At 41.4% G+C, this 144,179-nt stretch overlaps 1 protein-coding gene across 1 annotated transcript; it reads left to right on the forward strand.

The window, feature by feature from the left end:
• Nucleotides 1-15,676: 15,676 nt before the first annotated feature.
• Nucleotides 15,677-76,562, forward strand: LOC124594199 (GATA-binding factor A-like). Its single transcript, XM_047132558.1, has 6 exons — nucleotides 15,677-15,940; nucleotides 27,901-27,916; nucleotides 28,135-28,314; nucleotides 39,412-39,584; nucleotides 51,052-51,406; nucleotides 75,999-76,562. The coding sequence occupies exons 1-6, from the start codon at nucleotides 15,677-15,679 to the stop codon at nucleotides 76,418-76,420; spliced, it is 1,410 nt and encodes a 469-aa protein (XP_046988514.1). The 3' UTR covers nucleotides 76,421-76,562.
• Nucleotides 76,563-144,179: the final 67,617 nt, after the last annotated feature.

A 144,179-nucleotide genomic window follows, 5' to 3' on the forward strand; every position in this document is an offset into this window, starting at 1 on the left:
TGTACTGAACGATGAGATAGGTTTGTTTATCTCATCTACAAGTTTTCGGGCCGATTCTGCAGTTTCCTGTTCATCGTCAAGTTGACTCTTTGTTTGAAATTTCGTTGTCTTACATCTTCCAATTCTGTAGCACTGTTTGAAGCTGTGCAACCATCCACTACTTCCCTTAAAATCACTGCAATCTAGGTTGCGCGCAGTTAGATGTGCGCGACGTAGTAGGTCACTTTCATGCATATCCTGTAAATTGTATCGGGAATCCTTGAAACGCGCAAACACCAATCTTTGTAACAAGCAGACCTTGTCTTCCCTTGAATATCCACATTTTCTCTTACGCAGTAAACGGTCATGTTGCAGCGGACTTGTTCGAAATCTGTTCATAATTGCTTCTTTACTATTCTGCCCGTGATCTTCCATGGCGTAACTGTGTTTAGCACCTGCTCCTTGGGCAACGATTGTCCTTTACTGCGTTCGATTTGAGCCTGGATTTGTGCTTCTTGCCCGACAAGGATAATGAACTACATGACGCGACATCTCTTTCAGTACCGCTTTCACTGGTGAGGAATGTACCGTCATCATTGTGCTCATCATGTACATCCTCACATATTCCACCGATTCATCTCGCAGAAACGCTGATATGTCATCTGCCACTTCCTTCTCCTTCTGCGAAATTCCATGGGTTCCTTTCCGAAGAAATGTCAACTGTTGTTGTAGATACAATGCAATGTTTGCTATGTTTATCGTTGCCATTCCTCTCCTTTGTATCAACACCACTAGCACTGTAGCATTCTTGCGTTACTCGTCGGCTAAGCAGTTCAACTGTCCTCCGTAGCTTCGTGCTGTGCTCACCACTGGATACCTCCAGTCCCGTCATTAGCAGCCAATTTTGTTGTTGGATGGTAGGCAATATGTGGTGCGTCGAACGCTGTAAATATTATTGGCCTTTTGCGACCACGCACTAAAGTGGTTCCTTGTAAGTAGAGCTACGAGCGGAAGAGGAGCTCCAATCACTGCAACTGCTTCTTACTGGAGTAAAAGCCAATCAATTTCTGTCATAAATGCCTACACTCGACTGCAAGGCGTTCTGATCCTGACACAATTTAAAGACTTGTCGCAGTGGTTATACCGATTCCCGTCAGATCACCGAAGTTAAGCGCTGTCGGGCTGGGCTAGCACTTGGATGGGTCACCATCCGGTCTGCCGAGCGCTGTTGGCCAGCGGGGTGCACTCATCCCTTGTGTGGCAAACTGAGGAGCTACTTGATTGAGAAGTAGCGGCTCCGGTCTCGTAAACTGACATACGGCCGGGCGAGCGGTGTGCTGACTACATGCCCCTCCACATCCGCATTCAGTGACGCCTATGGGCTGAGGATGACACGGCGGCGATCGGTGCCGTTGGGCCTTCCAAGGCTTATTCTGAAGGTTTTTTTTTAAGTAACTATTAAAACTGACGTTACTGTTTTTATCTTTATTATCAGCCTTTTATGCCAATAGAGCTTAGGTTGCCTGAGAACTAATTTTTTGATCTGGATTTCAATCTGGGGATCTGTTTTAGCTCATTAAAAAAAAAAAAAATCCAGAGTTTCAGACAACCTTAGAAGTGTAACGTTTTCGAGGGATTTTACAATGTCTTTTTGAACATTTAAAAGTAATTATGAAATGAGTTGCCGATTTAAAAAGTAGGCGCATTTCTACTGAAGATGACCAACACGAAGGACGTCCCAGTTCTGCACACACGTATGATGAAACATAGATAAAGTGTAGTTTATAGTATTGGACGACAGGAGATCGAAAGTCTGTGACGTAGGTGACGATACTGGACGTAGTCATAAAGTCTTAATTACCATCTGGAAAAAAAATAAAGGTACGTAAACATTTCTATGTTTACTTGCAGGTATACGTCTGCAGCCCAAGGACACAATGGAATCTCCGCGCCATAGTAATGCAGCAGGCCGACAGAGAAACCAAAATGAAATGGCGCAAGCCATCGATATAGTGCTCAAATTGCTCTGAGCACTATGGGACTCAACTGCTGTGGTCATAAGTCCCCTAGAACTTAGAACTACTTAAACCTAACTAACCTAAGGACATCACACACATCCATGCCCGAGGCAGGACTCGAACCCGCGACCGCAGCGGTCGTGCGGTTCCAGACTGAAGCGCCTTTAACCGCGCGGCCACTCCGGCCGGCCATCGATATAGTGGAGCGCGGTGTTTCGTTTTGGCTCCAGTGGTGGCATAGTGTTGTACTGCTGCTCGAGCGTTAAATGTGTACCCGGCTTCCATATACAAGGTGTTTCCGTAAGAGTGTGCAAAAATGTAACAAGACATAAAGAATGCTCCCCTGGAAAATTTGAGGTAGAGAACCTGGGGTCGTAGAAGGCAGGTTAAGGAAAAATGGAAGCAAATTTGTCTACCGCTTTGCCTAGCATTAGTGTTTTCCACCTTATTTACAACTAACATGTGTTCAAGTTTACACGTACTGCGCTGTTTATTTACATGTACGTTCTTTATTTCCTACAAGGGAACAAGGAGGAAGAGTCTGATTACTAGGGAGTCACGACGCAGGTTTTGTCTACTTTACTTGGCCATAAGATGGCTCTGTTGTGTCGTATTTACATTGTTCCATGACAGAATGTGCTGTGAATCAAGGACAGAGCCCTTCATTACTCAGTGCTGTTGAGAGACGTACAGTACATACAATATGATGGAGCAGTAACGGTACAGTCTCGCAGAACTCACTGACACGCACCTTGTGTATGGGGAAATACGTTGCAATGCTATCGCTGCTGAAAGGCTGTACAGGGAACGATTTCCTAACAGACATCATTCGTCACGATGGGTGTTTATTTCTCTCGACCGACGAATGCGCGGGAGTGGCTCATCTTGTTCTCCGATGTGGAGCTTGCATTGAGGCTGATGGCTGTCAGTTTCAGCACATTTTGGAAGGTACAGTACAAATGGTACGTTCATTGTGTCAATGATGGAATTTGCAGTAAACTGTAACTAAAGTAAATAAAAAAGTACAGAGTGATGTGATTTTATTCTTATTATCTCAAATTGTTCAGTGGAGCATTCTCTATGTCCTGTTAAATTTCTGAACGCTCTTACAGAAACACCCTGTATGTACCTGCAAACAAACTAAATATTATTTACCTAACTTCATCTTTTCAGGTGGTAATTAAAACCACCCGTCGTACAGGCTTAGAAGAAAACAGAAAACGTTACGCGAAATATTGACTATTAGAAAGTTTCGTGCAGCGCTGATCGCTGACCAAAAGCAAATGTGAAAACAAATTTTTCAACGTTTAAGACTTATCAGATCGCAGCCTACGAGGAGAGTAAGGTCGTCAAATAACTGTAAAGAAGAGAATGCAAGACCATATCAAAAATATTTCAAATTTCGTTGTGCACTGATTTCCTACTGCGGATGAGATTCGGTTCCCCTGCTTCAGGTCGGAACCTCAACAGTAGTAAAACCAACGGCTAGAAACTGGGAACAAATTGACTTCTTCTGGTAATAACGCAGCGACCGAGAGGCAAGCGATGTAATTCTAACTATTTACATTCAGGGGGGAAGGGGGGGGTTAGGGAATCACAATTCTGACTCATTCGATGTGACCTGCCTTGAAGTTCTGTGCTGTGTCAGCCTCATCATCTAAGAGTACCACTTGCACCCTACATCCTCAATTGTTTTTTGGGTATATTCCAATCTCTGTCTTTCCCTACAGTTTTTATCCTATATAGCTCACCCGAGCATCATGCAAGTTATTCCCTGATGTTTTAACACGTGTCCTGTACACTGGAAAAATTCTGGCCATTATGTAGTATTCTAAAAGAGGATTATTAGGTCGAATAATTTTCTTCATTTGTATGTGATAAACAAATTCTGCTCTAAGTCCAAGAAATTTCACTTTCCTATCCTAGTATATATCGCTACAAATATGAAAGTGCAGTTGAGTCTGACGTTGAACAGCGCCATAGTCTCCATATGTACGTGAGAGTGCTGTCAGAAGAGAACACAAGGTCCCATGAATGTCGGCTTCTTTCATAAAGGGCTACATTTTCGTGGCGGCAGCGACAGACGCAGGGAGAACACGTGTGCTTGATAACGAAGCCTGCACTGCCGGCAGCCTTGCAAAGGCTCGCGGCTTTCCCAAAGGCTAACAGAAGCAGCAGCAGCAGCGGCGGCACACAGCAGGTGCCAAGAGCAGGCCAGGCTGTCGCTATCTAAATGAAGGCGCTCCGCGGCGCCTGCCGGCCGCGATATGCAGATGCGGCGCCAGCACACGCCCCCGCTATCGCAACCAGACTGGCCGCCTGGCCGCAAGAGGAGCCCTGCCTCTGCGCAGATGCGTCCGTCCATCACCCGCCAGACGTTATCGGCTTCCGCAGCCGTGAGCGTCCTAGGCGTCCGGGCTTATTCACAACAAAATCAACGTACTATTCTCGTAGTTACAGCGCTCATCCATCTGTAGTGGTAATGCCGTCTCAAGAGAATTTATGGAGAAACTGACTTGAATTGGTTAGTACAGCATACCAAAAACCTTGTATGGTGCCTTCAGTTACACAGCTATATTAACACTGGGTTACTACAGCTGCTTGTTGTGTTAGTACTTGCAACTTAGAAGTGGACCATCAGATGTGTTAATCATGGATTCTGACAAGTCTTAGATATGTTGTAGAGGGACCTGTGCCGAGGACATGGTAGTGTCTTTTCATGCGATGGCCCCTAGTTTCCAAGAAAATCGATGCTGAAGTTTTCTGCGTACCTACTACATCTGTAACATTAACGATGTGGGGCCGATTTTGCTTAGCGTAGCGGCTAAGGATCGTGAATATCACACTGATGGTCCCACTTCAAATCCTGCCACGTGAATCAGCTAAAACTTGCACCGCAAATATTGCGGAAATGGAAAGTGCTATTGACGTGCGGTTTTCACAGAGTGGATAAGTAGTCAGGGGCTCGTATTGTTAGTCAATCAACAGATTGCAATAATACTGACAAAGTGCAATTTGTGCAAATATACTTTCTTTAAATGGAGCAATCAATATTGACATTAACAAACTAAAAATAGGGTAAATTAGAACGCCAGAGCTGTTTGTTGCAGGATTTCAGTGCGAGAAGTTTATTAAATATCGTATTTTGAAAAGTTCCCACATCGACACTTGCAAAAAACCTGTGCTAGCACACGCTGAGGAATAACACAAGTGCATCCACTAGTTGTGTAGATTGTGACCAGTAATGAGACAATTGACATCAAAGTCTGTGTTCAAAATAGCTACCGGCAGCGGCAATAGACTCATCCAGTCTGGTATGAAACGACTGCTGCGCAAGGGCTACCATTTCAGATGAGATGTCTAAGCAGCCTGCAGTAATATGTCGCCGCATGCCACGGGTGTAGTTGGTATGTCCTCGTTGACATCGTCTTTCACCTTTCTCCACAGAAAAATGTCTACAGGCATCAAATCCAGGGAATGGGACTGTCGAGGTACAGGTGCTCTGCGTCCAATTCAACGATATGAAAAAAAAAAAAAATCGTGACGACATGCTGTAGCACTTCGTGCACTATGGGCTGAACAGGCATCATGTTAGTACTACAGGTTCCTCCTAGTCTGCAGAGGGACGTCTTCCAGCATCCGTGGAAGTATGTACATATACGCGGACCGGGTACACACTGAATTCTCCGAGCAACAGTACCACACTCCCCCGCCACAGGAGCCAAAACAAAATGCCAATGACGGCCAGACAGAGTTACAAGACATCCCCCGCTTCAGGAAACGAAACACGGCACTCTCCTCTATATCAATGGCCTGCGCCTTTCCTTTTGGCTCCTCTGTCGGCATGATGCAGTACCATAGCGGTCCGCATGCTTAGCTGGGTAGTAACGTGCTTCCCTCCTCTGCACTGGGCCCGAATTCGATTCCCGGCCGGATTGGAGATTTTCCCCGCTCGGAGACTGGGTGTTGTGTTGTCCTGAGCATCATTTCATCCTCATCATCGGCCGTAAGTCGCCCAGTGTGGCGCCGACTGAAATAAGACTTGCACTTGGCGGCCGAACCCCAATGGGACATTCCGGCCAACAATGCGATACGATCATTTCAGTACCACAGCGAGGAGATTCCAGTGTGTCCTAGAACTGCTAATATGTGCCTGCAAATAAACATAAAAATATTTACGTAACTTTATTTTCTTCCAGATGATAATTAAAACTTCATGACTACCTCTCGTATCGTCAGCTGTATCACAGACTTTAGCACTACACTTTCTCGATGTTTTATCATATTTGTGTGCAGAACTGGGACGTCCCTCTCTCTCGTATGGATCATCTTCAATAGAAGTGCCCCCCCCCCCCCCCCGTACGTTGGAAATCAGTAGCTACGATACTTGTCTGCGTTAAGTGTTCCATATATTAAACACGGCCCTTTGAACTGATGGTTCACTTTCCCACACCACGCGTTTTACACTACATGGACGCTAATGTTCCACCTGATGAAGCCAACTGGGATTGTCAACAGAGCAATAGCGCATGTTTCGGCGGTTTACCTCGCCATGACTGGTAGGCGTCAATTCATTACTGAACAAGATACATGACATTTCTGGAGTATCCTGTCTTAATGCCCATGTACAGAAGTTTAACACGATTCTCATAATCGTTTCCATGCAACTCTTGATGGGGAGATATGTGAAGGGGATGGAACATATATCGATGGAGAATGCGTAGGAGACTTGCCGGACTCACGACACTTCCTCGTGCTGTTGCGCTGGAGCTAACTTGCGGATCAACTACAACAATAGTAAGAACATTAATTTTCCCCTCTTCTGTCGTCACTTGTTTCCTCCTGTTATGTTTTCTATGTATTAACACTCCATCTTTCACGTCACTGGTTGAAGAGGCTGATATAAATAATTGCCGAGATGGTTGGCGTCTATTGCGATATCTTTCCGCTTACACCGTACAAGAACGAACTTCATTCTTCCTATAATCTCTACACGCCATGAGTTTGTCGGTTTTTTCTGCATGGGTAAATCCCTCACGACCTACTGCTTGGAATGTCACACAATAACTGGCTAGCGACTTGCAGTGCACTCGGCGAACACACAAGCATAGTGTAAGCAAACGTAACAACATCGCACCTAGCAACTAAGTAAGTTGAAACACGTACGCAGCGATGGCGAGGCATGACAGAATCTTTGACCAGAGAGTTATTTATCGTTGCTTGTCTGCGCTTGACCGCGCGAGAGTTGCGAGCAGCACTCTGTCGGCTGTAGTAGTCTAGTACAGTTGCGGGTAGAGTCGCGAGTGGGACGCAGTCCGCGGGCGTCGACATGGGTCTCTGGTCAAGATGCTAAATGAGGTATATTGTTAAATAAGGTAACGAAGCTGCATTGCGCACATCAGATAATGTAATGTATATTTATTGTAATTAATTTTCAAGAAGTGCCCCAATAATAATTTTGTTTTCAAAGCATTTTTTAACAAAAGAGCTATTTAATTGAAAGGATATTTCCCTTGCATTTCCTTAAACAAAAGTTTCAGTTAAATTCAAAGAATATTTGCGATGCATTTCCTCCAAGCTATGGCGAAAAATAAGAGCAGATGCAGTTTTAGTGAGGTAAGAAATTAATTCTGATTTTTTTTTCACAGGGTCAAAGATCGACTTTTCGGTCTAATTGAGTTTTGATTGTCATTGAGATTTAATTATCATTAATTTGTCTTTCATTGTTTTGTGGCGAGCTTATACTTGGGTCAGATTGCGATTTTCACATTTAATTGTCGTTGTCAGTAGATTTTATTGTGGAGAGGTTACACTTGGCTCCATTTTTATTTAGTTTAATTAAATAAAATTACTGTCGGGAGGTTACAAAGTAGAATGGCACAAACAAGTGTCAGTGTTCAAACTTTTCAAAATACTATATCTCGTAAAGGACTCGCACTAGAATCGTGCAATACACCCCACTGACACTCTAATTTACCCTATGTTTAGTATGTTAATGTCATTGGGCTTTGTTCCATTTAAAAACGTGTATATCTGCACAAAAAATACTTTGTAAATTGGCCAACAATCGAGCCCCTGACTACCAATCTATTCTGTTAAAATCGCTCATCAATAGCACTTTCCATTTCCGCAATATTTGGGCTGCAAGTTGTATATATACTTTCATGGGACAGAATATATTTTTATAGTATATGTTATGCAAAATTATTCAAAAATTATCATACTCGCCTTAGTAATTTCATTACTAAATCAATCATGGCAGCAAACATTCTTCAAATGTGTATTCTGTTTGTAGTTAAGATTTCAAATATTTGGACAACTTTCGTTTCCTGGGTTTCCTAGACGTGATCTCGCCTCTTGCTGTCCTATTCCCTCATGAACCGTTAACGAATTCCCAGGCCCTGTAAACCCGCAGTTTAAGTTGTTTACAGCGTGTTGTCAGTGTAATGTGACAGAAAAGTACAAGAAAAGGAAGAAGCAAGCATTCTCTCAGAAGGACAGCCAAAAGAAGATCCATCACAAGTTGAAGAGTGTGATGAGTTTTCGAAGGGGAATTCACCAACGCCGTCAGATACACCGGACGATTGTTTCACGATTTGAATCTTCTTAGAAATACACCTCCGGGCAAGATTTCCGATAATTCCATTGCACCTGGAGATGTGATATCCAGCGCATTACAAGATCTGTTCGCCGAAAGACGAATCACATATGTGGATGATTTTATAGGCGTAATCTATTCTTTAACAAACGGACTGCACATTTGAAGAAAGTTTGCTCTAATAACTGATTTATTAACGAATTTACTGCGTCGAAAATGACTGTTTTTGAATAATTTTGCCTCAGTTATACTATTCAATGATATTCCGTACCATGAAATTGGGGAAAAATAGGGAAGAGCAACATCTGAAACCAGGTCATCATCATGGTAAACATGAACCTTAGTGCTGCGCTAACCTCGCTAGGTCTGATGTTAAGGGTGTAGGAGGTATGCATAAAATTTAAACATCGAACTTTTCAGGAGCTGGGATCCGCCGCATGAAAAGCCCTTAGCTAGGCACTCAAGACAGGTTCTTCTACAACGTACCAAAGACTCTCCAAAACCCGTGATTATTAGGTCTGTTGGCCCCCTTGTTAGTCTCAATTTAAGTTTGTAGCTTGCCTATTAACGGAAGAGATGTGGACTTCTCTAAGCACTTCAAGGTTTGAAGTATAGAATATTTATTCTCTTTTTATTTGCATATCCGAATAGCTGTATTTATTGCTTTCCAGCTTAATTACAATCGAATTCGAAACAACGAGGCTCCATCTTCAAATACATAATTTGGGACTCGAGCAATTATTACAGCTGTTTGGATAAAAAGTACCACTGTCATCGACCAGAAGGTTGGTTAGAACACCACAGTGCTTTACTAGGCATGGCCCTATTGGAGATAGCATGATGTTGCCTCCCTCCGACCATCAAACTAATTTTTCCATCTAGTTACAGGGAGACTTACAATTTAACGTGTACTTTGAACAGTGGCACGCATTTTTCACATTAACAAACATTGCCAGTGACGAAAGGAATGATAAGTAACTGTTTAAAGTTCTTGCACTGACATGTGACTGAACGCGAGTCGTATGGTACTTTACCATTGATCCATTACTGTTTCGATGTAAAAATAAAAACACCGTACTATCTAGCTTCCATCGTGTTTCGTATAAGAATATGTAATAGTGCGCCTGAACAACGTCACTGGAGATAGTGATCGACTTAGTAAGTAGATGCTTGTTATCGGGAGACATATGTGTGAAAGAGGTGAGGCTCTCTGCCGTAGTTAAAGATCAGATCCAGTGTCTAAGCTAGGACAGTAAGTAGTTAAAAGCTTGATCGAGAAATTTACAACTGCTGGACTATTGCAAATAACGGCCATTTCATGCAATTTTTACCAATGTAACTGCATTTTGCAAAATTATGGTCTACAACCTGGCTGGCTCTCGATCAAACTTTTAGCTACTTATTGTCCTAGTATTGTTGGCCCATAATACGAATGCATATCAGTGCACGACTGCAGCTAATGATAATATTTTTCAATGCATATTGAACTCGTTTTTACCATTTCAGTTATCTGTAGTCCAAATATACGTTGGGAATACAAACTTTTCCAAAAGTATTAGTCAACCTCTGCCTGTAGGCATCCCCCATGATTAACCATAAATGAGAATTTTGTTTGAGAAACAAGTCGGACTGCAAACGCTGATCAGCTTGAATAGCACATGCGCTTGTTTACAGTTTTAAAATCACATATGCGAGTTCAGTTTCTGGTCGGTCACGATTATCAACTCACAAATGTTCAAAATTTCGTTTGCTTGATCAAAATTATTGCCAACGGCGTTTTTGTTAGGAGGAGACGGAATATTTTTCAGCTCTTTTTAGTATGTTATGCACCCTTTTATCCACTGACATCTTCACAACGTTCTTTTGAGTTTCTTCACCTACGTTCTACAGCCGAGAATAAAGTTCGAAAATATTTCCAGCGGTCCATTCTCGGAAACAAATCAGTGCAACTGGTGAGCGAAATGCAGCCGACATTTGCCAATGGAGATAGCCTCTATCGCTGATCAGGTTGACGATTAAGTCACGTGAGATACTTTCTGACCGCTGCAGTTCGAACGATGAAAGAAACGTTGTGCACGTTTACATTCACATCTGATGTAAGGACGGACTTCAGTCCAACGACGACAGAATGGTCCTCTACGCAAGCGACAGCTCCCAAGAGCGGCCACTGGCGAAGACTGTCCATGGGGCAGCTGCTGCAGCACTGAAGCACCAGGAAGTAGTCGCAGGCTGATCCGCGCAGATTACCCTCTTTTGAGGAGGAATCTTCAGGAGAGTATCCACAGTTACTTGAGGAGGACGTCAGTGCCAGGCAGGCGTAAACACTCGTAGGACGGATGTTACCAGACTCCCGATATTACAGTCACTATATTGTTCGACTAGGACTGGATTTAATGTTTAACTACGCTAGAAAATCTCACATGTTTGACACATGCGTCTCTCGCTAACCTGTGGTAGGGATCTACTAATTACATAGATCACTATATTCGCCGACATTACATCAAAAACCTTTACTATATTTATTCCTATAACGCGTCTGCTGGAACCGGCTTGTATGGCAAGAACTGGTCTTGCAGCGCGATAGCTCACGTTGAAATGTCCCTTTTGAATGAACAGAATGACTGTGCTGGTAAAACTTCTACGTTACTTGATTTTCAAACTCCAGAGTGAAGCTGAACGTACTGAGACTGTTTTCTCTTCACTTATTCTGATGATTTCTAAACTGACACACAATATTTTAACGCAACGCAATCTGACTTTTAATAATCCCTATAAAAGTAGCCCTGACTACCAATAACCCATGCCCTTCATGAATCACTTACCTTACAAAAATCTTCGTTACTCGAACTACTGCAATACAGCGAGCGCCAATACTGCCAGCTAAATAAAAGATTCTAGCTACTGAAGGCACTAACTACTGATAGGCATATTAGTTAGGAAATGAAATATTTCGATAGAGAACAAACAATGTATTTACCTTAATAGCCTTCAAAGGTCATTATATATATATATATATATATATATATATATATATATATATATATATATATTCTTGACATCCAGTTTAACAGATTTCCTTTTTGTGACGGACACACGTCCAGATCGTCCGCTCATATTAACATGTCAGAACTCTGGCATCTCTCTCCCCACATCCACCACTGCTGGCGGCTCACCTCCAACTGCCCAACGCTACGGGCTGTTCACATCCAACGGCCCAACACTAAACTGGCGAAAAACTTCCAACAACGAGTCCAACCAGCCACGCACTGCACACAGCGCAGTCAGCCATATTAATATGGAGCGCTACGTGGCGTTACCAACATAAAAACCTAAACAGCCTACTTGCAACGTCTCAAAGCACATTTAGAGTTTTACTACATGGTGATTATTACAGACATCTGTCACAAGCGTCAACTATGTAGGAGGATATGTAAGAAGTTATATCTCGTGGAATGACCGCATAAATGCATTCGGGTGCCAACTGAGATTTATAAGGACGTCCCAAGATCTTTAATGCACTCACACAGGAGGTCGCTTATAAAAGCCTCATGTGTGGATCCTTACGAGGTCTAGAGTACTGATAGTCGGAGTAACGGAAGAGAAACACTATCTGAGCAGAAGTATCCGATACATATTAATGGATATTAATATGGGATGTGCTCTAAAGTCGGCTTGACCTCCGCTGGGGCACTTTCATTCAATGAAGTATCTGAATGTCTGCGGAGAAATGGCAGCGCCTTCCTCCTCAAAAGCCGAAACCAGAGAAGGTAGTTATATTGGACGCAAGGGTTCTGCGGAGAAAGCGACCTTCTAGTTCCACCAAAAGGTGTTCCATTGGGTTGAGGTCGGGGTTCTGAGCAGGCCATTCCATTTTGGGTATGTTACTGTCCACAAAACATTGTCTCACTCTTGCTGCTTTATGACAAGATGCATTGTCAGGCTGATACAAAGAATCATATACCCCGAATTGTTCCTGTACTATACGCAGTACACATGCTGTAAAATTTGTTTATGCCCTTCTGCATTTAGCGTCTTCTTAAGCGCAGTAACAAGACCACGGGCCAACCACGAAAATCAACGTATACCGTAACACCACATCCCCATACTTCACTGTTGGCACTACATGTGATGGTAAATAACATTCACCGGGCATTCGCCAAACCCAAACCCTTCCATAGCATATGGAACACACGAATGATTCCCTCCACTGGTTTCGTGCGATGGTCGACGGCCCCTATCTTGGCTTAGCAGCGGTTGTTCATTAGCGTCTAATCACCAACATTTCACTTGGATAGTTCTGTTCAAATGGTTCAAATGGCTCTGAGCACTATGGGACTCAACTGCTGAGGTCATTAGTCCCCTAGAACTTAGAACTAGTTAAACCTAACTAACCTAAGGACATCACAAACATCCATGCCCGAGGCAGGATTCGAACCTGCGACCTTAGCGGTCTTGCGGTTCCAGACTGCAGCGCCTTTAACCGCACGGCCACTTCGGCCGGCGATAGTTCTGTAAGTGTTGAAATACGGCTTTGTTACTCAAGTGACGTTCGACAACTAAAGCATGCTCGAAGTTACTGAGCTCTCCTGACCGACCCATTTTGCAGTCACTGGTTGTCTACTCGTAACACAATGCTTCCCGCCGCCTATTTCCAGGGGGAGGGGAGGGGGATGCGTCTCGTGATATCTAGTGATCAGTTCCACGTTACGTAGGAGTGTCTGGATGCTCATCATCAGATAGTGTAGAGAGAATTGGAAGTTGCACTAATTCAATGCGAAAGTGTCTTGGAAATTATCAGCCTCGAATACAGACGTTGCACGACGGACACTGAAAGTTTAATCTTTAACTCGTGTTTGTGAATGTCAAGTTGATATCTGAGAAACATGTAAACTTTGTTCTGAACTCGAGGCATGTAAATCTGAGTGAATGGCATATGAACATAAAAATTAACGCATCTGACTTTCTGATAAAACTGCTTGAAAACTAACGAGGTAGCGCTTTACTGAAGTCTTCTACTAGTATTAAGCCGATGGACTGATATATTATTTTCACAAATACGCTCTGGCAACCACTGTACCTTACAGTGGACATGAATTTTGATGGTAATTAAATTTATTGGCCTATCTGTGCCCACAGAATGCTCTGCAACTTGTTGCTATTTGGTATAATGCTGTGACTGTCAAAAATCAAATTTAATTTACTTAATTGCAATGTGCAATGCAAGATGGTATCTTACAAATTTTCGTAAAATGCTTCTCAGTACACAACTCGCATTGTGCAATGCGAGGGCGCAAAAAAAGTCATAAAAGTAAAAATGAAAGCGAGGAACTGATTTTAGTGACTAAAAATGCAAATGCCTGGTGGCTAGGGCCTTCCGTCGGGTAGACCGTTCGCCTGGTGCAAGTCTTTCGGGATGACGCCACTTCGGCGACTTGCTCGTCGATGGGGATGAAATGATGATGATGATAAGCACAACTCAACACCCAGTCCCTGAGCGGGGAAAATCTCCGATCGAGTCGGGAATCGAACCAGGGACGTTAGGTATGACATTCCGTCGCGCTGACCACTCCGCTACCAGGGGCGGACATCTGAGTGACTGATGAATGAGAATACAGACTTCAAGTTTAACTATGCTTCATTAAGATATGACAACAATACACAGTTTCATAAAGTTCTCTCATCTAAACAAGTTAGCAAAAATATTTCCTAATAACGTCCCAGTGTAAAATTGTCTTCCTAGACACTTGTTCCAACTGTAAGACGACACCACACTTCTCATTACAAAATTTCTACAGCAAACTTCGACCAAATGCAATACTCTGACAATAAGGAACTTCACAGTTACAAATAAAAAATGGATTACCTTAAAAAATTCCATTAATATAACCTCGTTTGCTTAAAATCTTTCCTCAACAAAATATTATTACAAAAATCCTTTTGTAAATAATGCTGCCTCCACTACACGTTAGGCCGGCTTCCATTCTTTTAAAACCAAATACGAATGTCCGAGCGGTTCTAGGCGCTTCAGTGCGGAACCGCGCTGCTGCTACGGTCGTAGGTTCGAATCCTGCCTCGGGCATGGATGTGTGTGATGTCCTTACGTTAATTAGGTTTAAGTCTAGGGGACTGATGATCTCAGATGTTAAGTCCCATAGTGCTTAGAGCCATTTGAACGATTTGAGGCAAATACATAGACACACTGTCAAACAAACACTGCTACTCTCTTTAAATGAAGTAATCTCTCTGACCAACATCTCCGGTCAGAAACAGAGTCTTACAAAGAAGATATCGATATTACGGAAGTTGAGTACATTTATCAAATTCGCAACTTCATTCACGTATATGGTCAACACTTCCTGAAAATCGTCGTGACAAATAGAACAACTCCCTTTCAACAGTGAGCATCATGGATAACCACCTTTTCAAAATGCCGGGACTCCGGTCTCCATTATGAGACAAGAAATCTATTACTCCCTCCAATATAAATTTTGTGAAATTTTTTGTAGAATAGGATTGTATAATAGGGTGCCGGTCGTCATTATCTCCTTATCCCTTGTATCATCGGCGAGGGGGCGGCAGTTTAGGAAAGAGGGTAAGGGGTTCACAGATTGAACCAATACTTTCTGAAAAAAAAAGGAAAAAAGAAACCTAGCGGATTAAAACTGTGTGCCCGACCGAGACTCGAACTCGGGACCTTTGCCTTTCGCGGGCAAGTGCTCTACCATCTGAGCTACCGAAGCACGACGACTCACGCCCGGTCCTCACAGCTTTACTTCTGCCAGTATCTCGTCTCCTACCTTCCAAACTTTACAGAAGCTCTCCTGCAGGAGATGGTAGAGCACTTGCCCGCGAAAGGCAAAGGTCCCGAGTTCGAGTCTCGGTCGGGCACACAGTTTTAATCTGCTAGGAAGTTTCATATCAGCGCACACTCTGCTGCAGAGTGAAAATCTCATTCAAGAAACCTAGCGTTTAATTGGAAGCAACAACTGAATGTGTACCGAAGTGGGACACTTCCGTAAAGCGACCACTATAGAGAAAAGAAGATAGAGTCCCATTAGGTGCAGTATGGAATATGTTTAACATGTGTGAACCAGAAGAAATGAAAGCTCAGTGCGCCGTGTTTGACGCTGCAGATGTGGCGGTGAACGGCGGCGGCGGGGGCGGAACGAGCTGCGCCATGTTCGCGAGCGGCGGCTCTGCATCCGGGGGCGGCAGCACGTCGGGCAGCGGCAGCGCCGCCAGCAGTGGGGGCGGAGGGGGCGTCTTCGACAGCGGCGTGGCGTCGTTCGCGCAGGCGGCGGCGGCGGCAGCGGCGGCGGCGGCCCACCAGCACCAGCACCAGCAGGCGCAGCCGCAGCAGCCGCAGCAGCACCAGCAGCCTGTCTACGTGCCCTCCAGCCGGCCCGTGCTGCCCCACCACCACCACCACCATCACCACCACGCGCAGTACGCGCCCACTGCCGCCACAGGTACGAAGCCAAAAATCGTGTAGTCTACGCCGCACTAGCCTCTGGCGTTTCGGTAGTTGTAGCATCATCTTCAGGTGCGACTTCTTTCACCGTCGCTCGATAAAGAATGGCTAGTGATTATTTCATCACTGTTATGCTTCTTACTTCTACTCATCCTCTTTAATGCAGGGTGAGTTGTGCAAAAGTAGACCTGATTCCACCACTCTCGAAGTTCTGCCTACTGACAACGATAAAAACAGACGCTTTCTAATGTATCATTCCTGATCGCGTTCCCGGACTGTACTCTCGGATATTGTGGGCCCAGGGCCAGCTTCCATCATCCAGGGGACAAGACTCTGTCCAGCCTTGGAGATGATGGGTCATTCTTTGTATAATCCTTTTGAATGTCTTATTATCGGGACTTGCTAAGTTGACTCAGGAGCCTGTGGTCTTTCCAGAACCTGTTGGAAAGAAACATCTGAAAAGTCTTGACAGGAAGCAGCATCTTTCAGAATAAATGAAATGAGCGTTTGGCGTCATTGGCCGGGAGGCCCTTAGCGGGGCAGCTTCGGCCGCCTTGGTGCAGGTCTTATTACATTCGACGCCACATTGGGCGACCTGCGGGCCGGATGGGGATGAAATGATGATGAAGACGGCACAACACCCAGTCCCTGAGCGGAGAAAATCCCCGACGCAGCCGGGAATCGAACCAGGGACCGTAGGACGGAAATACGTCACGCTGACCACTCAGCTATCGGGGCCGACGCATCTTTCAGAGAAGTTCTGCTAGCGGCACAAAGGAATTATAGACATTGACTGCGAGTGGGCATTGATCAAATCAATGGGGATAGTTGAAAATTGGTTCCAGACCGGGGTTAGAACCCAGGTCTCCTGCTTACTAGGCAGATGCTCTGACCACTAACCCATCCGAGCCATCGCAACTGCACGAACTATCCTAGCACGCCTCCTGTCAGGCTCAAATTCTCAACTTATACACACTCATAAACGAATTGGCGACATGCCGCGAGAAATAATGATAATGTACTGTGTTGTGGATAAGTTGCGGATTTGGTTCTGAAGGGAGGAGCGCTAGTGTAGTCCGTGCAGTTGGGATGACAGTTGGGTCGGGATGGCTTGATGGTCAGAGCATCTGCCTAGTAAGGAACAAACTCGCGTTCGAATTCCGGTCTGTCACAAATTTTCCACTTTCCCCGTTTATTTAATCAATGTCCACTTGCAGCCAATGTCTGTAATTCCTTTGCGTCTTAATTCATAGTGCCCCTGTATCGGACACGTCCAAAAGAACAAACACAACACATATCTGTTAGCGGAAGTAAAATTTAAACTGTGAAAGAGCCTGCATTCTGCTCTGAAGGATGACTGTCTGAAAGGCTTGACTACTGAAACAGTTTTGTGTGAAGCGCTTTGGAGGTCTACACTACCTGAGCAAAAGTACCCGGCCACCCTTATTTGACGCATAATTGACCAGACATGTCACGAGAGACGGATCCGCCAGTACAAAAGCAGGTGAGGAGTGTTGTGTTGCCGGTAGAGAAGCAGAATAGGTCGGTCAAGAGAGCTCAGTGGTATCGAACGTGGACTATTCGTTCTACATCTACATGGATACTCCGCAAATCACACTTAAGCACCTGGCAGAGGGTTCATCGAACCGCATTCACAGTAATTCTCGGATTTGTAAATAACAGATTTCAGCTATCAGTCGTCCTTTTTAAATTTTATTGGCAGATCCGGATTTCAGCTATAAACTAGCCATTCTCAATGCACTATCATTTTTAATCAATGCATATAATTCCTGTTGGTCGGGACTCATCCACAGTTAACTGAATACTACTCCAGTAGTATTCAATGAAATACATGCATTGATCAAAAATGATAGTGCATTGGGAATGGCTAGTTTCTAGCTGAAATCTAGATCTGTCAATAAAATTTAAAAAGGACGACTGATAGCTGAAATATATTATTTACAAATCATTATAACAGTCGCTGCGTGCAACAGCCTTCTGAATGGAATGTAACCTGATCAATTCACGCTTATTACAATCTCGAACAGCCCACGGAATAAACGAACACTTTCCGTGAGAGTTCTGATTTCCATTATTTTATTATGATGATCGTTTCTTCCTATGTAGGTCGGCGTCAACAAAATATTTTCGCATTCGGAGGAGAAAGTTGGTGATTGAAATTTCGTGAGAAGATTCCGCCGCAACGGAAAACGTATCATGTCACTGACACTCTCTCCCCTATTTCGCGATGATACAAAATGTGCTGCTGTTCTTTGAACTTCCTCGTTGTACTTCGTTAATCTTATCTGGTGAGGATCCCAGACCGCGCAGCAGTAGTCCAGTAGTCCAAAGGAGGACTGACAGGCGTAGCGTAGCAGTCTCTTTAGTAGAACTGTTGTATCTTCTAAGTGTTCTGCCAATAAAACACAGTTTAGGTTTGCCTTTTTCACAACATTTTCTGTGTGTTCTGTTCAGTTTAAGTTCTTCGTAATTGTAATTCCTAGGTATTTAGATGAATTTACGGCCTTTAGATTTGACTGATTTATCGTGTAACCGAAGTTTAGAAGAAAGGCAAGCCTTCCTGTCCAGATGGTATACCAGTCAGGTTCCTTTCACAGTATGCAGACACAATAGCGCCTTTCTTAGCAATCATATACAACCGCTCGCTTGACGAAAGGTCTGTTCCTAAAGACTGAAAAGTAGCACAGGTCACACCAATATTCAAGAAAAGAAATCGGAGTAACCCATTGAATTACAGTCCCATATCACTGACCTCAATTTGCAGTAGGACTTTGGAGCATATACTGTACTCGAACATTATGAATCACCTTGAAGAAAATGACTTATTGATATACAACCAACACGGATTCCGAAAATATCATTCTTGTGCAACACAGCTAGCTCTTTATTCCCATGAAGCAATGAGTGCTGTCGACAAGAGATCTCAGAACGATTCCATATTCGTAGACTTCCAGAAGGCTTTTGATACCGTGCATATGGAATATCGTCTCAGTTGTGTGACTGGATGCGCGATTTCCTCTCAGAGACGTCACAGTTCGTAGTGATAGACGGCAAATCATCGAGTAGAACAGAAGTGATATCTGGCGTTCCACAAGGTAGTGTCATAGGCCCTCTGCTGATCCTCATTTACATAAGTGATCTAGGTGATAATCTGAGCAGCCCCCTTAGATTGTTTGCAGATGGTGCTGTAATTTACGGTGTAGTAAAATCATCAGACGATCAATTCCAATTACAAAATGATCTAGAGAGAATTTCTGTATGGTGCGAAAAGTGGCAATTGGCGCTAAACAAAGAAAAGTGCGAGGTCATCCACATGGGTACTAAAAGAAATCCGATAAATTTTGGGTATACGATAAATCGCGCAAATCTAAGGGCTGTCAATTCGACTAAATACCTAGGAATTACAATTACGAGCAACTTAAATTGGAAAGACCACATTGATAATAATGTTGGGAAGACGAAACAAAGACCGCGCTTTGTTGGCAGAACACTTAGAAGATGCGACAAACCCACTAAGAGACAGCCTACATTACACTTGTCCGTCCTCTGCTGGAATATTGCTGCGCGGTGTGGGATCCTTACCAGGGAGCATTGACGGAGGACATCGAAAAAGTGACAAGAAGGGCAGCCCGTTTCGTGTTACAGCGCAATAGGGGTGAGAGTGTCACTGATATGATACGCCAGTTGAGGTGGCAGTCACTGAAACAAAGGCGGTTTTCTTTGCGGCGAGATCTATTTACGAAATTCCAATCACCAACTTTATCTTCCGAATGCGAAAATATTTTGTTGACACCCTCCTACCTAGGGAGAAATGATCATCATAATAGAATAAGGGAAATCAGAGCTCGAACGGAAATATTTAAGTGTTCCTTTTTTCCCACGCGCCATTCAAGAGTGGAATGGTAGAGAAGTAGTGTGAAAATGGTTCGAGGAACCCTCTACCAGGCACTTACGTGTGAATTGCAGAGTAACCATGAAGATGTAGAAGTTTGACGGATACCTTTTAGCACTTATGCTGTTGATCTCACTCTTTTCATTGTTTAGGGTCGATTGCCAATTTTCGAACCATACAGATATCTTTTATAAATCGTTTTGCAATTTGTTTTGATCTTCCGATGGCTTTACTAGACAATAAACGACAGCGTCATCTGCAAACAACATAAGACGGCTGCTCAGACTGTCTCCTATATCGTTTATATAGAGAAGGAACAGCAGAGAGCCTGAGTAACAAATTCATGAGGGACATTTCAATCGTTCTAGAGTTGGCCAAGTCGACTGCTGTTGATCTGACTGTAAAGTGAAAACGCGTAGAAAAATCCACAGATAAATCAAGACCAGACAGACATCATGTACATACTGTTCGACAGGGACCGAGGAGCGTTACGGAGGGTGGTTGTATAAATCACACGAAATCAGAGGAATAAATCACACGTGAGTTCCAAACTTCGATCAGCAATCCAGGTAGCACAATGGCTGTGCCCAGAGAGTTAAAAAGAATGCGGTATAATGGTCGAGCAGCTACTCCTAAGCAGTCAGTGCTGAGCGACACTTTACGTGATGCAAGGAGCGACGCCATTGCACAGTGGATGACTGGAAATAAATAATACGGAGACATGAATCACGCCACACCTAGTAGCAATCCTGGGTTTGGCTAATTTCTAGAGAACGTTATATGCCACAATGTGTAGTGTCAACACTGAAGTACGGAGGTTGTGGAGTTACGGTATGGGGTGTTTTTCGTAGTTAGGATGTGGTTGCCCTATTGTGCGTAAGAAAACGAGAAACGCGCAAGGACATTTACGCATTTTACGGCATTGTGCGCTGTGTGTAGAAGAGGAAAAGTTCGGGTAAGACGATTGCTTGTATCACCGTGAAACGAACTATGTCATAAAGCAGCACCTATGAAGTAATGGTTTGTGGACAATAACATTCCTGGAATGGAATGGCTTGTACAGAATTCCAAACTCAGTCCAAAGGAACGCCTTTGGACTGAGTTAAAACGTCGACATCGCTGCAGACACCAGCGTCCGACAGTCCTGTTTTCTCTGATTTCGGCTCTTGAGGCAGAACGGTTTGCCGTTCCTGCACAGACATCAAGACCACTCATTGAGAGCGCCCGGACGGTGGCCGAGCGGTTCTAGGCACTTCAGTCCGGAACTGCGCGACTGCTACGGTCGCAGGTTCGAATCCTGCCTCGGGCATGGATGTGTGTGATGTCCTTAGGTTAGTCAGGTTTAAGTAGTACTAAGTTCTGGGGGACTGATGGCCTCAGATGTTAAGTCCCATAGTGCTCAGAGCTATTTGAACCATTTGAAAGCGCCCGCAGCAAAGTTGAAGTCGTCATAAGGCCGACGGGCAAAGACACTATTAGGTGTCTGGGTACTTTTCATCACGTAGTGTAAGTTGTCGGCCGAAAACCATCGCTGTTGTAAGAGGAATTTCATGTACTATCTGGAGTGGAGGTGACGTTTTAAAGTGTCTCCGTTCTGTCATTTCTGAAGTCAAGAGTTAGTGACCCTTTGTGGTAAATCAAGTAATTTTCAAACACTGGAGGACAGCAAAATCTAAAGTGTATTCCCGTGTGCGGGAGTAATATTCTGCCTAATTATTTTCCGATTTTACAGGCGAGTATTATGGTTTAGTGAGTGTGCACGTTTTCTATTGGTAAGAGGGTCCGTAACAGATTGTAGACCCATTCCATAGCTGGAGATGGTAGTTTTTTTGAATGTGTCTTTTGATCAATGACTTGGAACTGTTTTCCCGTTTTGTCTTTGCGGATACTATCGGAGCAGTTGGTAGGAACCAGCTAGTAGTTGCCGTCGGAACTCTTAATTTTTCCGAAAGTATATAGACTGCTGCAGGGCATTTTCTGCACGCGGTGTATATCGCCTCAGCATTGACGTTGGATACGTTTTCGTTCTAGAGATGGTCTTCTTCCGTCTCCAAGGTGTGCTTATTCCCTCCGTGCAGAACTAAGCTCCTGAAAGTGTTCATTGTCTATCCAAAGCAGCCTTTCTTAACAATATCATTAGAACACAATTACAAAGTATGACAAACGCCTCAACGTGCCTGTAATTATTAATATTTCTTGTGTGTACGATAGAAGCTGTTTTAGATATTCCACATATACCGTGTTGGAGCTTATTATTATGGACATTCGAATAAATTAGCGATTCCTGAACACAGCCCTAAAAATAAGCATTAACGTGTCTGCTGACGACAAAATATCGTCTCAAGGAGCTAACGACTAGGTTTCTGGAATGAACGATAGAGCAGAAACCAGAACATCCAACAACTTCAACCTGTAGAGTTATTTCATCCTTAAGAAGCGAGCGCTTAATGCGTAGATGCTTCAAAGAAATTGTGAAGATGTTTGAATACCGCCGGCATCCGTTAGCGTGATATCTGGCTGTACCGTGATGTCCTGATATATGCCAGTCAATTATACAGAGGCTATCAGTTATGAATGAGTAATTCGTAAAGTAATTTTCATTCGATCGTTACGGAAACTATGACTGGCATCTGTTTCGACTTTATACTATCTAACTATTAAAACTAAAACAGTAAGCTACTTTTCAACACAATTTCCTGTGACATTAATACACCCGTTGTAGCGATGAACGATGTAACGGATACCCTCTTCGTAGAACTGTTCAGACAGCGACTTTGTTACTCCACGGCATCTGAAATTATTCTTCGTTTGCAGAACACTGCGACGACAGCTGTTGGTCTTTCTTTTCCATGTCTGGAGAGGTAGTATACACAGGTAGCCGAACGGAAGGATGTGTGGACACAGTTAAATAACTCTCATATCAAACATGTCCAGAGTTTACGAAATTTTGTTACAGAGTCTGCAGGAGCTTTATTGCGCAGTAAAAACACATCAGAGGAGCCATGCGAAATTATTTAACTTTTATAGGTTTAAATAATGACAGTATTTGGAATGAAAATAGTTGTGGGAATGAACAGAAAACATCTTTAAAAATGAACCGAATGATGTGAAATAATAATCATGAATTTATGATACATCCTTGTCTATATATTTTCACGTGTCCAAAAACGCGTTTTGCGTTCGGAATGTTTCTCCCAGTTTGTACGACGGAGAGAGATTAAGGACTGTCAGTAGGATCACATAACGTATAACTTAAGCTCGACAAACATTATCACTCACATTTATCAGGTATTTCTAATAAGATAATATGAAAAGGGAGTCTCTCATTCGTGATTAATAAGCTAGCGTCGAAAACATAGGTACGAACCTGAGCGTTCGTGATGCCCTTTTCCCTATGATAGTTAAAAATATACTTTATATTAAAATTTTCCAGAAATAGTTTTAGCGCAAAACCAGCATGCAATATAATAAGCCGGCTAAAAATCCTTTCCTACGAAACCCTGTCATCCCGGAACTATTAGTATGTTTTTATAAATAATAGAGGACGTTTCAATTCTTTTAAATTGCCGTTTCTAGATTTTTAATGTTTCACTATATATTGTTAAGTTTTGAAGCTTGTCACTACTTTAGGAGTTTAACCTCTAAGATCATAAAATACTATTACCCTCCCCCCCCCCCTTTTAATGCTTTAAAGCATTCCCCGTTATATGAAATCAGGGTCATAAGTAAACAAAAACAAGATATGACTAACTGTGATACATATTTCGTAGTAACATGTATCTTCTCATAGCGGAACGGAATAAATAAAGGCGGATTGGGGGCCTAAAACAAGCTAAACCAAGACAAAACTGAAACCATTTTCCGTATAACAGATTTCATATAGCTATACCTTACAGATGTAATATGTAAGTAGTCGCTATCCTACAACACCTAATAAACTGAAAAAATTCGGCCTAATTTGATAGCAAAATATCGAAGGCTCTGTCACTGCAACCACGTGCCTTGGAGCTCTCCTGCAACATGAACTTATCTGGCTTGCTGTAAATTTCATTAAAAACCGATGAGAAAGTTTCATCACTGCTGAATGTAGTTTATTCTTTCTCTCAGATATAAATATAATGTAAGCGAAAAGTAATTCGTTTGAGGTCATTTTTCTTAACTAACACATAAGGGAATTTGAATAAAGCTCAGAGGAGAGAAAAATAACTTCGTGGGAATTCCAGATTATATACATGGAGTAATGGGTATAGGTGCAGACGTCTGCTTATGTGATACGTATATACACACACCAGTGGGTTGGTTGATTTTTCTTTGCATCGAATAGTTCTCCTACAAACACATGAGATAATTTTCTCCGTGATGCTCTTCAATGTACCGCTAAACGGACCATAGTTGTCAGTATGCATTAACCGTTGTCCGTCAACGCGTCCACACTTTCGCATATTACCTGTTGCCCTGGGAGAAAGAAGCATTAACGGCTCTTTTTTACCACATGTACTTGGAGGTACTGATCAATCTGAAACCATACGACTTGTAATAACTGTAATTATTTGCTTCAGATGGCGTAAATACTGATGTAACGTTGTTCCGTACACTGTCTTCAGTCACTAATAGCAATATCTGCACTTACATGTGTCCCAGAAATGTTGTGACAAACTTTGTAGTGGGTGTCTTGAGAAAGAAGTCGAGGTAGGAACTTACGTCTGGAAATGTCATCCAATGACGCGTCAGCGCCTGCCACTAGGCTACCCCTTCGGCAGCAAACGTGACTTTGTATGCTGACGGACCCTACACAGAACGTCGCGCTTTGTTGTTTGTCTTCAGTGATCGCGAATGATTGCCACGATCGCCAGTGGAGAAGATGGAGCTAGGTAGTGCGTACACAGGCCTTGATTTCGACGAACACAATCGTCTGTTGCCTTGTCGGATGACGGTTTCGGACATGGGTTTCAGTCTGCAGTTTATTTTTCTCCTGTATACCGAAAACCAATGGAGATTTTAGAGAGCTGCAGAAGAAAACTAAACTGAGGATGTTAACCTGTGCCCGAAGACCACTGAGGCCAGCGAGAATCTCATTCATAGGAGACAAGGCCTGTTCACACAGCAATTATCTCTGTCTGGCTATCGTGGCAATCAGTCGCGATCACTGAATAGCAAACAACAATGCGAGACGTTCCGCCTACAATCCTTCAGTGAGCAAAGTTACATTTGCTGCCGAAGGGGTGGCGAAGTGGCAGGCGCCGGTGCCCATGACTTCGACGCACTGTGGCGTCGTTGGGTGACGTTTCTGTACACAGGTTCCTATCTTCGATTTGTTCCTCAAGACACCCTCTACAACCCCTCGAAGTTGCCGCAACAGAAAGTGAATACAATACAAAATCTCACATCATCCCAGCAAATGCCCTTCAGTGGACCATATGATTTTATATGACCATACATTTACAAAGACAAGGAAAATATTAATACGCATAATATTATTTACTGATAAGCAATGGGATAAGGTCTGTTGTTTCCTCCTATGCTGGTACCTTGTAAGCCTTTCATGACGCCATGAATACTTGATCTTATCGATACTTCTTTGGCGAAGGCAGTTGAAGATATTATAGGTAAATCCGTCCTATACAAACGAACAAATAATATCAGTAACTTCTTTCTGATTTTTCTGTTATATTTGCTATGTTCTGGTATATTTCAACATTTAAATTAAATTATTCTGAGAGTGTGATCGCATCATGATGTGGTAAAACTACCGACATTTCGGCTACAATTGCAAACAGCCAACTTGTGATATTGTTGTAAGAACACAGTTGGGCTCTTATACCTCCAGTTAAAACTGTCTGGAAATCTTGGGATGAGGTTTATTGGTTGGATGATGAGATCAAGATGGGAGGGACATCTGATGCTTATTTCTAGAGATATTATATGTCGATATTTATTGGATGTGATCGGTGAATTAGGTCGAACATCGACGAACTGCTGCTTACGTCCTAGCCTGTCATTTATGAGACCTGTCAGACGTTCCTAGTGCTTTACTGTGGGTCTGCTCCAGAAACCTACGGCACAAGTAATCAGCCTGTAGGCTATCTGCATTTCTTGCTGAAACGTCTGTAATTTAAATGCCTCATGAACAGGCTACACAGTGAGATGAAATTTATTGCAGTAAACTCCAGATGCAAAAGCCTGTGCTCAGATGTTACGAACTTACTTATCAAATTTCAGGAGTCTATTGCTTTAAGAAGCTCCAATATTTTCGATATAATTTTTCATTATATTACCAGTTTCTCTAATTTATGACTCAATACCAGGCATTTTCTTACACGTGGACTTTCTTGTCACCTGTTATTGTAGTGGTTTATTTTAAGGGAATTTTGCAAAGGCCTATGTTGTCAATGTTACATGAGCTAAGTTTATGTACATTTGTCTCTGGAACCAAAAGAGGTAAAAAAATCTAAGATTTTTGCAGGTTGCTTACCTGTGCTGTTTATGTCTACTGTCGCAGGATTAAGAGATAAGGTACAAAAGACCCAGTGAAATACTATTTTGTAAATTATGCTATTTTTTATTACAAATATTTGTACATTTAGCCTCCTAGATTCATACCGTTTTAATCATGAATTTGCTTCAATAGGTGTAGGTGTTATAAAAAAATAGGTCACAAATTTTCATGTAAGAGTTTTTAGTATTTAGACACATAAAGTATAAAACAATTCATTTTGAGAAAATTGCGTCTAAAATGATAAACACTCACTCATATTTTCAAATAAAGGCTCAGAAGCACCCAGCAGCTTAGTCAGCACCAACTTCTTTCTTTGCTGCCCTCCTTTCCTAAAAGCTTCTTCCTTCTGGTTCACTTTGCTTCCTTGGATGTGAACTCAGCTGCATACTGTGCCTCGGCATCTCAACTTGACTAATAGTTTCAACCGCTTTACAGCACGACAGCCAGAGGTGATGTTAAGATGGTGTGCAACTCTTATTCTCCCTATTTTCCCTAATTAAATGTTAATACAGCGTCAATAACTCCCCATTTCAGTGTATTTAACACTAAAAACAAAGTTTTCGGTACTCGCGTTGAGATAACGTTATTGAAAGGTCTATCGAGATTCTGAGTACGCCCATGTAAACACTTTTGGAGGAGGTCTGGATGGGCTAGGTCCCTATAAATTGTCTTGATGACTTCCACAACAGCTTCGGGAATAGCGTTGTTTTATTCAAAACACACTTCTGAAATTTCAGCATACAGGAATCTGCACCATGCTTCAGGTCCAGGTGCGCAAAGTGAATGTACCGGTTTTCTGTCAGTTGACAGTTTGTGGTATATGAGGTGCAGATTGCTTTATTGTGACTTCCTAAAGCATTTCCGTTATTTCTGGTGGCCATTCCATAATAGTTGCTCTATTGTTTTATTAGTCATTTGACCCCTCAGTGGCGTGCCATCTGACTGTGTTGTTTTCATTTTTTGAAGCGCGTGTCCATCCTCTTTTGAACATGTCCAAGAATTTCAGTTTCGTTACCTCCATTTTTTCATATGGATTTGATTCAGCTTAACACTTATTGGTTTTAGAATCACTTAGTTTCGAAGATAGCCACATACAAAGAGATGCACGTTCTTAGGTTCTGTAGGGATACACAAGTAATACAGTAAAATTGAAAATTAAATACTTATAAACGCCACACAGGCATAAGTTGTATACCATTTTATGAAGGAGTGGAGAATATTGCAGGATTTGTTTTGTAAAGTCTCGAAATTTCAGTTCTTTGTCTGCTAAGGATGTTAGATAAACATGTTATGTTAGAAATATGCATCATTGTAACACATATATTTTTCCCAACCTGAGGATGTTGGTGAGCTACTTTCTTGAATTATTCGCACCTTAAATATCATTATGATTATGTTAGTTATTTTCATTTCTTTACCTTGTAGAATGAGGATCACTTCAGTATTACCTCTTTAGATTCCTTAGCACTATCAAACGCAAAACATTAAATAACATTGTGGTTACTGCAAATGACCTATGTAACCGTCGCATTGAAACTTCACATTGCTTTTCAACACGGGGTTTGATGTTTTCGGAAATAGTAGCGGAAGAATTCGCTTTCATATAAGGTGTAGTTTGTGGAAGCAGAGTGCAGTGACGGAGCTTTTGGCGTGCGGCAGGGGGCGCGCACGCGCTGGTGGGCGGCGGGGGCGGCTGGGCGGCGCCGGTGTCGGCGGACGGCTACATGGCGCCGTCGCAGCACCACGGGCACGCCTTCTACCCGCAGGGCCCCGCCGTCGTCATGTCGTCGTGGCGCGCCTACGACGGCGCCGCCTCCTTCCAGCGCGCCTCGCCCTACGGTAAGCCCCCGCCGGCCGCAGCTCGCAGCTCGCCTCTGCCTAGAGCCGGACCGTGCATTCCAACGTGGACGTTGAGCGCGCCGAGTTCAGCGTGCCGGGTAACACTCAGAAACGATTCGGCTTGTATATACGGCACGCTTGTCTCAACGCGGATTCGCGGTGGCAGCGTGCCACACCAGGGGCAGTTTTTGGCTGTATCTAACTCGCAAATAACACATTTTGTTTCCGAAATGAATGGGCGTATAATTACCATGTCAACCCTATTAACCCGTTCGTGACCAGTGGGACATATGTCTCACACATACACATTTATTTCACCGAGTTCGGCGTGGTAGCTGTGCCGTCAGCGAGGGGGATAGCTAACCGTAGCCGAAGGGGGCCGGTCTCGATTGCTGGCTGGCTCGGAGATTTTCCTCCGTTTGGGGAGTGAATGGTGTTTTGTCCTTACGTTCATATCGTCAGAAATGACATTCCACTGTTAAGGTGGGTATATGAACACATCCAAAAAGCCAATAAATCGCTAACAATTTATTTCTTTAAGTTTACAGGAATGTGAAAGTCTCACGTCTGTACAGTGCTGCGATCTAGCGTTGAATGTAAAAAAGTTTGGAGACAGCAAGGTCACTGTCTGGTACTTAATTGTTTCAGTTGTTCTTTGTATTTTTGGTTTTTATTTGTAATTTGTTCTCTAGTCTGTAAAAGATAAACTCAGTAAATATCTACTTTACACTGTCTGCTAAAGTATACAGATTTGTGCATAAACACTTTTCAGTTCGGTAGGTGGTTATGCCTTATGGCCAGTGCCTGTAGAGAATTTCTATTTGTCCTTTTTGTTCATCATTTGTGTCTAAATTTTTATTTATGTACTTTATTCGCTGCTGTAATCTTATTTTATTTTTCTTGGTGTGATATGAAATGCAAAACTGCACAAACATGTGGTTTATTTTTGTGATGAATGCTTGCTTTCTCCTTCTCTCTACATTTCTCCCAGTTAAATCTGTGAAAAGGAAACCGGTCCCATTCACTCCATTATTACATTTCCGCGTGATGAAATTATCTACTGTTGCATCGTGTGAAGGAAAACAAGAAAGACGATGCCACCATTTGAGTGACCTACTGCCAATAGAATATCTTTCTCTGCTGGTCGAACAGGTTTACAGCTCCAATTATATCTTTGTACTCTGCTATGGCTGCAGGGCAGGATAAAGCTGAAGTTGTATCAGCTATGTTTTTCTCTTTTGAAGTATCTTATATCTTTCGGATGGTAGGTACTTGACAGAACTATAACTGGCTTATTATCCTGGAATTTGTTTCACATAATAATGGTACTTACTTTCTTTTTGTCACAGATCCTAACTCCTTGTAAAAAACTTATTTCAAATGGGAATCATATGTCTCGCTGGACTCGAGAAGAAATAAATTTAGAGAACCATTTTTTCCTCCTCGAGTCTAACTGCACAAATACATCCCACCTAAAATTATTTCAAACCTATAAACAATAATCGAGATTTAGAAACATTGTCTCACTCAGTACCATTCCAAAAGTAGAAGACCAATTTTTACAGTAATATGGGAAATTTTAATTATTTCAGTCACGAAAGGGTTAAAGCGCGCGTTTCCTCCCTTGTCGATATGTAAATCCTATCGTTCTGTCGGTAGTGTATATAAATACAAAACTTCAGTATCCGTGAACATGTTACAAGGCAAAAAGAGAAGTTGCGTATATAGTGAGAAAAGTCATGAGCTTACAAAAATTTCATCACAAATAGCGCGATACAAATTTAGGATTGTCTTCCACATTAGATAAAAATTATTTCATCAATCTAACTTTCTAGTAAAACCCTAAGATGAATCTTATTTGATCTCTTTCTATTCAGTAACTGCATGTTTAGAACATGTGAAATACAATGCTAAACTAAGAAGTGCAAGTGGTGTAAGCTTTCTTGGTTCAAATGGCTCTGAGCACTATGGGACTTAACATCTGAGGTCATCAGTCCCCTAGAACTTAGAACTACTTAAACTAACTAACCTAAGGACAACACACACATCCACGCCCGAAGCAGGATGCGAACCTGAGACCATAGTGAGAGGCACCCACATGCCTTGCTCATACTGTGGCATCAAGCAGTCAGGCCTGCAAGATGAGTGGTCTGCCAAGCGAGTGGATTCATTCTTATTTATCGAGTAACATGAACTCTCGTACTCACAATTAAGTTACAAATTACCCTCCTGTATGAATAATACGCAACGGAAACGCACATCTGACTATCAGTAATTTACAGAACTCTGACTGTTCACTACGCACTGGCAATACCACATTTTCTTTTTGTCTTTTATTTAACGGCTTTTATCAACATGTGGCCACCGCACTGAATATGAATGGCGCACACATTATAAATTCGGGACATCATGACAACATACAATTCGAAGGAAAAGTCCACCAATCTTTTTCTTTTCACTATCTTATTTATTCCGATAAATTCTATAACCTAAACACACAAATTCTATAACCTACAACAATAACACGTGAGAAATACCGCCCAGTGGGCATGGCTTTACATTGGTGAATCTCTATCTTATGGTCTCGTAATTATTTAACGCTACAGTGCACTTTCTGGACAGGATGGTGGATCTTTTGCTATATCTCACACTTCGACTCTCACAACCATCATCACGAAACTTTCCTCCAGACCGAGCGGTACAAAAGGAACATGCATACCCACTACCTCTGAAACTACCTTGCTCCTCTCCCATGCAAACCACACATACTTAAATTACATGACATACACCACACTGCAACATGAAATACAAGACAGGGAATAGTCACAACATTATCACTTTCAGCTTTCCCACTTCAATTAATATTTATCCCAGTTTCACACGACGCTGCCCCACTTCGTAATTCTAGTTTCCTACTATGAACTCTGGAGATATATGCACGTCTCCCTGTGCAATGCAAGCCAAGTGGCGTTGCTGGATAGACGGCTGACTCACCTTGTTTCTCTCTCGGAGTATTATAGTTTGAATCAAGCGTCACACGGAAACATATCTCGCAAAGTAATATTAAGAACATATTCATCACACACGCGAGTCCTCAACTGATACCATGGACGAGTACTTCTCTTTATCCTTTGTCTCATACACAGATTGAGACTCACACAGTACTCACCACGTGGAAGTACTCGTCTCTAATTTCAAGTCCTGCACACGCCATTTCTTAAATATTTCAACTTATGGTACACACGCTATTTCTTAAATATTTCAACTTATTGTACACACGCTAGTAATTCAGCTTAACTTAAGCACACGGAAGTATTTCAACTTATTGCTACACGTGGTTTCATTGTGACCGTTGGTCGCTTCTGAAGATTGCTACGATCCCATTAATATTACCTGCCTGACATTTAATTCTCCCCACAAAAGTTCCTGAAATAGAGAAATTATTATTTCAAACTACTCTTAAATATTCCACATGCATACCATGTCTCCACTCTTTTGTCTTTACGGAGCACAACTAAGACAGGTCTTAACAGCACAAGATCCAGCGGCAGAGTGCTGAAACATGGCCGTTCTTCAGGTCCTCTCACACCTCTGTCGAAGTGGGGGAGCACCTTGCTACTGTATCGGTCAGCCACATTTCAGGCGCTCAAAGCTCGGGTACATTTCATCTCTTTGGTCCCACCAAAGGTGGCCAAAGGATCGACTCAAAGATGATCATATATTCACATTCACTATCTGCAGTTAGCAGACGACCATACATTCATTCATTTCACAGATCTCACCAAACTGGACGTAGGGATTTATTTTGTCGGAGTGCACATGTGATCAATTAAATAAATAAATTGTCATTCTTTCCCACACTGGTATCCGGCTTCACTGTATTAATTGAAATTTAGTTATTATTAGAAAAAATATGTTGTTCTGACAAAAATAATGAAGTATGTTGTACCTATTTTCACTGTCGGGCGGTACTGTACCCTTTCAATAGCGGTCGCGCGGTTCCAGCCTGAAGCGCCTAGAACCGCTCGGCCACTGCGGTCGGCTCTGCCTATCAGGGATCCTACAGTTTGTTGGCATGTTTGGCAGGTATGTGGAGGTATATTGCATTAGATATGTAATTCGTGTAAGCTACGAAGTGGTGGTACCCGATAGCGACCCAGATGGGTTCCCTAGGATTTACATCAGGCGAGTTTGGTCTCCAAGACATCAACATGAGTTCGCTATAGTGCTGCACAACCGCTGTAGCAGTGCGTTTATTACATTAATACTTATAATTTCTAAAGCCCAGTCATATTACGAGAAAGGGCGAATTTCTCGTCCCTGCGCTACCTATCGGCGACACTCCGAAAATTACGCCGCTCATCAGCAAGGGCTGGATAAGAGCATCGATTATCGATCAGGGCTGAGTGGGATATCGATTGTCGTACATAATTCAAAAAATGTAAAAGCCGTAACAGCCGCGATATTCCGAAAAAAATAAAGAATTGAACAATGTGATTTAAGTCAATAAATTTATGAATGTCGTTTTCTATGTTTTTCGCGGTTCTAGGCGCTACAGTCTGGAACCGTGCATCCGCTACGGTCGCAGGTTCGAATCCTGCCTCGGGCATGAATGTATGTGATGTCCTTAGGTTAGTAAGGTTTAAATAGTTCTACGTTCTAGGGGACTGATGACCTCAGAAGTTAAGTCCCGTAGTGCTCAGAGCCATTTGAACCACTTTTCTATGGTTTTCCACCCGTAGCTAAAAGACTCAAATTAAGCAAGCACCCCAGTTGTGAGACTTCTGGACAAACAAGAGTGATTACTCCGAATCTAATATAAATTAGGTTCGTGGGTCAGTTAGTTTTTTAGTTAATGAGTTCACTCGTTAGTAAGTAGGATGTTTGGTTAATTAGTTAGCTAGTCAGATGATTTGATTGATAATTACAGTTGTGTGGCCTCATGACCACGAAACAAACAAAACTTATCCGAATCTGCGGAAAAAATTAATATGTGGGTCAACATTTGTAAAACTCTAATTCCTCTCTCTCAAACCCCACACTATGGGGAGAGAGGGAGATTTTTAGTTTCAACGAATCAAAATTTACGAAGTAAAAAAGTATTTTTTATTTATCCGTAACCATTTTCCACGCAAAATGAGGACATGGATTTTCTTGAATTACAGCTCAACTACCAAGAATCAAAACAAATGTTTAAGACAAAATGTAACTAGTTTTTTATGTAGAATCTGATTCTGCAATAAAAAATGGGGGCGCTGGGGCGGCGGGCTAATTTTGGCACTAGCAGATGTCCCCCTCGAAAATAATCAACTTTAGATTCTACACATTTTTTCGTCTGAAGCTTATTTTTCGTGTTATTTTGGTTTACCAACTTAAGATTTACACCCTGTATAAATGCCACATTCAGGGTGTCCGAGAAACGTTGCGACAGATTTCGAGGGGATGTAGAGGATACCTTAAAGAACAAATCGAGAAAAGGAACCCTTGTCTGCCAACGTCATCCAACGGCGCTACAGAGCGTCGAAGTTGTAGGTACCGGGACTGCCTCTAGGCCTCACCTTGGGCAGCAAACGTGACTTTGTACTCTGACGGACTGTAGGTGGAACGTGTCACAACGTTGTTTGTTACTCAGTGATTGCGAATGATTGCCACGATCGCTAGTGTAAAAGAAGGAGTTAACTGCTGCGTAGACAGGCCTTATCTCCCACGAATGCGATGCTCTGTTGCCTGGGTGGATGATGGTTTCTGACACTAGTTTCCATCCGCAGTTTATTTTTCTAATGGAATCCTTTGAAATCTCCAGTGTTTTTCGGTATATAGGATAAAACTAAACTGCAGATGGGAAACCCGTGTCCGAAACCGTCATCCACTCAGGCAACAACGCATCGCATTCATCGGAGACAAGGCCTGTATACGCAGCAGCTAGCACCATCTCCTACATTGGCGATCGTGGCAATGAGTCGCGATCACTGAATAAGAAACAGCATTATAAGACGTTCCGCGTGCAAAGTCGCGTTTGCTGCCGAAGGGATGGCCTAGTGGCAGATGCTGACGCCAGTAAATTCGATGCTCTGCATTGTCGTTTGACGTCGTTTCTGGACACTGGTTCCTATCTCGACTTGTCCTTCAAGACAATCTCTATACCCCCTCGAAATCTGTCACACCGTGTCTGGGGCACCCTGTATATAAATGACCGTTACATCTGAATTATCAGCTGGGCAGTTTCTCTTCTAAACGCTGAAGTTGAGTTAGTCCGGATGTCCAACGCATAGACAGTAATGATACAGATCGTTCCATAATACACTGAAGCGCCAAAGAAACTGGTATGGGCACGCGTATTCAAATACAAAGATTGGGAAACACGCAGAATATGGCGCTGCGTTCGGCAACGCCTATATAAGACAACATGTGTCTGGCGCAGTTGTTAGTTAGGTTACTGCTGCTAAAATGACAGTTTATCAAGATTTAAGTGAGTTTGAACGTGGCGCTATAGTCGGCTCACGACCGACGGGACACAGCATCTCCGAGGTAGCGAAGAAGTGGGGATATTCCCGTACGACCATCTCACGAGTGTACCGTGAATATCAGGAACCAGATAAAACATCAAATCTCCCACATCGCCGCGGCCGTAAAAAGACCCTGCAAGAACGCGACCAACGACGACTCAAGAGAATCGTTCAACGTGACAGAAGTGCAACCCTTTCGCAGACTACAGCAGATTTCAATGCTGCGCCATCAATAAGTGTCTGCGTGCGAACCATTAAACAAAACATTATCGATATGGTCTTTCGGAGCCGAAGGCCCACTCGTGTACGCAACTGCACGACACAAAGGGTTACGCTTTACCTGGGCCCGTCAACATCGACATTGGACTCTTGATGACTGGAAACATGTTGCCTGGTGTGACGGGTCTCGTTTCAAATTGTATGGAGCGGATGAACGTGTACGGGTATGGAGACAACCTCATGAATCCATAGACCCTGCATTTCTAGATACGACTCTGACAGGTGACACGTACGTAAGCATCCTGTTCATCACCTGCATCCATTAAAGTCCATTGTGCATTACGACTAACTTGGCCAATTGCAACAGGACAATGCGATATCCCACGCGTCCAGAATTACTACCGAGTGGCTCCAGGAACACTCTCCTGAGTTTAAACACTTCCGCTGGCCACCAAACCCCTCAGACATGAACATCATTGAGCATATCTGGGATGCCTTGCAACTTGCTGTTCAGAAGAGGTCTGCACCCCCCCCCCACCCCTACCCCCACCCCCACCCCCACCCCTCATACAGCCCTGCAGAATCCATGGTGTCAGTTCCCACCAGCACTACTTCAGACATTAGTCGAGTCCATGGCAAGTCGTGTTGTGGCACTTCTGTGTGCTCGCATGGGACCTACACGATTTTAGGCAGGTGTACCAGTTACTTAAGCTCTTCATTGTATTTAGGATATTTTGCTTCTACCTTGCCACAGCGTTTGCGCTTAAAAGCGAGTCACTTCGTCTTACAAGAAAGCAGGATTAATAACGCTGTCACAGTTCCATCTTATGCTTAAAAAAGCACCGTTATGACTCCTTTCAAATCACCAAAGATGATTCGATATCTTGTAGTGTCTTAGGTATTTGTATAACGCAAGTCAGGAACGTCGATGTTCCCACTGAGTGCTTTATCAACGTCTGTCTCCTTGTGGCGCATCTACGTCAGCAGAAGATATCAAAACAGCGAAACGGATCCGATCTCGGAAGAAACTGGTTCGTTTATCGGTGGTAGAAAAAGTTTTCGTCTTAAGAGCGTCACGTGGAAGATGGCCCGACTGGGCCAGAGTAACCCGTCCTGGCGTATGGGGCGAGCCACACCGGACAATTATCCTCCTGTCGTGAAGAAGAGTTTAGCACGACGGCCTCATTACTGCTTATCGGAAGAAACCGACGTCTTGCTGGCTTCCTACTTACGCGTCAACGATACAAACAAGACCTCGTACTAGTCGTCAACGTTATCATCTGTAACGAGCGTTTAGGAATATAACATTCAACTCACATGTTGCCAAAGGGAGCTATTAACGTATGTGACTGAAAATCTCTTCATTTTAGCAACTGAACGTATCCGCTGGTGATATGACGCCCCTCCCTTTTAACGTAGTACACGTTAAGATGAATATTTGTTGCAAGTTAAAACCATTCGCCGGACCGTGTTCCGATCTCTGATCCCTGCCTTGAGTTCTTATCTGCACAAGCCAAGCGAGCCTCGCTGGCTGGTTCAAAGCTTCCAAATGTCGACTGAATGACTCCCATTTTGCTGCAGGAGTAACACTTCTACAAGGGCGATGAAAATTCACAAAAAATCAGGTATATACGAAGTTACTTGAAACTCATGTCCAAATTTCTATATTCTACAAACTAGTAGAAGCAACACCACAAGCTTCAGAGGGTTCACGCATGCATTTTTACAACCTGAATCAACATGTTCCAAATACAGATTCCCAAAACAGCCATTCGGCAAACAGCATAGAGCAGAACCTTGAGATTGCTAACAAAGGCATATAAAAATTGACTTTCTTGAAGAAATATTTTTGGCAGCGCAGCTGTAGCATCAGACAACCTTCTGAGTGATCAGACTGAAATTGTAAACAAATTTTTCTTACAGAGTGCCCAAGATTTGCTAACGCATCATAGCGGCCATTTTGTTGATTGCGGAAGTTGCCTCTCCAGTGATTTTTTGTTTGTGACTCAAAGTGATGGACCAAGGTTTGGTCAAATACGACGATTTGTGACAGAAAGACCTCTCGCTTCGCGTCAAGCTGCTCCAAGAGCTCCGGCGAAATGGCTATTCTTTGAAAGTTATGGTATATTGTGAGCCCTCGTGGATCCGATCTGGAGTACACCTTTCAATATCCACGCGTCTCATTGCACACCGCTTCCGATGCTCACCGATAGCTAGAGAGACAACTGTCTAGTTGTGATACACCGACTCACATGAATAATGGCATCAGCGCCAATCACCATGTTGGGAGCAGTCGGTGCTATAGCACGTCACAAAACTGGCCAACTATGGAGCTCAGCTTCTGTGCTGCCTGCTGCTTTTAACTCAATTATCCATCCCCGAACACTACTACCAACTGAATCATTACCATATACTGTGCAAAATGCTTTAGGGTGTTCACCACGGTTTCTTCACTCGTAACCAAGAATTCAATCTCACCGCTTTACGCAGACGCAATTTTGATGCTCTATCATCAGCTCAAATTTTTCTAAAGTCCGCACACATCCAAAAAAGAATATCAATCCCCTAAATGGACATTTTCCTACAGATAGGATGTTACAATGTCTTTGTATAACATGTGTGGGGATGATAGAACACGTCATATGGATCTACGTTTGTTATAGACAAAATCGCTTACGCTTCCTGGTCACGCGAGACTTACTTGTTTTTCTTGAATTCGCCGTCCTTGGGACGATGAGATTTCACCGAACTAACAGGGTTTACTTGTCAGGTGCGCTGCATCTGCGTACTACCAACTTTAGTAAACTGATATCGTGATTTTCGGCTTATCCCCTTGCAGGAGGAGCAGATGACTGTATTACTGGCAACACGCATTGCATACGAACGTCGGGCGTGCCTAAGCCCTACTCCCTCTCAGGGGTACAACCAATAATGAAGAAACGAAGCGTAGCCATGAAACCACAGAAAACATTTTGTCTCTAGTAAAAGTTGATCCCCCTGACGTGATCTGTCACCCCTAGACTTTAGATGCAAATGCTTCGCAACACCCTGTATATTACCGGCCGTAAATTAAATTTGGTCATTACTTATTGAAGTAATCATGAGTAAAAAAGCAACTGTATGTGTACGAGAAATATTTATTTGTGAACCAACTAGTTTTATGGTATTAAGGCCACATTCTCAGGGATAAGTATTTACTTCATAACTTAATTCAAGCGATAACAAGTAGATGACCCAACACTCTAATTGTAAAAAAAAACTGTTCAATCCTCAAGATGTCGGTGGTCAAGGTAAACTACAGCAGAATGCAGGAAACATCACAGCGACAAAGGAAACTAGCGTCGTGATGCCATGAGGCACGCAGCGATCGCTAAGACTGCCAGTTTGACTATCGACCGCTTGACGAAAAAAAAAAAAAAAAAAAAAAAAAAGGGAACGGCTCCGAGCACTATGGGACTTAACTTCTGAGGTCATCAGTCCCCTAGAACTTAGAACTACTTAAACCTAACTAACCTAAGGACATCACACACATCCATGCCCGAGGCAGGATTCGAACCTGCGACCGCAGCGGTCACGCGGTTCCAGACAGTAGCGCCTACAACCGGTCGGCCACTCCGGCCGGCCGACCGCTTGATGGATGAACATTTTAACATTTTTATTACAACTGTACAGAGAATGCTGGGATGTCTACTGGTTATCGCTTGAACTAACTTATGAAATAAATATTTATCCCTAAAGATGTGGCTCTGAGTCACGAAACTAGTTGGTTTATAAATAAATATTTATTATACAGCTGGAGTGGTCATTTCCATCCTGATAATATTCTACAGCTGCGGATGCCGACATTCAAAATTTTCTGCATGTATTGAACGACCTTCGGAGTGGTCCCGCAGCATAGTAGGAATGCCTGTCCTGAATTATGAAGATCTGGAGAAGAACTAGTGAATAGATATAGCTCTGAGCCTGAGGCGAAACATGAGCGGTCGGTGAAACTGACTGCGTACAACCTGCAAAGCATTGGGATCGCGATTGGGAACACAGTTTTACCACAAATCTGGAAGCCTGTGCTGAATTATGAAGATCTGGAGAAGAACTAGTGAATAGATACAGCTCTGAGTCTGAGGCGAAACATGAGCGGTCGGTGAAACTGACTGCGTACAACCTGCAAAGCATTGGGATCGCGATTGGGAACACAGTTTTACCACAAATCTGGAAGTCCCCTTCCACCCAACCTATGATCCTATTGTGTCCCTAAACCGAGTACTTGTGCAGCAGTGGTGCAGCGACTGATTTTCCATAATGTGTGTGGAATGTTCCTGACGTGTTAGTTGACACACTGAGGGAAGCCGTCACGTGCGCTTTGGTGTTGCAGACAGCGCGATGGAGTTCCACTTCGGCGAGGGCCGCGAGTGCGTCAACTGCGGCGCCATCTCGACTCCGCTGTGGCGGCGCGACGGCACGGGCCACTACCTGTGCAACGCGTGCGGCCTCTACCACAAGATGAACGGCATGAACCGGCCGCTGGTGAAGCCCTCCAAGCGCCTGGTCAGTATCTCACTTGCTGCTCACTACACACCACCACACTCTTTAAGTTCCCTTATACAGGGTGTTACAAAAAGGTACGGCCAAACTTTCAGGAAACATTCCTCACACACAAATAAAGAAAAGATGTTATGTGCACCTGTGTCTGGAAACGCTTACTTTCCATGTTAGAGCTCTCTTCAAATCACATTAATCATGGAATGGAAACACACAGCAACAGAACGTACCAGCGTGACTCCAAACACTTTGTTACAGGAAATGTTCAAAATGTCCTCCGTTGGCGAGGATACATGCATCCACACTCCGTCGCATGGAATCCCTGATGCGCTGATGCAGCCATGGAGAATGACGCATTGTATCACAGCCGTCCACAATACGAGCACGAAGAGCCTCTACATTTGGTACCGTGGTTGCGTAGACAAGAGCTCTCAAATGCCCCCATAAATGAAAGTCAAGAGGGTTGAGGTCACGAGAGCGTGGAGGCCATGGAATTGGTCCGCCTCTACCAATCCATCGGTCACCGAATCTGTTGTTGAGAAGCGTACGAACACTTCGACTGAAATGTGCAGGAGCTCCATCGTGCATGAACCATATGTTGTGTCGTACTTGTAAAGGCACATGTTCTAGCAGCACAGGTAGAGTATCCCGTATGAAATCATGATAACGTGCGTAGGTGGAAGAACATGGGGCTCAATCAAGACATCACTAACAATGCCTGCCCAATCGTTCACAGAAAATCTGTGTTGATGACGTGAGTGCACAATTGCGTGCGGTTTCTCGTCAGCCCACACATGTTGATTGTGAAAATTTACAATTTGATCATCAGAATCGAGGAAGTACAGTACATAGCCTACTGACGAAACTAAAATGAGCTCTAACATGGAAATTAAGCGTTTCCAGACTCAGGTGTACATAACATATTTTCTTTATTTGTGTGTGAGGAATGTTTCCTAAAAGTTTGGGCGTACCTTTTTGTAGCACCCTGTATAACAATTTCTTGGTTTTGACTTAAAACTGGTGGGACTACTATAGGCCTTTACTGCAGCCTGTAATGGCCGGGATGGTTCTTCTGTGAAGTTAATTGAAAGTTCTTCTGTCCGTAACTCCGAGCTTCTGTGGTGTCGCGAGAAATCCTGTTCGCGGCCACAGTCAGAATCCACTTTTACCGATGTGTGGCGCGTGAGGAAAATTACAGCACGTTCTGCTCCACAGATTTTAACCTGAAACTTGTATTGGCGGATCTCGAATAATTATCTGCACTGCCACACTACTGAGGGTTATGTAACTTGTCCAGTTACTAGAGTTGACAGTGAACACGAGGAATTGTTTGAGGTTTGCGGATGTGCTATCATAAACTTATGAAACGCAAATTTTCAGATTCGGTATCGTTTTTACTAGTATTTATTAGCAAGTCACGTTTCGGCAGCACCATCAGGTACACATTAATCTGAAGTTTGTTGACAATTGTTGTTAGGTGTGTGTTAGACCCATTTCAGTACAATGTATAGCAACGAGAAGAAGGTAGAAAATCTATTCGTTGATGGAGAATGTGAGTTGGCTGATAAGTAACTGCGGTAATGTTTTTTTATTTACAATGTGAGAAGATATTCGTTGACGGAGAATGTGAGTTAGCTGATAGGTAAACGTAGTAATGTTTTCTTATGTACAATGTGGTACATGTAGTAAAGTACTGTAGTACTTTTAAACGATATGTCATGTACAGTAAATATAGTTTTCGCTTAAAAACTGCGTCATTATTTTCCTGTGATTGCGGTTGAATCTAGGCGTATTACTACTCAGGCAGATATCTCTACAGAGAGCAGTATCCTGACAGGTACACACCTCCTCGACGGGTGTTTTCCCGTCTGGTTGTGATGCTTCAGGAAATGGAAAGTGTCAACCCAACACAACACAGTTGTTATACGATAACAACTCGCACGTCTAACTGAAGACGGTTAACTGAATGAAGGGTCTGCACTTTCCTTGTTTTCCATTTGTTTGTTGTCAACTCGAGCAAATGGACGAATCATTAGTACGTTATCGCGCATACCTGTACTATCTGCTAATACAGGAGACTCAAAGTCACTTTTAATAAAGTCATGTTTACGTGAATGGTGCATGCGGTACGTTTTTGAACAGGTCTGAGGAGAGGAAGATGATTACCAAATAAAAAATATAGGGTTGCTAGCCTCGCTTTGAAAGGCGAGACATGGTTAAACCTCTAAAAACTCAATACTCAATAGTTAAACGTCCTGTTTAATTACTTTCAAGTAAGATTACGAGATCTATCTTACCACTGAACTGGAATGTGCTCACCACTAACAGTTCAATACACTACCTCTGACTGACTGCTAGCAACATCCACCACTAATCTCCAACACAACAAGATAGGAATACAATTCAAAGTCAATAAGGAAAGAAACACCCAACAATATGACTCTAAAATTTTTACGGAAACATAATTCTACCAGCGCCCAGCTGGCTGCTGACTTCGTTGTCTGACGCAGGTGCTCTGCCTAGCGAGCGTGTGCACGCTCACTTTAAGTTAACACACGCCTAAAACACCGGAGACATCAACCCGAAATCCACGGCCGCGCTACGAAACTCACTTTCGGAATCTCTCAATTTTCCGTACTGAAAGAAATAATTAGATTAATCACGAAGGATCGCCCTCTCTCAACTTCTGATACACACTGCAGAAACACCATCTCTGCAGCAGAGGCCACACGACTTCTATACCTACACCAAACGAAGGCTGCAGGGCGACTCTTGGATTTCCTGGATTCCCAAAACCTATTACAGTCAGATGCAGGATGACGGCATTTTTATTAGACATTCACGCCCCCACTAATAGGGCTACTGTAAGATTCTCCTTCCTGATAGGACATTTAGAAGTTTCTCTTTCAGAAAACAACGGCCATCAAACCATGTACGCCCGAGCCCCCAGCCCATTTAGGAGGAGTAAAGAAAGAAGGCCCATCATCTTCTGTCCAAACGAAAATCCCTAACCCCTCAAATGGTAAATTAGTCGCGGCGAAAAAGTGGTTCAAATGGCTCTGAGCAATATGGAACTTAACATCTGAGGTCATCAGTCCCATAGAACTTACAACTACTTAAACCTAACTAACTGAAGGACATCACACACATACATGCCCGTGGCAGGATTCGAACTTGCGACCTTAGCAGTCGCGCGTTTCCGGACTGAAGCGCCTAGAACTGCTCAGCCACCGCGGCCGGCTTATGTTTCTTGATCAGTCGCACTGTTTAGCGCTTCTCGTTGGACTCGTTCACATTGCATTTGCGAGGAGCACAAATTGGGAAAGTTCGTAGCGTTTCCGAAGCAGTTTTCCACATCAATTTGGTACCTTCCCACAGTGTTTGGGGAACATTATTGGTTAAACTGAGCTTTCTGTTTCAATATTTCAGGTGCATTTCTGCTCATTGTGTTGGAGCAGTTTCCCATCAATTTTACGAGATTTTATGTTCATTTCGTAGCGACCAACAATGATTAACACACTAGAGGGACCAGGGAAAAATTTATATTAACGTTCTTGTCGAAAGCAAAATTACACTCCATCTACACTCTCCACCTGTCAAAAGCCTGCATAACTATCTTTTGTAGCGCGTTCCACTGCGAGACGTGCAGGAAGAGCGTTAGTGAGGTTCTGCAAGGTATCGACAGGGATGTGGGGGCATGCTGATTTCATTGTCGTGGTAAGTAGCGCTAGGTCTCTCGGTTGGGGATCCAGGTCGCGACCAGCCCGATCGAGGCGATCCCACAGTTTCTCGATTGGATTTGTATCTGGGAAGTTCAGTCGACAGGGGAGTATGGCCAACTCATCCTGTTGCTCTTCGAACCACTCACGTATGCTGCGAGTTGTGTGACACACTGCATTGTTCTACTAGTAGATACCACTGTACCGAAGAAAAACAAACCGTATGTAGCGGTGAACATGGTCTCAAAGGATAGATGTATGCTTGTGTCGATCCACTGTTCCTCCCAAAATGACGAGATCATCTAGGGAATATCACGAAAAAAATTCCCAGACCATAACACTCCCTCCCCGGCCTGGACCCTTCTGAGTATTGTCGCAGGGTATTTGATTTCAGACGTTCCAGACCGTACACGCCAACGCCATATGCAGGATGGAGCACAAAACGTGATTCATCTAAAAGAGACCACCTGTTGCCATTCAGTGGACGTCAAGTTATTTTACTCGTCGGTGAACAGCAGTCAGCATGGGTGCATGAACCGAGCACCAGCTGCGGAGGTCAATGCGCAGCAACGTTCGCTGAACGGTCGTTGAGGAAACACAGTAGGTAGCCACTTGGTTCATCTGAACGTCTGTTGCTGAACAGTTGCACGTCTGTTCGCCCATTCACACCTCCGCAGGGTTCACCCGTGGTACACCACAATTACCTCAGCACTGGCTATGAATAGCGCCACTTCGACGTACTAGGTATACTTTAAGCACGGTGCCACGCAAACAGTTGACAAAACTGGCCGTTTCGAAAATGCTCCACCCTTGGCCCAAAAAGAATTATCATACCGTGTTGCACGTAAGATAAAGCGCTCCGTTTCCGCATTACGACGACTGCAGTGTTTTCCGCGTCCATCCCCGCCCCCCGCCCAATACCGTTTATATACACTCGACTGTCAGTGCTGCCACCTACCTTCTGTGAGCGGCTATTGCACATTGTCGTCGAACATGAGCGGCGGTCACATTAATATGACTGCACCATTTATAATGACCACGCCGTCGACGGCACGTTCCTTCCTTATTCCACTGTCTTAACGACACTACCGAAAAACAGAGGAGTGGTGCAATCGGGAATGGAACACATTTTGCTGAGAGCGAGGCGATGCATTTTCCGTTTGATTGTGCTGTCTAGAGAATACATTATGAATCGCAGAAGTAGGGGAATTATAAAGGATAAGCTCGAGAGCAAGGACTGGACTGTGGCTGTAAATAAGCTGTCTACGACAGAAAGGCTACGACTGGAAACAGACATGTCGGTAAACCGGTTCTCTTAACTAGTTTGCAAAAAAATTATAATGCCTTGGATACGAGACTGAATTCATTATTAATTTTTCCTGAGCAGGTGTTCGTGTATTAGAAACAAACGTCTTAATTTATCACGACGGGTGTGCGGTATTGAAGATTCGTCATGCATGTAAACAATCCTAAAGATAATAACAAAATAAGTACTGATACTTGTAGAAGCACTGCTAAATATGCTTGTTTTCTTCGATAATCGGTGGTGTGGATTTCATTATTAGAAATAACAGCCTGTTTTATTTTCATACCTCAAACACATTTCGCTGCTTCCTATTTGGTAATCTCTTGTGTAGAGGATGTTCCAGGAAGGAATGGTAGATATTCAGGATATGAAAGGAATGATCATTCGAAGCAAAGAGTCTAGTAAACATGGGCTCTAAAATGCATATCTTAAAAGCTATGCGCCGGACGCTGTGGCCGTGCGGTTCTAGCTGCTTCAGTCTGGAACCGCGTGACCGCTACGGTCGCAGGTTCGAATCCTGCCTCGGGCATGGATGTGTGTGATGTCCTGAGGTTAGTTAGGTCTAAGTAGTTCTAAGTTCTAGGGGACTGATGACCACAGAAGTTAAGTCCCATAGTGCTCAGAGCCATTTGAACCATTTTTAAAAGCTATGCGCACTTCTTTACCTTCGATACTGTGAAACAAATCTCTACTATTATTTTATACATTTTGGTTTGGGAACACGGCAGCTGTTTCCATTAAGTGTCTACTATTCCAATATCTTTGCTTTCCCTATTTTGAAAGGTAGTAGAATGGACCAAATAATGAAAAAAGTGCTCATAGCTCTTAAGGTATGCCCTTTGGATTCCATGTTCACTAGATAAAGTTTTCTTGTTTTGGTCCATACTACTTTCTCCTAAAATATGGAAAGCAAATAACTTGCAGTAAATGGATTTGTTTCGCAGTATCGAAGAAGAGGAATGCTCATAGCTCTTGAGGTAGGCATTTTAGAGTCGATGTTTTTGCTTCGAATGATCGTTCACGTCTTATCCCTGAATATTGACCACTCCTCCTGGGAAACCCTGTGTATTCCTCATGCTGAACGTAGCTACAGCTGGCTGTAGAATATTCCTCAGATCGCATTTCTGAGAAGTCAATAATTTCTATAGTCCTTCTGAGGCTATTAGAACTTCCAGTCTTAAACGCTCTACTAACTGTCTTTATGAGCAACAGATCCACATTCTCACCTTGTATGTCCACACACTACTTTCGTAGTGTCCCACCCCAACACATTAAATGCTGCTTAGGAAGCAGTCCTAATTTGAGCTGCTCGCAAATGCAAAGTAACGAGTCCAACGAGACACGCTAAACAGTGCGACTGATCAAGAAACATAAGTTGCGGAGTGAATCCCGCAAATTACGAGTTGCTCAGAAAACGGAAAGCGCTAACGCGAAATATGACACTTACTCCAAACTCGGCAAAAGTGCGCCAGCGCCGATCGCCTCCGGATATAGGTCGCCCCAGTCGGCGCCAGCAAGTGCGTTCCACTTGGCGCCAGAAGTCTGTCTCCTTCTTCGCCAGGACCGCAAGTGACCGAAATTATGATCCTCTAAATGCAACTCGCTAATTTTTAGAAAAATCCGCCTGGAAGACATGACTCAATCCTGCTCAATGTTACTAACCATCGAAATGTTGCTTTATTTACGTGAATTTTCCACTCTTGGCTTACAGAACATGCAAGGGACTGGTATAAGCTGTTAGCCACGTTATAACCATTGATCGATCTCTTCGCGCCCTCGCGCAGTGGCGAGTAAGAAGCATTTTATTGGAGAAGAAAATCTGGAGTGTAAGGCTGTGAATTTTGTTGCGATGGCCGAGCAGAGCCGCGGCAGCCCGTTCTTAGATCTGCGTACAGAGAAGTGAATTCGTCACACTCATTGAAACACTAGGTCATGCACTGGCTTGGCGGCAGACGGCCTTCAGAGAAGAAAACCGCGTTTGCCAACAAAGTGCCGAGCAGAGGCTTAGCGCCACCGACTTTCGCAAACTGCACTGCCCTGCGGACCCACGGCCATTCTCTAGAGCAATGGTTTTCAACTGGGGCCTGTGGGCCGCATGTCGCCCAAATCAAGTATTCTTGTGGTCGACACTTCTCAGTGTATAATATGCATCTAGTTATTAATAGCCGAATCCAAAAACGTCAAGTAACGTTAAGAGCTTCTTTAGAGTGTAGTTTTCCAGGTCAGTAACAAACATAAATACTTACAGAGACAGTAATATTTTAAGATTTGCCCAGTTTTGATTGCCGCTAGTGAGTTCGAGGGTGAGCTAAGTGAAGCTGGCCGTTTACCTCAGGGTCAGAGGGGTTAGAGGATGTGATAAGGGGAAAGTTTTATTGTTTTTCTTCCAGTATCGACAACACACTGGCGTGCGTGACTCGTACCGATCAGCTGCTGTCGTATAAATTTTTCACACGGAAGTAACATGGATTCGCGAATGCACATTTAGAGAGAGGGTAATCAAAAGCGGTACTTATTTTTTGCAAGGAATATGAAATTAAATTAAGACAGTTGTAATAAAACGCAGTGAGTAGAACAAAAATGACTGGAAATATTTAGCATACATTTGTGATCGAGTGTTATATTTCATATAGTATTTAAATTTAAGTACAATTACTGTTATTGATCAATTAACTACCCTCTCACACAGACAACGCAACAAAACTTCATCAAGTTATTGCAGTGTCACAACTTCGCGGTCGCTGAAGGTGGCTGCATTCTGAAAGGAGAACAGTCGACGGGTCATGTTCCAAACAGTGCCCATTTTTAACTATTGGTATTTCGAGGCCGCTGGCCATATATTGCGCTCTTACTATAGCTAGTCTATTGGGGACTCATAAGATACTAATTTATTCTCGTGGTGTGCTTCGTCTAATGTAATTAAATGGAATTCTGTTTTCACTGTAACATACGCGTTTCGCTTCTTTTTATTTGGAAAACGCCTTCGGTGGCTATGCGTGGTCTTATTAGTGCATATCTGCCAGCATGAAGATGTACTTAGATAGTTTATGTACCCAGGATGTACAGTTTTCGGCGTTTCACCGACACATTTCGACTTAGCACCTAACTTCCGCTGTTCACTGTGGATTAAATATTATGTTGCTCAGCCATTAGTAATTAGACCTGTGCATATGGGGCTCGTGGTGGCATCGGAAGTTGTCGTACTGGCCCATGAACAAAAAAGTCTTACGACCACTGCTCTAGAGTCTCTGTGGCTGACCTCCTGTGGTCAAGTCCGATCACGGGACAAACACTTGGGCCCGCTCGGTTTCTAACAAGAAAATATGAATCCTCCTTCCTGAGTTAGCAGGCCATGTACTCTCCCAAAAATAGCCAAGGAATTAGCAGAAAAGTAACCAAATAAAACATTTGTTGTTCCTGAAAGCCCTGACATACGCAGTCTGCAACCGGGAAAGTGCGCAGGGTTAGCCATTTAGTAATACAGACGCTCGTCTTTTCGATCCCTCTGCTGAGATTTTCTTAAGCTCTTCATTGGTATCCGTGGATGGCTATCTAGGGATACCAGTGAAATGTTGAAGAAGATACTGGAAGAGGGATCTAAACGTCGAGCATTGAGGAAGTTTCACGAGGAGTGCGATGCAGCCTAAAGGGGCTCTGACGTGCTCAGTATTTATTTCGCAACGGTGTTGTGTCAATATATTGGGCGAAACTGCGAGGCCAAGAATGGCACAATATTACTGCAGTAGCGAACATTTCGGCGCTTGGCGATTTAACGTGGCATGTATTGCGATCGCAGCTGCAGAGGTAGCGACGACAGTCGAAAAAAAGACTTGGTAAGCTCTCTGGAACCGGCATCCTAACACAGAAATGTTGCAGCAAAGTCAAATGACTATCGGAATTTTTTAAGGATGAACTAGAAACCTTTCAACGAACTGGTGAACTTCGTTACAACTTATGTACACAGAAAAGATATTGTTCACATGTTCGTCGAAGTTCGCTTGCCACTGTGCTTCAACCGATCTATAAACTTGAAAAGACTAAGATACACTACAGTAGAGGATGGTAGATAATGTCGTTACGTACTTCTGCAGTAAAGAATTCAAGCTTCTGACGCGAACAAATAATCAGCTGCCATGTTACTTACCTGCACTAACACAATATTGGCGAATGTTTCTACAGCTAATTATTAAGTAATCAAACTTGGTACTCACATGAATGCACTTCTTCACTCGATTCCTTTCATCTGTCTTTCCTGATGCAATCGTGTTCATATGGCGTCGCTGTGTCAGTTGTATGCATGTCCGTATATCACGAAGTACCGGCAGGAACAGCCATGTACTGTGCGATATCACTCTCAGACGGTACAATATATTGCTCAGTACTAAGTACTGCGCAATAAATATTGAATGTGTGAGTACCCTTAACGAATCAGAAGATTTTACCCCGAATGACAACGGCCACGAAAGCCTTCAGACCCAATTGACTGCTAATGGCTCGCTTTGTTCATCGGGAGGGCTACAGAAAATGAATGCCCGTAGGTGCAGAAACCAGCCTTCTATGGGATGTATGTATTACACTTCATAAAATGTACATCGTCGGCGCTGAAGGAGCATTCAAAACAAGCCATTAATTTGCACCATGAACACCGAATGAAAAATGGCGTCCCAAAGTGATCATAAAGGTTCGCATCACCAGGATCGAAGGCGAACTACTTGGGAGTTACAAACCGAGCGGGGCGTTTAGTTAGGTATCCAATCTTAAAGAATGAATATAGAATCATATTGGTGTAACAGAATGATGAGAACTGACGGAATGTGATGGCGTGCATTCGAATGCAAAACACTCTTTTGTGGAGCTTATCGTGAAAAAGGCTATTATTGAAGCTGTGGGCGCAGATAGAGCGATAATATGTTTCTTAGGCACGGAAAAAACAAACTTCCAGAGGTGGTGTGAACTGCGATGTCACACACTTTTCAGCAAGGATACTCTGCTCTAAAAGAGTATGATTTTTATACGCGGACCTAGGGTCAAGCAAAAGCTAGTTATTTTGACCAGCCATTGGCGAAAAGCAGTGCTCATAACATAGTTTTAGTTCTCTTCCGCCCATTTTCCCACTGTTGCTTGAAGTGACGTAAATATTCCCTACTGCCCTTGCAAGACCACGCACATGAGAAAGAACGTAGGAGGCAGAGCAGCTCCAACTTCTCGCAGCACAATACATAACTTTCTAGCCAGTTTACCATCCAGATTAACAGTTGACATATACGTACACGAATTCTTTAGGGCATTGATGTTAGTCGATCTTGATACAACTATTTTGGTACCTCCAGGGTTCCTTCGATATGCCTTTCCCTTTCAAATCCTGATTGGTCGGAGTTGAAAAATTCCTTACTGAACGGTGGGATAAGTTTGTTTATCTCACTGTAAATTTTCGGAGCGATTCTGGAGTTCGCTGTATATCGTGAAGTTGACGCTTTGATTGAAATTTCGTTATCTTATCTCCCAATTCTTTAGTACTGTTTGAAGATACGCACCCATCCGCTGCTTCCACTGAAATCATTGTAATCTATGTTTCGTGTAGTTTGATGTGTATAACGTAGTAGGCCACTACCATGCATATCCTGTAAAGTGTATCGAGAACCATTGAAACGTGCCACCGCCCGTTTTTGTAAGAAATGCGCCTTGTCCTTCCTCGAATATGCATAATTTTACTTATGCACTAAAAGGTCATGTTGCTGCTGACTTATTCGAGATCTGTTCATCTTTTTGTTTTTTTTTTACTGCACTGGGACGATCTTCCATGTACGTAATTATGTTTGATACCAGCTTCTTGGACAACGATTGTCCTTTACTATAAGTTAGACTAGAGATGGGACTTGTGGCTCCCTACCCAGCACGGATGTTGATGGTTCGACAACTGTTTCAGTATCACTTTCACTTGTTTAGCACATATCGTCATCATTGTACGTCTCATGTACGTTACACATGTGAAACGTATATAACACCACACATTCCACTGACTCATTGTGCAGAAACACTACTATTTCATCTGCCACTTCTTTCTGCTTTTCTTTGGGTTCCTTTTGACAAAATGTCAACATTGCAGACTGTTGTTGTAGATATAATGCAGCGTTTGCTTTGTTTATCGTTTCCGTTGCTCTCCTTCGGATCAACACCACTAGCACTATAGCACTACTGTGAGTTACTCGTCGACTTAGCAGTGTAACTACGCTTCGTAGCCTCATGCTGTGTTCGCCTTTGGATACCTCCAGTTCCGCTCCCCTGTTAACATTAGTAGTCAGTATTGTGGCTGCATGGTAGGCAGTATATGGGGCGTCGAATGTCATAAAGATCGTTGGAATTCTGTGACCTCGCAAACCAGGGCTTGATGGCTTTAGTACAGTGGTGATCTCTACAGAGAGTGTGCTGATTCGGCGTGCGGTTGCAGACGGCGACGCGGCGCCTGGGCCTGTGCTGCACCAACTGCGGCACGCGCACCACCACGCTGTGGCGGCGCAACAACGACGGCGAGCCGGTGTGCAACGCATGCGGCCTCTACTTCAAGCTGCACGGCGTCAACCGGCCGCTCGCCATGCGCAAGGACGGCATCCAGACGCGCAAGCGCAAGCCCAAGAAGCCCGCCTCCGCCGGCGCCGCCGCAGCCGCAGCCACCGCCTCCGCCGGCGCCACCCCCAGCGCCGGCTCCACCCCCGCGTCGACCACCTCCGCCTCCGCCGCTGCCGCGACCGCCTCCTCGCCGCAGCAGCCAGTTTCCTCTTCGGGCGGGGAATCGCCTGTATCAGGTGAGACAGCTTACCACTGATTAACGCAAAAAGCTTCTTGTCTATCTCTGGCTACAGGGAACACTTGTAAAACATTCTATAGATTTGTGGTTACTTAATTTCATCCATCATTGTCAGTGTAACCATACCCATATACTCTATATACAGGGTGGTCCATTGATCGCGACCGGGCCAAATATCTCACGAAATAAGCGTCAAACGAAAAAACTACAAAGAACGAAACTCGTCTAGCTTGAAGGGGGAAACCATATGGCGCTATGCTTGGCCTGCTAGATGGCGCTGCCATAGGTCAAATGCATATTAACTGCGTTTTTAAAAATATGAACCCCCATTTTTATTACATATTCGTGTAGTACGTAAAGAAATATGAATGTTTTAGTTGGACCACTTTTTTCGCTTTGTGATAGATGGCGCTGTAATAGTCACAAACATATGGATCACAATTTTAGACGAACAGTTGGTAACAGGCAGGTTTTTTAAATTAAAATACAGAACATAGGTACGTTTGAACATTTTATTTCGGTTGTTCCAATGTGATACATGTACCTGTGTGAACTTATCATTTCTGAGAAAGCATGCTGTTACAGCGTGATTACCTGTAAATACGACATTAACGCAATAAATTCTCAAAATGAGTCCGTCAACCTCAATGCATTTGACAATGCGTGTAACGACATTCGTCTCAACAGCGAGTAGTTCGCCTTCCGTAATGTTCGCACATGCATTGACAATGCGCTGACGCGTGTTGTCAGGCGTTGTCGGTGGATCACGATAGCAAATATCCTTCAACTTTCCCCACAGAAAGAAATCCGGGAGCGTCAGATCCGGTGAACGTGCGGGCCATGGTATGGTGCTTCGACGACCAATCCATCGGTCATGAAATATGCTATTCAATACCGCTTCAACCGCACGCGAGCTATGTGCCGGACATCCATCATGTTGGAAGTACATCGCCATTCTGTCATGCAGTGAAACATCTTGTAGTAACATCGGTAGAACATTACGTAGGAAATCAGCATACACTGCACCATTTAGATTGCCATCGATAAAATGGGGGCCAATTATCCTTCCTCCCATAATGCCGCACCATGCATTAACCCGAAAAGGTTGCTGATGTTCCACTTGTCGCAGCCATCGTGGATTTTCCGTTGCCCAAGAGTACATATTATGCTGGTTTACGTTACCCCTGTTGGTGAATGATGCTTCCTCGCTAAATAGAACGCGTGCAAAAAATCTGTCATCGCCCCATAATTTCTCTTTTGTCCAGTGGCAGAACTGCACACGACGTTCAGAGTCGTCGCCATGCAATTCCTGGTGCATAGAAATATGGTACGGGTGCAATCGGCGTTGATGTAGCATTCTCAACACCGACATTTTTGAGATTCCCGATTCTCGCGCAATTTGTCTGCTACTGATGTGCGGATTAGCAGCGATAGCAGATAAAACACCTACCTGGGCATCATCATTTGTTGCAGGTCGTGGTTGACGTTTCACATGTGGCTGAACACTTCCTGTTTCCTTAAATAACGTAACTATCCGGCGAACGGTCCGGACACTTGGATGATGTTGTCCAGGATACCGAGCAGCATACATAGCACACGCCCGTTGGGCATTCTGATCACAATAGCCATACATCAATAAGATATCGACCTTTCCCGAAATTGGTAAACGGTCCATTTTAACACGGGTAATGTATCACGAAGCAAATACCCTCTGCACTGGCGGAATGTTACGTGATACCACGTACTTATACGTTTGTGACTATTGCAGCGCCGTCTATCACAAAGCGAAAAAAGTGGTCCGACTAAAACATTCATATTTCTTTACGTACTACACGAATATGTAATAAAAAATGGGGTTCCTATTTTAAAAAAAAAACGCAGTTGATATCCGTTTGACCTATGGCAGCGCCATCTAGCGGGCCAACCATAGCGTCATCTGGTTTCCCACTTCAAGCTAGACGAGTTTCGTTCTTTGTAGTTTTTTCGTTTGATGCTTATTTCGTGACTTATTTGGCCCGGTCACTATCAGTGGACCACCCCGTATATTACAAAATCGAAGTCCCCCAACGAGTTTTTCTGCCTGCACGTGAAGGCTAATTTCAGGATCTGTCGTGGGGTTTTTGATACGCTGCTCACTATTAAAGAGACTGATTCACGAGCAAGATTTGTGTATTGGATTGCCTTAACAATTCTGTCAACGGTGGGGTAACTTTTCTATTCCGCGACTGTAGAAATCACATGGTTTTGACGCGAAGAACTCGTCGAGGCATATTCGGAGGGCATTTTCGTCCGAAAAGGAAGTTCCTTGGAGGTTGTTTGATAGAGAGAGGGAAAGGTAAAACTCTGAGAGCGGAAGATCAAGTGAATAAGGTGGGTGCGGAATGACTTCCCAACCCATCCCCTGTATTGTGTTTTTTGCCACTTAGCAGAATGCGGGAGGGCGTTATCGTGAAGTAGCATCACTTCACGCAGTCTTCCTGGTCGTTGTTCTTATGCTGCGTCTGCAAGACGTCTCAGTTGTTGACAATAAATGTCAGCAGTTAGGGTTACACCTTGGGGAAGCACACGGTTGCTATGCGACGAGATGCATAACATTATCTTATGCGGATGCGCGCAGGTCTCCTTTCTTTTCTTTATGTTAGCATAAAGGCACCATTTATCGTCACCAGCAAAGATACAGTTTAGGAATGGGCAGTGTTATTCACGATCCAATTGGTGACGAGCAAGCAGAGATGCATATACGGCCACTTGCTGATTTTTGAGGTTTGACTTAGAGCATGCCGTTCCCCACAAACCCGATTTTGAATCTTCCCCACTGCATGCGAAACTCGCACAGTTGTGGAATGATCACAGTTCATAACATTCGCCAGTTCTCGAGTACACTAACGTTGGTCTTTGTGGATTAACGTGTTTAAACGATTTTCATCAAACCCTGAAGGTCTTCCTGAACGTAGGGAGTCACTAATGTCAAAACGATCCTTCTTCAAACGAGAAAACCACTACCAACATCGCGCTCTGTCCAATGGCACTATTCCCAGACACGGCGAAAATTTTTCTGGCTGCTTCCGCTACTGTCATCCCTCTACTAAATGACAATCGGAAATGTTCCGATTTCTCCACTTGGCACTCCATTTTCTAGCGTCCACAGCTCCACTCACTATCTCCAAAAGACAAGATGACAATATGTAAACTGAAATAGCAACAGTGAACTATAAATAAAAATAACAATCGATAACCGAAATATCAGCAGGCATAGCAAAAATCTACAACCTTTTGCATCAACCTAATATATTACTAGGGGAGAGTCTTATATCTTGGAACACTTTCCAGGCTTTCGCCTCTAGTCATCTCTACAATGCAAGTATAATATATTTTCTTCTTCCATTTTTAATTTAACCATTCACTGTGCTGCAGTCTTTTTCTGAAATTAAAGTAGTTACTCTGGAAAAGAAAGTTTTTTCCAAATGTGGAAAGATGGTCCAAGATGTACACAGTATACGAACGGTGGCTCAAAAATGGTTCAAATGGCTCTGAGCACTATGGGACTTAACAGATGAGGTCATCAGTCCCCTAGAACTTAGAACTACTTAAACCCAACCAACCTAAGGACATCACACACATCCATGCCCGAGGCAGGATTCCAACCTGCGACCGTAGCGGTCGCGTGGTTCCAGACTGAAGCGTCTAGAACCGCTCGACCACTGCGGCCGGCAACGAATGATGGTTTATGTATAAATATCGCTATGAAGTAGTGAATTTTCACTGCTGCAACGCACCGACAGCCACCTAGGGCTTCAGTAATGACAACAAATAAAATACTTTCACCTCTGTAAGATATAGATTCCTCCTGTTGTTTTTTCCAGCGGTTAGTTTTTACGTGCAGTTGCATAAGTAGGTCTAAAAATAGCGTGTACTTTAATTTTAACACCAAAAATATTTACAAATCCTGTAAACTGACTCGTTAACTTTATTTTAAAAAATCGATATTAAAATTTACTTACCACAATGTGAAAACAGTCTTAGGTACTTTATCACGCAATAAAGGTATGAGCTGATTTAGGTCACAATAATGTATATTGCAGAAGCTAAACAATGTGTTCCAATAACTGTAGTAATCCCACAACAAACAGAAGCTAATTGTTGTAACAGTTTTCATGTAACTAGTGCAATGTACTACCACAAGATGTCTAGCATACGGACACATGTATGACTTGTTCCCAAAGGTTTGGGGTACCCTTCAGTTGGTGGTAGAAATGCTTCCCAAAGACCACGAACGGCAGATTAATCTGTAGTAAAGCATACTTCACAACCCCCTTCCAATAACTACTTTGGTGGTACTTCCCAAGAACCATTAAAATACCGTTGTTTGGTGGGATAGATACTTATCACCCTGAAGGCTATATTTCATAACCAACAGAAACTACATGTCGTGCAGCGGACTGTCACTAAATGCCACGACCGTACAAAAGTGGTAACACATACACCGGTAAACGCTGTCAAGAAATACACTTAATGGGAAGTATATCCCCCACAGCCCGCGGAAGAGTTAAATAAGTAATGCCAGTATAAACGAGTAATGATATTTCTGTTATTCTCAAATTGCAGTTCATGTCTAACATTCTCGTAAAAGCGATCTATGGACAGATAAAATGGTCCTGTTACTACTGCTACCACCGCTATTATGAGGGTAATCCCAAAAGTAAGGTCTCCTATTTTTTTTTAGAAGTACAGAACTCTGTTTGTGTGGCAGTTGGTCACACTGTTATGAAGAGTGCTTCACGCGCGCGCTGTGTGTAAATATCCTCACGCCGTGCTGAGGAGCTCAGCATGCAAAGCATGCGTGAAGATCGGCGGATCACCCTGGATGATCTCTGCACGTTGGTTCCTCAGGTTTCCCGAAGCACCGCTCACAGAATTTCAACGGAAACATTGAACTACCGGAAGGTGTGCGCAAGATGGGTGCCACGCATGCTGACTGAGGACCACATGCGGCAACGAGTTGATGCTGTACATCTGAGACCAAGCAGCAATCACGCCAGTGGCGGCATCCTTCTTCGCCAAAGCCGCGGAAATTCAAACAAACATAGTGTGCCGGTAAAGTCACGATAATCGTTTTTTGCGATCGGAAAGGGGTATTGTTGGTCGACTTTATGCCCACTGGGACCACAATTAACGCTGACAGGTACTGTGAAACTCTGAAAAAACTCAAACAGGCAATTCAGAAACGGAGAAGACGAATGTTGACCATGGGCGTACACATTCTCCATGACAACGCTCGCCCACACATCGCTTGGCCGACCCTTGTTCTCCTGCAACAGTTTCAGTGGAACAAAATCACCCACTCACCCTATAGTCCTGAGTTGCCGTCCAGTGACTATCACTTGTTCCCTAGGTTAAAAGAATATTTGGCCGGAAAGCGATTCAGCTCCGACGACGAAATGAAAGAAGAGGTTCATAACTTTCTGAACAACATGGCGGGGAGCTGGTATGAGATGGGCATACAAAAACTGCCAGAGCGTCTACAAAAATGCATCGACAGAAATGGTGACTATGTCGAAAAGTAGCTAAATGTTCAAGCTGTAAACTGATGCAAACCCTTGTAGAAATAAACAGGTGTATGTACTTATAAAAAAATAGGAGACCTTACTTTTGGGATTACCCTCGTACTACTAGCACTCGGTTGATCGCCCGTCAAGACTGCACTTGTGTGACAGTATGGAAGGAAGGTAGAGGAAGCGCCGAGTATAACAAATTACGAGAATCGGCGAAACTCGTGCTCAGTGAAAGCTTACGACGTGGTTTTAGATTGCAAACTGCAATATTTGACACTTGTGAGACACTTAGCCCTTCAGAGAGATAATGACACAACAACACGTCTCTTGCGAACTTCCACTCTGATAACTGCCACAGTCTCCGACGTCGAGCAGGCGAAACATCACTCAGTTTTTACGAGTCGTTTACTACTTGTTAGCGGATCTACAAGCGACTGCTCTGTAGTTTTATGGGCTCATTTAGATTATATCAAGACTGTTCATCGAGCTCTATTCCTTATGCAAATGCTCGCCAAAGCCCGCAAACACACACACGTTGATTTCCTCTCACAAACGTACGGCGGAGAGAATAGTTGGAGACTGCCTACAAGGATGCTAGTTGTGAGTTTTACATGTCAGACGGTGAAAGCAGAACTACTACTTCAGATTTGCTTGGTAAGGTGCCCACAGACATAAACGTAAATAATGGCACTGAAAACTATAATAAAGGGCAAATAGTTATTAAATCAAAACTACTTTTTATTGGAGTTCTTTTATATTAATCAAGGGTTTTAAATAATTACATAATTACACAGTTTCTACAACTTACAAATTAATGGTACAGAACTAATTTATGCGCAGTATCATCATGCAAAGCACTGAGCGTACTGATTACGGACCTTCTCTACTCTTGCATCCATGCGTTTTTAATTTAAAGATTTTTTAGTCTTATTCCATTGTTTTAACTTTTGTGGAAGTTATTTAACTAGCGGTGAACTATAGATGGAAACAGGCTTATGTAAAGAACACACGCCAAACAAACTTGTATTAATATGTCAGAATCCGACTGTGATGTCGCTACAGGATCTATTGTCCATTACTAGAAATCTTTTCCATTTTTTATTTTGGTTCAAAGAAAAGTGACACTTTCCACAAAATTTTACCCATATTCACAATATTCTGGACGGTGCACTTGACAACCTACAAAGATTTGTTAGTGGTATTTTTAACGTTTTCGATCATAAACGTTTAAGTACTTGTATGTGATTTATTTATGTTGCCAATCAGGCGGAGTCGGCATTTGCACTATTCTCTACACATGATCTAATTATTGATCCATTATTTCTAGTAAGCCATAATAATGTTTTCCACTCCCTTTCCTTACTTCCCACTAAGGACTTTTTTCCAAGAAAATGAGTCATAATAATAGTATCGGTTTCTCCAAATTGCTAGAAAATGGATTAATAAAAGAATTTGTGCTTTACTGTTATTGTTTTGTGGCGATCATACATTTAATCAGTGTTTCCCTACTTTTTTTTAAAGTGAAGGAAGAACAGTGCCTAAAATCTTGACGACGTATTCTCGACTAAGAGCATTAAGATCATCGTCCGTGATATGTAAATCAGAGACGTTATGAATACCGGACTATTCCGTTAAGAAAACCGAAATATCGTCAGTTACTTCACTTCATATGAATGATGGAGAAGTTTCTTCAACATGGCCAATCCTTGATCTCATATCCAATAAAAGCAATTACTTTTCAAGACTAATGCTCCTCTACTGAAGCTTTATGTATTTCCCCAAACACTAACCTTTATTATTCCTTCCTTCGTAGGACGATGGACGTTGCTAGAAACACTCGCTATTTTTCATATGAAATTTGCACAATTTCTTAAGCGAAACACATTCCTAATTACTTTCTCATGGTCTTGGTTCACAGTCGTGTAGAATTTTTTAAAGGACATTATATTCGCGCCGTTGACTGAATAAATTGTTTATTTCACAATTTCAGTTTCGGTCTTAGGTCCATTTCCAAGTGGTACTGCAGAAAATTTTGCTTTTCATTTCCTGATGTACAGGTCTTCACACTCGTTTGATATTACTGCATTTCTACAGTGAAAAGGCTTATTTTAGACGATGACATGTATGCAGCTCAGAGGATTTTAAACTATGAGATGTGCTCAAGAAAAATCTTGTGCAGTAAAACTTGAAAATGGCCCAAAAGCCGAAATGGCAATTCCGAAATAAACAATTTCTACTGTTAACGGCGAATATGGTGTCCTTTAGAAAACATTCCTAATCCTTTGTTGAGCGACAGTTATCTTGTTTTTCGAATTCGGTTATTTTCGCAACTGATACAGCTGATATTCTGCTTATGATTTCAATATTTTTTTCACAATCTTCACAGACAGCCTTTCAAAGTCTAGCACGCTGGTTCTCCGAACGTCTGCATATCGGAATTAATGATACGGACCAGTAATTAAAAGGATTACTCCTACGACCTTTCTTGAAGATTGGTGTGACCAGTGCAACTTTCCAGTCTTTGGGTACGGATCTTTCGTAGAGCGAACGGTTGTATATGATTGTTAAGTATGGAGTTAATGCATCAGCATACTCTGAAAGGAACACAATTGACATACTGTCTGGACCAGAAGACTTGCTTTTATTAAGTGATTTAAATTGCTTCACTACTCCGAGGATATTTACTTCTACGTTACTCATGTTGGCAGCTGTTCTTGATTCTAATTCCGGAATATTTACTTCGTCTTCTTTTGGGAAGGCATTTTGGAAGGCTGTGTGTAGTAACTCTGCTTTGGCAGCACTGTCTTCGATAGTGTCTCCATTGCTATCGCGCAGAGAAGGCATTGACTGTTTCTTGCCGCTAACATACTTTACGTACGACAAGAATCTCTTTGGATTTCCTGCCAGGTTTCCAGACAATGTTTCGTTGTAGAAAACATCTCGCATTGAAGTTCGCTCTAAATTTCGATCTTCTGTAAAAGATCGTAAGTCTTGGGGATTTTGCGTCTGTTTAAATTTGGCATGTCTGTTTTGTTGTTTCTGCAACAGTGTTCCGACCCGTTTTGTGTGCCAAGGAGGATCAGCTCCGTCGTTTGTTAATTTATTTGGTATAAATCTCTCAATTGCTGCCGATACTATTTCTTTGAATTCAAGCCACATCTGGTCTACACTTACATTATTAATTTGTAAGGAGTGGAGATTGTCTCTCAGGAAGGCGTCAAGTGACTTTTTACCTGCTTTTTTGAGTAGGTATATTTTCGTTTATTTTTGGAGGATTTGGGGATTACAATATTCATTCTCGCCAGGGCAACCATATGTTCACTAATCCCTGTATCCGTTTTCATGTTCGTTATTAGCTCATGATTATTTGTTGCTAAGAGGTCAAGTGTGTTTTCAAAACCGTTTACTACTCGCGAGGGCTCATGAACTAACTGCTCGAAATAATTTTCAGAGAATGCGTTTAGCACAACTTCGGATGATGTTCTGTGCGTACCTCCGGAATGAAACATGTATTTTCGGCAACATATCGAGGGTAAATTAAAGTCACCACCAACTATAATCGTATGAGTCGGGTACGTATTTGAAATCAAACTCAAGTTTTCTTTGAACCTTTCAGCAACTGTATCATCTGAATTGGAATGTCGGTAAAAGGATCCAATTATTATTTTATTCCGGTTGCCAACAATGACCTGTGCCCATACTAACTCACAGGAACTATCTACTTCAATTTCGTGACAAGTTAAACTACTTCTAACAGCAATAAACACGCCACCGCCAACCGTATTTAGTCTATCCTTTCGGAACACCGTTAGGTTCTTCACAAAAATTTCGGCTGAGTTTATCTCCGGTTTTAGCCAGCATTCAGTACCTATAACGATTTGAGCATCAGTGCTTTCTATTAGCGCTTGGAGCTCTGGTACTTTTTCAACACAGCTACTACAATTTACAACTGTTATGCCGATGGTTCCTGTATCTACGTTCTTCCTGTGTTCGGCACCCTTTGTGACTGAAGCCCTTCTCGTGTTTTCCCGAGACCCTCGAACATAAAAATCCGCGCAGTCCACGCCACACATCCCCTGCTACCCGTGTAGGCGCCTCCTGCGTATAGTGGACACCTGACCTATTCAGCGGAGCCCGAAACCCAACCATCCCTTGGCGCAAGTCGAGGAATCTGCAGCCTACACGGTTTGCAGAGCCGTCTGAGCCTCCGATTCACACCCTCCACTCGGCTCTGTGCCAGAGGTCCGCAATCGGTCCTGTCGACTATGCTGCACATGGTCAGCTCTGCTTTCATCTTGCAAGCAAGACTGGCAGCCTTTATCACTTCTGTTAGCCGCTCGAAACCAGAGAGAATCTCGTCTGATCCAAAGTGACACGTCATAGGTACCGACGTGAGCAACCACCTGCAGTTGGCTGCAGCCTGTGCATCTGGGAGGACCCATTCCACATCTGGAATGACTCCACCTGATATGGACACGGAATGATTTGAATTTTGTTTTCCTGCTGGACTTGTGTCTTGCCTTGATTCCAAACGACAAGCAACGATTGTGCACATTCTGCGCTATGTACTTCTCTAGTTCATGTTGCCACGCGGAGCCAGTAGATCACAGCACATATATATGAGTTTTGTGGATATCAGTAGCTAATGATTACGTTGAACTGAGATGTTGCGGCGATCTACTGGCTGTGGTTGTTTGAAAAGGAGAACATAATGTTGTAATATAGACAATTACTAGTAACCTCATATCTGAGCATCATATTATGATTTGTACTTGGAGTTTTGTGCAGATTAGGTGTTAACGACATAAATTTAGTGCTGAATGAACGCAATTCTGCCGTCGATCTATCATGAATTAAGACCATTACCTTTGTTATATGCAGCTTTAACGGAAGATTATATTCCTTCTTCAACAGAGAATTTTGATTTGGGTTGCCTTTCGACAGTGTTTAACTGTACTTCATAGATTTTTCAGTTGTCAGGTGCCAGTCTCTATATAAAAAGCAGTGCCACGGAAACCAGGGAGCGAAAAGGATCATTATGGATTTTCTTAAATTTAGTGTGTCTCTGGGAGATGTATTTTTCCCTGAGCAAACAGAAACAGGAGGGCAGAAGAATGTGAGACAGTGTCGGAAGATGAGTTAGGCACCTCTGAAAAGAAAAATATGTACAACCTTCATTCAAAATATTTTTCTGAGCAGCGTTTTAACATTTACAAAACAAGCGATAAAAACCCACCATAAAACATTTAACAGATGTCACAATGATAAGTAAGGTTATTTAATACTTAAAGAAATTTTTGAAGTTGCACACACACACGGTTTTTTGAATAAGAGAACCACCTTTAACAAAACAGTGAATAGAAAAATAATTGACAGTATTAATCACAGGTGAAAGACCTGAAACATACACGCTAGCGCAAGGCGACCAGCTCCCTCTATGCCCAGACATCATTCGTTCCTTCGTTCATTTAGATTAGGAATTTTAGAATATACACACATTTCAAGCCACGCAGACACAAGGTAATACCAACAGAGGTAAACTGTAATTTGCACGACAAGAAACCTCACAAGGCACTTTCAGGTTTTAATTGTGACTCATCAATAACGATAGTATTTCGCTCATGACTATTTAAAAAAGAACACATCCTTTCAGAGGTTAAATTTTCGAGTTTTATCATATAGGCTACTAAAAGGAAGCATTTAATTTAAAAATTACTTTCTCGTTAGTAAATAAACACAGAAATAAAATTTATAAAATAATCAAAACTTAGCACTAAGATCTGTTTGCGTTTTTACATGTAGGCTTAAAGTAAATCGAGCTTGTACTGATAGCCAGGAATGCTGGTAAGCACTGGGGAACTAAGACCAAAGTAATGTTAGTTAGTCAAAGCTAGACAGAGTTGCAGGAGATAAATCAAATTCAGTCTCTATAACAAAGCCTCGCTCAAAGAACGATCAGCACGTTAATCACGTTTAACAAAAGGGCTAATCTTTGTCTTTCTACTCCAGTTCTTGGCTGCCTAGTAAGATACTGGTAGCTCAGTATGCACAAACCCTTTGAAACAGGAAACGTGCCGACTCTGAATACGCAAACCCACGACCATGAATGCAGAGAGAAACATTATTTCTTCAAATGTGGTAGGCACACTTTGCACAGCCATCCAAAACAACGAACTGGACCTCAGTACTAGGACATCAACCTCAGTTACTATGCCAAACAGCCGACAAACACTGACAGTAGGAGTGATCATGCGTACGATTAAATCAGTTCAGTATGCGACCTCTAGCGGGACGATAATGAACCTGTCGCCAGAGTACGAAGAGCACTGAGGTATAATGAGCAGCAGATATGAATTCAACGCACACGAGGCTCAAGCAATCTTGAACATACCATCTGACGGGTATGAGCGCCAGCCCACAGTGACATTTTGTCGCCACAGACGTGCCAATATGGACAGCGCAATACCAAAACTAAAACAAAGTGCATAAAATGCAACCGCGTTGTCGGTATTGCAAAGGAAGGGGATTATTTCAAACTGTTTCAAAAATGGTTCAAATGGCTCTGAGCACTATGGGACTTAACATCTGAGGTCATCAGTCCCCTAGAACTTAGAACTACTTAAACCTAGAATGAGATCTTCACTCTGCGCTAACCTAAGGACGACACACACACCCATGCCCGAGGCAGGATTCGAACCTGCGACCGTAGCGGTCGCGCGGTTCCAGACTGTAGCGCCTAGAACCAGCGCTGGCCATTCTGGCAAAAAGTGAAGCGGTCTGCACCATGTATTTAAAAAGGTGCAAATTTGTCATGATTATAAAAATAAAAAGCTGTAAACAGAATTAAATTTTCACTCTGTAGCGGAGTGTACGCTGATATGAAACTTTCTTGGCAGATTAAAACTGCGTGCCGAGCCGAGACTCGAACTCTGGACCTTTGTCTTTCGCGAGAAAGTGCACTTGCCCGCGAAGGCAAAGGTCCAGAGTTCGACTCTCGGTTCGGCACGCCGTTTTAATCTGCCAAGATAGTTGCATAAGTTGTAAACATTCGGATCGCATTTATAGTAAATAAAAGTAAAATAAGAATAAGATTTTATTCAGTACTTTGTTTACAATATCAAATATGTGGCAGTGCGTCAGAGGACAATTAAGCTGGAAAAAAGACTGTCCCACACGATCGTGCTGGTGCTTTTCCCATTAAATTTGTTGTAAAAAAATTTTTAACTATTTTTTTCATTTTCTAATGTGCCGAGGAATTCAGAGGATTGTAAATAGTTCACCCTTATCTTAAAAAAAGTCGCCAGTTTGGAAAGGAGTAGGAATGATGCTGTCAGAGGTTACTTCAGAGGACCTGCAACATGACGTGAAATCAGAAACACGGTGCAAATTGACACTGTTCGCATAACAAATCATTGCCTGAAGTAAGGGAAGCAATATCTGGCGTATGTAGTCCTGGGACTCATCAAGAATACAAATGTTATCCTTGAATATATAGCCTTGCAATAACCCAGTCACCGAGCATTCAGGCAGGACAAACTAAAATTGTATATTCAATCTACGAAACATGCCGCCTTCCTCAGATAACTGATTCCACTGGATGTATCAGCTTTTTGTAGTACGAAGTAGATAGTGTTTTAAGTAGAGTGGTAGTTACGTAGGAGAATGAAGCACATACCAATCTGAACTGACAGTGTGCTCGAAGAAATTTCGCATCCTTTTCTCCTGTGGTTAGCACGTTCTGTCGTGTCCAAATATGTTACTTCACTGTAGCACCGACCTTAAAAGACTAAAGTGGAAAACTTCTTCCAAAATGTTAAGTTATTATCATTTGAAAAGATTACTTTGGATTTTGAGTCTGCTTCATTGTCTTCAACCTATACTTATCTTCAAATTGTGTGGTGACAGAAGACTGTGTGGAGTACATCATGGAGAGTATTTTGTGTGCAAAGTCGACATTAGAGGAAAAACGCACGTTCAGTTTGACTTCGCCACTAACAGAGTTCGTTTCTAAACAAAAAACAGTGAAGAACGAGAATATGACGAGGTGTTTGCGACCCAACGAGATGCGTTTGACGTAGTCAGCAGTTCTCTTCGGCTGCAGGTTGCTGGTCTGTTATGCTGCTGCTGTCATCAGGGAATCTCGTAATTACTCTATTTGCATACTGGTTTGCAAAGTATAGTCTGCAGAAGAGGTCTTGGCATCACTTTATGACAGCCTGTGTACTAATGTGTTACTGAGCGAATAATTACTTCTCCTGGCCACCGCCTTTGGCGCGTATCTTGTCCCGTAATTAATAACTGTCAGGCATGACTGTATTATTTAATTCTAAAATTAATAATTAGTTCTCGAGGAAGCCAATTTGAGTTCCTGGAAAACGTATCATTGAAATATTAAAAATTCTGCACTTATATAATTATTCTGAACCTTAAATCCTAGTCAGCGGTAGTTTCATGTTCGTGAGTTCTTGCTCATTTTAAGCACTTTAGAGTAACTTTATGAGAGTGTAATACAGATTGGGAAGGATATTGATCCCGTTTCGTGAATATAGTTTCGAGTAGAAAAGGTGGTCCAGCTAGTGCATAAAATGCACAAGAGCTTCACCTTATGCTGCTCGTAGTTTACCAGTCACGCAGATTTTTCAGTTCACAATTTTATAGTTATTGCTTTTTCTATACCATGTCATTGCAATGAACTCCTATTATTCGTACGTTATCACCTCGTTTTCAAAACAAAAAACTTAATTTTTTCTAATACGTCGAAAAATGAAGATTTTTCTCTGAAAATGAAGCTATTGTGCTTTGAAACCGATCTCCATTTTAAACATATTTGGCAGTGGCTTGTTTAATTTCTTTTTTTACGGACTTATTCCAGCTGTTGGCATTTGTACATAACGATCATTCGTTCGTACCGGGTAAAGTAATTATCATTTGAATGGATGACACTCCTGTCACAACAGCCCCATTTATCATAACCTGGGAGATGATGTCACGTACGCCATCTGCCTGCGAATCCTATAAAGCTTGTTTGTCGTTCTTCAACCGCGTGTGTGTTGTGTTTCTGACACGGAGATGGGGAACCAGTTCGGAATTTGCATAGACAGGTGTCGAAAACCGGTTAAATATCGCAAGCGTACTGCCCGATGGCCCAGACCTATCGTCATCACCACAGCAGGCCAGTTCTATCGCCCAAGGGAACTGATACTGAGAACCACGCAATCACAAATGTCTCTCAAATGCAAACGTGTCCAGTCTCTATGCTTTTAATCTTTCATGTGAACAGCGTCCCACAGAAACTGCAGTATACTAACATTAAGATACGAACTTTATAACGGAAATAAACTCTGCAGTAAACAAAGCACAAAACCTAAACTTCGCCGTTCGTAGGCGACGTTCTTACCATCTGGACGATCCGGACACCCGTCAGAGTCTGGTGCAAGCCTCAGTTAGCAGGAATTTTCGGGCATATCCTGCTATACGGGCACTTCAGTTTCATTACGGGGTACACACTACTACAGTCAGCAAGTTTCGTTTTCGAATATTACAAACCTTTTCTTTCCCCTTACATAAAATCCACATTACGCACAAGGGATCAGTGCGTCACATGTTATCAAACTTAGTAGAAGGTATCTGACTTGAGAAAGGATAACATCGCGAAATCTGTCACACAATAATGACTATAACACATTTCGAAAGCTAATATACGTGTCGAATGGACCGTTTGTCTTCCATAAGGTACCTTACTTTATCTTACATACGTAATTGTCCATATGAATTCAGTGTAAGCGTACTTTCTTGACGTCCATGGTCATTCAACATCCATTCATACCTAATATACTGCGCCACCCTTCAGATACCACTAACGCCAACTTTGTACTGTGTTTCAGTAGCAGGAGATACAGTGTATGAGCAAACTGTACAACGTAGGTAAAAAGCAACGTCGGATAATGTAGCTCACTCTCGTAATACTATAATTAGTTGTTCTGACAAGATCTTGCCTACAGTCAACGAAGTAATCTATTGACTTGAAATAATCGTCTGTACTAACACAACGGCGTCACGTAAGATTGTATATTCAGTTTCTCACGCTATACGTTACACTACCGCTCGCTACGACATCACTATGTACGAAAGGAGGGACACAATAGCACTTTTCGTGGTATAATTGGGTCGGTGATAACGATCTGGATATTAATTACAACAACTCATCTGACTATCAGGGTTCACTAGGTTCGTAAGATAAACTACCACCAAAGCTAGCATCAATCACCAAAAAAAAATACTAAATACGAGAGTCTATGGGGAGTAGGAATGATGTATTTACTTTACCAATAACCGCAAACTTTAATGGAATATGTTCACAAAGCATGATAAACTATTTACTTAATCTCAATCTTTCAGAATTAAATGAACTAAGTTTTTATTAATAACTTATCACTTTTCCATAACACACAAACTTGCTTTCTCTGCCTAAAGATTAATTATCTTTCTTTTCGTTACAAATCGTTCACTGAAAAATACTATTCCTTGTCTTTAATTTCTTAGAACTTTGCTTTTACCAAATTACAATCTTTTACTTTATTGGCATTTGGATTTACTTTATTCTGAAAAGATATATTCCAGATATTAGTCTGCTTTGAAATAATCCTTTGACTATTTTTCCTTGTAATAGTTTTGGGTATAAAAGACAAGTCGGGTGCTGACTTTTTCAGTTTAAAACTGTTTTCTTTATAACCTGTAATTAAGTCAACTACAGGTACATGTCAGCGTTTTATTTTTCGAGTGCTAGTTATCTCTTGAAAATCCCACTAAGTGGAAATGTAAATAAAAAAAATCAAACAAAAAACCTGAGTGTCACTGCCACTTTTCAGCTACTTGAACTTCAATTAATCAGACAAAGCTCAACCGCTTCAGGCGTTGACTTCTGCGACCCACCAATATTTAACCCTCGAAACACAGCACTCGATGATCTCTTTCAGAGAGAATTAGAGTGTTCTCTTTTAAATGGTTCTTTATTTGTCGCTTAGGGACAAGTGGAAAAGTTACCACATACTCAATAAACTTCCGATTGTTTCTCATTAAATAACTATTGCGTAGGACGACCATTCCCTTTAACATAAACTACACATTCAGTGCATCCAACGAGATTTCGCGAATTTCCTATACTGCGACGCTCACGTCGAAGTCACACAATAAATTCTGCCCAAATGTCGCTTAGTCACTACTCTTTAGTGCTTGCGTACACCTATACAACCATAACTAATACACTGCAACGCTATTACCACGTAGTGCGTGCTTTAATCCTCAACCACAAAACAAGTAAACGACTTCGCATGAACAGGTCTCTTCACATACACCATCCAACGGAAAATCTCACAAAAATATGGAAATACGGTCCGCCTACCATTATGTGGCTATTAAACAGCACAACGCACCATTAATCACAAATTAGAGAAACTAATCTCACACTTAAATGAGTCGGAGCTTTCCCTAAACGTGGTGATTCTACACTACCAGAAATCGGCGAAATAATCATTTCGTACATAAGCAGCTAATCTCCTCAAAAATACCTTTCTAAACGACTTAGAACAATTTGAGTTCCGTACCCATTGCAGACTAGTCCATGTACCGTTCGTGTGAACCGATGCCATCACACTCGAGATAATTTCTCTCGAGGCTCACTACTCGAAAGATACTCGGATACTACTCCTGGAAGTCTAAAAGGACAAGCATAGAACCATTCTCTGTGAACAAACATATCGCTCTTTAACAATAAGTGTTTCTTCTTTGCAGTAGCTGGCAAACGGTTTAGTGGCCAGCTGCATCGTAGTTGTTATCTTTGCGCACGTCGTGATTCAGCAATCGGCTGGGCGTTGCAAACTCGCTGACTTGACAGCTAACTCGACCATCAAGTGTCACGTATCTGCAACGTTTTAATACAAAAGTTTAAGAAAACGATATAAACAACATAATCTCTTCATTCTTCTAGCACTTAAAAACCGACAGTAAGTTGAGGCGATACAAACAAGTGAGGACGGGATGAAGACGATTTGGAGCATTACACTATCCTGATGTCCTCCCCTACTAATAGCGAAGATGCCAGTCCAAACTGTCAACATGCTTGTAAATCTTTTCCATTCAGTGGTCGAAGTTTCAGCGTCATTATCGTGTGAAATAAAAACGGATAATATTAGTCACAAAACAATTTTTAATTTTCATTGCCATTTTCTCTTAGTTAATAGGCATATACCTATTACAATACCCGTATTTTCTTGATCCGCTCAGACTTGTTCAGCCTTATTGTAAACACATTTTACTGTAAAAGGTACTCTGCCCTATTCATTGTCATCATGTGTTGATTCCAGTTTGTTCTGTAACAGTCAGTTTCATTTATTAGGCAGTCAGTGTTCAATTTCTTGCTAATATCAGTTTTTGTAAGGGTATCACCTAGTATATCTTTTCTGTTTTGCGAAATATTATTTCTGGTAACTGAATTGGGCTGTGTCATCCTTCGATAGTTGTGAATAATTTGTTACCGTATAAGACAGTTGAATCAATTTATAATATCTAATATTGGTTAGTTGCCTATTTTGTTCCATCAGTAAATATTTGTCATTCCATTATAGTCCCAAAGTACAGTAGTATTTTATTTATGGCATAACTATTTTTAAACCGAAAAAATTTAAGATATTCATTGTTTATTGTTTTAGTTTATTGAACCACCTGAGGGGCATCATCAGTGCTCTTTATCCCTTACGTTGTATTCCTTACCAGCTCGCGAAAAACATTGATGTGTACGTCATTGTTTGCTGTAGACGTGATAACACCATTTGCTATTTACTCTTGGGTAAATAGTTTGTCAATAACGAATGTAGCCCATTTCAGCTGATTCAGACAAAAAATGGAAAACTTGTGCTATATGAAATAAGTTTGCATTTCCAGTTTGTATTTTTATTTATGGACTGTAATTAATGTTAATTTAGTCTTCATAAAGTATTTCGAGTGACGCTTTATAGTATTGGGTACATTTTGGTGTCTTACCTACCGTCAGCTTCTGTTACTTACTGAAATATGACTACCTGTGGGGGGAACACGAGCTTGACTGGACAGTGACGGGGAAGAAAACCAGTTATGGAGGAACTAGTCCAGAATTCGCCTGAAGTGTTTTAGGCAATTTACAGTGAATCCAAATCAAATGGCACAGACATTAAATGTAATAGATGATAATTGCTTATTCCATTCAATCCGGGATAATTGCTTGATCGTTTCTGCTTCCTGTATATTGCTTTATGTTATCAACACGTGTGTTAAAATTCCCTAAAGGAAATTAAAACCAGGAAAGCAACTCGGACGGATAAACGAAACACAGGGCTATGAAAATATCGGGGTATGATGTTACATAAGAGGTTGTTACACATTTTCAACCAATTCTTGCAGACAAATCATGGAAACCAGGAGAAGTAATATACAAATTATAGAGATATAAGTCTTCTTAAATCAATGTATGTGTTAGACGCAAAAATTATCAATACAGACTTAAAACAGTTTCGGAAATTGTCATTAGTGAAGAACCGGCTGGGTTTAAAAAAGGAAGATCAGTCGCAGACAATGTATTTACTCTGAAACAATTAACAGAGAAAGTGCTAGAACGTAAAGGTTGTAAGAAGTCTATGTTACGGAAGTGATGCCCCGCAGTTTCGTAAATATTTGAACATCGTTATGGCTTCCGACTAAGAGCTACAGACAAAATTCCTTTATTGAAGAACCAGTTCCTGTCCACGAACCATCATCAGGTTCATAAAAATATTTACATCATATTAAGCGATAAAATCAATGGCATTAAATAATAAAGTCCATGGATTCGTCAATGATGTTAAGTACCAAAGTATTACATCATCAGTCATAAAAATGTGCCGAAATATACAACGTGCTCTATACCACTTCAGTTACCTTCATAAACAATACGACACTGAGGCTTCTAAGACGAAGACTACAGTGAAGGCTTCCTGGGATAAAGATTCTGACCGATGGAAAGTCGCTGCGGTAATACGATTTTACAACAAGTGTCAGCCTTCACATAATTAGGAGGTCAAATTGGCCTAGACAGCACAAAGATCTAGATGTAAAATTAGCTAGACTTGGAAATAAGATCAGACAAGAAACCAGAGTAAAAATTTTATGAAACCACGGCTCCTCTAGCACTTCTTCATGGGAGACCTGCAAAATTTCATTAGCTAAAAATTTCTAAGATTTTAAAAAGCTGCTAAAGAACGAATCCCATAAAAAATGAAATAGGTGCGACAAGAACTAAAAGTAGAGCCAATTAACAGCAGGATAACCAAACATCACAACACCTGGTACGAACGTACAGAGAAATGGTAGTGAACGACTTCCTAAACTTGCTATAGCTTATAAAGCGACGGGCGTTGGAAGAGCTAAGAAGTGATGGACAGACAATTTGTGAAGATGGAATAGGCTCACTGCTTAGATGAAGAAGAATTAATTCCCTTGAAATCATACATATAGGTGATATATTATGCAAACATTGTAGAAGGAATCATATGATACCTCTATGAAGAATAGTGATTTATCACGGTTTTAATTTGTTACCAGAAGGTGAATGGCTTATTTATAAAAGAACCACTTCCTGACAGTTAAATCTATACTCGATGTTAACAAATTTCTCTTCTTCAGAAACGCTTTCCTTGCCATTGACGGTATACATTTTATATCCTCTCTACTTCGACCATCATCAGTTGCTCCCCAAATAGCAAAACTCATTTACTACTTTAAGTGTCTCATTTCCTAATCTAATTTCCTCAGCATCACCCGACTTAATTCGACTACATTCCATTATCTTCGTTTTGCTTTTGTTGATGTTCATCTTATATCCTCCTTTCAAGACACTGTCCATTCCGTTCAACTGCTCTTCTAAGTCCTTTGTTGTCTCTGACAGAATTACAATGTCAGCGGCGAACCTCAAAGTTTTTATTTCTGCTCCATGGATTTTAATACCTAGTCCGAATTTTTTCTCTTGTTTCCTTTACTGCTTGCTCAATATACAGATTGAATAACATCGGGGAGAGGCTACAACCCTGTCTCACTCCCTTCCCAACTACTGATTCCCTTTCATGCCCTTCGACTCTTATAACTGCCATCTGGTTTCTGTACAAATTGTAAATAGCCTTTCGCTCCCTGTATTTTACCCTAGCCACCTTCAAAATATGAAAGTGAGTATTCCAATCAACATTGTCAAACGCTTTCTCTAAGTCTAGGTTTGCCTTTCCTTAATCTTTCTTCTAAGATAAGTCAGTATTGCCTCACGTGTTCCCATATTTCTACGGAATCCAAACTGATCTTCCCTGAGGTCGGCTTCTACCACTTTTCCATTCGTCTTAAAGAATTCGCGTTAGTATTTTGCAGCTGTGACTTATTAAACTGATAGTTCGGTAATTTTCACATCTGTTAACACCTGCTTTCCTTGGGATTGGAATTATTATATTCTTCTTGAAGTCTGAGGGTATTTCACCTGTATCATACATCTTGCTCACCAGATGGTAGAGTTTTGTCAGGACTGGCTCTCCCATGGCCGTCAGTAGTTCTAATGGAATGTTGTCTACTCCCGGGGCCTTATTTTGTTTCAGGTCTTTCCGTGCTCTGTCAAACTCTTCACGCAGTATCGTATCTCCCATTTCATCTTCATCTACATCCTCTTCCATTTCCATAATATTGTCCTCAAGTACATTGCCCTTGTATAGTCCCTCTATATACTCCTTCCACCTTTCTGCTTTCCCTTCTTTGCTTAGAACTGGATTTCCATCTGAGCTCTTGATATTCATACAAGTGGCTCTCTTTTCTCCGAAGGTCTCTTTAATTTTCCTGTAGGCAGTATTTATCTTACCCCTAGTGAGATAAGCGTCTACATCCTTATATTTGTCCTCTAGCCATCCCTGCTTAGCCATTTTGCACTTCCTGTCGATCTCATTTTTGAGACGTTTGTATTCCTTTTTGCCTGTTTCATTTAGTGCATTTTTATATTTTCTCCTTTCATCAATTAAATTCAATATCTCTTCTGTTACCCAAGGATTTCTACTAGCCCTCGTCTTTTTACCTACTTGATCCTCTGCTGCCTTCACTACTTCATCCCTCAGAGCTACCTATTCTTCTTCTAGTGTATTTCTTTCCCCCATTCCTGTCAATTGTTCCATTATGATCTCCCTGAAACTCTGTACAAACTCTGGTTAAGTCAGTTTATCCAGGTCCCATCTCCTTAAATTCTCACCTTTTTGCAGTTTCTTCAGTTTTAATCTACAGTTCATAACCAATAGATTGTGGTCAGAGTCCACATCTGCCCCTGGAAATGTCTTACAATTTAAAACCTGGTTCCTAAATCTCTGTCTTACCATTATATAAAATAACTGATACCTTCTAGTATCTCCAGGATTCTCCCATGTACGCAACCTTCTTTTATGACAGAGCTATTGACGTATTATTTTGTATGAAGGCTATTGTTTTTAATGGTCTGAAGATGGGCTGCGTTACCATTGACATAGTAAGTGTTCTCATACTTAGCATCGAAGACAGTTCATTCGATTCTGCAGGAACATTCAGCTGCGAAAAAGTCTGTTCCTGCTGGAATGCGCACAATTTGGTCGAAGCTCAAAAAAAAAAAAAAAAAAAGGCTCGTATCAATTAGTGTTAGGAAATAATCAAAAAATTCAGCTGAAGAAGTGAAAAATTCATATAATCATCGTAAGAGGGGATAAAACATATTGGACATATTCAACGAGCCGGAACCTTAGTAGCAGTAGAGGTTCCAAGATGAACCGCACAAAATTTTTTTTTTTTTTCACGAAGAACTTCAAGTAAATGTTCGTTTGCTCCTTTTTTCTCGACCTTTGCTTTGGATCAGAAGTAGTTAATGGCTACTGATACATAACAATTTAATTGCCACAAGTCGTCGATGAAATTAAGAAAAACGACAAAAAACTTCGTATCATACAGTTTTAAACATGGCTGTTTCTCAGCAAACGTACACAATTTTCAAACATATGAATTATACAGTCAACCGGTTACATATAGGTGTTAGGTACATTGGCGTATGTTTCAACACCAACTAAAGATGTCTTCGTCAGAGTGAAATTTTGAAAAACCATAAAATTACGTAGCAAGAAAGAAATAGTTAGAATTTAGAGCAGCTATGCTCAAGTCAAAAATAAAATCGGTCCGGCACACAGTTTTAATCTGCCAGGAAGTTTCGTATCAGCGCACACTTCGCTGCAGTTAAAATTTCATTCTGAAAATAAAACGCGTTGTAGCCTTGTGACGTATGCCTAGCTAGGAACAACATCAGACTCCTAGCTACGCATATGGGACAAGGCCAGAACGTGTGTTATTTTATTATTGACTTGAACGTAGCTGCTCTAAATTCTGGCCATTGCTTTCTGGCAATGTAATTTTACGGTTCAAATGGTTCAAATGGCTCTGAGCACTATGGGACTGAACTGCTGAGGTCATAAGTCCCCTAGAACTCAGAACTACTTAAACCTAACTAACCTAAGGACAACACACACATCCATGCCCGAGGCAGGATTCGAACCTGCGACAGTAGCGGTCGCGCGGTTCCAGACTGTAGCGCCATAATTTTACGGTTTACCGAAATTTCACTCTGATGAAGACATCCTCCGTAGGTGTCGAAACCTATGTCAATGTAACTAACAGTTATTTGCAATTGGTTGACAGTATAACTCCTAGCTAGGCATGTGCGACAAGGTTTGTGACGTGTGCCCAGCTAGGAGCAACATCAGACTCCTAGCTAGGCATATGCGACAAGGCTAGAACGTGTGTTATTTTATTATTGACTTGAACATAGCTGCTCTAAATTATGGCCATTGCTTCCTGGCAATATAATTTTACGGTTTTCCTAAATTTCACTCTGATGAAGACACCCTTAGTAGGTGTCGAAACCTAGGTCAATGTAACTAAAAGTTATTTGCAATCGGTTGACAGTATAACTCTTATGTTTGAAAACTTCGTATCATTATACATCATGACAGTTGTCAGACAGAACCTTGAAAAACTGGTTACTTCATGTAGTAAACGTCGAATTAATTTCTTGCTGTAGCATTCACGTGACTTGTTGCGTAACAAAACGTTTGCTCACTTATCCTTGAAAAACAGCACAAGTGCGAGAAGGACTCACGCTCTGGGGGCTCCATATAAACGTATTTATGTATATAGATAGACGATACACGGATTTTGATTCAGTTCGAGGGTATCGGAATATGTGACGTAAATGGCCGAATCTTGTGACTGCATTGATTTGGAAACTAAAGTTTTTTAGACCGCCAAGTGAAGACAGACCTTAGAATTTCATACAAATTTTGACTTGATACCTTTACCCGTTGCCGGAAAAAACTGATTTTAACAGACGGCCATATCTTTTGACTGCTTTGAGTTATAACCTAAAATTTTTTTACACCGCCTGCGGACCGTAGACCTTAGTATTTGACATAAACTGAAACTTGTCAGCTCTACAGGTTCCTGAAAAAAAAGGAGTTTTAAAAGACGAAAAGACAGACAGACACACAGACGCACCACCAAGTGATCCTACGAGGGTTCCGTTTTTATCAATTCAGATACAGAACCCTAAAAATATACGTGTAGATATCGGTTTTCATCGCCACCAGAAGCTGTCGATTCCGTCTAAAGCCACGTTGCTCAGATGCCAACATCAAAATAGAAAAAAAAGTTCCCATAATTAGTTCGAAGGCTTGGAAAATTGAATAGATTTTAAAGGCGAATATTTTCCTTCATTGTTTTTGGGAAAACGCGAGAGTCGGTCCTCGTATCCCAGAACACTCCAGAATGAAAATACTCTAGTTACTTCGTTTCAGCGTTCCACTGTGACAATACCGATTTTGTTCCTTTTTCATTCTTGACACTACTTACGCTCTTACAAAAACTTTCTACATTTTCTTGAGTCCATATAGTAGTTCAGCTGTTTGAAAAACTTTTTTACGCCTATACTTATCCTTGCAGACAAGAAGAGCCCATCTGGAGACCACCGCAGCCATCACCTGCAGCAACAGCAGAAACAAGAAGAGCGGCAGCAGCAGCAGCAGTACCTGGCGCAGACGATGATCCCAGCTTGCGTCGTCAAGACGGAGCCTCCAGAAAGCGGAAGGCAGCTCCACTCGTACCACCAAGGCCACCAGCAGCAGCACGTGGCGCACCAGTCGCACCACCAGCTGGCCCACCACCAGGCTGCTCAGCACCACCACCAACAGCAGCATCACCAGCACCATCACCACCATCAACAGCAGCAGCAACAACACCAGCACCAGCAACACCAGCACCAGACCTTCCCATTCGCGCCTCCAGCTGGGGACGTCAGTGCTTACATCATGGGTCACCACCACCATCACCACATGGCAGCCACCAAGTTAATGGCAACTACTTAAATCCGTGTGTTTTGAGTCCCCTGTGTTGGCTCGAGATGTTGTGCGCGTCCTGGGCGTGTAAGCATTTAGTTTTCGCTAGCGTCCACCTCTTAAATGCGTTCAGTAACATCGCTTATCCATGTTGCACCATTATACATAGAATGTGAGCGACAAGCGAACTGGACAAACATTCTTAATTATAATCGAAGTGCTCGATCTGTGTTAAGCGCCTGATCGTTTGTACAGGATGTAACTAAATTCTCTTTACAGACTTTGAGGAAAGGTTCCTTACAACGAGTCAAGAAAAAAAAAAGTGTGGCAAACATGGGCTCTAAAATGAGACTTTCACTCTGCAGGAGTGCTAGTTCTGCAAGGTTCGCAGGAGAGCTTCTGTAAAGTTTGGAAGGTAGGAGGCGAGGTACTCACAGAAGTAAAGCTGTGAGGACGGGGCGTGAGTCGTGCTTGGGGAGCTCAGTTGGTAGAGCACTCTCCCGCGAAAGTCAAAGGTCCCGAGTTCGAGTCTCGGTCCGGCACACAGTTTTAATCTGCCAGGAAATTTCATGGGCTCTAAAATTCATACATTAAGAGCTATGAACGTTTGTTCAATAGAAGAGGTGTGAATCACAGTTGCGAACGTGAGCAAGTACTCAGAGCTCATAAAGGGTGCATTTTACTGCCCATGTTTACTGGACTTTTTTTCTTCTTTTGGTTCATAATACCTCCTCCCAAAATATAGAAAGCAAAAAGCTTAAGTAGAAGAAGTATGTTTCACAGTACCGAAGGTCAAAAATTGCTCATAGGTCTTGAGTTATGCGTTTTAGAATCCGTATTTAATAGGCAATTTTTCTTGTTTTTATGTAAGGAACCTGTTCTCAAAGTGTGTACAGCGAATTTAGCTACGCCCTGTATATACTGCAAGCGTAAAAGTGCCATACTGTAGAAAAAAGCGTTATCGACGGTGTGATCAATTTCGACTTTCGAGAGTATTCCTCAATCTGTCATTGAAAAATAATTATGCGACTGGTAGAAATGAGTGATGTAAGAATAGGTTTTCAAGTTTCTTTAATTTATTATGCACTGTGGTCTGTGTAGAAGTTTCGCAACAAAGTGTTAAGAAGTGACCTACTACGTTCTTAATTTATACAAATAAATAAAAGTTCAAGAATAAGAACTTAAAGTTCACTGCTATTACGCTGTTGTAAGTGTACGTACATTAAAATATTCATATTCTCTCCTTAGGCATTGTGATACACCGTTGTAACAATTATTATGACAAACTGCAACGTGTTACAACACGTAGATTACGAACAAAACGATTTCCTGACAATCATCATTTTGCGAATGAAACTGAATGTGCAAAACACTCTAAGTTTCGATGTGCTGTAGTTGAGTCTTTCTTTTGCGTGGGTTAAAATTGTTGGATACGGAAGCGGCATGACAAACAATGCGATTTACCAGCTGTCTGTTCTCGACCGTTCTTCGTGCGTCTTCAGCAGCGCAAAAACCAATGTGAATATATTTCTCACTAAGAGGTATGGTGCAACTCATTGCGATGATAGCATTCTCAGTGCCTCATATTGAGACAACGTCTCACTGTCAGATAATTTTTGGTAAATACTCATTAGACTAGTCAAAAAATATAAATTCACATAATACTTCCCAAACTATGGATTTTGCAGAGTAAAATTCGCCTATGGAGAGGATTTTTTTTATGTGCCGGATGGGAAGAACTATTTGAATTTATGAGTATGCTGCTTTGTGCATTAGAAGGTTCGAGGGCTTCACCACCTTTTTCGCAAACTCTGATACTAATTTCCGAAGCGACAGCCCGGGCACACACATGTGTTACATCAGCCGTTAGCCAGACAAAAAAATTATGAACATTTCTGAAAGAAATGTTAACGAATGAACTTTTTTTTATAATGAAATAAGCTGCAATGTCACATTCGTATTTTAAGATTTTCTCTGTCGTAATCGAATCATTTAATTTATCCAGTGTAATATGAAGTGCAATGATCTGTCATAATTTATAACATGCTTTGCTTAAATCACTGCATCGAAAGAGAAAATCACTGTTCTGCGCAACAAACAAATAGGTATTTGTAGTTGTACTGTATGTATTACAAACCATAGTAATATTAGAAGTGTTGATTCGTTTTGTAAATGTCGTTGTAATCCCTGTAGTCTTAATTAAACGATTTCGCGTAGTAATTTTCATTGTATTATTTACGCCGTTAATTTACTAGTTAGAATTATGTATATCTCACCGAAGACTTCAAGCGAACCAAGCACTTGTGTGTCGGCGATCCTCATGCGCACGGCAGTGTTCATCTACTTGTGTGCAAGTGAGGCACTCTCATGTATATTACACCAGCAATGTGAGGGTGAGTGTTTCCTTCCCGCTCCTAGAACTTGTCACAAGGTAATGGTACTTGTTAGCCTCTGAACCCAAAATTACTGTCAGCGTTGTGTGATGCCACAGGACTCAGCAGGTCTTTTATAGAGGTCAAAACAAATCGGTATCGACGATGGTATCATTGCAGCTATTTGACTCGACTCCTTTCAAGTGAAATTATTTGGTTTCTCCCGGCCTCAAAACTGCCAACTAGTGTTTCCAATAAGGCATGTAGAAAAGAAAGACAAGAGTCGCAGTCGTTTATCAATTGTTGCAGAGGCCGCGATTTTACAAAAATCGACTTTCAGTATGTAGCACGTTTACAACTGGTCGCTTTTGGAAATTGTTATTATTATATGTATGACTCGTTTCAACACACATTTTGTCAAGCAGGAATCTACCCTCTTTAAAAATAAATCTCTTTCATGTTCGATCGTTGTAGACCTTGAGAGGAATAAGTTTCTGCGTATATTACTTATCAGTAGACTACCTATTTACGCTTTTACTTGTAGAAAATTAATATCTTGGAGTAATAGTATCTGAAAAATAAAGATTTATTACCATAAACGTATTTTATATGCCGCGAATGCAAGTGAATAACAAACCGCCACCCACATCGATAACTTAACCAAAAGCCCAGATTTTCCTGCCTTATTTTTAAAAATATCTCTCATTCTGTTGTCATGCAGACGAGATTATTAGGATGCATTGCACACTTTCATTCAATATTGCCCTTTGGTACAATGATATGGGGCAATGCTCTTAATGTCATGAAAGTAATTATTCTATAGCAACATGAAATAAGAGTTAATGTAAAGTTGATTAAGGAACATCTAGCGGAACGCTTTCTGAGACCGTGGGGTTTTTATACTGACGAATAAATTACTTTTTAATGGTATTTTTGGAGAAAAATAAGAGTGAATTTAAGATCAGCCACCGCTATAGAACTTTTTCCACGTCACTGTCTATGGTACAGAATTGTATTTTAGATTCTGGGACAAAGGTTTCTAACAGGCTGCCGTAGACATCAGGCAGGGAATTGGAAATCTCCAGATAATTCAATCAAAATGTGAGTACTTCATTAGCCCCTCCGTCTACAAGCTATGTGAAGTGCGGTTAACACGAATGTTAATATTACACAGGTTCCCAACTTTTCCAATCTGTAGACGTCTGAATTCAGTATAGTTACATAAAACCTTAGTATGAAGTAGCGGATAGAAATAGCAGCGAGTTATGTAAAGGGAAGAGCAGTGACTTTTTTGAACCGTGATTAAAAGTACTTTCATTATTATCAGTATGTGGAGATTAACGTTATTTGTTGTTGTGGTACTTTAGACCTGGAGTCGGTTTCAGTCTGATACTGTATAACTTAAGACTTTCACATCCCTGAAGGCTCTTCTTCGTGATGTGATTTATGCAACACGGTGTATGAATAAATGAATGGATCAAACAGTCAATAAGACAGTTAATCAGTCAGTCATTCAATGAATCACCAACACAGGGTTATACACATTTCGGCAGCTTTTCTTCAATAACAATATAATGTCTTGGTGATATTAACCTACTGTCGGCCTCTGCCTGAAACGAATTGGTACTCCATGTCTCTCTGAGTAGTTCGACAGACTGTGCCTGTAAGGCTAGCTAAAATAACTGAACAAACAACGAATGCGAGATTAATGTTACGCGGCGAGTCCTCTGAAAGACTAATCGCTGAATTTAATCGGATCAATGTAGACTTTCAAATCAATTTTTCTGAAGTCTGAACTTACGACCTCGCACTCAGGGTGTTCCTTGTCAGCTTTCTTGCGATGTAGAAGAAAGACAGTATGCAACAGTCAGAATTTCTCGATTTCCAAGTTGTACCTTCACATGGTATGTAGAAAACAAGAAGCACAGAGATTATACCTTTCTTTTACTTTCATACACTCTGATGATAAATTGACAAGTCAGATTTGAAATATGCACTTAGAATGTCTTTGGAGGATGAAAACTCACTTTTTTAATGTGGAAACATTTAAAAATAATAGTATCTGAAGGTGAGAGAATATTAAAATCATAACACCGAACCCAGTAGACCTACTAGTTTAACAGCAAAAGGTTCTCGAAAGTGACCAGTTTTTTCCATAAATCAAATGCCTGTTTTACATACTTTATAAACTTGCAGATGCAGTTTGCATGAATAAACAGTGGTTGGTGTGGGACTTCCAGGCAGATTAAAATTGTGTGCCAGCCCGAGACTCGAACTCAGTGCTTTAGGACTGAGCTACCGAAGCACGACTCATGGAACTTTTGTCGGAAAGACAAATTAGACATCATAACTGGGGGAGTGTTCATTGCAGTTGACAAAAATATGCTCTCTACTTACTGAGGTTGAAATTGAGTGTGATAGTGAAGTTATCTGAGGTCTAGATGAAACAACGTTAATTATTGGATGTTCTAACCGGTCACGTGATTCCGCTGTGACAGTTATAGATTCAACCAAGGAAAGTCTACGGTCACTAGCGCGCAACCACCCATATCACAAAATATTAGTTGGAGGCGACTTTAACAAAAAATGTTCAGATGCGTGTGAAATCTCATGGGACTTAACTGCTAAGGTCATCAGTCCCTAAGCTTACACACTACTTAACCTAAATTACCCTAAGGACAAAAATGCCCGAGGGAGGACTCGAACCTCTGCCGGGATCAGCCCCACAGTCCACGACTGCAACGCCTGAGACCGCTCGGCTAATCCCGCGCGGCGCAACTTTAACATACCGGAGAATAGACTCGGATAGAGCTATGGGTTCGTCGCGGCAGGTACAGACATACTGTCTTGCAAAATACTTTCGAACACATATTCTGAAAATTGCACTGAGCAGCTGGTTCGGCAGCTCACACGCAATGGAAATATTTTAGACCTTATAGTTACAAACTGGCCGGACCCTATCGACACCGCCAGTACAAAGACGGGGATTTAGCGGTCATGATATCATTATAGCAACTACGGTTACGAAATTTACTAAATCGCTCAACAAGGCTAGGAGAATGTTTCTGCTGTTAGTGTCTCACTTAGACAGTGAACTGACATCACTTAGTTTCAGTAACATGGACGTAAATTAATTAAGGGCAAAGTGTAAACGGATTGTAAATCGTGGTCTGGGTAATTAAGTACCTAGCAAATAGTGTGAGAATGGGAAAGGCCCGCCGTGGCTAAGCAACGGAATTCAGAAAATGGTGAGGAAGCGAGGCCTGTTGTATCGGTCAAAAAGAGAACGCGGAGGTGACGACGGGAAAAGGTTTGTAGACATTCGTGCGTCTGTTAAAATATCTACGCGCGAAGCGTACAACAACTACCACTGTCATACCTTAACAAAAGATCTGGCCGAGAGAACCCGAGGAAATTCTGGTCCCATGTGAAATTTCTAAGCTGCTTTGAGGCTTCCATCCAATTAGTCGTTGGCCCGTCTGGTGTGGCAACTGAAGATAGCAAAACGAAAGCCGAAGTTTTAAATCCCGCGTTTAAGAAATCGTTCGCGCAAGAGAATCTTACAACCATACCGTCATTTGACCGTCGCATGGAGTCTCGAATGGGAACATAGTAAAAAGCATCCTAGGAGTAGCCCGCATCTCGTGGTCGTGCGGTAGCGTTCTCGCTTCCCACGCCCGGGTTCCCGGGTTCGATTCCCGGCGGGGTCAGGGATTTTCTCTGCCTCGTGATGGCTGGGTGTTGTGTGCTGTCCTTAGGTTAGTTAGGTTTAAGTAGTTCTAAGTTCTAGGGGACTGATGACCATGGATGTTAAGTCCCATAGTGCTCAGAGCCGTTTGAACCATCCTAGGAGTAGAGACACAACTTAAAGAGATGAAAACAAATAAATTGTCATCTCCGGACAGAAACCTAGTGTGGTTGCGAATCTCTCGCCCAGCGCAAAGTCCGAGGAGACTGGAAAAAAGCGCAGGTACTCCTTTCTATAAGAAGAGTAAAAGGACAGACCAATATCCTTAACATTGGTTTGCTCCAGAATTATAGTACATATTCTGAGGTACGGTATAATAAATTTCCTACAGATCGAAAATATCGCTCGTGTGAAACTCGGCTTGCCCTTTTCTCACATGATATACTGCGAACTATAGATGAAGGGAAGCATGCAGATTCGATATTTCTAGATTTGCGAAAAGCATTTGACATATTACCCTATCGTAGACTGTTAAATAAAGATAAGAGCATAAGGAAGAGGTTTCCAGATGTGTGTGGCCCGAAAACGAGTATCGCGAGTGTTCATCAGAGACAAGTATATCGCCAGGAATGGTCCAGGAGAGTGGGATAGGACAGCCGTTATTCTCTATATACATAAAGGATTTGGCGGACGGACTGGATACCAGTCTGTGGTTGTTTGCTGATGATGATGGTTTGGTGAACGGTAAGTTGTCGAAGATGAGTGACTGTCGCTTGATACAAGATGACTTAGAGAAAATTTCTAGTTGGTGTGATGAATGGCAGCTAACTCTAAATGTAGAAAAATGTAAGTTAATGCGGATGAGTAGGAAAAACAAACCCGTATTGATCGGATACAGTATAAGCAGAGTCCAGCTTGACACAGTCATCTCGTTTAAATACTTGGGAGTAAGGTTACAAACTGATATGAAATGCGATGAACTCGTAAGGACTGTGGTAGGGAGGATGAATAATCGACTTCTGTTTATAAGAGAATTTTAGGAAAGTGTGGTTCATCTGTAAAGGAGACCGGATACGAATATAGAAAGCTAGTGCTGCCTATCCTTGAGTACTGCTAGAGTGTTTGGTCTGATGAAAGGAAAGTGTGGTTCATCTGTAAAGGAGCCCGGATACGAATATAGAACGCTAGTGCTGCCTATCCTTGAGTACTGCTAGAGTGTTTGTTCTGATGAAAGGAAGACATCGAAGCAATTCAGAGGCGAGCTGCTAGATTTGTTACAGGTAGGTTCATACAACATGTAAGTGTTACGGAGATGCTTCTGGAATTCAAATGGATACCCCTGGAAAGAAAGTACGTTCCTTCCAAGGAATACTACTGAGAATATTTAGAGAACCTGAACTTGACACTGACTGTAGAATATTCCTACTGCCACCAACATTAAGTTCGTGTAAGGCCGACGAAGATAAGACGTGAGAAATTAGGACTTATACGGATGATATCGGTTTTGCCTCGCTATACCTGCTAGTGGAACAGGAAAGGAAGCGACTAGTGATGCTACAGAGTACCCTCCGCCAAGCATCGTATGCTGGCTAGCTGAGTATGTGCGTGGACGTAGAGGTAAACAGTCGGGAGATGGCGACACATGTCCACTTTTGATATCAAATTGTTATGAATATTAATAAAATCGATCAATTAATTAACCATTCAACACCATCCCCCACCCCGGAAGATGTCATGTGTTTTCCTCTTCTGGCACATCTGTCCCAGTTCCCTCCTTCCTCTTCCCCCTCCCCCTCCCTCACCAACCCTATTGGTGGGAACTTCGAATTTTGGCGGGAATTTGCAATTTTGGTGGGAATTTCATTGCCCCAGGGCTGTGCTGACATCCCACTCCGCCCTCTCCCACAGAAATAGGCCGGAAATTAGAAATGGCAGTGCCCTTTCCGTGACTGAACCTTAGTCCTTCTGGACAGAGTGCCCAAGTGCTTCCCCCAACACATGGAAAGTGTCCAGACACTTGAGAGGAAAGTTAGGTTAGTGTACTTTATTTATTTTGATTGGGAATCAGAAGTAAAGATCGGTCCTAATTTCATAATTAATCATAAAGATCGGTCCTAATTATACTACTATACTGCACAGCACTACACAAGGAGTGGCTAAAAACGCAATACAACACATAATTGACGCCATACAACTGGTATTATCCTGATGGTAAAAAATTTCACAATACCACTTGAAACTAATGGCAGACATACTCTAAATCTACCCTTGATCTACAAGCTGGCAGGAAAAAAGACTGGAGTGAGAGTTACTATCTTTATTTTTTTGTGGGAAATACGTTCAACTGACGAGATATTGATTATGGACGGAGAGTAGTTTAATAAGTGTGTTACCTGCAATATATAGCTGAGGACTTTATCTATTAGTGTTTGATGTCAAAGTTCACTACAGACACCTGATTCACAATCACCCTGCAGTGCAGGTAATAAAAGCCAATACACACTACCACAACTGAGGGTAAATGCATCCTGTTCTAATTACGCATCGAAGTTGTAGTGAGAAAAAAACAGCACTCATAAACAACAGGTCGTAATGAACAATGTACTAGGTAAAATCGTCATATCAAAAGTTTTCAGAGGAGATGGCAGTTGTAAGTGCGTTCTCCTTGAGACAGCCAAGAACTGTTGGGATTTTAGCGAACCAAACAATACGAGAAAAAAGAGGACCATTCCAAGTGCACCTTATTTCTTTGTCTAAAATATAGCAGCACCACCTACCACACACTCCTCCCTCTGGTCGGAGCACAGCTGCCTATGGCGACCACACACAAACACACACACACACACACACAAACACAAACACAAACAAATACACACTGGACTGTCACCACATTGCTCCTGCAACTGCCTGCCATTCTGCGTGTGAATACACTGCACTGTACCAATTGTATTTAATGTTAATTCATCTCTTAGAGTCGAGCATCTATTAAAAAGGAAAACACATTGCGATGATAGTAAATGTCTTCTTTCCACGAAATTAGACGCAGTCCATTTTCTTATAGTTTTATGAACAAAGTTGGTATAGTTTTTATATTCGACTGCAAGATACAATTTGCATCTCACTATTTTGCGACACCCAATGAGGCACACCGCCGCCGATTACAGATGACCAAAATCCAGAGGTCTATTGGGTAAAATCGGGGAAAAAACTCCCACTATTATCCTGCGAAAACTAACGATAGCCAAATAATGTCCTGGTTCTTCTGAAAAAGAACATATACATTAAGCGATTTCTTTCAGCTTGAGGGACAAATTACACGACCTAGTAGCATCTCTCATATTCAAATCAGTGTCTGTAAATAAACTGTCACGCACATGTATTACAAACGTTTGGGACACGTGAAATAACATTAGAGAATACAATCTTTCACACCATTTGGCCACATGTCGAAAGAAAGCACAATCCTTTTATGTTCAACTACAACAAGCTATTATTCAAGACGACGTTGCTGTTTTATATACTATGGCAAGTCTCGTTTTACCTATACAAAGCTTTATCACACTGGTGTTCATGAAGCAAATTGTGAAAGCATATCTGAAATAGAACTTCCTACAAGATTTTAATGCATCTATCTCTTCAAATACTTCGAAACCAATTACCATCTGCATGTTACATTTGACATTTTTGCTCCATAACTACCTTCTACCAACCTCTGTGTAAAATTTCTTTTATCCAGCAGAGAATCTTTCACAGTAGCAGCAGATTCTTGCGTAGTTCATTTTACAAGTATTTTGATCATGACAGCCTTTTTCACGCAGTCCACTCTCATGTCGGGAAAAAAACACTATCATTTGAGGTTCCACAATTACCTATAAGTCAAGTGTTGTTTACTTTGTAATTAGAGGTTATAAAGTATTATATAATATAGGACATGCAGTAACACCTGTTTTTTAAACACACAATCAAGACAATAATAATAAAAACAGTTATGAGTCCTCAAGAATAGATACACTCTACTTCTATTAATTTTACAAGCAAAATCGGCGTAGCATTGAGAGATAATATGCATCTAAACTTTAACCTCAATGTAATAGAACCTCCTATTAGGTTTTACTGCATAGCTCTTTCTTCTGATATATCGAGAAATGAATACCGACTGCATGTTGACATTGAGCGTACCACATATACACATGTTGCTCCATCAGAGTTTGAGGCCAGTGGTCAAAGGTGCTTGCACAGATCTGTGCAAATTTTTGTTAACTGTACTGGAGGAAGACCATATCCAATAAATTATCAGTGCCAAGAGAGATTTCCTGTATTGTTCCTTCATAAGCAGTTTATTACATTGTTTTTTAGGCTGTAACACAGTCAAGCAGTGTATGACTACAGCTTTGTACACTGCCATACACTTTGTTTTTCTACCATGACTTCGAGAGCTGTGTCAGGTGGTAAACACATTAACTCATATCGATCCATTGGCTCTCACAGGAAGTTGAACATCGCATGATGAAAGCCACACAGCTGCCACAACACACAGGTTGGTAAAAATAAAACACAGAGGTGATGTTTCTCAATGACAAAAATGTGGAAGACATCGCAACATATGGAAACTGGAAGGGTTTGTGTCACTGCAGAGTGTTTCCAACAGCTATCCGAAGGTGATGGTCTATTCATTTAACATCACCTTCCACAGCGATGGGGTAGTGAATGTCTCAGTTTTCCGTTTCGAAAAGCATTGTTTCCCCATTTTGCAGTCATGTAAATGATTACTATTCTGGTGTTGACCATCGCCAGAAAGCAACGTGCATAACATGCATGAGGTAGTAGTATAGAACGATGTACTGTAATACGCACTGCAGTTGATAGCGTGGTCAATTTTAACAGTTTTACCAGTTGTTCTGTGATTTCAACACCAGCCAATGACACAACAGATTGCTTCCCAATTTCTACATCATCGCTAAATCACCCCTCCACTACTTTGCAGGTACCATATACTAGATCGTGAATGCAGATGGCTGTGCAGTAGATCCATTCAGCCATGTGACCAAAGTATACAGAACACCATCTTATATTGATGCAATTAGGTTATCTACATATTTCCAGTGCATCAAACCAAGTGAAAAATTTACGATTACGATGATCTGAACATGGGAGACGCTCTCATGTCATGCAATTTGTCCATCAAGCTGAAATAAATTGCTTCACATAAATATTTTTTTCTTCGGAGTTTAAATTCCCGCTTTTTCTCTACTGAAGTTTTTCTCCTGATTGCACTGAAGGTGGACATGTATAGACCTATGAATTTTGATCATCTGTAATGAGACTCAAATTGTATCTTGCAGTCGAATATGAAAACTGTACCAACTTTGCCCATAAAACCAAAAGAAATTGGACTGCACCCAATTACGTGGTAGGCGGAAATGTATTATCATCGCAATTGTGTTTTCCTTTTTAATAAATGCTCGATTATAAGAGATACGATGACGTTAAATACAATTGGTGCAGAGCAGTGTTTTCACACTCAGAAGGCGGGCAGTTGCTGGAGCAATGTGGTGACAGTCCAGTGTGTGTGTTTGGCCGCCCTAGGCAGCTGTGCCCCGACCAGAGGGAGGCGTGTGCAGCGGGCGGTGCAGCTGTATATTAGACTAAGAAACAAGGTGCATTTGGGTTGGCCCTAATTTTTCTCATATTGTTTAGTTGGCTTTACATCGTTTTCTACTGGCGAATGGCCAATGCCTGGAACAGGTGTGGTCAGCAACTGCAAGCTCGTCTACCGGAGGGACGGCCATAGGCCGCAAAGCAAGCCGTTTGGAGAGATCTGGATGGATGGATGGAGAGGGGATGATGAGAGGTGGGAGTGCGTACAATCCCACTAGTTCTTGGCTGTATATCAGGGAGAAAGCAATTTCAACTGCCATCCCCTCTGAAAACTTTTGATATGACGATTTTCCCTAGTACAGTACATTGTTCATTATGTCCTCTTGTTTTTAAGTACTGGTTTCTTTCACTACAACTTTGATGTGTAATTAGAGCAGGAAGCATTTTCCATCAGTTGTGGTAGTGCGTATTGGATTCGATTACCTGCACTGCAGGCTGATCGTGAAGCAGGCGTCTGTAGGGTACTTTGACCTCAAACAGTAATACATGAAGTCCTCAGGTGTATGCTTACAAATATTACAATTATTAAACTCTTCTCCATCCAACACCAGCATCTCGTCACTTTATTTCCCACAAATATAAAAAAAATAAAGATAGTACCTCCCACTCCAGCCTTTTTCGTGCCAGCTTGTAGATGAACGGTAGGGTTTGAGTATGTCCACCACTAGTTTCAAGTGGTATTGTGAAATTTTCTCCCAGCAAGATTATACCAGTTGAATGGCATCGTTAATTATGTGTTGTGTTGCGTTTTTAGGCACTCCTTGTTAGTGCTGGGCATATAGTAGTGTAATTAGGACCGATATTTATGATTAATTACGTAATTAGGACCGATATTTACTTCTGCTTCCCAACCAAAGTAGATAAACTACGCTAACCTAACCTTCCTCTCCTGTATCTGCACTGTTTCCATGTGCTGGGAGGTGCACATGGGCGCTCTGTCCAGAAGAACTAAGGTTCAAGTCTCGGAAAGGACACTGACATTTCTAATTTGCCGCCTATTTCTGTTTGAGTGGGTTGGGGTGGACCTCAGCACAGCCATGGGACAATGAAATTACGACCAAAATCCGAAATTCCCACCAAAATTCGAAATTCTCTTTAAAGTTCTAAATTTCCGCCAATTGCGTAGGTGGGGGAGGGGGAGGGAGTGGAAGGGGGCGTGGTCCCTCGTGCTGGCTGAGGAAAACACATGACGCCATCCAGGGGTCGTGGGGGTATAGTAAATGGATCAATTTAATTAATTTTCATATGAATTTAGTATGGAACGTGGGATGGTGCCATTGTCTCCCAACTAGGACGTAGATGTACTCGTATTATGGATGTGATGCACACAATGGTGAGGTTCAAATAATAATTAGAACCAAATTACGATGAATAATGGGTCGAGACCGCTTCGTCTTTTAATATTACTATGGCATGACGGAAAGGGCCAGGTATCTTCATAATGATCATCTAAATGTAATGTAATGTACAGGAATGTGATGATGAGGGCGTGTTTCTAAAACTAGTGACTAAAATGGTGGAATATCTCCACGCAAGATGGGGAAAATTAGCCTTGAAATTCAGGTTGAATGAAAGCTTTGAATCTCATAGACGATTTTCACTGACCACTGGGAAAGATTTTAGCACCACTCTGTGTATTTGAATTGTTTCTCGTGTTGTAGATCTACTTCAGGCATTTACCAGTCGACAGAGTAACATGAATACTAATTTGAATAAAATGAGTGCCTGGATATGGAGACAGCTACTACGTACAAAAGGAGCAGAAATGACAATACGAATATACAATATTTTATTGGATACAAGCTTAGCAGCCGCTGCTTCGCTCACGTACACTGTATGGTCTGCAGAGATTTTATTTTGTTTGTTATTTAATCGAATATTTATGTTGTTCGTCAACTGAAATGTACTTCTGACCAAAAAGCGATTCTGGTAACCAAAATCCAAAGTTTTTGTTAATATACCTTTTGCGTTCTTGTCGAGTTATTTCTATAGCAACTTTCATCCCCTGAAGAATATTTCTTTATATCTAAGCAAGAAGTGAAATACCATTTTTCATAAATTAAGCTGTAAATTTTTGTAATGTAACCAAGTATTCCTAACAATTTTTATCCCCTATTGCACTTCTCTATGGGTTAAATTTCCAGAAACACTGAAACACGTATTTTTATTTCTAACCGAGAAGTCAAATACCAGTTGTCATAGATGTAACCTCAAATATTCTTTAGACGTTATTTAGTAATTACTTATTTTCAAAAAACTTTCACCCAATGGTTTACCCCCTCATTGGCTAAATTTCCAGAAACGCTGAAATTTCTGACTGAGAAACCAAGTAGCAGTTTTCGTACTTCTTGTTTCGAAATTCCCTTAACAGCGACGTACTTTCAAAAAGTCTATCATCCTCTATTTCGCCCCCTTAGAAGCGGAATTTCGGAAAATCCCTCCTTAAACGATACCTACAGTATGAAGTCTACACCTTCTCCACACTTCAAGTTTCTACTCTTAGCGGTTTGGGCTGTGCGATGATGAATCAGTGTATCAGTCTCACCTTATTTCGCCCCCTTAGGAGTTGAATTTCCTAAAACAGTGAAACACATATTTTTTAAATTTCTAACTGAAAAGCCAAATTTAATTTTTCATAGATTTAGCTTTAAAATGCTTCCATAACAAATTTTTTTTAAAAAATCTCATCCCCTATTTAACCCCCTTAGGGGTTCAGTTTCCAAAAACACTGAAACAAGTTTTTCTTTATTTGTAACAGAGAAGTCAAATACCAATGTTCATAGCTGTAGCTTTTATTAATTCTTTAATAATGATACGTTTTCAAAGAAAGCTTTCGCCCACTATTTCACACCCACACGGTTAATTTTGCAAAAATGCTGAAACACGTATTTCTTATTTCTGATCCAGAAACCATATACCAATTTTCGTAGGTCTAACTTCAAAACTGTCTTAATGGCGAAATGTTTCAAAAAACCCTTCATCCACTATTTCACCCACTTAAGATTGAAATTTCGAAAATTCCATTCTTAAACGACGCTTACAATATAAGATCCACATCTTCTCCAAATTTCAAGTTTGTATCCTTAGCGGTTTGGACTGGGCGGTGATGAGTCAGCCTATGAGTCAGTCGGGACATTGCTTTTTGTATACAGAGATTAACTACATGGTATTTAGATCACGACTGTTCAAATTTTATACTTTAACTACTGCCATACAGTCATGACGTCTCCCCATGCAATTTCCATATGTCTGGAGCCCTGAACGACGACATTCGTGGCCGTCGATTACGTCCGGACGAAGACGCGCAAGCATGAGTACTATCGTGGTTCCGTTTGCAACGACAAACACTTGTTCATGAAGGCATTGAACATCTTGTCTCATAGTGGGATAAATAAGATAAAAGTTATTGCGGTTACTTTCGAAATGATTAACAGATTTCTTACATTTTCCTTGTGTCTCGTTTTCATTTGACTTACGAAACAATCCGAGTTCTGCTCACTTACTTACACTATGATATGTATAACTGGAATCTGGGTGCAAATCTGAAAGTAACAGGGCTATTGAATGGTATGCAACCACATTAAAGGAAGTCCTCTTTTTTTCTGTGCGAGTGGGTAGTAAAAACAAGAAAGACGTTACGTATGTTACGAGTGGCCTAAACGAAACGCCTACGCTGAGGAAAAAAGTCTTAAGTAAACCATGAAGATGTATATCTTCCACCTTTGCATATTAAAATGGAGGTTAATGAAGATATTTGAAAAATAGCTGGAAAGAGAAGAGGATGCTTTTGCACACCTGAAGTCAAAGTTTTTCTCTATCAGCGGCGCAGAGATTAAAGAGGAAGTCTTTATTGGACACCAAATACGACAGCTTAAGCAAGATACGGATTTCATCAACTCGTTAAATAAGACTGAAAAAGATGCATGGAACGCGTTCAAGTCACTGAGTACGCGCTTTCTTAGAAATCACAAATATGATGACTATAAAGAGAATAAGATAAGGTATTTTCGATGTGTGAAGTGTCAGTATCGCCGAATTTACATGTCCTTGATCGCTATATTGGCATTTTTCCACATAGCTTGTGGAATGCAAGTGATGAATACTGTGAACGTTTCCACCAGAACACTGGTAATGGAAATGTGGTATGTACGGCGGTGAAACTGCAGCATGTTGGCAAAATATTGTTGGTTCTTAGTTAGAGACACTGCAAAACACGAATACAAAAAAGACCAAAAAGGCCTTTCTAAGCTTATCCTTGGATGAAATATTTGTCTTTCTGAGTTTTCAAAATTTTGTGTTTATCACAAATAATACCTCCACTTAAGAAAACGGTATCTGAAATAAATTTTCTATTTTCAAATCCTTACTTCCCATAACCATGACATGGAAAAACAGTAATTTCACCCAGAGGACAGAGACGAAGTTAAAGTATATGTGCTCTGTAAATAGAGGAACCTAACATGAAAATTATCAACAAAATCTTACACGCAACGGAGGAGGACTGAACAACAAACTAAGCACGGAATGAATAGTGTCTTCAAAAGGCTTTATAAGGTGAACATCAAAAAAGCAAATCATGGATAATAGAGTGTTGTCGAATTAAATTTGGTGATGCAGAGAGAAGTACATTAGGAAATGAGACATTAAATGTAATGGATGATTTTTAATATTTGGTGAGGTAAATAAAACCGGATAATGGCAGAGGTAAAGATAAAATAAAAATATATCCTAAAAAAGGAAAAAAATGTTAAAATTTAATGTAAATGTCAGCAATTTTGTGAAGTGTTGCCTTGTAAATAAGTGAAACGCAGACGACAATCAGAACAAAAAAAGAAAATATAAGTTTTTGAAACGTGGCTGTACAGAAGAACTCGGGAGACTAAGCGGACAAGTTGGATAGTTAATGAAAAAGTACTAAACAGAACTGGCGACAAAAGAAACTTATGGTACTGCTTCACGAAAAGAAGGGATATGTCAATAGGTCACACCCTGAGGCAACAAGGGATACTAATTTAGTAATGGAAGGAGGTCATTGCAGCTGAGACCACTACAACAACCAATCAATTAAACTGAAATAAATACTGCAAATGAAAATAATTTTGAAAAAGTATAGATGGTGAAATTAATGTAATAAGAATCTATGTACCTGGATAATAGCTACATGTAAGGTGTCAGGCAAATTCAGCACCTTCCATGAAAACCCTGACATGATAAGCAAATCCAGTAGTATGTCACTTAGCTCCGAATAAATTGTGACATTAAATTAACCAAAGTAATACGAGTAACGAGTGAGCAAATGGAATACCACAGACTAACACAAGAATGCCTAAATGCATGTCATACCTTCCCACCGTGAGACAGACGCAGTTCCTAGGGGAGAAACGAGAACAGAAGCCGAGAGCAGAACCATGTTAAGTTAGAAGGTCCTACGATAAGGGACGGACTGGACACCCACGTCGCCAGCTAACCACTAGGACAACGCCAGCTGCAAGTTTTAGCGTGAGACTTTTTCGCGTCTCTGTTACGTTAGGACCACCCCCCAGCCCATGTTAAAAGCTAGAGCCCTCCAGAAGAACAGTATAAATCTTACGATAACACAAAAAGGGCCACACCACCCGCAAGTTTTTAGTGTGAGACTTTTTCGCGTCTCTGTTACATCAGGACCACCCCCAGCCCATGTTAAAAGATAGAGCCCTCCAGAAGAACAGTATAGATCTTATGATAACGCTAAAAGGACCACAGCAGCTGCAAGTTTTAGCGTGAGACTTTTTCGCGTCTCTGTTACGTTGGAAACTCTAAAAACATTGCCCCACCACGAAAAGTATAACGTTTCTCATTGGATAGACATAATTTTTGTAGGCGGAGCTTAAGGTTAACATTGAGACCCTGATTGGTCAGATGAAAACACGGCCAGATAGTTTTTTTAAACCAATTTCGGTAAATTGTAGTAAGGAGAAGTTAGGAAAGAGTTACTTCCGAGACGGCGAGGTGAGCGGCGCGGTGCTGCCCGCAGCCCCCTGACGAACACCGACAACCTAATGAACGCACACGATGCCGCATAACAGCGCATAAAGCTTCACTCAGAATTGCAGAAGTCTCATCTGTTACACCCCCTTTTTGCGTAATACTAGTGTCGATCGTCAATTAAAGCTCATTGTGTTCACATTTGCCACTTGAAGTAAAAATCCGAAACGCGATGATTTTTCTGTTATATAGTTACTGAGAAGCCACATCATCCACTGTAATTTACGACAAGTTAGATAAGTAATTAAAGATAATTGAGGGTCACTGTAGACCATTTTGATAGTTTTCTCTTTTGTGAAACTTAATTTAAACCTAGATTATAGATGTGATGTGGCATAGGTCATCCTTCGATCCATTGTAGAACTTGGAAACCCATTCAGGGAATATTCGTTCATATTTTTGTTGAACGCAGTTGGTTTTTACCATCCTATATTAAAAAATTTCCTTTTATCAATAGTGCAATTTATAAACGATGTTTTGTGAGTAGAATAAAATTTCCATTGGTAAACTTAACTGCTTTTTCGACGTTATTTTGCCAGCTAACTAAAAATAGGAAAGCCTTGAACCCCTGCCACTAAATTTAGTTAGTATTAAGATTCTTTTACAGGGAGTGCAGTGAAGCTGACGCTGAAATCATTAAGTATTTGGTTATATCATCGCTAGTCTCACTGAACTCTTCTGAATTCTACATGTCATGTGTGGTCTGGCGTCTCCTTACCAGCAACAGGTCCCAGGTTCAAACTAGACAATTCCCTAAAAAACACGCTCAGAGTGGTAGGGAGACACGATATAGAACAAACAGACACCACACAGAATGTTAGCAAATGGCGACCCTGCCAGGAAGCTAAAATACCACGACTGAAGGTCGACCACATGCCTAACTAGGTCAGAAAAATATCCTGCTGAAAAATTTTCGTAATAAAAAAATTTTTTTTTGAACGTTATAAATAGTCGAAAACAGTAGCTGCAGCGATAGATAGTGATAAAGTATTCAATAGATAGACATTCCAGCAGAGACATCAGCATAATTAAGTTACGAATTTTAATATTGTTAGAATTAAGTATTCTCTCCAATGCAAGCGCACAGGTGGCGGATACATCGTTGGCAAATTGGTTCTGACCCAACAAGTAAGTGAATTGATTGTCAAGTCGTGTGTGCAAGAAAGTTTATGAAACGCGTGAGATCGTATGAGCGCATGTTGACGCGAAGTAGGGCGCGTGAATTGCTTTTAAAATAGAAAATAAGGGATTCGGAAAGATTAGCAATGGCAAATCGAGACCTTGACCGAATTGAGATAGAGACCCAGCATGAAAATGGACAGAGAATAGAGGACAGTACAACAGACGATGCAGTATCGCGAGAAATAGGACAGATAACGCACCATAACGAGAATAATGTACGTCAAGGCATAGAAAACATAAGTCAGCATACGACAGAGGAGCAGGAAAGTAGAGAGACAGTCGATGAGGATTCTAACTTGCGTCTTGAATACGTAGCACCCATAGTACAAGTAATCAGAGCTCCCTCACCACAGAGTACAAGGAATTCGAGCAGAAACGAGTCACCGCACAGTTCAATGCAATCGGTTGCGAACCAACACTTGGGCGAAAACACAAAGCGTAGGACGTCGGAAGAAAACGCAATAGGACCCACCAATCTGGCAGAATTATTACAACAAATTACAGAAATAAATGACAAAGCAAAATAAAGACATAGCGAACCAAATTCAAATTCAGATTGCGAAACCACGAGACAAATGCGTGAGATTAAAGAACAAAACAAAAAAATTCAGTTACACCTAAGTCGTATTGAAGACGAGGCAAATGAATCTCGAGAAGTGATAGGAAACTTAATAACAGGTCACAATCAATTGAGAACAGACATTGACAAGGTACAAGTGGACGTACAAACATTGCGTAATGACATTCAGGACGAGATCAAAAGAATTACGTAACAACACCCAGCGAGAAGTCAAGAAACTAGAGAAACAGATAAACGTAATTACTAGACAAGCAGCAGGTACAGCGCGTGAAATTGTTGAAAACAGTGTGTTACACAAACGTATCACAAAAGCAGCGCTGAAAAGATATGATAACCGCATAGTCAAAATAGAAGTGCAAACGAAGCGACAATTTCAGAAATTGCGAACAGAGTTGTTGCAAACCATTGAAGAGCGTAGTGAACAGGATCGAACAAGCACAGAGTCTGCAACCACATCCGTATCTGTAACAGCACCGGAAAAACAAGCAATTAACGAAGATATTATGCATTTGCGATTCCAATCACAGGCGGAAAGTAACATACGTGGAATCAGACAGCCTGCACAGCAACAAACACGTTTCGAAATTCTTGATGAACAAACGGCATCACAAACACATGCGGAACCACAAATGTATGTTTCAAGAGATCGTGCAATGAAGCAGCAAGGTTAGCCAGACAAGATACCGAACCAATACCTGACAATGGAAAGCCAGGTTGTGAAGAGTACAGTGCAATGCATTCAGCTACACGTTCACAACCGATGGAAGAAAATTATTGCGTACCACTCCAACGATACTACGCAAGGGTAGGCGAAAGTTACAGTGGACAATATCCTATGGATCTACCACAACCGCAAAGAACGACGGGAGAAATGATCAGAAACAAAAGTGGCGAAGAATCGCGAATTTCATATGGAACTATGACGAAGTACGACAACGATCATTTCCTCACAGTCAGAAAATTTCAACACTTTCGAGAAGGAAACTCATTACATCCACAAACTTTTATTGATCAATTCCGAGTAGGATTACCAGAACACTGGACGCTAGCACACAAATTAGACTTTATATGTGCACACATGTCAGGAACAGTCGCAGAAACCATGCAGAATGTGGCAGCGACATGCCGATCTTACGAAGATTTCAGAGAGAAGTTTCTCTCACGATATTGGTCCAGCGAACCACAGAACAGAGTGAAGTACGAATTATTACAGAACCCAGCAATCATTAGTAGGTCGCGGAGGCAATGACGTCGAAGCATTTAAAGGTTTCTAAGGGAACTAGAGTTCATATTTTCGGAAGATGACGCAAGTAAAAGACAAAGCGCACGTGAAAACGAAAGCAAAAAGCAGTGGAATCCACAAGACACAGTACGAAGAAACAATAATTACGAACCATGTGATAACTTCGCACCAAGAAACGACAATAGATTTCAACAAAGAACCGGTTATGGATTTAGAAGAGAATATGGCAATAACTATAATTCACCCAGGAACGACAACAACTATTACAGAGGGAATAACGACAACCGGAACGGGTACTAGAGAACCAATAGACCGACAAATTATCAACAAAGAAACCACTATCAACAAGATGAAGAAGAAAAGAGAATACAGATAGAAGAGGTGGAGGTAAGACCACCAAACCCCAATAAACGTTCGAATTGACAGCTAAACGCCCATGCCAAACAGAATGACGCACCGACCCAGGACAATTGCAGCACCTTGAACAGAGAAGTAAAAATCTTATCACGAGAAGAGAAGAAGGAAGAAACAAATCCGCAGGGACCAGATGAAAACGAAGACAAGAAAATAACAATATCATGTTGGGACGAAATTAATTGGGAAAATACTGACGAGGAAGATGAATTACCAGAGGCATGCACAACGAATGTAGGAAGAAAGGACGAAGTAATGAGTATTGCAGAGCTATTTGAGATGGAAACCAGGGAAAGCGAATTCAATGAAGATAATGCGCAGTCGACAGAAGTTGAAAATAAGTTACGAGTGGGCACCCAACCCAACGTATATAATGAAGGAAATTATGAAGCGATAATTAGAGCGTTTAGATGCGATTATGTGGAAGTAGCGACAAAGAAGGAGAAGATAGACGAGGATGGGGAAAAAGTAGAGGATGTTGAAGAAAGCGTAAATGAAGGAAAAAATAGAGAAGAGGAAATAAAAGAGAGAGAAGTAGCAGTCGAAGCTTATCCTACAGAAAGTTCGAATTCACAAGGGAAATTCCTAAAAAGACTCATGTATGATTCAGTGGAGGATTCGTTGATGCAAGAAGGACAGAACCAACCCTTTCAGATTCAATCAATTGTGAAGGCCATGGTGATGCATATCCCAGTCAATATTGTAATTGATAGCGGAAGTGAACTGACTGCGATCTCAGAAAATTTATTCACGCAGTGCAATGCCAATGAGGAATTGCCAGTTCTGAAAACACGTAAGATTAAAGTAAGAGGTCCTATTAGAAACAATGCTGCGGAAGTTACGAGACAAACAAGGTTAACTCTTTCGTCTCAAGGTCAAAAGATCGAAGCCAACTTCGTGATTATACCTAAACTAACTGTAGATTTGATTATAGGTGCAGATTTTTTAAATGAGAGACGAGCGATAATAGATATGGGGAAAGGTAGCGTAACATTTGGGAATGTCACACTTCTCTTTGGGCAAAAGCTAAAATTAGAAGAAATACCAGTTATAAACAAACAATTAAGAATGATGCGAGATAAAGAGGATGAAGAATTAGAATGGTATGCACAAAAGGGGGAATCGCCTCAACTGATGTTAGAAGTCCATAAAGAAATCGACGAAAAATTGCAAGAAGTTCAAGGTATTTCGGAACACAGTAAAAGAGAATTAGAGGGTATTTTACGAGATAAAGCAGAGGTATTTTTACCTAAGACTGGCAGTATTAAACACTTTCAGTACAAGTTTGAAGTAAAACAGCACAAACTATTTAGAGTGCCACCCTATACAATCCCATTAAGCTACAGGAATAAAGTATTCCAGGCGATATCTAAAATGTTAGATGACGATATTATTGAACCAGCTACCTCCACATATAACAGTCCACTCCATATTGTACAAAAACGAGATGGGAGCATCAGGTTAGTACTTGATTCCACACAGATCAACACAATCATAATCACTGAGACAGATCGCCCAGAAAAATTAGAGGAATTGATACAAAACTTCCACGGTGCTAAGATATTTTCATCAATTGATTTAGTTTCTGGCGAATAGAATTGGCCCCAGAATGTAAAAAATTTACAGCATTTATCGTATTCGGTAGATCCTGTATTGAAACATTTCCTTTTATCAATAGTGCAATGTATAAACGATGTTTTGTGAGTAGAATAAAATTTCCATTGGTAAACTTAACTGCTTTTTCGACGTTATTTTGCCAGCTAACTAAAAATAGGAAAGCCTTGAACCCCTGCCACTAAATTTAGTTAGTATTAAGATTCTTTTACAGGGAGTGCAGTGGAGCTGACGCTGAAGTCATTAAGTATTTGGTTATATCATCGCTAGTCTCACTGAACTCTTCTGAATTCTACATGTCATGTGTGGTCTGGCGTCTCCTTATCAGCAACAGGTCCCAGGTTCAAACTAGACAATTCCCTAAAAAACATGCTCAGAGCGGCGTTGTGCAAAAGTGGTAGGGAGACACGATATAGAACAAAGAGACACCACGCAGAATGTTAGATACATCGCAAGGTTAAAACCGTACAAATAGTAGAAAATTGTGTAGGTAAGAATACCGTTGTGATGAATGAACCTCAGGAGACAAACAGAGGTATGATCTCGATGCCGATATTAGTTGCATTTATAAGGACTTTAATATAGCTACAACCAACATTGTCGTGGCGGTAATGCATTTTATCAGAATATGACCGATACAAATGAGGAACAACAAACCAGTGATTCTTGGATAAGCTACTGACGTAATGGAATGCCACTGAAAGACACATTTAGGGAGACGTATCATTGCAAACAAACAAACAAACACACATACACACACACACACACACACACACACACACACACACACACACACAAGATCATTTTTGAACTTGTGCAGAATCTTCTGTCTCTTGAGCGAATATACTCCGCCATTTCTGTGCAGTAGCCCATGGAGCAGAACGCTCGTGAACTGACGGTGTAAGGACAGGACGCGAGTCTTGCTTCCGTTGTTCGTTCGCAAAGGCACAGTTGTCGGTCTGAGACCCAGTCTGGCACACAGTTCTTCACTGATGCAGTACGTGCTCCACGCAACACACTGCAGTCTGTCAGCTAGTTCCGAAACAGTACATTCTCCGCTACAGAGTGGAAGATTTTTTGTAGAAGGTCTCAATTGATTCACTAGGATTTAATTGAGAAGAATTTAATCAAGGGTTAGACCAGGAAAACGTTTGTTATGGTCCTCGGATATGCTCTGCTGACAGCGAGACGTTACTACTGCCAGTCGCCACTGTCTCTCCTCCTAAGGAATAACTTACTCAGAAAAAGCGACACTGAACAATTTCAGAGGAATACGTAATTTCATCAACTATTAATTTGTTTTTAATCAGTTGCATCTTCTTCTAATATTTCAAATGCAATGTAATAAGTAGTAACAGTTTCGTGGTGCAAAAACTACTGGCAGTAGTTAAAGTATAAAATTTGAACAGTCGTGATCTAAATACCATGTAGTTAATCTCTGTACACAAAAGGCAATGTCCTGACTGACTCATAGGCTGACTCATCACCGCCCAGTCCAAATCGCTAAGGATACAAACTTGAAATTTGGAGAAGATGTGGACCTTATACTGTAAGCGTCGTTTAAGAATGGAATTTTCGAAATTCAAATCTTAAGTGGGTGAAATAGTGGATGAAGGGGGTTTTTGAACCATTTCGCCATTAAGGCAGTTTTGAAGTTAGACCTACGAAAATTGATTGGTATTTCGTTTCCCAGCGAAACTTCTGCAGGATGATCGAAATATCTACGGTGACATGTGGAGGGGCAACATAGTTACGTAGGCATTGTCTTCTCGCGCAGTGGGGTACATGTATTAATAGTTACGGTGATTACTTTTGAAATAAATAACGGTTTACTTACTTTTGACCGCCCCTTATACAACTGAAAAAACGAATTTTTTGTGCCTTATGTGTTTCACCGCTTTTTTGTTTTTTTTTCGAATGCATCAGAAGTGGCAAAGTATGTAGACGCTGCTCTGCATGTTTTCTTGTTCTTGTTTTGGATTTAGACTTTTTCTGATTTTAGAGCTCGGAATAGCCTGCAATCCTCCCTCACGTTTTTCTCAAATACTGTCTCCATTTCATATCCGTCAACTCTTATAACTGCTGTCCAGCTTTTTTTTCAAGTTACTGATAACTTTTCGAGCTCTATACTTTACTTCATAGAACTTCAGAATTTGAGGGAGTGTATTCTAGTTACATAGCTAAAGCCTTTCTTTAAATCTGCTGATCCTTTAAATATTGTCTTTTCTTTGTTAAGTCTGTCTTCTAAGACAAGTGGTAGGGACTGTATAGTCGAGGGTGTTCGTGCAGTTTTTACATGTATATTTCGTCAGTTTGGCTTCAACCAGTCTTTTCTAGATGGTCGTTTTAGATTTTGCGACCTTGGCCTACCACTCTATTGGTTCACTAATATTCACACTTATCAGCATCAGTCTTCTTCGGGTTCGACTGTCTCCTATATCTTGCATACCTAGTGAAATATTTTTGAACGGTTCGTTCTACCAAGAAACTTAAAAATTTTGGGCGAATGCTGTGTATTTGGGTAAGCCTTTGGTACTTTACTAATCTGCCAAATTCTTCACGCGGTATTGAACTTCATCCACTTCCTCCCTCCTTTCCATCATTTTTTCTTCACATTTCGTTCTTGTATATAGTCCTTCTATACAGTCCTACTTACTTTTCATACAGTTGCTTCTCTTTTTCTCAAAGATTTAAATAATTTTCTATGTGAAGCAACTGTTTTTTCCATATTTATGTACGCTTCTATAGCGCTGCATATTTCCTCTTACCGTTCTTATTTTGTCATTTTGCATATTTTGTTATTATCAACTTTATGATCAACCCTTTTGCCTACTTCTTTTGTTGCTTTTTCATATTTTCTACTTTCATCAATTACATTTAGTATCTCGTTTCTATATGAAGATTCCTAGTGGACATTGTCTTTTTACCTGGTTGTTCCTTGCGTCCTGCACTATTTCATCTGTCATAGCTAGTCTTGTATCACTGTATCTCTATTGACCAATTCAGTCAAGCTGAAACTCTGAATTACTTGTAGTAGTTTCAGTTTATATAGGTCTTACCTCTAAGTTTCTACGTTTCATTAACTTCTTCAGTTCAATCTGCAAGATAATTAAACAAATACCAACTGAGAAAGAATACGAAACCGAAGTCATAAATAAACTCTATCACTAAACTAAAACAAAACGAATGACAATAAATTACACATACAGCCGACCAGAGACAACACAAGACACATCAGAGCATATGACAATAGGAAAAAAAGAAAAGAAAATCACTGTAACAATGTAGTACATGGATTCGATAATACACTGACGAAACGAGGGCTAGTATTATTGTATAGGACAAACACTTAACATCGAAAAGACAAACAACAGAGCCCCAGGCAAATACAGATGTGAATACCAACCTGCAAAACGTGACACTCCCTCTAACAGGACAAGCATCCAGAGAATTCAGAACCAGATGCACTGAACGCGTGAAAGCGCTCGCACTTTACATTCACAGAACATGAACGAAAGCCACCAATCAACAGACATTGAAACCCGATACACGTATTCTGAAATACAGCAATAGTCTACAGAGGAAATGAACATCAGGACAAGAATATTATACACAAAAGCTACCAGCAGAAGCCAAATAGGTAATACACGAACTCATTACCCTCTAAACATAATTCGCTTCACCTGCCTAAATGAATGAGGAATGACACAAACTCTACACCCCCCCCTCCTCCACCTCCCCCACCCATCCAACAACACACAGACACACACACGCAGGAACTGTAACGTAACCCATAAAAATATGAATTAAATGTAAGACGTGATTATTATGTGATTAGTTATTCGGGAGGTGGGACACACCACACAGACGACAGCAGGCGTATACCAGTAACACGGAGCATAGATTCTTTATATTAATGGCGTAATTGAAATTTCTATTGAAATATCTACTGCATCGAATAAAATTTCATTAATTATGACTCTAAATACTTGCAACAGTCAGGCGCAGAAGTCGTCTTTGGAGAGCGGAAAAGATTGGTGGGGCATGGTCGCGGAAGTATTTAATTTCAATGTAACGAAAGATTTGCATGACAATATCAATGATAGTCAGACTCATAAACACAAGATTATACTGCAGGTTCAACTTGTGAAAATGGAAATATACATACAACAGCGCGCTGATGGTGCGCGATAATCGTCTCAACAAACTAATTACTTCCAACGTCTTAATTAGATGAAAACATATAAATGGTCTACAATTAGAATGACAGGATCATAATAGTTATGAAACGAATGGAACAAATGCATTTCTAGTTATTAAATGTCTTTAAAAAAATACAGATCCTCTTTCACAGTACGTCCATTCAGCAGAGCAAACAAGGAGCAAAAGACAAGTGATGAAAGCAGATTAAGTCGTGCATCATCTTTGAAAATTGATGACCCACGTATTTTACACCGATTTTATCCTATACGCTGAATAACAATTCGTTACAACAAACAAACACACCCACACACACTCACAGACACACACACTCACACAGACACACATACACACACACACACACACACACACACACACACACACACACACACAGAAAGAGAGAGAGAGAGAGAAATCTCGATCCTATCCCAGGTATCTCGCCATATATCCCTATTCCTCTCTTCAGCCAATATCATCCAATGAGTAAAAATTATTTTCCATATGTCATGGATTACATTTCAGAAAAACGCAAAAGTTGAATTACTATGTGTCTTTAAATACACTTATATATGAAGAAAAACAGATCATATTGAACGAGCAGAGATAAAATGTTTATATTCATAGAATATGTACATTAGTATGTTGTGCAGAAATGATTAGCATTTGAACCATATCGGCCTCGGGTCCAATGTAACTTCGGTCTCGCGGCGCAACACCACCTACTGGTAAAATGAGCCTGCGGATCTCGTTGTTGCTATAAAGCGAAGGTAATGGACCAGTGCGACTTGAGCATATGTGCAGGATACCTCGCAGACGTATGCGCGAACCGAACCGTCAAATCAGTGAGTTTGAAACAAGGTGCTTTACTGGCTTGAGTGAATGTGGTGCATCCATCCGGAAAAATTGCTGCTCGTGTGGGACGAAGTGTTTAGGCAGTGCAGTGTGTGCCAGATGGTTCACGGAAGACAGCAAAACACAACGAGACGGGTCAGGTCGCACCACCCAGACCACCCCCGAGGAACATTGACACCTTATTCGAATGGCATTCTAGGACAGATCTGCGTCATCCTCGGCTCTGGCGCAACAGTGGAACAGTTGAACACGTCGTATACTGTCAGGGATGACAGTTCGTCGTGGTCTGTTACGGCATGGGTTACGTGCGCGTCGTCCACTTCTCCGCCTACCTTTCACGAATGTGCAGAACCGTCTCAGACGGCAATGGTGTATCGAACGACGTCACTGAGGACAGGAATGGCATCAGATAGTGTTTTCGGACGAATCTAGGTTCTGTTTGTTTGAAAATGGCCGAAAACGCCTCAGACAGGCGGAACGGCATCACAGTGACTGCATTCGCAAGACATACAGCGCCAGCTCAAGGCCTTATGGTGTGGGGTGCTATTGGGTACAACCACAAATCGCAGTTGGTGCGTGTCCAGGGCACTATGACCAGTGTGACCTACGTGAATGACATCCATCGACCTGTAGCCGTGCCTTTTCTGCACAACGGCCCAGACGCCATTTTTCAGCAAGATAATGCACGACCACAAGTGGCTGTACGACCAGTTGTGTTCTTGGTGTCACATGATGTCAGCCTTTTCCCCTGGTCCGCCAAATCACCAGACATGTTGAAAGGTGGCTACACTGAGCCACAGCGCCAGAGATTGCGCCAAAGAGTTTTATTCCGCCGCCTCCACTGGCAGTGCTTGTCGAGAACTGGCAGTAGGCAGTGCTTGCTGAGATGTCGTAGTGAAAAGTTCTTGTCGAGAAGTCGTAGTGGAGAGTGCTTGTTCCATGTTTTACGCAGTTGTTTGATGGGATAGACAGCAGATGTTGTTCGAATGGAGATATTGTAATGATCAGAGTGCTTTTCGTCAATATATATGAAGGTAACAAATTCCCTGTTTTTTCTTTTTATTATTTCAGTGTCTTAAATAATGCGTCATTACAGGTTCAGTCAACAAAGCATCTGGCTTGCGTTCTTGTATTAGAGTGTGATCGTGGTTTTCTTGCGCAATTATAGTATTTCTATTTTCTTTTAATTACTTCAGTATAAATGGTATTTGAAATTTCTTGTCGTATTGAAGAAGAACCGTGCCAGATGTGTACGTTGAGTCATACTTCCACACACAGAACAGTTATACTTGTGCTTTGGTTTCGCAGGTTTTATAGTTGCTGGGGACTTAATTAATTAATTGTGTTAACGAGAATTTTCATTTCATTCTTTGTTGTTGTTCTATGCAGTCAGATTGCGTACAAAAACTAGTCAGGGCCAACCGTTTACGAGACTACTTAATCGGACAACTACAGCGCTAAAATAAAAAATATTTGCATTTCATATTTATATAATTAAGCAGCCACGCAATGTCGCCAGTCGGAAATGTATAGGATATGGCGAAACGACGAGTGCAGCACCGTGAACCAATGTCGACCACCACAGATGAACTTTGGAACCAAGTGAATGCAGCGTAGATGGCTATACCACCGGACGCCATACGCGCCGTTACGCATTGGGCAAGTTATCAGGGACCATGGCGGACTCTGTGCCTACTAGGCAACAGGACACTTGCTAAACCAAGTTGACTGAAATGCTAATCATTTCTGCAGAACATACTAATGTACATGTCCTGTGAATATGAACGTCCTCATACTGATCGTTCAAGGTGTTTTGCTTTTTTCTGGACATGAGTGTATGTCAACAGAGAATCATGGTATACGACTGACGCTGGCAGGAACTGCAACTTAAGGTAGGTGTACGTATAATAAAGAAACACTTCCAACTTTGCTAAAAATGTAGTTTCACCAAAATATAATTCATTTGTCTAATTTACAGTTAGATGTTCGCTATGTTTTCCAGTAGCGAACAACTAGTTACATATATCAGTTAACGTTCATTCAAAAAATTCATTACACCCCTGTTTTTATAATAATAAAGTTAATTGACGTCGATAATACACTGCACGCACAATAACCACTCAGGATGTAAATCGCATGCTGAATGTTGTAACACATCTTGTAACAATTTGATGACGTGCAAGGCAACGAAAGAAGTACTGATAAACTTTACCATATTGCTAGTAATATCAAAAATCGAAAATGAAGTTGATTTCACGTTAGTTTATTATACTGCATCAGTTCTGTATACCCGTCGTGTTTCAGCATAGGAAGCTAGTATAGTTAAAATTAGTCTAAGTATATGAAACAAGCTGTTTAGCATCAAACCGAATCAAAAATCACTTATTGTTTCTTTGTACAAAGGGAAAAAATGGAAGACGATGCTATCTCGAACCATATACGTTACGTCCCGTATTTAATCCCTTGTTGTCCTTCTATGCATCGAGCTATAGTGTATTTCTTTGTAATAAGTAAATAAGTACTTAGGATGATGTAACAAAAAATAATGCTCTTGAACCATTTCGCATTGTCCCTTTATTCGGGTTATTTCTACATCTACATCAGTTGTGCGTAAAGCGTCCTACAGTGTGTGGCGGAGGACAGTTTCCATACTACTATCATATCCCCGCTTTCCCTTTTCATTCGGGAATTATGCGTCTGAAGAAAGACCATCAGAAAATCTCCGTATGAGCTCTACTTTCTTTGATTTTCGCAGTGGCTGTTTCTTGTGACGTATCTGCGAGGAAGTAATATGCTTACTGACTTGTAGGTACTAATGGGATCACCGACTGGTTTCAACAACCGATTGGCCAATCGACTGTTTTTTCGTTCTGTCGGTTTTTTTTTCAGTCAAATGACCTCGTGAATGGGTGTTTTTCGGTCACTTCCCGGGTTTTTGTGATTTCTCTTAATGTGAGACAGCCGACTGACAGAAGTCCCTGACAGTTACTTCTGATATTTGAATGTTTTCGCTCGTTGTCGATCTTCAGGTTTAAGTGACGTCACTCACATACTTTTGCAGCCTTTGCGTTATACAAGAGCCAAGACTAGGGTTGACAACTTTTTTACAGGTAAGTACTGTATTTTATTTCAAGCAGGAATTAGTAAAAAGTAAATTTCTAAAAATGAAATATTTTCAAAATTTATGTATTTTTTTTTTTTACTTAAATACAAATTTTTCGTTGTTCTGTCACTAAATACGGATTTTAGGTTCATTTGTAAAGTTTAATAATGGGTGCTACATTATACATTTGTGTTTAAATAAATGTACAATTACCTTTTTATTGAAATTTGTTGAATCTCCATCTGTCGCTTCCTGTTGGTTTGCGCCCATCACCGATAATTTGCTTTGAGTAAATGCTGAGTTGAGTAAACGCTGAGGTGGCGTGAACAGAAAGAACACACGGTAAGGTTTTTTAATTGTTTGGTGACTCAATCACTTGCTTGTTAAGCATTTACTCTAATCTGTCGGAAATATTTTTTCATTAGAAATATTTCTCATAGTTAGTTCATTTTCTTTGAGTGTCTGTAAGTGACATAGTTTCAAAATATGAATCATCGTTGCAGATATTGTGCATAACATTGTATTTATCTTAAGAATCATACTATTTCTTCAATCCCACGCCACTGAGCGTTTCGACATCCAGACACAAAGCGTACTATTAACTACATACCAACTCATAAACATGGACGACAAACTAAATGAAAAGCTACCATTTGGTCCTAAATAAAAAGCAAACATCGGAACGACAGTTAATACTGTGCTTGCCGAGTTGTTGTTTCGATTTTATGCACAATCTTTCGACGACCATCAATGCGAATTATGTGAAATACATGTACTTGATTACATGTATTTTATTTTCCATTAGACATATTTTTTTCAAAAAGCATTTCAGTTTTATTTAAAATACTTAAAATGTAGATATTCTGTATTTGTAAAATGCAAAGCGCTTCTCTTGAATTTTTATTTCGTATTGTGTAATTTTCATTCATTTAATGGGCCATTTGTTTGAACAAAAGTATTTCCATGACAGATACAGATGCCGCAATAAGCGCCAAATCTACACATGTCAAGTGAATATGATTATGGTCCTAATTACTAGAAAAGACTGTTGACTTGAGCTGCTGGTAAACCTTTCTGGATGTCAGGTCGTGGTCCAAGAAACTCTTCTGTCCCTGACGTTTCGTCCAGAACTCCGCTGGACATCCTCAGAGGTGCTCTTCCACTGAGGGTTGCCGTCTGACCGGTCGGACGTCCGAGAGCGACATATACAGGGCGAGCCACTAACTATTGCCACCAAGAGAAACTGCGAAAGTATGATAGTAGCTGAAAAGTTTGAGGGACAAATGTTGAATGGGCAACGGGGGCCATAATATGACGTTGGTTTTTTGTTGCTAGGCGGGGTCGTGTCAGAGATATGATGGCCAACTTTGCTTTTTTTTTAAATGGGATGCTATAATTTGGTACCTATTTTCTGAGACGAATCCAATGATGTGCAACAGTAAGGTCTTTAAAGGTCAACGAAGCTCAAAAAGGTGGCATCAACGTCCATTTACACAAGGTATTCGAAGTGATGACCATTGGTATCAATGCAGTGCTGCAATGTTCTTCTCATGGATTGAGTGGTATTCCTTATCACATCGGCACTTATCGAAGCATATGCTCTGACAATTCTCTCTCGTATATAGTGCAAATAGTAAATATTCGCTGAATACGGCATATCCATCTAACGTGCCATTGGCATGTAAACACCATTCGACAGTTTCGCAATACAACAACACTAATAGGAACAGTAAGGCTGGTATCGTCGAATCAAGCGAAAGTAACAACAAGTCGATATGCTTCTCATTTACGGAGAATGCCAACGAAATTCAGTGAGAGCTAGGGACTTATACGCTGAAAGATATCCTCAACTTACTCACCCTAAAGCTGTACATTTAAATATGTGTATGACAAATTGAGATCAACTGGATCTTTAACGCACCGGGAACATATCCGGCAAAGGAAAGTTACTAATGAGGAAACGGAAATTGGTACTCTTGCCACTGTGGTTTCTAGATCCTTGTGTTAGTTCGCGTCAAATCGGAAGGGAATCTGTAGTGTTGTTCGTGTTCTGCATCGCAAAAATATCATCCTTACCATATCAGTCCCCACCAAGAACTAACTGGCAAAGACTTTCACGAACAGCAGACCGAAAGGTGATGGCTTCCTTCTTCTGGGATCAGTGTGGTGTCATTTTCATTAACTTTTTGGAGCCTGGCTCCATAATTAACTGGGACGATTACTGTTTCTCATTGGACAAGCTGCGACGTGCCATCAAGACCCACAGACCACAGCTTCAGGGTCAGCTCATCAGATTACACCATGACAATGCCAAACCCCATACAGCCATTATGACGCAGAAGGAAATCACGAAAATGTGTTGGAAAATTGTTCCTCATCCTACCTACAGTACGGACTTGGCTCCGTCTGATTTTTACCTCTTTGACCGTCAGAAGGCCCACCTGCGTGGTAAACATTTGATAGTGAGACAGACAGTATTTCCTGTGTCAAGCGATTGTGTAAAAGTCGATCCCCAGAATTTTACCAAAGCGCATTTACATCATGGAAAGAACGTTGGGCCAGATGTGTCACAGCTGATGGAGTCTATATTGAGTAGGCTCAATATATAGCTAAATGTTCCAAGTACGTTCACAAAAATTTCATTCCCCTCCTGCAAAAAAACAAAAAAAAAATTAGAGACCACTGTGCAAAACTTTTTGAATGCCCTTTGTACATTCACGGATCAAGGAAATGTTAATTTGCATAAGATGCATTACTGGGCACCTCAGAATCCATGTTGGCTGCGGCAAGTTGCACACCAAAAACCGTGGTCGATGAATATATGGTGTGGGATCCTGGAAGAGAGAATTATAGGCCCCTACTTCATCGAAGAAAATCTTAATGGTAGGAAGTGCACCACATTCCTGGAAGAAACATTAGGTTTGTTACTGGAAGAAATAACTTTAGGAACAAGGAACAGAATGTGGTATCAACACGATGGGTGTCCGGCACATTTTTGGCCGGTGGCTAGAAATGAGTTGCAGAGACAATTCCCAAATCGTTGGACTGGATCCGGAGGAGATGTGTCGTGGCCAGCTAGTTCACCGGACTTTACGTCTCTGGATTTTTTCTTGTGGGAATTCGTAAAAGACATTGTGTATAAAGACGTTCCAACCTGAGGATATGCGAGAGGGAATTGTCAGAGCATGTGCTTCGATAAGTGCCGATGTGATCAGGAATACCACTCAGTTCATGATAAGAAGGTTGCAGCACTGCATTGATACCAATGGTCATCTCTTCAAACACGTTCATGCCACCTTTTTGACCTTCGTTAACCTTCAAAGACCTTGCTGTTACACACCATTGGATTCGTCTTGATAGCCGCTATCAGAAAATAAGTACCAAATTATAGAATCCCATTAAAAAAAAAAAAAAAACAAAGTTGAGCTTCACATCTCTGAAGCGACCCCACGTAGCAATAAAAAACCAACGTCGCATTATGGCCCCCATTGTCCCAGCAACTTTTGTCCCACAAACTTTTCTGCTCATACCACACTTCTGGAGCTATTATTGGTGGCAATAGTTAGTGACTCTCACTGTATACTGTAGGAAAGGGGGCGTGGTCGAAGTAACACATGATGAGCAGAGATAATCCTTGTCAAAGATAAAACTTAACTATCGATTGCCGTCTTGTCAAAGATAAAATTGTCTAGCGATTCTGGAGAGCTGCCGTCCATATGTCGCTAAGTTTCATTGCCATCTCTTTCCTATTAAAATTATCCTGATGCTTATAAATTTCAATGGCTTCTCTACATAGTCGTGGATCATAATTAGACGTTGTAGATAAAATTTCTGTTCCAGAAAACTACACTTCGTGGTATCCTTACTGAAGAGCATGCTTTGCTACAGCTGATTTCTCTATTTTTCCTATTCGGCAAAGACAATTTTATCCTTGACAAGACAGCAGTCGATAGTTCAGTTCTTCTTTAACAAGGATTCTCTCTGCTCATCACGTGTTACTTCGACTACGCCCCCTTTCCTATAGTATACATGTCGCTCTCGGACGTCCGACGAATCAGTCGGCAAGACTCAGAGGAGGAGCGCCTCTGAGGATGCCGATTTCACGGAATTAGAACGACATTTGATGCAACTGCGACTCTTCCAGTAACTTTGCCAACACAGAGCGTTCTTTATCATTACGTATGGTAGGGAACATCTGCGTATTGCTCTTGTCATCATACTTGTGTTTTACTGCACTAATATCAAGATTCAGATAGATCTCACACATCCCTGTCCCACTACGAATGCAATAGTAGCAGTTGTGCACCACTAGCAGAGAAACGGAGTACGCACATCTGCCCGTAGCTCCTGAAGTTGTAGATAGTAATGTGTAAATAGTAATGTGTAATGCACAAAGGCAATACAAATAACATTTAGCGAACTTCAGTTCTCTCGTATGACTCGTAGCCGTTAGTTTCGATTATCCGTTCCCATATGCACAAATTAGATGATTTATTGTGCTTGATTAACGGTGAGGATAGGAACGGTGTGCTGAAGTCAAGAAACCTGTACATCAGGAGCAAAAGCAGATATGAAGGGACGTGCTCCACGAGCAAGTGAGACGTCACTATGGAGGATGTGGTAGGTAGTGTAGAAGCTTTAGATAATGAGTAGTAGATAACAGCAACTCCTGGCCTGCAGAAAGCAAACTGACGATGAACTGCAGTGCAACACACGAATCCTGAATCTGACGCGGGATTCTTGTAGAATCGAAATTTTACTGCAGCAAGGTGATTAAATAATTAGTCTACTCGAGAATTCTAGATTATGTGGACTGAAGAAAGATGAAAAGCTCTCTTGAAAGTATAACGCTCAGAATTTTGAGCAGAAGCTAATAGCTGCTATCTTTAGAATAAGATTTAACTCCAATATTTTTGACAGTAAAACGTAATGCTAGTTTACCTTGCAGACTTTCTCTCTATTACATCCTACAGCATCACATTTTGGAGCAACGACGTGCATTTACAAATAACTGCTAAGTTCAGAAAACAACAGTCAAAGGATGTGCGGTGTCAGTTCATGAACTTTCAGCAAGCCGTTGTTCATGCTTCTCGGAATTCTAACCTTGCTGACACACTTCTACATGGAATATATGGTTAAAATTCTAAACTCATTCAAAAGACGGAAAAATTATATGCACTTGGATAACACTTCTTTAACCGTTAATACAGAAGAATGTATATTGTTTAGATTGTCAATATCTGTTGGGTTTTCTTTTGCTTCGTAGTCATATTTTTTTAAAATTTTCTTCTGGGATTAACATGAATTATGTAGTGACTCGATCCATAACCAAATTAATTTGGTTTACACGGCACCACGAAACAAGAAGGAAAAATAAATAACTATATTTGGTGAGACTATATCCTGTCCCACAGGCTGGTACTATCGAACAAAAATCTCCAACGAACTACCACAGTAACGAAGGTGTAAACCATCGAATTTAAGAGAAACGGACGTCTTTCGTTCCACGCAGAATGGTCTGAAGAAACACTTAAGCCTATGTCTGAGGTGAATGACTGCTCGGATATAGCTTTCTTTCGGTGCACTATGCTACTGCAGCTGGTTGTCGCTGCAGACTCGAATTCCAACAAGTGCTCGTCACAGACTCGTCTGCAATGAATCTGTCTCCAGAAAATTTACATTTCAGAACGAAAATAAGTCACTAGCTCAGAGCTTTGAATTATCGCCACACGATAGTCCTGCCACAGTCGGTGCTTATACATTTCCTATTACGATCACCGCCTCGTTAGTCTGGCGATGAAATTCTATTAGACCTGGTTCACGCTTCAATTATCAATTGCGTAAGAGACATTGCAATTGTTTCAAGAATTTGATAGTTAATAATAAACATAAGTTGTTTTGTCCGTTTGAATATACAAACTACTTGGATAGTCCGACTGCGAGACGCAAGAAGACAGAGGCTGGGCTGGCGGGGTTAGTAGTTAATGTACGCTAATTCACAGATACACCAATAACATTTTATTCTAATGAAACAATGATACTGAGATACCCGAAATGAAGTTTCTAACGTGCATAGTTCTATAACTTGCAGGTATCAGAATCGATACTCGTAGTAACCGTAGTGAAAGGATTTGCCTGGTTAATACTGAAGAGGATATCGTATGATAACAGTCTTGCGTGGGAGAAGGAATCAATAGTTGGGACGTAGTGATCAAGTTGGTGAGGTTGTAGTTAGACTGGGAAAGGGTAGCTTGGAGCCTCTATGTGGGATGGGACAGGACGGGCAGGTATATTTCAGGTGTTGAAATTATTGTTTGGTTATGCAGTGTTAGATGGAAAGATGTCAAGATATTGTATATGTGCGCAGCAGCTTGTCATTGTGCTCATGGATGGAGGCAACGATAGGAACGTCATAAACTGTTACTGCATATGAGTGGGGGAAGATATCACACTTTTGTGTCTTTAGATTCTGTATCGCGCTAGTGTTTAAGAATTTCTCTGTTGGATCCCAATCGTCCGCTTCTGTATGGCTACAAATTTTTGTTTCCATTTCAAATAAATATGTCAAGCAAAAGCAATCACTTGAACAAATGGTGACTACTAACATGTAGATCAAAACAATTACATGCATCTGCGGAACACTCAAGACGTAAAAGTTCTCATTCAGAGTGAAATGAAGATTAAAAGTGACCAATTGCAAGACGAAACTACTGTAATAGCGAAGCTTCCTTTTATCTACTTTTGATCACGATATCACACTGCACTTTTTCAGGCTAAATTTTGTATTATATCTAAAGCTACTAGGATAAATATCCAGTAGCTTCATGTGAAAAAGAAAGTAAACAAATTCACTAAAGGTAGCATAAAAAGTGCTGAAACACCTCTAGGAGAAAATAAAACCAGAATAGGGTGTCTCGTATAAGACAAAATTCCTCTCCAACTTGTCTTCTTTCAAGCACAGGAAGAGCTGCAGCATTCACAAAGTGGTTAAGGGAGATAGTCTGTGCGGTGCTACGCGACATCCGATCACGTCCTAAATATTAGACTGCACCATGTTGTAAAACGTATCAACGTTTAGGCCACCGCTGTTAAGTGACTTTGATCATGGTCTATAATATAAATGCTAATGGTCAGCACTAACTTACCACAGCCCACAACTTTCATATCGCCCTCTCTACAAGTTCGGCGGAGGAGGAGGAGTAGGAGGACATTAGTGTTCAACGTCCCGTCGACAACGAGGTCATTAGAGACGGAGCGCAAGCTCGGGTGAGGGAAGGATGGGGAAGGTAATCGGCCGTGCCCTTTCAAACGAACCATCCCGGCATTTGCCTGAAACGATTTAGGAAAATCACGGAAAACCTAAATCAGGATGGCCGGAGACGGGATTGAACCGTCGTCCTCCCGTATGCGAGTCCAGTGTGCTAACCACTGCGCCACCTCGCTCGGTAGGTCGGCGGAGGCTCTGCGGACGTCTACCACACCATAATAGCACTGGCCGATATATACCCAACGGAACATGTGTCGACTATTCATTGTGCCGGGCGGTATTGAACACTTACGATCCCATCTACGTGTTGAGAGAAGTATGGTGGTTTTTATTACTTTAACCAGTGAATCACGATGTTCCCTTTCCAGTTACGTTCTCAGCTGGAGACGTCTTCAGGTCAACGAAGGAACTCATGGTGATGCCCAACAGAGATTCTATTTGGACTATGTGATGTGACCAGTCGCTCCTAAGCTCTTTGCAACTATCAGATTTCTGAATCTGGCTTGTCTGCACATGATGTAATATTCATGACGTATTCGTTGCAATGATCAGAAAACAAACCACAAGAGGCGACTTTTAGAGGTGCTAAGCGCATGCTTATGACAAGCTAATGGAACAAAGGTATATAGAGGGAAGTAGCACCAAGCTGCAGATGCTTCTTAACAGCCTAACCATGTTGTTGTTGTTGTGGTCTTCAGTGATGAGACTGGTTTGATGCAGCTCTCCATACTTCTCTATCCTGTGCAAGCCTCTTCATCTCCCAGTACCTACTGCAGCCTACATCCTTCTGAATCTGCTTAGTGTATTGATCTCTTGGTCTCCTTCTACGATTTTTACTCTCTACGCTGCCCTCCAAAACTAAACTGGTGATCCCTTGATGCCTCAGAACATGTCCTACCAACCGATTCCTTCTTCTAGTCAAGTTGTGCCACAAACTCCTCCCCAATTCTAATCAATACCTCCTCATTAGTTATGTGATCTACCCATCTTATCTTCAGCATTCTTCTGTAGCACCACATTTCGAAAGCTTCTATCCTCTTCTTGTCTAAACTATTTATCGTCCACGTTTCACTTCCATACATGGCTACACTCCATACAAATACTTTCAGAAACGACTTCCTGACACTTAAATCAATACTCGATGTTAACACATTTCTCTTCTTCAGAAACGCTTTCCTTGCCATTGCCAGTCTACATTTTATATCCTCTCTACTTCGACCATCATCAGTTATTTTGCTCCCCAAATAGCAAAACTCCTTTACTACCGTAAGTGTCGCATTTCCTAATCTAATTCCCTCAGCATCTGCTTCTTATGAATGCCAATTTGCGGTATTTTTTCCACATTCCACAGCACTACGAACTGAACGCTTGTTTCAACGCAATGTTTTGGTTTCTGTTGCCGACTGTCAAATGGCAGAAACATTTGACAGTCGGCTACAGAAACCAAAACATTGCATTGAAACAAGCGTTCAGTTCATAGTGCTGTGGAATGTGGGAAAAAACCGCAAATTGGCATTCATAAGAAGAAGAACAACAGAAAAAAATGCAACAGGAGCGTAATATGTAAGAAATTGTCCACGCAAACTGCCTCTGATGATGCCTTACAGAAAATAAAGGCGAAACGCGGGTGGCACTAAAATTGTGTTTTATTCAGTTGCTGTCAGACGGTCCATAAGTAAAAATTATCAATATACCGTAATATTACACGCAACTGAGGAAGACAGGACTACAAAAGTTGAAGATGTCCATGGATTTTAATACCTACTCCGAACTTTTCTTTCGTTTCCTTTACTGCCTGCTCAATATACAGATTGAATAGCATCGCGGAGAGGCTACAACCCTGTCTCACTCCCTTCCCAACCACTGCTTCCCTTTCATGTCTCTCGACTCTTATAACTCCCCTCTGGTTTCTGTACAAATTGTAAATAGCCTTTCGCTCCCTGTATTTTACCCCTGTCACCTTCAGAATTTGAAAGAGAGTATTCCAGTCAACATTGTCAAAAGCTTTCTCTAAGTCTACAAATGCTAGAAACGTAGGTTTGCCTTTTCTTAATCTTTTTTCTAAGATAAGTCGTTGGGTCAGTATTGCCTCACCTGTTCCAACATTTCTTCGGAATCCAAACTGATCTTCCCCTAGGTCGGCTTCTACCAGTTTTTCCATTCGTCTGTAAATAATTCGCATTAGTATTTTGCAGCTGTGACTTATTAAACTGATTGTTCGGTAATTTTCACATCTGTCAACTCCTGCTTTCTTTGGGATTGGAATTATTATATTCTTCTTGAAGTCTGAGAGAATTTCGCCTGTCTCATGCATCTTGCTCACCATATGGTAGTGTTTTGTGAGGACTGGCTCTCCCAAGGCTGTCGGTAGTTCTAATGGAATGTTGTCTACTCCCACGGCCTTGTTTCGACTTAGGTCTTTCAGTGCTCTGTCAAACTCTTCACGCAGTATCATATCTCCCATTTCATCTTCATCTACATCCTCTTCCATTTCCATAATGTTGTCCTCAAGAACATCGCCCTTGTATAGACCCTCTATGTACTCCTTCCACCTTTCTGCTTTCCCATCTTTACTTAGAACGGGGTTTCCATCTGAGCTCTTGATATTCATGCAAGTGGTTCTCTTTTCTCCAAAGGTCTCTTTAATTTTCCTGTAGGCAGTATCTATCTTACCCCTCATGAGGTAAGCCTCTACATCCTTACATTCGTCCTCTAGCCATCCCTGCTTAGCCATTTTGTACTTCCTGTCGATCTCATTTTTGAGACGTTTGTATTCCTTTTTGCCTGCTTCACTTGCTGAATTAAATTCAGTATCTCTTCTGTAACCCAAAGATTTCTACTAGCCCTCGTCTTTTTACCTACTTGATCCTCAGCTGCCTTCACTATTTCATTCCTCAAAGCTATCCGTTTTTCTTCTACTGTATTTCTTTCCCCTTTCCATTCGCCTGTAAAGAATTCGCATTAGTATTTTGCAGCTGTGACTTATTAAACTGATTGTTCGGTAATTTTCACATGTAACCATAGATCGCACAAAAACACCACACACACAAATGTCAAATCAGACTATTTTGCACGTCAACTGCTCGGAGATGGAAGGTTTCTAGATAAATGCAACGTGGACATAAAAGTTAAAGGGCTACACCACACACAAAAGACAAACGAAACATCTATGCTATTTGGTATGAGAGTATTCGATACGGGAATCAATAAGTGAAAAAGGCACAAGGTAAACGACCTTGACGACATACGTGTGGTACAGACAAAAATTTCAGACCCGCGACCAATAAATGCTTACTCAGACTGCATGACGCTCCGCAATATACCTAAGGATTAGGGAAAGTCTTGGGACATAATCATTCTAAGACCTGGCAAGAACAAGGGGATTCACTAGCTGTAGGTCAAATTCTCGAAACTCTACAGGCTCGCAGAAGTAATGGTGCCTCTTTTGACTCCGTAACAAGCTGACTTTAGAACAGACAACCGTTGTATTTCCCAGATACTGAAACTAACGCAATTTTTTGGATACAAACGAGTCCGCCTGGAGGCTTACATCGAAGAGGAATTTCCTGCACACAACAGAAAATCTCACTAAAACACAGCATCAAACCAGAGTGGAAATGTGGTGAAAAAGAGAAAAAGAAAGAAAGAAGAAAGAAATAAACAAAGAAGGAAAGAAAGTCAATAACCGAGATGGTCTCTCCAGTGGAAGAATTTCCGCAGGACACTTGGAGGAACGGTTTTAATTGTTTATTTCTGACTTAAGCATGTCTGCTCTAAACTTTGACTATTGCCTTCTCGGAATGTTACTTCACGGCTTTTAAATTTCCATTCTGGTGAAGACATCCTTAGAAGTGTCGAAACCTAGGTAATCGTATGAAACAATTATTTGAAATCGGTTGGCTGTGCAATTTCTCCATAGAGACTTAGAGGAGTGGTACATATGAAGATCTCTGAAAAGACAACGTTCCGGAGTTCCAACATGAATAGATAGATGGAGGTTATCAAAAGGAAACGGTACTGTGCGATTTCAGGTAAAGCAAACTGCTACCAATCTTTGAACATTGCCAGCTATGCAAAAGCAAGTGGACTGTTGAGAAGCTTTTGAAGGCTACCCCAAATGCATTAGAGGTGGCCAGCGTCTTGGTCAAAATTTCTTGGCCCTATATGAGTATATTTATCCACAGTATATAGTTCTATAGATTTATCTTCGAAAATTTTATCCATTATTTGTTGCTACATGTAGTACTTGAGTCTTCTGATATGATTAAATAAATTTGACTACAATATCAGTGATTGGCGGTTGGTACCAGTGAAGCCATGAAAATACCTTAGTGTAACAATTTGTAAGGATATGAAGTGGGATGATCATAATGGCTCAGTCACAAGGAAGCCGGATGGCAGACTTCGGTTCTCCGGCAAAATGTTGGGAACATGCATTAGGTCTACAAGAGAGAGTCATTTCAAAACAGTCGTGCGACTCACCCCGAAATGTTGCTCAAGAACTGACAGAGATATTGAACGTACACAAACAAGTGTGGCACGAGTAGTCACAGGTTGTTGTCCTAACGGGAGACCGTCACCTGAATCGATGGACTCGTGGAGATAGGCGCAATTATCCCGCGGAGGCTTCTTTACAAAGTTTCAAGAAGCAGTCGGAAGTGAAGGACCCGGACATACACTTAACCCCCCTTGGCATCTCTCAGGGAAGGACCGTTAAGACAAGAATAGGCTAAGTACAGTATGCACAGAGGCATTCAAGCAGTCACACTTCCCACGCTAAAACGTGACTGGAACTGGAAGAGACTCTAAATCGTGGTACCATGCTAAGTATTGACTGTCACTCATTTCGCAGAATTTATTTAGGTTACAGATGTATATGTAGATGTGTAAACCTCCGACGAGGCTTGCCCTCTCCGTTCCCACCCACTGCCAGCCACCGAAGTATGATACACCACCGCCCTCTCGACGGAAGATCTGTCCTAAAAGCTGCAAAGGTGCACAAGTTACACAAATACACAAGAAACTAAGTAGAAGTAACTCGCAGATTTTTTTTTAAGCCATCAGTCTTCTGACTGGTTCGATGCTGCACGCCACCAGTTTCTCTCCTGTGCCAACGTCTTCAACTCAGAGTAGCACTTGCACCACACAACTTCAACAGATTTTTTTAACTTTATTCGCATCTCCGCCTTCCCCTACAGCATTTATTATCTACAACTCCCTCTTCAACCGTGGAAGTTATCCCCTTACGTCTTTGCATGTGTTCTATCATCCCGTCCCTTCTACTTGCTAGTGTTTCCCATATGCGCCTTTCTTCGCCGAGTCTGCAGAGAACCTCTTAAATCCTTACGAGTACACATAATTATCAGCATCTTTCTTTAGCACCGCATCTCAAAAACTACAGTTCCCCTCTTTTATGGTTTTCTCACAGTTCATAATTCGATGCGATACCATCCTGAGTTCCAATCGTACAGCATCGGAAATAAATTCTTCTAATACTAGTAGACTTCTTTTGGCAAGGAAAGACCTCATGCTTGTGTAAGTCTGCTTTTTATGTCCTCCTTGCTATGTCTGTTACGCAATATTTTTCTTCCAAGGTAGCGGAATTTCTCAAGTTCGTCTCCTTCCTGGTCACCAATTTTGCTGTTAAGTTTACCAATAATCTCATTTCTGCTACTCCCACTTACTTTCGTCTTTCGTCGGTTTACCCCTTCTCCTTGTTCTACATTGAAGAGCCAAAGAAATGGTACACCTGCCTAAATCCGTGTAGGGCCTCTGCGAGCACGTAGAAGTACCGCAACGCGATGTGGCGTGGATTGGACTAATGTGTGAAGTAGTTGCGGCGGGGTGGGGTCGGTGACCTGTGTTGTTGTTAAACGCTATCGTTCAGTCCACCTACCTCGTTAGGATTTTTGCCAATGTCCCTTCACTCTGAGGTAGCAGATACGTGACAGGCAGTGTACAGCAGCATTGACGAAACCATTACCTAATATCTACAACACAGAGGCCACGAAACTCTAGTGGAAAGTCAGTTCTTGAAAGTTCATGATTTAAAAATCGGGCGTTCGGGATATTTAGTCTACTTGCAGAAAAGCGTTTAAAATGAGATTAAATCTGTTTCTTATTTATATTGAAACACATGAAATGGCTATCAAGTCCGTATATAATATGGTGAAACTTTATCATTGAAAGTTCACTGTCTGTATAACCAATATTCACTCGAAAATCAGCCAGAATTTTAGCAAGTCCGACTCGGCTAATTTTCACATTCTACCACTCACAGACCCACAACTATTTACGAGTTACTCATTCGGTCGTTTCAGTGGTCTTCTTTCTAAGAAGTGCTCGCCAAAATATTCCGTACAGAACTCGAAACACGCCACACGGAGTTGTTCTTATGACCAGAAAGTTCACACATTCATATCTCTCAAATAATATAACTCAGAAACACCAAACCTTCATTAAAATGTTCAGAACTCCAGTCGCTTCAATCGCGATATGTTCGAGCCGAAATTAGCTCACTATTTTTAAGGAGCGACCTAACATCGTGTTATCTGTAGGCCGGCTAGCAAGCGACTCTCTCGAGGTACTCTCCTCTCTGCACACTCCTCTATTCAGGCGGGAACAGCTTAATTCTGATTTGCTGTTGATCGAAACGACCAATCAGAACGTTCCGTCCAGATCATTTTCGTGGAAAATGTTGACTTATCCAATCACTAATTTGACAGTAATTAATGTCAGCAAAACTTCAATTTCTTGTATTATGTTTAATTAAAATAAGAAAAGTGCGAAATATTCTTCAAATTGATAAATAAACTTATTCCGCCTCTAACTGTCATTCTGGCTGCTTTTATACAAAAGCATGCTCACAGAGACATATGTCACCTGAATCGTGGTTGCAACATAATTTTCCCAAGGTTCGTTTGCACAATGTTTTACGTAAAATAAAATATTAAATTTTAACGTATGTCTCACATACACTCTCTCAATCATTCTCACACACTCACACACAAAATATAATCAAATAATAATTTTGACCGATTTTTGTGTTATGTAATGCAAAGTGACTAAAGTTTTAAAAAGAAAATTCTAATTAATTGATTTTTATGCAATGACAACTTTGTAATGGCTTCAAATGGTAATGAAAGTCAGTCTCTTACTGTTTCCAACTTGGTCTTAAAAACAAGCGTAGGTTTTAGGACTTTTAGGTTATTCTCTTTATCTCCGGAACTATAATAAATAAAATATAATATTTTGGCAGCATCATTCCCTTAATAACAAAAGACTGTGTACCAAATTTGAACAAAATCGGATAATAACTAATATGGATTATTTAGATTCGTAAAGAGTATGAATCTACGTATCGACTGAATGTTACGTTATGCAGTTCTCACGGCATGAGCGTCAACTGTACTGTGAGCCAGGTACAAAACAAAAAAAAAAAAAAAAAAAAAAATACCATAGCCATCCTGCAGCCACCGTACTAGACGGCTGTGGGCCTTACTGCAAAGAATGTAATCTCGTAATAACTTGCTGCGTTACATAGTGCTGGAGGGAACTGACACCATGAATCCTGCAGGGTTGTCCATAAATCCGTAATAGTACGAGGAAGTGGAGATCTCTTCTGAACAGCACGTTGCAAAGCATCATAGACATGCTCGATATGTTCATGTCTGGATAGTTTGGTGGCCAGCGGAAGTGTTTAAATACAGAAGAGTGTTCATGGAGCCAATCTGTTGTAATTCTAGATGTTTGAGGTGTCGTATTGTCCTGCTGGAATTGTCCAAGTCCGTCGGAATGCACAAAATGAATGGATTCAGGCGATCATTCAGGACGCTTACGTACGTGGCACCTGTCAGAGACTATCTAGACATATCAGGGGTCCTGTATCACTTCTACTACACACGCCCCGCACCAATACAGAACCTCCAAGGGCTTGAATAGTCCCCTGCTGACATGCTGGGTCCATGGATTTATGAGGTTGTCTTCATAGCTGTACACGTCCATCCACTCGATACAAATTGAAACGAGACTCGTCCGAGCAGGAAACATGTTTCTAGTCATCAACAGTCGGCGTTGATGGGTCTAGGCGAGGCGGGAAGGTTTGTGTTGTGCAATCATCAAGGGTACACGAGTGGGCCTTCGGGTCCGAAAGCTCATATCGATGATGTTTCGTTAAATGGAACGCACGCTGACACTTGTCGATGGCTCAGCACTGAAATCTGCAGCAATGTGCGTAAGTGTTGCGCTTCTGTCACGAAAAAACGATTCTCTTCAGTCGCCGTTGGTCCCTTTCTTGCAGGATCATTTTCGGGCCGCAGCGATGACCGAGATTTGGTGTTTTACCGGATTCCTGGTATTCACGGCACACTCGTGAAATGGTCGTACGTGAAAATCCCCACTTCATCGCTACCTCGGAGATGCTGTGTCCCATCGCTCGTGCGGCGACGATAACACCACTTTCAAACTTACTTAAATCTTCATAACCTGCCATTGTAGCAGCAGTAACCGATGTAACAACTCCGCCAGACCCTTGTCCTATACGGGGTGATTTACGAAGATATGCAAGTGTTTTAATATGTTATTCTACAAGTAAAACTAAAGAAAAATGTTCATTTAAACATAGGTCAGCAATTGTTTAATTACGGAGTTAGGCTAATAAAAGATTTTGTCTGAATTTTAGCAACTTTGCTAATATGAAACCATCGCAAAACTGTACGAGGTTAAGCACTAATTCCATTTATTTTGTTGTTATTGATCTGACATGTCCCAGACGTGTATCAGCAGTAGTTTTCCAGAACATCCAGAGAAGCAAAGAAGTAATTTCGTAAATTTTTTAATTTATTAACTACTTGGCTCAATTTGTTTTCTAATTCCAGCAAATTGGACAAAGTTTCTAACAGAAGTTATAGAGAATTTAATTTTGGAAAAATGGTAGTAATAACACTACTGAAACTGTATGTCCGTGCCAGATAATCAGCTTTTATTAATAACATAGCACACGTGAATTCATGTTAAACCGGAAAAAACAAAGCTTGGTGTTTTGAAAATTGTATAGTGTACACGTTCAAAAATGTCTCCACCTAGTTTAATGCATTTAGCTGCACGTGTATAAACAGATTTTGTTGCTCGTTTCAGTTTCACAGGGTTGTTCCTAATTTCGTCTGTTGGCTTGATAACGCAATCAAGTAATGTCTCACCTGTGTTGACTTTGTCCTCATCCATCCCCATACACAAAAATCCACTGGTGTGAAATTGGGTGATCAGGATCGCCACAGACGTGTAGCACGACGACCAATCCATTTATGGGGAAAATGCTCATTTAAATGTGTAGTAACGGCGTTGGTGAAATATGGAGGCGCGCCGTCACATTGAAAATACATTTGCAGTCGCGCAGCAAATGGAACATCTTCGAGCCAGCGAGGCATTTCTTCTTCAAGGAATTGTTAAGTACGTCTCGCCAGTTAGATGTCCTGGGAAAATGAATGGTCGAATACAGTATTTGTTGATTACACCACACCACACATCTATGCTAAATCGCTGCTGGGAATTGCGTTGTACTGTTGCATGTGGGTTTGCTTCAGATTATACGTGCTCGTTATGTAAATTGCTTATACCATCTCGAGTAAACTGCGTCTCATCAGTGAATAAAATGTATTTGTGTAACTGCCGATTAGTACTTAACCAGTTGCACATCTCCAAACGAAGGGCAGGATCCCCCGAATGTAAATGATGCACTTTTTGTTTATGGTAAGGATGCAGGTTATTGTACTTCAGTGTACTCCATACCTTAGATTGTGAAATGCCTAATCGTTGAGAGACACCTCGTGTACTGGTAGCAGGGCTACGTTGAACAGCATCCACAATATCCTCATCATCTTCTTCAAGTATCGAGCGCTCGTATTGATTATGAACTAGGTAGCGAACCTGTCTCCCGTAACATCCGAAATACTGCTCTAATGGTTTTTGCATTCGGAATCTTCCGAATTGGATAATGTAAGCGATATTCGTTAACAGCAGCCGTAGCATTACCATTACATTGCCATAAATAAACACCATATCGGCGTATTCCCCTGTCGTAAATTCGAAAGGCATCCCTGTTTCATAAGTAATCTACAAACTACAACAGTTGCTATGTGGTTTCATTTAAATACGCTGTTGTTATTATGTTCCTCCACTGAACAATACAGAAAACTAACTCGTTTCATGGTAAGGAAACGACTGAAGCAACTCACTAGCGGTTGCCAACAGTGACAAACTTTTCTACATTCTTAATGAAAAGTAAACAAATTTACTTGTATAGTAACTTTTGCTTCTCTGGATGTTCTGGAAAACTACTGCAGATACACGTCTGGGACATGTTTTATTCGATTCACCATACCAATAACAACAAAAGGAATGGATTCGTACTTACCTTTAATCTCGTATAGTTTTGCGATGGCTTCACATTAGCGAAGTTGCTAAATTTCAGGCTACATCTTTTATTAGCAGTAACTCCGTAACTAAACATTTCCGGACATATGTTTACATGAACTTTTTTCTTTAGTTTTACAAGTAGAATAACATTAAAATATTTGCATATCTTCGGGAATCACTCTATATAGGCGTTGCCGACCGCATCGCCGTATTCTGCCTGTTTACATTTCTCCGTATTTGAACACGCATGCCTATATCAGTTTCTTTGGTGCTTCAGTGTACATTCATTGTGCTGTTCATTTCATTCAACAAGTCTTGTAATTCTTTATCACTTTCACTTAGAATAGCAATGTCATCTGCGAATCTCATCATTGACATCTTTTCACTCTGAATTTTAGTCCCACTCATGAATACTTCTCTTATTTACGTCACTGCTTCATCGATCTGTAGGTTTAGGGCTAATAGTAGGGATGAAAGGCTGCATCTCCGTCTCTTTATTTCGAGCACTTCGTTCTTGTTTTTCCACTCTTCTTCCTGCTTATCTCTTCTTGTACACAGGGTGTTACAAAAAGGTACGGCCAAACTTTCAGGAAACATTCTTCACACACAAATAAAGAAAAGATGTTATGTGCACCTGTGTCTGGAAACGCTTACTTTCCATGTTAGAGCTCATTTTATTACTTCTCTTCAAATCACATTAATCATGGAATGGAAACACGCAGCAACAGAACGTACCAGCGTGGCTTCAAACACTTTGTTACAGGAAATGTTCAAAATGTCCTCCGTTAGCGAGGATACATGCATCCATCCTCCGTCGCATGGAATCCATGATGCGCTAATGCAGCGCTGGAGAATGGCGTATTGTATCACAGCCGTCCACAATACGAGCACGAAGAGTCTCTACATTTGGTACCGGGGTTGCGTAGACAAGAGCTTTCAAATGCCCCCATAAATGAAAGTCAAGAGGGTTGAGGACAGGAGAGCGTGGCGGCCACGGAATTGGTCCGCCTCTACCAATCCATCGGTCACCGAATCTGTTGTTGAGAAGCGTACGAACACTTCGACTGAAATGTTCAGGAGCTTCATCGTGCATGAAACACATGTTGTGTCGTACTTGTAAAGGCACATGTTCTAGCAGCAAAGGTAGAGTATTCCGTATGAAATCATGATAACGTACTCCATTGAGTGCAGGTGGAAGAACATGGGGCCCAATCAAGACATCACCAACAATGCCTGCCCAAACGTTCACAGAAAATCTGTGTTGATGACGTGATTGCACAATTTCGTGCGGATTCTCGTCCACCCACACACGTTGATTGTGAAAATTTACAATTTGATCACGTTGGAATGAAGCCTCATCCGTAAAGAGAACATTTGCACTGAAATGAGGATTGACACATTGTTGGATGAACCACTCGCATAAGTGTACCCGTGGAGGCCAATCAGCTGCTGATAGTGCCTGCACACTTTGCACATGGTACGGAAACAACTGGTTCTCCCGTAGCACGTTACCTTGTACAGCAGCAACTTCTCTGACGCTGACATTAGGGTTATCGTCAACTGCACGAAGAATTGCCTCGTCAATTGCAGGTGTCCTCGTCGTTCTAGGTCATCCCCAGTCGCGACTCATAGGCTGGAATATTCCGTGCTCCCTAAGACGCCGATCAATTGCTTCGAACGTCTTCCTGTCGGGACGCCTTCGGTCTGGAAATCTGTCTCGATACAAACGTACCGCGCCACGGCTATTGCCCCGTGCTAATCCATACATCAAATGGGCATCTGCCAACTCCGCATTTGTAAACATTGCACTGACTGCAAAACCGCGTTCGTGATGAACACTAACCTGTTGATGCTACGTACTGATGTGCTCGATGTTAGTACTGTAGAGCAATGAGTCGCATGTCAACACAAGCACCGAAGTCAACATTACCTTCCTTCAGTTGGGCCAACTGGCGGTGAATCGAGGAAGTACAGTACATACTGACGAAACTAAAATGAGCTCTAACATGGAAATTAAGCGTTTCCGGACACATGTCCACATAACATCTTTTCTTTATTTGTGTGTGAGGAATGTTTCCTGAAAGTTTGGCCGTACCTTTTTGTAACACCCTGTATACACCATCTTTCTCTATAACTTCTATTTTTTTTTAAATTCCGAGCATATTGCACTATTTTACACTGTCGAATGGTGTTCTTAAGTCGACAGATCCTTTGAATGTGTCTTGACTTTTTCCTGTCTTGCGTCCTAAGTGCAACTTCAGAAATACCTCTCCGGTGCCTTCACTTTTCCGGAAGCCAAACTGATCATCACGAGACAGGCCCTTAGCTTTCTTTTTAGTTCTTCAATTATTGTCTTTAAGAACTTGTATGCATGAGATGTTAAGTTGAATATGTGACTGTTCTCACTTTTACCTGCCTTTGCTATCTTTTGAATCGTTTTGAAGATATTTCTCAGTAGATGATGATGTGACTCCAGTCTCATACATTCTCGACAGTCGTTTTATTGCCATTTTCTCAAATGATTTTAAAAATTCTTGAAGGTTGTTAAGAATCCCTTTCGTTTTATTCGATCGCGAGTCTTCCAAAGATCTCTTAAACTCTGACTCTAGTATCACATCCCCTCTCTTCCATATCGACTCTCATTTATTCTTCTGTCGCGTTGTAAAACATTTCCTCCCCCTATAGAGGCCTTCAATGTACTCTTTCCGCCTATCTGCGCTCTCCTCTGCGCATAATAGTGGCATTCTCATTGCATTCTTACTATAGACGCCCTTGCTTTTGCTTTACCGAAGTACGCATTTACTTTTGTGGACGCTGGATCAGTCCTGCCAATGACTATTTCTTTTTCGATTTCTTCATATTTTTCATGCAGTCATTTGTTTTTCATGCACTTCCTGTTTGTTTCACTCCTGACTGGCTTATGTTGCTGTACTCCCGTAATTCCCCGAACATTTTTGTACTTCCTTTCGATCACTTCATCTATTTCTTCTGTCGCCCAAGGTTTCTTAGCTGAATTATAGACCTATATCACCGACGTAGATTTGTAGTAGCATTTTAAAACATATACTGTGACAATTTCCTGCGGGATTTTAGAACATATACAGAGTTCCAACATTATAAAAAAACAGACGCTCTATTCATACATAAGCAGCACAGAGATCGAAAATATCTTTCTTGTGAAACACAAGTGTGTCTTTATTCACACGAAGTGTGCTATCGATGGAGGAACTCGATTTCTTATATCTAGATGTGCAAAAGACTTTTGCCACCGTTCATAGCAAGCGGCTCCTAATTAAATCGAATGCCTAGGGGGTATCGTCTCAGAGGTGCGCCTGCTTCATGATTACCTCACAGAAAGTTCACAGTTCGTGGTCACTGACGGAAAGTCATCTAGTAGAACTGAAGCTATACCTGGAGTTCGCTAAGGAAGCTATCTGGTGCTCTTAAACTATTTAAACGATACAGAAGGAAATCTGAACAGACCTCTTAGAATATTTGTAGGTGATGCCTACGTTTGCCGTCTACTAAAGTCGTCAGAATGCGAAATCGATTTGGGCAAGATATCTATATGAAGCGAAAAGTGGCCCTGAACTCCGAACGACACTGTTTGATATCTTCCACACGAGTTCTAAAACAGGGTCCGTAAAATTTCAATTCACAACAAATCACAAAAATTCAAAGGTTGTCGATCTAAATGAATACCTAGGGATAACAGTAACGGAAAACTTCCATTGGAACCATCTCATAGGAACTTTTGTGAGAAAAGCGAACTAAAGACTGCGTTTTACTGGCTGAACACTTAGAAGGTGCAACAAATATACTAAGAGGCCACTTTCATTGACCCTCCTCTTCTACAGCAGTATTGGATCAGATAGGATTTACGAAGGGCATCGGAAAAGTTGAAATGAAAATATCTCGGTTTTTTGTTAATCTCTAAATAGAGGAGAGAATGCCACGGACGTGATAAGCGAACTAGTGTGGCAATAATTAAAATACAGGAGTTTCGTTGCGGTGGCGAGACTTTTTCACAAAATTACAATCACCAACTTTTGACTCCAAATGGCAAAATATTTCGTCGCTTTCCATCTACACAGGAAGAAATAAGAGAGATCATAGCTTGCATGAAAAGATAATTTTTTCCACGTGCTAGCCGAATGTGGAGTTGAAGAGAAATAGTAACAAGCAAGTGTGAATTGCAGAGTGGTCATGTAGACCTTGATGTAAATACTCTGCTTCTTGTCAAAGACGTTAAGATAATCACATCTCCTCGTACTGCATACAAGTAGTCGACCCGTATCCGAAGTATCTCTAATACTTGTATGTCTCCCATGCCACATCGTGTGCAGTTCACCGACAAAGAGTAGAGTACAGGAGATGTAGTTCGAATGACGGATGATCCACGTACGTACAAAAGAGTTCAAAGTACTGATTAGAATGTGGGGAAATCGATATAGCATTGAAATAAAAAGAAAAAAGAGCCACTTGAAATTTACCTATGTCATTAAAAAATTCATGGCACCGTGCATAGCGAAATCCATGACGGACCCTCTACTACTTAAGACTAGGCGCTTATGATTTGCCAGAAATGATTCTGAGTGTCAGAGCTTATAAATAGTACTGCAGTGACATCCATAATCGAAACACCGAAAATGTTGTTTCGGAACTTGTTAGAATGTTAACTGTTATAACAATGACGTACACATGGAAAACTACGGGTAGTGGAAATTTTATTATTAAACTGAAGCGCAAAACAATTAAAACCCAGCAAGCATTGAACCAAATAAATCACATTTATCAGTAAGTTCCTACATATGACGGGTAAAAAGGTGTTGGACTCCTGCGTTGGTCAGAACGTGTGTCTACAGTAAACAGAATTCTCTTGTTCACAGATCTGGGAGAAATCAGTGATCTGGATTAAGGGCACAAGAAAACCTATAAATATTATATTTACTGATATGTGTTTCTTATGCACCAAAAATTGGAAACAGTATTCATTACATCAAATGAAACTGATTTATAAACAGTAGTCTCCTTCAGCTGCACAACGAATATTGTGACACCTTGCAGATCCGTGGATAAGCTAATAGCACTGCGAGAGACGTGACTACGTCAGACTGTTTGTGTGCTGTACGTGTTGTGGACACAGTTTTTTTTTCCCCGTGTTGTTAAGAACTTGGTTGCAGTAACTGAAGTGGAACTAAAGAGCTCGAGAAAGTGTGCAAGACTACGTACAAGAATACAGATCACTTTGATACATGAATTAATTTTTCCATTATCACTTCAATTTCTGTGGAGTTGCCCAGTTTCATTCCCTTGGACATTGTCTAGAAACATTACACACAGACATGGTATAAGCATTATTTGTCACATGCACATTATAATCCACACAGCGGTGCAGTGTATCAACACGTAACCTAATAAATTACAATCAAATATCACAATATCGGACGTAAACAGGTATCGGGCTTCGCACTCAGAGCAAATTAGCGCAACACTTGTTCGGGCACAGTCCCAGTACTTGTGTGCAATGTATTACATTAACGTAAGGCAGCACATGTTGTAGCACATCGAATGACCAACGTATCACTATTAGTGATTTTTTTTTTAAATGTTGCTTGATACTGTCGAAGGTAGTGACATTTGAAAAACGCGCATGAAATAAAGAATTTCGAATTAAAATAACGGACGTAAGGAGTGAAGATGACTTCATACAGTAAATTAAGTTCAGCTGTGACACATGAGTAAAAAAGGTTGCTTTAAGTCTGTAGAAACATTGGCAAATGAGGCAGAAGCTCGATAGAAGCGAGTAGCACATTCTTCCATTAAAAATCGGTACTCAAAAAATATCAGTTCCGCGACTGACGCACGATGCAGAGTGGAATATATCACTGACTTGTTCGGAAGAAAGAATGAGTTCGGTGAGTCGGTAGACACGTCTATCGCTTTTAAGATCACCTCATAGACGTTTGGATTGCGTAAGAAAATATAAATTCTTTACGTCTGAAAGAGAACAAAGAGATGCTGACGAAACATTTAATTCGGACATTAAAGTCCGAGGGTCATTCGGTACATGGAGTGTAAGTATGCCTGAAATAGAAGATCCTATTATGGAAATTTGCTTCAAGGAAAAGAGAAGAATAACCACAAACCGAAGAACGCGCGTAACTATGTGGAAACTAGGTTTAAAATTTATTACTGCTCTCCTAAAGCACAACTTTGTAGTGTACACATCGAAATTTAAATGCGCTTTTCACACAAAACTGCGAGACCATTTATGAAACGTTAACAAGCCAACGAATTAAAGCCGTTTAGCATAATCTCACTGTTTCTTGCATCAGACTCTTTTACATAGATCACAACCATGAGAATTTCTCTACTGTGTTCACAAGTGTGTCTAAAGGAATTATTTCAAATAATTATGATAATAATGAAGATATTGACTGTCTTTTTTATCTCTACTTTCAGAAACTAATTCTTTGGTAACTGAGAAGGCTATTTTATTCTGTGTGTAAGTTACCGGTCTTGTTACGATTCGCGCCTACTCGAACTACCAAGCAACACCAAAAATGGTTGTAGTTGTGTAAACAAAAACCGTATGTGTGTGTTTCATTCATTTTTAGTCAATAACTTATCGTCAACTTCCGGTTAAGCAGAAATAAGTGGTAACGTGAAAGAAACGTTAGAAGCGTTTTCGGATGTATTTCGTAAGCGCATCAGAGCCGAATATGAGTACGGTAATTTTGTAGTATTGGACTCGATGTAAGGCGTAGCTGTAATTTTTCCCAGTCAGTTGTAAGCGTTTAACACTACAGCATCTGTAATTTCGCTTATTTACGATTATTCACCTTTCAAATAACTTCCAAGTAAAACTATCTTAAGCATCGTAATTGTTTGAGCTACGTGGCGGGGTAAAAGCTCCCTGCCAGACCTCTAGGAGGTGCTGCACTCTGGTGTCGAGATCGCAATTCTCCAGCAAGTATCAGCTACGGCGGCTTGAGCTGGCGCTCACTAGGTGGCAGGGACAGCATCAGAACGCTAAAGCGCTATGTACAAAGGCGTCTCGTTTCGAAGTTCTGCAAGTATAATTTTGACGAAGGTTTAAAGTACAGCAGCCATATGTACGTGGTTGAAAGACAATAAATTATGATGCATGGTTAGGTAACTTTAAAACGTAAGTAAGATTGGGTAGGAAGCAATAAAAACTCCAATTTTTTCCATTGCATTGGTTCATTAGGAAATATACTGCGATTTTTCCAAATTTGTCAACATTCATTCTAGATTCGGTTTAACAACACCACCTTCTTCTGCAGTTTGCTAAAATCAAGTTTGTGTCTTCTTGATTCCGTAGCTATCACCTCGAACTTAGTAATAAATTAGCATATCTTTGACTAATTCTCCAGCGCAAAATAATCTGATAACCCTATTTACTAACCATCCAATGACACTCTCACAATAGACTGAAACTACTAAAGACCAAACTTCTGTACCCTCTTCACCTAAAAACACCCTAGTCGCCCCCTTGCTCAGCTTCATTTTCATAGATTGGCACTGTATACCCTCAATATTTAATCACTCTTTGCAAGCCCTTGAAAGTTCATATCACTTCTTCCTTCTCAGACACACTTCCCGGTTAGTGAAAATCCTCCCTTTTGTCCTCGAATTTCTCGTTCATCATACGGTATCACCCAAGAGCTCGAAGACAACATCCCATTGTCTAATCCGACATTTTCACCCCAAGCTGTTCTTGTACCCGTCCCAACAAATTTTTCTCGCTCCCACACCGTCCACCATTTCTATAGCTCCTACACCCTTCCCTTACATCAAGACTCCAGCATTCCACACACCAGCTCACACATTCCTTTTCCCTCCCACCGTATATTAACATACCTCTTAATGTTTAAAAAACATCCCGTCTTCCCTCACCACCCCAAACCCTGCACATCGTGACCCATATTGTCCCTGTCGCTTCCATACCATTTCGGCACACTTATTGGGACTTGTCTATCGTGCAGAGCTGTATTAACTGTTTACTCATCAAAACTACCTCGTCGTCTGCTTGTAGATCTGCCCACAACATCGCCATATGTGTTTTGTGTAGTAATGACATCAGCAGATGTCATCCGTGTTGCTTTTTAGTACCAACTGTTTTATTAAACTGAAATGTACAACTCTGACACTGGGATGAAGAGCAGAAATATGTCTGCTGCCAGTTCGCATTCCCGAGAGACGTGATTGAAATTATCAGTGACGAAAAAATGAATTGATACATCATCGCTAATATTTTCCCAAGAAAGATTCTCTTGGAAATTTGTCGATTAACTCATATCTACACACTGTAAAGCACACTGGTACTTACATTTTACATAGGGCCTATACTTATACATTCCTAATCAGTTACAATGAAACGACAAAGGAAGCTTCAACGCTAACGAGCGAATTGTTTTAATTAACGAAGTAGTCCTACTATTTCAAAATCTGTATACAGACTAAACGAAAAGTTTCTTTACGAGCCACTCTTAACTGAAAATATGATGATCCAGTTTCTTGACTCAAATTTTTTATTATCGTACAAGTCGTCCAAACAACAGTAAGTAAACGTGTATGTGGAATAAACTAAAAATAACAAGTTTATGTGCAAAACTATGAAACTAAATTTACAGAGCAAAACACCGTTCGTGGACTCAGTCCTTATATTCAGATGGATAAGTAGCTCGTTACGTTCTTTGCTCGTCAATTTGGTTGTGATTTCGGTGTCCAGAATGGTAGTGGTTGTATTAGGTAAGTGCTGACTATGGAATAAACCTCACTGAATCTATTTTTGTTAACACCAGTAACACAGTAGAAACAGACTTACCCATTTGACGAAGTCACAATGGCTCGTCGATCAAGCTGTACTGTAGTAGGAAGGTATGCTGAAAAGTAATGCCTCCGAATTTTTCTATTCTGTTCTCAGTATCGGTTGATATATTACATGTCAGTCGACTTTCCCGCTTCGCTGACACAATCTGCTACCCCCTGACGCCACAGGGCTCCGAATGGTAGCGTGTAACATGGCTGTGTGTATCTATGTCGGTGCGTGAGAAACAGCGTGCCGTTAACCAGTTTAGAATTCGAAGATTTCTTCCACACGCACATGGAGTTCCTTCTCCTTCAGGACGACAATGTCGGACCACACACAAGCGCTGTGACATCTGCAACAATCCGACACCATGGACTCACTGTAATCTCTTATCCCTCGTCAGTCCCTACTTGGCCCTCCGAATTTCATCTGTTTCCAAAACCTAAAAAAAACTCTTTCGAGGACTTCACTTTGATAGCTATGAGGTGGTGCAAGCAGAGGTCATGTTGTGGCTTCATCAACGAAGTCAAATATTCTACAGTGAAGGTTATTAACATAATGGTCTCTCGTCGGGAGAAATGTGTTCGTAAACAGGGTGACCATGTTGAGAAATCAATACGCAGGCATGAAGAATAAAGATATAGAATGTTAATAACTTTTGTTTTAGTTTAAAAAATTCGGAGGTGTTACTTTTCAGCACGCTCTCGTACATACAGTTATGTGAACACAATGAAGACTTCTTTTTCTCATTTATTTCGAAATAGTTATGGGATTTCGGAAATAGAAACTAATAAGTGCACCTTTAAATCACATGCCAAGTGTTACAGTGCTTACTATGGTGTCTTTTGCACTCCTTCATTCGTAGGAAAAACTGACCAAAATTTCTCGTTCGAAATCATCCGGTCTTGAGTTGAGACCTCATTCTTTTACTTCAATTAATCCTCAGTCACAAATCTCTAAGCTTCTCTGTATCGAATTAATTCTTTTGGCGAGCTAAGAGTTCACTCTGCGCTCATATAATTTCACATGCGGCTGACTTCACTCATAAACATCCCGCGTCTCTCCACAACTGCTTTGCGTGGTCGAGATGCGCTGGAGAATTCTCAGTCCAGAAGGAGCGCAGACCTCACGAGAAACTTACAGATAAATATTACATTAAGCTACAGCCCGCTTAGCGACACACAAAGAAGCGTACGCTACCGTTCTCTTTTACAATGTGTAGCAGGGTCTGAGAGCGAAACAAATATACCACCTATCGCAGCCGGTCGCGGTGGTCTCGCGGTTAAGGCGCTCAGTCCGGAACCGCGCGACTGCTACGGTCGCAGGTTCGAATCCTGCCTCGAGCATGGATGTGTGTGATGTCCTTAGGTTAGTTAGGTTTAAGTAGTTCTAAGTTCTAGGGGACTGATGACCACAGAAGTTAAGTCCCATAGTGCTCAGAGCCATTTGAACCATTTGAACCAGCCACCTATCGCAACATTGCTTATGAAATGCCCTTGCAAGTCTAATTATTAATTTCAGTGGACGGAACAATATGATGGTCTCTCGGGCTATCTTTATACTCATGTAAGAAATGTTTGGTCGCTCTGTATCAAGATCACTCAGTATTTTCCCTGGTATTAGAAACTGTACTGGATTACCGTCCTCTGTGAGCCACGAAGGAGTCTCCTGTCTCAAAGTAGTGTGGCGGTAGAAACATTTGTTTAATTGCCCCGTTAACCTACCAAAACATGGTGTAATGGATTTTATCGCCATGTACTGTTGTACCAGCTGTAACTGACTAGGACGGAGTCTTATCACATGGAGAAGGGGCACCAGTAAAACTTTCATTTTGTTGGAACCAAAGATCCAGATGGTCCTCTTAGCGACTGATCTGTTACACACATGCAGGTATGCGGCGAATGATCTTCCATTGTCAAGACTAGGTCCCTGAAGCTTAACATCCCTAATTAGATCAGGAATGGTCAGCTCCGACATGACCTAGGAATACTGTCAACGCTCTCCATAACTGTGGTGAACTTTGTGGGACGATTTATGGTATTGAAGACTTCGCGCTTAAATGTTTTCTTGCTCTCTTTAATTATTCGGACTGCTTGTTGCCAAAGGTAGTGAGGGCGATGTTTGGATCTGTAGCAGAGCCCAAGACAGCCCATGTTTCCAAACCGCCATTCATTATTGCAGCACAGGACAGGCAGTTACTGACGGTGAACTGAAGATTTTGGAATGGCTATATCAACGGCCTTATGGATAACGTTCGTAACATGAATCACCCGTTCAGTGATACTGGATAGACGATAGTGGATGCACAGAGATCAGTCTGCTTGTGTAGCTTTGTCGGCTGTTTCCTATAGGGCACTGCTCAATCTTCTAAGGGCATCCAGGGCGGAAAGTACAAATAGTCGACTAGTTCCTCCGAGAATTGTCAGGGAAGACGAAAAACTGATGGCACAGAACGACGCAATGCATGTGAGTTAAATGTTACGAAGCCGTAGAACTAGTAATAACATGCAGCCCTCAACAGTTCTTCTTTTTGGACGTGTAGTACTGGAGTGCAGCGGCCCTATTCTGTGCACTCCAAAAGTAACTTTACAGGCGAAATAGAGAAAAACAGTTCTGTTAACTACTTGAACTTGTCGATCATTAAAATTAATGTCATACAAAAATGGTTCAAATGGCTCTGAGCACTATGGGACTCAACTGCTGAGGTCATTAGTCCCCTAGAACTTAGAACTAGTTAAACCTAACTAACCTAAGGACAGCACAAACATCCATGCCCGAGGCAGGATTCGAACCTGCGACCGTAGCGGTCTTGCGGTTCCAGACTGCAGCGCCTTTAACCGCACGGCCACTTCGGCCGGCAATGTCATACATATAACCCACGTGCATCGTCAATATTATTCGTGCCAAATGCTGTCACTCAACGTGACATACTCGTGGAAGAACCTTTTTTACTATCTTGATATATCGACTTACTCGTTGGTCACTAGACAGCCAAGAAATACGTATGGAATGAAACATATTGAAATTAACTGCCGTGACAAACTGGCATACAGAGAGTTCTGTCATGAGGCTGTATTTGCGCAACACCGCACTGGACACAGGCATACTGTAACCGTCTTACACTGCAACATGCAAGTCGTACACCGTGCGGCAAAGGGCAGCCTATTAAACCTTCTGGAGGACTAGAGCTTCTGAATGGACGGAATGGATTTAAGAGTAGCGCCTTTTCTTGACTGTACGATAGGCTATTGCAGTTCTTCCACGTCCTGATATTCTGACTCTGTCATTTTATTTTATCTGTCTGGCTCCGTGCCGCCCTCATCCTGTTCGCGAGCCTGTGCGTCTTCTGTTTTCGCAGGCTCAACGTGCCTATGGATTTTTTAGCGTCTAGGCACGTTGTTTTATTCACTTTCTTATTTCAGTTCCCAACATAGGTGCAGGCTGGTGTGGATAAAATTGCTCTTCAGCCAAAGGTTACACAACAATCGGGAAGGTGGTTTAAAATATATAAAAAACAGACGAAAATGAATGATGATTTTTTAAACAGCACGTTGGTGGAGAATATTTACCATTGTTATATAAAAACTGATGATAATAAATAAAGAAATTGTACAAAATACAGTGGTGGTCAAGACTGATGATTTTTTAAACTTTATAGATGATTTTATGTTAAGCCTACTGTTAAAAAATGGTCATTGATGACAATGTGAATGGAGCTGAGGTGTTTTGGTGATGCTGCCAATGCATGAAAATGATAGTGGTTATGGGGCCCTACGGAACTACAGGTAGCGGTTAAAAGTCAGCGAGGTGGAGGAAGGGGAAGGGAATAAAATGGCAGGACATGTGAGGTGGAATGTTAGGACTAGGGTTGGAAAGAAGGTGTATCTTGTGACCAGGCGAAACTACTTTCCCCTGGCCACAGCTGTGTGTTATTTGATTGCTCTGTGAGAAGGCTGATCAAATTAGAACACATGAAATATTTATTCATTTTATTACATAAATGAATTAAAGATTTACTTACGGTGGCTACGCTTTTCTGCCACAGGATTGCTGGATAAATTACAACTGTCACTGACTAGCAAAGCATCACCTGACGCACCTGTTAGCACTGTTCTCTTCGAGTACCAAATAAAACATTATGGAAGTACAATAATTCATAAGAAACTTCGACAGCTGTTACTGTCCTACACAATGAGGTCGACTGCAGTAGATGACGTCACGAATTGGGCAGAGCTCTTACATGCTGACACTATATTGACCTCTGGTTCGAGGGCGCTGCAGCGCTGGCGTGGTCTTCAGCAACACCTCCGATTCCTCGATATGGTTTCCAGCGGAACCTCCCTAACGTCTGTTGTATCATTATGCGTTACCGATTTTGGTGTGTCGTCGCGACCTCTGGACGATGCCAAATATCTCGGGACGGATTTCGTCGTTAAGGAGTGGGAGTTGGTCGAAACTCCTGCGTGGGAGCAAAGATAGGGTATGGCGAAGTGTAGAGAGTGGAATGTGGATGAAGTGGTGCAGCGGAGTACCTGGGTTGGTCATTAGTGGTGGGATATTGACTACCGAACAGGGTTTTGCGATTGATGTATTCGATTCCAAGGTGCTATAGGAAGAGAAGAAGTGAAGGAAGTGGATGATTTCATATAGGATACGAGTTGGGGTCCCCCATGAACCATGGATCTTGCCGCCTGTTGTGTGGCTTTCGTGCCTCAGCAGTACATAGTTGTACAAGTAGGCGCAACCACAACGTAGAGGTATCTGCTGAGAGATCAAACAAACGTGTGGCTCCTGAACACGAGCGGCTGCCTTTTCAATAGTAGGAGGGACAACAATTTGAATGAATGACTGATTTGGTCTTGTAACCTCAATCAAAACGGCCTTGATGTGCAGATACTGCAAACGGCTGCAAGCAAGAGGAAACTATAGCCGTAATTCGTCCTGAGGATATGCAGCTCTACTATATGGTTAAATGATGATGTCATCCTCTTGGGTAAAATATTCCGGACGTAAAATTGTCCCCCATTCGGATCTCCAGGCGGGGACTACTCAGGACTATGTCATCAGGAGAAACAAAGCTAAAATTCTACGGATAGAAGTGTGGAATGTTGTTGTTGTTGTTGTGGTCTTCAGTCCTGAGACTGGTTTGATGCAGCTCTCCATGCTACTCTATCATGTGCAAGCTTCTTCATCTCCCAGTACCTACTGCAACCTACATCCTTCTGAATCTGCTTAGTGTATTCATCTCTTGGTCTCCCCCTATGATTTTTACCCTCCACGCTGCCCTCCAATACTAAATTGGTGATCCCCTGATGCCTCAGAACATGTCCTACCAACCGATCCCTTCTTCTGGTCAAGTTGTGCCACAAACTTCTCTTCTCCCCAATCCTATTCAATACTTCCTCATTAGTTATGTGATCTACCCATCTAATCTTCAGCATTCTTCTGTAGCACCACATTTCAAAAGCTTCTATTCTCTTCTTGTCCAAACTATTTACCGTCCATGTTTCACTTCCATACATGGCTACACTCCATACAAATACTTTCAGAAATAACTTCCTGACACTTAAATCTATATTCGATGTTAACAAATTTCTCTTCTTCAGAAACGCTTTCCTTGCCATTGCCAGTCTACATTTTATATCCTCTCTACTTCGTCCATCATCAGTTATTTACCCTCAGCATCACCCGACTTAACTCGACTACATTCCATTATCCTCGTTTTGCTTTTGTTGATGTTCATCTTATATCCTCCCTTCAAGACACCATCCATTCCGTTCAACTGCTCTTCCAAGTCCTTTGCTGTCTCTGACAGAATTACAATGTCATCGGCGAACCTCAAAGTTTTTATTTCTTCTCCATGGATTTTAATACCTACTCTTAATTTTTCTTTTGTTTCCCTTACTGCATGCTCAATATAGAGATTGAATAACATCGGGGAGAGGCTACAACCCTGTCTTACCCCCTTCCCAACCACTGCTTCCCTTTCATGCCCCTCGATTCTTATAACTGCCATCTGGTTTCTGTACAAGTTGTAAATAGCCTTTCGCTCCCTGTATTTTACCCCTGCCACCTTTAGAATTTGAAAGAGAGTATTCCAGTCAACATTGTCAAAAGCTTTCTCTAAGTCTACAAATGCTAGAAACGCAGGTTTGCCTTTCCTTAATCTTTCTTCTAAGATAAGTCGTAAGGTCAGTATTGCCTCACGTGTTCCAGTATTTCTACGGAATCCAAACTGATCTTCCCCGAGGTCAGCTTCTACTAGTTTTTCCATTCGTCTGTAAAGAATTCGTGTTAGTACTTTGCAGCTGGGGCTTATTAAACTGATTGTTCGGTAATTTTCACATCTGTCAACACCTGCTTTCTTTGGGATTGGAATTATTACATTCTTCTTGAAGTCTGAGGGTATTTCGCCTGTTTCATACATCTTGCTCACCAGATGGTAGAGTTTTGTCAGGACTGGCTCTCCCAAGGTCGTCAGTAGTTCCAATGGAATGTTGTCTACTCCGGGGGCCTTGTTTCGACTCAGGTCCTTCAGTGCCCTGTCAAACTCTTCACGCAGTATCGTATCTCCCATTTCATCTTCATCTACATCCTCTTCCATTTCCATAATATTGTCCTCAAGTGCATCGCCCTTGTATAGACCCTCTATATACTCCTTCCACCTTTCTGCTTTCCCTTCTTTGCTTAGAACTGGGTTTCCATCTGAGCTCTTGATGTTCATACATGTGGTTCTCTTCTCTCCAAAGGTCTCTTTAATTTTCCTGTGGAATGTTAGAGCCCTTATTTGGACAGGTAGGTTAGAAAATTTAAAAACAGCAATGGATTGGTTGAAGTTTGATATAGTGGGAATTATTGAAGTTCGATGGCAGGAGGAGCAGGACTTCTGGTCAGGTGAATACAGGGTTACAAAAGCAAATGGGCGTAACGGAGAAGTAAGTTTAGTAATGAATAAGAAAGTAGCAGTGCGGGTAAGCGACTATGAACAGCATACTGAACGCATTATCGTATCCAAGATAGGCACGAAGGCCACATCCACCACAGCAATACAAGTTTATGCGCCAACTAGCTTCGCAGATGATGAAGAGATTGAATAAATGTATGATGAGAGACGAAAATTTAATTGTGGTGGAGGACTAGAACTCGATAATGCGAAAAGGAAGAGAAGGAAAAATAGTAGGTTAATATGGACTCGCGGAAAGGAATGAAAGAGGAAGTCTCTGGAAGAATTTTGCACAGAGCATAATTTAATCATAGCTTGGTTTAAGAATCACGAAAGAAGGTTGTATACGTGGTTGTATACCTGGAGACATCGGAAGATTGCAGATTCATTACATAATGATAAGACAGAGACTTCGGAGGTATTTAAAGCAGCAGATGTAGACGCTGACGATATATTATTGGTTATGAACTGGGTATTAAAACCTAAGAAACTGCAAAAGGTAGGGAATTAAGGTTATGGGACCTGGACACGTTGAAAGAACCAGAGGTTGTTGAGAATTTTAGATGGAGCATTAGGCAACGGTTGAAAGAACAGAGGCAAGGAATAGCAGAAGAGAGAGAGAAAATGAAATAGTGAAGGGAGCAGAGGAGCAATAATTAAAAAGACAAGGTCTAGTGGACATTCTTGGATAACACACGACATATTAAATTTAGCTGATGAAAGGAGAAAACATAAAAACACAGTATATGAAGCAGGCGAAAGGGAATACAAACGTTTAAAAAATGCGATTAACAGGAAACGTAAAATGGCTAAACAGAAATAGGTAGAGGACGAATGTCACGATTGAAAAGCATTTTTACTAGGGAAAAGATAGAGACTGCCTAGAGGAAAATTGAAGAGGCCTGTGGAGAAAAGCAGCTATATGAATAACAAAGAGCTCAGATGCAAAACCAGTCTTCTGCAAAGAATGGAAAACTGAAAGGTGGAAGGAATACACAGCAGGTCGGCACAAGAGATACAGGTAATAAAAATAGAAGAAGAAATAGATAAAAATGAGACGGGAGATATGCTACTGCGAGAAGAATATGACAGAGTACTGACATACCTAAGTCGAAAGAAGGCCGCAGGAGTAGATGACATTCCGTCAGAACTGCTGATAGTCTTGGGTGAGCCAGATACTACAAAACTCTTCCATTTGGTATGAAAGATGTATGAGACAGGCGAAATATCCACAGATTTCAAGAAGAGTGTAATAATTCCTGTTCCAAAGAAAGCAGTTGCTGACAGGTGTGAACATTACCGAACTATCAGTTTAAAGAGTCGTGGTTGCAAAATACTAACACGAATTCCTTACAGAAGAATGGAAAAACTGGTAGAAGAAGACCTTTGGGAAGATCAGTTTGGATTCCGGAGAAGTGTAGAACACGCGAGGCAATACTGATAGGTAAATGAAAGGTAACCCAACTATCGTAGCATTTGTAGACCCAAGGAAAACGTTTGACGTTGTCGACTGGAACACTCCCTTTGAAATTATGAAGGTAGCACGGGTAAAATACAAGAAGCGAAATGCAGTTCTAAGAGTCGAGGGGTACGAAAGGAAGCAGTGGCTGAGAAGATAGTGAGACAAGGCTGTAGCCTATCTCTTATGGTATTCAGTCCGTACATTCAGCAAGCAGTAAAGGAAACCAAAGAAATATTTGCAGGAAGAGTAAAAGTTCAGGGAGAAGAAATAAAAATTCGAGATTTGCCGGAGTCATTGTAATTATGTCAGAGACAGCAAATAACTTGGAAGAGCAGTTGAACGGAATGGACAATCTCTTGAAAGGAGGATATAAGATGAACATTAACAGAAGAAAAACAAGGATAATGAAATGTAGTCGAATTAAATCAGGCGATGCTGAGGGAATTAGATGAGAAAATGAGACACTAGAAGTAGTAGATGAGTTTTGCTATTTGGGCAGTAAAATAACTGATTATGGCCGAATTAGAGAGGATGTTAAACGCAGAGCAGCAATGGCCAGCAAAGGTTTCTGAAGAAAATAAATTTGTTAACATCGAACATATAGTGTTAGGCAGTTTTATCTGAAGGAACTTGTCTGGAGTGTAATCTCGTATGGAAGTTATTCGTGAATGCTAAGCAGATTAGAGAAGAAGAGAATAGAAGCTTTTGAAATGTGGTACAGAAAAATGTTGAAGATTAGATGCCTAAAACACTTAACTAATGAGGATGTTCTGAATGTAATTGAGGAGAAAGGAAATTAGTGGCACAACCTGACTAGAAGAAGGGATCTGTTGACAGGACATATTTTGAGACATCTCCAATTTAGTGTTAGAGGGAAGTGTGGGAGATAAAAATCGTAAGGGAGAGCGAGAGATGCATACAGTAAGCAGACTGAGAATGAGGTAAGTCGCAGTTGTTATTCGGAGATGAAGAGGCCTGCCCAGAATAGAGCAGCTTGGAGAGCCGCATCAAATCAACCTTCAGACTGAAGACTACAAAAACAACAACGAGTCGGAGAAGGTAGGCGCCTGCGGAAGGCAGGGAGGAGTGCATGTCTTTCCAGGATATCACGGACATAGTGGAGAATAAGTGCATATGGCTAATTAGTGGAAGGCGGGATTTTTTTGACTGATATGGCTGAGATGGACCTTCTTTATTTTATTTTCGTAAGAATAATAGAATGTACGTTGGAGCTTCTGAAATAGAGATCCCTGCAAGTCGCAGGCTCTTGAATGGCAACGCCAACAACAGGTTATTCTATGGCGCCTGGCATAGAGGGCAGGTGGCAGGCTAAGGTCATCTAGCAACGACGCTGTGATTACAAACTCTCGACTATTTAACAGCGATACCTTCTCCAGCTTAAAACGACTAACAACTATAATTATAAAACTTCAGAATTCTAAACTAACTGAGATATTTAAATCCTAATTTTTGGAATCTACAAAATTTTATTTCTTTAAAATGGACTCCAAGGCTAAAAATGTTTCGATAATTTAAAAAGGACCTGTTCGCATGTCTTGATAAACTCGATTACCTTCGGCTGCGTAAAGCGTGCACCACTGGTAATGCAACTCACACGACGGCGGCAGCAACACATTTAACACACATTTAGCAGCGTATTTATTCTCTTCGTATTGAAAAGATTTTAAGTATAGATCTTTCTGATTTTCTGTGATTGCGTGTAATTACCGCAATTTCGTTTATATTTGCATTGCAAGACTTATTTTTATCTGTTTTGAAATGCCGAGATATTTCCGTCTCGAATGAACAAATAAGAGTAAATTTATAGAGTTACGTAGTACTGGTATGGAAACGTGTGTCTTTCTGTAGATCTACAACAGCACTTAGTGTTCACTCGCCCTCGATAACATATTTATTTTCTCATTGTGCTGTCTG

Source organism: Schistocerca americana, chromosome 2 (assembly GCF_021461395.2).
Source record: "Schistocerca americana isolate TAMUIC-IGC-003095 chromosome 2, iqSchAmer2.1, whole genome shotgun sequence".
Classification (NCBI taxonomy): domain Eukaryota; kingdom Metazoa; phylum Arthropoda; class Insecta; order Orthoptera; family Acrididae; genus Schistocerca; species Schistocerca americana.

What these genes read in the sequence shown, in the direction of transcription:
- LOC124594199 (XM_047132558.1), top strand. Translation starts at nt 15,677, where the DNA reads ATGTGTGAACCAGAAGAAATGAAAGCTCAGTGCGCCGTGTTTGACGCT. An exon ending in CCAGCGCGCCTCGCCCTACG is followed by an intron (nt 28,315 to 39,411) that starts GTAAGCCCCCGC and finishes TTGGTGTTGCAG; the next exon opens with ACAGCGCGATGGAGTTCCAC. An exon ending in CGGGGAATCGCCTGTATCAG is followed by an intron (nt 51,407 to 75,998) that starts GTGAGACAGCTT and finishes TTATCCTTGCAG; the next exon opens with ACAAGAAGAGCCCATCTGGA.